Source organism: Clarias gariepinus, chromosome 5 (genome assembly GCF_024256425.1).
Source record: "Clarias gariepinus isolate MV-2021 ecotype Netherlands chromosome 5, CGAR_prim_01v2, whole genome shotgun sequence".
NCBI lineage: Eukaryota > Metazoa > Chordata > Actinopteri > Siluriformes > Clariidae > Clarias > Clarias gariepinus.
Window position 1 is genome coordinate 31535271 of NC_071104.1, and position 144179 is coordinate 31679449.

Sequence of the window (144179 nt, forward strand, 5' to 3'; positions counted from 1 at the left end):
GACTATAACTATGAGTTTGTCCCTGGTGAGCAAACTGAGTAGTGGATACTAACTGTTAAAATCATGTGCATTCTACGTTAATATAAATAATAACATGAGAGAGCAAAATTAAACACACGTTGGAGGCACACAGGGTTAAAAACATGTCCAAATTTGTTTAAAATAAAGATCAGACCCACACATCTGTTACAGCACAAGGTTTATTCACCAATATACAGATCCAGACTTTCCTGCATTGCAGACTGATATTAACATCTTCTCACTTTCACTCTTTTTGTACAGTTTTATTTACAAGGATTTAAAATAATCTTTCCATTTACATCAATGGTACAGTATTTCGCTTCGGAAATTGCTTTGTTACAGCTCTGCTTAACATCTTCCGGTTGTAATCCTTTTGAACAGCGTAACCACTCCATGGTCTTACCAACCTACTTAACACCACGACTCTGTTTCAGGGCTCCTGAAGACCGTGTGCATGCCTAATGTTAAAGAAACCTGCAAAAAGGTCCGACTGACTTTATAACTACTATTAATTAATTAACTTTTTTTCACACACGCACACACTCACACACACCATATCTCTTACCCTATACCTGATCTTAAACCAGGAGATCATTCTGTTAAAACAGCAGCAGCAACTCTGATGTGGTTCCTCGCTGAAGGACCTGAGGAGGAACTCGCAAATGTATTCCAGCTAAGACCTATCAGCTACCCAGAGATTTGACCCAGCATCCCCCAAGAAAAAAAAGAAGAAAAGGCGAAAGAAAACCTTCAAATTGCATAGAATCTGTTTGAAATAAAGACAGTGGAAACAACCAGCTGTTAGGTGTAGAGAAAAAGGAAGAACACCTGAAGAACACCAAATGGAGATCCGTTCCTGTACAGAGCATTTGGATCGTGAGGAACGTCCCCCTGTAATAGTAGCTGAGTAGTCTGCAGTAGGAGTTGGCATTAACTTCCTTTCTGTTCTCATGCACACACACATTCTCTCTCTCACACACACACACAGACAAACACACACAAATATACATCTATTGTCAGTCACCGACAACACCAAAGACTGGATAAAGTGCATTGTATGAAAAGAAGGCCTACACTCATCACATGCAATCCAATCACCAAGAGACAAAGAGGGAGGATAAAACACATCTCTCGGTTAGCGGGTTGGTCTGAGTGAGAACAGGAGAAGGGACACTGATTGTACACATCCACGATATAACCAACAAGATACTCCACCAAAAAAAAAAAAAGTACACATCCCAATTACCCCAGTTATAGTTACTGAGCCAAGGAGTCTGGTATCTGGAGATATAAACAAAAATTTATACATATGAATTATGAGATTGACTTAAAACAGGAAAATGGATGTTGAACTATTTAACAAAACAGAAAATGACCAAATTGAAGCATCAGCTAATTTTAACACGCCAAGCATCAGACTCAGGTAGCAGGTATGGCCTAATCTTTAAAGGCAATAGTTTCATTTTCATTTGACCAGTGTTTGATCTGCCAGATATTTCCTTGTGACCGAACGAGACTTGAGACTCGATCATCTATGGAGTTATAAAAATCTACGGAGAAAAGTCTTGCTCAGGCTGGGATTTGAATTCGCACCATCTTTTCAGTTGCCCAAAGCCATGAACATTGAGCCATGACTTCCCCAAAGTGTTTGAAGTTGAGCATGTTCAAATGTGCTCATTACTTGTTCTAACATCTGTGGATAAATGCAAAAAAAAAGTGGACAATTCATTTTTGGCCAAACTGTTCCTGTAAGGTTTGATATAAAATTCAGATATAAAAGCTTAAACCTGGTTCTAAACTGTACTAACGCTGGAACCATCAAGGGTACGCCCTCTGTATCTTTCAAATACAGCACATCTTTCAGCTGGAACTTCAGGAGTGAATACAGTGCACATTTCGAAAGGTGCAGCAGTGCTCCTTAAGGTCTACGTATACAGGCTTTAAAGGCATATTTAGAAACATCAGCTTTCAAGTAAAAGATAAAATAAAAGATACAAAGGACGTGCCCTTGAAGGCACCACTGCAGTGATGAGCATGAGCACAGGTTTAGTACCTTTTTTTCTGAAAGTGGTTTCGTATTGTGTTGTAGTGTTCTAGATGCAGATTTTACACATTTAAGCCAGTACGAAAGGCTTCATGGGGAAAAGTGAGTGGGAGCAGTAAAACACACCATGGTTTTAACAATCTGTACAGCCAATGCACAGACCAGAAGTCCTCCAGTTCACAGAGTGGAGGTTAAGACAGTTAAGAAAAAAACACTACAGCTCTAGCAGTCTTATACTAACTCACACTACTTTAAGAAAAGATGACTGCTCAATTAGAAAAGATGCAGTTGAGCAAATTAGGGCTGTAGGGTAAAATCTTAGCTGTGTGTCCAGCTCTGCCATCCACACACACGTGACACTACCTTAACAATCCATAAATCCGTCTGAGACCATGGGAGACTGATGGAACCGGCTGTGCTCTCCTCAGAGAGACTTAATAAAAACCAAACCTAGAAATATAATGTATATCTGTAGTACATCAACACCACATACACATCATTAGGTAGACACACTCCACAGGAAAGAGAATTCTCAACATGGATGACATTAAAGATGTAAAGGACACGGTTGAAAATTTATCCAAATACACCACACCGTCTCTAGCCTACATATTTAATCAAATAATTAAATGGTCAAAAGATCTCTAACATAAGACAAGAGCCGTGAAGGCAGTCGTTCTCAGGAGGCAGTTGGCACTTTAGAAAATATGCAAGATGAAGAGACAGTATGAGGACCCACTGGTAGAAGTGTGCAAAGGGGTCTGGTTTTTAAATCCCATTTAGAAAAAAAAGGCCCCCATCCACTTATTCAGAAAGCATGACTAATCCCACCTACTTGCACAACAAGTTTAAACAATCCTACCTGTACCATCAGAGACTTTGATTCAACCTGCCTGCTTCCCCTAAAGGTTTCAGCAATTCAACCAGTTCTGTGAATTCTGAGCAGCTCTTACGAGAAAATCTTACCTAATCCATGCTCCCGCATAGTTTGACCAATCCCACCTCCTCCTGCACCAAAGTTGATTCCCAAATGCTCAAAAACAAACAACTTTTTAAATAGATTTTGTGTGTGACTAGTCCTACCTGCTTCTACAGAAAGTCTGAAAAATCCCAGGTGCTCGCACGATTAATCGATTTCAATTTTAATCTCAATCAATTTCAAAAAGTTTAATCAATTACAATGGCTCTTGTAGAAAGTCTGTCTAATCCCACCTGCTCACAAAGAGAGTTTAACCAATCCTGGCTTCTCGTGCAGGAAATCTGACCAATCACACATGGTCACACAGAGTTTTAACCAATCCTGTCTGCTCCTGCAGAAAGCCAGACTAATCCAGTTTGCTCGTGTACAAGATCTGACTTATCCTACCTGCTCATGCAGAGAGTTTAAACAATCCCAGCTGCTCTTTAGCTGTAGAAATTTTGACCGATCCCATTAACTCCTGAGAAAAGTCTGATTCCTATCACCGCTGTAATTTTGACAAATCCCATTAATCTTGCAGAATGTTTGACCAACCCAGTCGGCTCCTCCAGAAAGTTTGACCAATCTCTTTAGGTCTTTTGCACTATAAGTGCCAGAAGTTATTTTCGCAAATTTCCAACCATTCAATGAGAAGACTGTGTGTAAAACTGTCTTGTCGGGATCTGTTGTGTTTGGTCCTGACGCACTCATCTACTAAATGGCTCAGCATACACCAAACAGCACGATGGATAAAAGCCAGCATTCACATTAAGCAAATGTGCAGTGATTGCTTTTACAGCACTGAAGTTGTGCACAGTGAAAGAAGGTTTAAAATGAAACAGTAAAAGCATGATGTGCATGCAGACAGGCTAACACACACACACACACACACACACACACACACACACACACACACACACAGAGGACTGACAAGTACACACTTAAAATTTATCCTGTAAGAACAAAATGCCACTAGATTCAGATTCAGCCACTAGATGGAGTTTCTGTTTATCAGAATATCACATGAGCATGAAAAAATTAAAACAGGCTTCGGATGAAGTGAGGTTGAAAAGGAGAATCGTGACTAAAGGCTCAGGGATGAATCTTTAGGGATTTTTCAGCACACAGCTAGACAGCGTGAGAGTCCAGTGTTTGGAACAGCTGATGGAAAGAAGACGAGGTAGAACTAATGAATCAAAGATCCCTGTTTGATTACCTGACACAAACACAAGACTAACAGTCATGCACTGCAAAAAAACACCATCTTAGCAAGTAAAATATTTAAAATCTATACAAAACATATCTATAACTTATTACAAAAAAATTACAACAAACCAAATACGATATTATTCAACATTTTTTTTAATCTTCAAACATTACTAAAATTGCAAGCAAAACATATTTTGTTCTATTTGTAGATAATTTTGCTAGGCTTTAGAAATAGATTTTCTTGCGATTTTAGTAACATTTGACTAGAAATAAGCGCAATCATCTTATATTTAGTTTGTTTTAATCTTATTTTGGGAAGTTATAAATATGTTTAGATTTTTTAAGATTCAAGAATATTTCACTTGCTAAGATGTCATTTTTTGCAGCGTGTGCAAACACACACACACACACACACACAAAGGATTTTGAGGGTAATACAGATTATTACAGCTTTAACATGTTTGACACCAGCACATCAGAATCACGCTTCTTAAGCTTATTCACAAATCGTTTGAGAAGAGGAAAGTCGTGAGAAATGTTCGCCCACTCAGCAGTAGTCCAGAATGTTCATGTCATAAAATATCGTTCAGCAGCGGTTCGTTTTTTCTCCGCACATTTGTACGATTCTCCTGCTCGGGTTTCAGCGGATAAACACCAACAACATTCTTCAACATCTTGGCCTCTGGTTTTTTAAAATAGACAAACTCTAAAATGACTAGGAGTCAACAGAATACACCGTTTGTAGATTAAACAGGTCGATTAAAAAATATCAAGAAATAAAACAAACAAATGAACAAACAAAAAACAATATTAAAATTATACAGATCAAACCAAGTTATACTAGATTGTGTTGAATTTCTAAAGCAAAATCAAGGTCACAGATAACGGTAAATATGACATTTGTTTTTGTTTAAAGATGCATCTAAAATTATAAACACAGCCGTCTTTGGGACGGAACGCAGAGATGAAAAGAGCAAAAATATTTTAGTTTTCATTTAACAAGAATAATAAAAATAATAATCATAAGACCTTGATAAAAATTGCACAGGACCCAGGAGTTCAGCAGGAATGCATATGATTGCTTTGTGTCAGATGAACAACCTAAGATTTATTGCTTACTTTTTTTTTAAATATATATAAATATAGACTAATCTCTGAAGTCCCACAACAATAAATAATATAATATGCCTGATCTCTACTGGCTAGAGCCGGATTACCTCATCGTCCATCTCCAATGCCTCAAAAGTGGTTAAAACACTTAATGCCTGAATCTCAATTCACACGTAATAGCTTTAATATTGGGGACTGGCCTGTGTTTACCCCTGAAGCATCGGGGTTTCAAGTTAACCGTCATGCCTTTTATTTATTTATTTTTTTTGTCAAAATGAGTTAGCTAGCCTGTGTTGTTTCCGTTAAGCGCTCATGAGGCAGTATGTTTGTCACAGCTCCACTGATCAGGCTTATTTTTAGCATCTGGCCAGGTGTGGATAAATTAGTGACACGGGGAAGATGCGTCTGAGACCTGATCAGTCTAGATCAGGCGGTACATCCGAATCCAAAACATCACGCTGTCTTGGTCTGTTAAAATTGGAATGCTTCATTTGGTCTGAGGAAAATACGCAGACTGAGAAGGAGAAACGTAAAGAGGAAAAAAGGTCATGTTTCTGTCCAAATATTTAACAAATTTCCATCAAACATTGTTAATTTTGTATGTTCTCGACAGTGTATAGTGTCACTGTATATTTAGCGTCCTCTTCAGCCAACGTTTCAACCTCAGCCCAAAATACCCATATTTATCTCCTGTTTCTTTTGTGCCAATTTAGATTTGCATAAAATGGGTGGAAACCCAAAGAGGAAAAATTAAAGCAAGAGATAAAGAGAAACAAACCCACCATATTGATCAGGGTTCTGTTAAAAAAATAAAATAAAATAAAATAGACGGAGAGAAACAGGAAGCAGACGAGAAGATGGTGATGCAGGTGTAAAGTGTGCTACACCTGCGATATGAGCTGCATGTTGAAACTGGGCGAGCGAGACTGCTTGGTAAGAGGAGCTCCAGGAGATAGCAGGTCTTTCCCACCATCAGGCCGCACCAGATGTTCCTCTTTCAGACTGAGGCTGGAAAGGCGATGCGCTCCTCCTGCTCCTCCCCCTGGGCCGAGCCTTGCGCCTGTTGCTCCTCCTTCCTGCTCTCCACTCACTCCCACGCTCATACTGCAGGTCCGACTTAGGCTCTGCGTCTTCTTTATGGGGGTGAGTTCGATAGTGTCCAGCGTGATGGCAGGTGGAGGAGACTGAGCTCTCTGTGGGGGCTGCGGCTCTTTATGTTTCTCGGCTGAACTATCCTTCTCTTTTTCCCGGTGTGTGCGACTTGAGCTGCTCTTCTTGGAGCTCTTTTGCGTGCTGGCCCGCCCTCCTCCACTCCCCGAGGGTCGGCCTGTGCTCGGCTGGCTGCTGTTGGACGCACCGGAGGAGAACCCCTCATCTGGGTCGTTCAGGTTGAAGGACTCTTCACCTCCGCTCATGCCATCAGCATCTGAGAGAGAGAATGAGAGGGAAAGAAAATAAAAAAAAATGTCAGTAGAGTTGTGAGGGAGAGAAAGACTGAGTCAGAAAGAGAGAAAAGAAGAGAGAAGAGGGAAAGAACATAAATGGAAAAAAAGGAAAGGGAGAAAAATAGTCTAGCAACGAAAAATAAAAGGAGCAAAGTGTACTAAGAGTAAGGGTAATGAAAAACAAAATGTTAAAAACAAAAAATAAATGAAAGAAGGAGAATGGAAGGAAGAAGGTTTTCAGGAAGAATTGAAGCAACGAAAGGATGGAAGAAAGCAATGAATGAACGAAAGAATTAATGAATAAATGGAGAAGGACGGAAGAAAGCAAGCAAAAAAGGTAAACAAAGAAGATGAAAAGAAAAGAAGCAAATAAGGTAGGAAGGAAAGAAAGAAGGGAAAAGCAAAGTATTCAAGAAAGAAGGCAATATAAGTATTCAGGAAGGAAGAAATGAAGGAATAAAGAAAATGGTTTGGATAGGCAAGAAGGAAGGAAAGAAGGAACGAACGAACAAACAAAGCAGAAGGTATTGAAAGAATTGAAGGACCAAAGGAAGGAATGAAGGAAGGTAGGAAGGAACGAACAAACGAAGCATAATGTGTTGGCAGTATTAAAGGAACAAAGGAAGGAGTGAATGAACAAAACAAGAAAAAAGGTAGGAGGAAGGAAACAAAGCAATGTTTTCAGGAATGAAAATAGGAAATACACAGCATTCACTGTGTATCTAGAAAGTAATAATGAGGAGCTGTAATACAGAGCTGTGCTCATGAATCCATCTGCAGTGAAACTGTTCCTGGGAAATGAGTAGAATTGCCAAAAAAATAATAATAGAAATAAATAATAATAATAATAAAAAAAAAATACAGATGACTTGCTCTCACTCTTGATTATTAGTCATGCTTTATGAGTCACTGCTCTTCAGTAAATCAGCCATGGAAACAGCTTACCTATAAAACTCTCAGTTTAATCCCTGGGTTTATAGGAGTGTGTGAGGAAAACTCTCGGCTTTCAGTAAATGAGGAGTGCTCTGATGCTTGAAGCTAAATGAGACTGAAGTGAAATAAAACACAGAGTTCTCCATCGGTGCAGCAGGAGTCCGTTCATGCTTTTCCAATAACCAGTCAGTCTAATGTCCTACTGCAATTACAGGCACTGCCCTGGGCTTAACCTCGGCATTTTAATCTTGCAAGATGCAAGGACACTAGTAGGGTGTACTCAAGAGGCAAATCAGTTTCTATACACATACACTGTTTTAATACCTATCTATTTAGACTGAAAAACTGACCTTAATATATGTTATGTGATGTAAGTGGATACAAATGAAGAAAAAAAAACTGACAAAAACCATGATGTTGAACCGTAACTGAAAGATGGACATCCACTCTGTGGTCCTCCAGAAAGTTAGGACAGGACAACAAGAAAACGAACGAACACAAGATACAGCAAGACATTTAAAATTCAAAAGACAATAACAAAAAGCATGCATGCAGGATTGGGCAGGCAGCATGTGGCTGTGTGTGATTCTGTTCATCACAGGACCGCAGCAAAAAGCGTCAGGAAAGAAAGAAGAGGAAGAATGACAGAAAACATGCAAGCCACTGGCGAGCGTGCTCTCCTGTCACTCTCAATGCGTGCAGAGAGACTTGTCACAGGTCTGAATGGTAACCCACTAACGTTCACAAAGTCAAAACACTACACAGTCTAACGGTACTGAACATTGGGAGGTCATGTGCACAGGAATAAAACCAATTCATGCCCCAGAACTATAGGATGCTTGATTCTGTTTGGTCAAAAGGTGTGTCAGAAGTCTACAGTTTCCAATAGTTTGATATTCGAGGTTTCATTTTGATTTAAAAGCTCTAAATGATACTGCACTAAGCTACATCTTCGCACTTCCTTGACTCCTGGTTACTGGCAGAACATTAAGATCCACTAATTAGCTGCTTTCGAACAATTCATGCTCACAGAGAGTTTAAAGGAGACTGGCAGCTTCGCTTGCTGCTCCAAGATGGAATATTTTTAACGTGGTGTATTAAAGTCACCATCTACAGCATTTTATTTTTTTTTATCCAATTTTATTAAAATAAAAAATAAAAATCAGCAGAAACAATTGTTGCAATTGCTACAAAATAAATAAAACACTTTGAGGTGCGCTATTCTATGAAAACCGTCCACTTTAGATTGATAAGGATGACTCCTCTTTGCCATACCACATCACCCAGTAAGTTAATAACTTTCCTATAACTGAATGCTTGCTTGTGTTTTCTTCCCTACGTATATCACAAGTAGGTGTGTATTTTTATATACCAACACAAAAGGTTAATGGAAATGCACCTGTTTTAATGTATAATTGTTTCTATAGTAACAGTAAATCCTAAACTTTAAAACATACGAATAGAAAAAAAATAGTTGTATTCCTAATGGAAAAAAAAAAGTTATAAATGTTGATGTCATAATGAATTTGACGCCTTATTTACTCTGTTACTCTGTAAAATCTCCAAAAACATTTTTTGGGGTCTGTGTTTCTGAATACGTGCCTCAATAGAAGGAATTTAATATGAGAAATACTGATTTTTACCATAAAGGTAGTTAACATCTTAAATATCGCTAAATTGCTTACATTTAAATCGGGACCAAAGAATTTTAGCAGAACCATGAATATTAAATAGTTACAATTTTTGAAAAAAACTCTTACTTTAGACCTTACTTTATGTACTCAACTACACACTCACACTGTATTATTCAGGTACCCTGATATGTATTTGGTTCACAGCTGATGGACAAGGAGGCTAAATGGTGCTGCAGCTGAGCGTGGACTAGCGTGCTAGCGTATACATTTCCCAGGTTCAATCCTCTGCAGGTTTAACAGGCCATCCGCTGTTTTCATCTGCCTTTGCATGCACATGCTCGGAGTTGAGGCAGGACAGCTGATTGTGCAAATCAAGACTCTTCTTCACTAACTGAGCTTGCTCTCAAAACCTCTCCTTCCAGCTTAAACCGAATTAAACTGCAACTTCAATCTCTACTGGTTACCAGCTAAGTTTTATAATAATAAACCAAAATCTCTTTAAGTATTCTGTTTAAAAAAATGTGTACATGTGAAAAGGCTACAGATACTGTTTGTCTATCAGAAGACACAAGGTCACGAATACCATAGGTAGAAATGAATGTATATGTTAAATAAGAGTTTAGATGGATCCAGATTGATGACTTCTATGAACAGAAGCAAAAGTTAATAACTGTTATTAGCTGCCGAAATCTACTGCATTGAGCATGCTCAGTCAGTGACCAACAGGTGGCACCTAAGGTCAAAGGTTCATTAGTAGAATGCCAGGGATGCATGCACATACTTTTGTCCCCATCTCACCCAAACCTGGCAGAACACTACAGGGACGAAATGGAAATATTTATTAATTCCAAGCAAAGCTGGTCGAGTCTGGGGAAGCTTTGGTATCCAAAAAGGCAAGAGTGTTATTTGGAGCAAATTCAAACAATTCCCCTGCTTCGATCGTTGCCCTGCCCCCCGACCCGCCTACCCTCAAGTGTGACTGTGAGTATGCCCCTCCCTCTTCGCATGGGATTGGCTGCTGGCTCCATGGAAGCGTGTAGACCGGAATGGATGGAGAACTTGTACTCGGCCTCGGTCGAGAAGTCAAAACAATCTGTGGTTCGACACAACAGGGTGGAAACATGCTCCTTAGTGCTGCTTGTGTTTACATCCACTGTAAAAGCATTAGACAGTGGAACGTCTCTCTGGTATTATAGCAGTTTGCAAAATCAGCAGCTCAAAAGACATACAACACCAAAAGCAACCATAAAAAAAGAGAGATGCTACAATAATACATTCAATCCACAACAAAAGCACAACATAAAAATGATGCCTTGGACAGACGAGAGATTAGAAACAAAAAAAGAAATGTCTTACCTTCTCTCTTCCAGCGAAGCCTGCGAATCGAGGCTGCAGTGACAGCAGAGCGAGAGATCCTCCTGACGGTAGGCGTCACCTCCACCTGCAGTACCTTCTTGCCTTGAGAACCATCCGGAGCGCTGTCTGGCAGGGAGTTCTTCATCGCGTTTGCCAACTAATGATGAGGAAAGGGGGAGGGTGATAAGGGTGGGAAATGTTTATATCGGATCATTACATATTACCCCTGGTAGCATCTGTAGGGAAGCCAATACTAATTTTACCAAGATCGTGATTTACCATGGTTTAACCAACAAGAAAAAAAAGGTGAGTATTTCAGGTTACCGAAGAGTAGAGAAGTGAATAATAATAATATTTATATTAATAATAATTATAGGTGAATGTAGGCCTGGTATGCTCCGGTACTGTGTACTGTTAAAAGATTCAGTCGTGCTTTGCAGTACCAGAAAGAGGGGAGAGGAGCTACCTGCCAAAAAAGCACCTTCAGCAAGTAAAAAAAATAAAAATAAATGTTATGTCATCTTAAGCAACACTTTGCCTCCGTAATAACTGCTTTTAAGTTATTAAAAATTGCCTCTAAACCATCTGTGCTGTGTTTCGATGTTTCATTACTGCTGGTTAACGTGAGCCTACGCCAATGTGCTGACAGAGTCATGGCCCACTTCATCGCTTTGCTCATGAATAATGCGAGCTACAAATCTGACGAACACAAGGCTGAATCCCAAATCCCTCCCTGATCATTACTTGATGTGCAGAACAAGGGATTCTATATCCTACAGTACATTGCACACTAGTTACAATTACAGGTGTAAAAAAAAAAAAAAGTGAAATCTTTTCCCAACATGTGTTATGCTAATGCTTTATCCTTACTCCTTTTAACTGAAAGCCTTATTTCCAGCTGCCATTGTATTAAGTTAACTTAACTTAATGAGTAGAAGCAAATGTAGGAGTAGGAGAGAATTGCAAAAATAGCCATTGCCATTCTCTCTCTCTCTTATTGTCTATACCGATTTATACGATATACAGAGTTGCAGGAGTCTGGAGCACGAGGAGAGGTACAGCCTGGACAGGGTGCCAATCCATCGCAGGGCACACACAAATACACGCTCATTCACAGACTACAGAACGCCAATAGGTACCCAGAGGAAACCCACCAAGCACAGGAGAACAGGGAGGTCGGGGTTCAATTGGACCCAGACCCTCAAGGTGAGAGGCAACAGTGCTAAACATTAAGCCACCATGCCACCCTATTTTCCTGGGAAAATTAGGTATAATTAACATTTTTTTAAATAGTTTTGATGTGTCTTTTCCTCTTAAAATTAACGTTAACAGATTTGTAGTAATAGTACAACCAAACATGTTCAATGGCCAGGTGTCCACATATTTACAGCCTTATAATGCATTTCAGACAATACTTTATATTTTAATTTAATTTAGGAATTGTGTGTAGTATTGAGAAATCTTACCAGTAGAGGCTCAGAATAGAGTTCCAGCTGGGCTCTGTATAAGACATCATCCAAAGCCTCTCTTCCCAGATCCCACTCTCCATTATAACTGCAAGAGATCACACACAAACACTTGAGTTGCTGGTCAGTTGCAACGAGGACTTACTGTTAAAACCGTAAAGTCGATTATTTTCCATTAAGCACAGGCTAACATTTTAAAGTTAGTAACAGTGTTTAAAATTAGATGAAACATTTTGATGATATACAATATGAATCACAACACACAGCTTTGCTAGAAAACCTTCAACAAAACACAAATTTAATAACTGTGCAATAGTGCTTAAATTTAACTAAGAACAAACTTTATTAACTTTGAAAAGTGGAAAAAAAAAAAAATATATATATATATATATATATATATATTAAAATAATCTGTGTAAATTATAAACTTTTGAGAATTTAGCACAGGATTTTAACATCAAATCAGTTTCAGATAATTTTCTGATGATAACTGTAAGTATCATCTTGTCCAGCCCTGATTTAGAGTTCAGTTTAATGCTGTGTAACATGGCGAGAAGCATTTTGTGTGTTGGATATTTTCAAGGGAAATAATCGTGCGCCTACACACTGACTTGGCAGTTAATAAAATGCTTGAGGTGTATGGATATTACATTTAGGCATTTGGCATATTAGGTGTAGCAATCCACAACGCCCACTCCCCGACCCCCCCACCCCCGTCAAAAAAAAAGGAAAAAGAAGTCCTTATGTTTGATTACAGTACAGCGCGGGGATATTTTTGGTTAAAACTCTATATTGATGGGAATATATGAGAGTCAAATCCTGATAGTTATGAACTAGCAGCATGAACTCAGAATGTCTCCTTTCTGTTTGGGTTCCTGATAAAGAACAATAGAAACTGAGCCTCTTGCCAGCTTCTGTAATCAGGTAGACATGTGTTTGTTCAGTGAAGCTCAGAGAAGCTTGTGCATGTTTCATCTATGGCCGACCAGCCGAGCAAACACAAAGGAGGGGACCTGGGTGGATCTGAAATCTCTCTCCAAAATCAATGTACATATGTACACAGGGGGCAGAACAGTACAAAGTGCTCGGGTCTTTTATATGTTAACAGTGTAGATATACATTTGGCTGCTCTTTGGTCTTTTCTCGCCATAGCTCTCCGCAGCAGAGCAATGGGACAAAACATGCAAGTCAATTATTCAGCATTATCCATGACTTTGCACTGAAATTGGAGCAGTAATGATCACTAGCCTTTGCTCTGGTTTTTAAGGTTTACTTGACTAACTTGCACTGACAACTTTACTTGGGTGGTACGAAAACTATAAAGATTTGTGCTGTGACAATATCTTCTCTCAAATCAGTGTCCAATCCGTTAGACTATTAAACTGTTTCCAATCCAAGCTAGTAATAGTAATTTACCTTACTACTCATACTACCCATACTACTTTTCGTATCTACCCTACCCAGCTCCTTATCTCTCATCTCTTCAGATATCCTAACGGCCAAAACAAGGGATTGGTGCTAAAAAGTCTCAGCTACAGTAGGTGAAAAAGTGAATTTTCAGATAGGATCATATAACACCATTTTTCATAATAAGTAATGTTTCTTATCTCTCCATTCCTGCTTCCTCTTATGTAAATATGTATACACATTTATATTTTTATCAGATAAAAAGAAACACATTTGCTAAAAACAATTACATGTCCTATATATAGCGTAGGTAACCTTTTTGAATTCGAATCTTTTAATGATCATCATTCAGATGAAACTTAGCCAATTTAGATTTCGCATAGAAAGACATAACTCTTTCATGGAGTTTCCAAAGTCAGGGGGTGACTAAAAAAGTAAAAAAATAAATTAATTTTAATCTTTCTCGTCCTCAAATCGGAAGAAATGTAACAGTTCTTTTTCTATTAAACAGCTGCTTGGATGTAACACTAGTATCATATTTTCATATCAGAAACAGTGTGCCAAGGAAGAAATAAAACATGCTTTTAGAGAAAACTAATCAACAGTCGGGTGTGATACAATACCACACCAAAAGTTGATCAATTCACAAAAGCAGCAAACCCCATCATGTTGTACTGTTCCTACTGCCTTCATTATTTAAATAATTAAACAATGGCATGTCATAGTTATTAGTATGCAAGCAGAAAATATTGCATCTTGTCACATTAATGAGAAATCATAATTAGAAACAAGGACTATGGGATAATTGCATCACTGCATCAAAACATGTTCGTGGAAATCACTTGTCCAATGAGTATATCCATCTGCTCGCTCGTTAAATCTCATGCTCTCTTTCCCTCCATGTCTCGGTCTTTCTTCCTTGCATAGCAATCTGAGCAGGGACTCCATTATCATCTCTAACTTGTTTAGCATTGGTCGCATGCAGATAAAATGAAATCGACTGCACCCTTAACTAATGGAAAAAAGCGGTGCTAATCGAGGCCTCTTGAAAAAAGGACTACCGTAGCCACATACATGATATCCTAATATTAATCAAACCGAGAGTCAGTGTGTCATCAGTGTTCAACATCTAAAAATACCTCTCACGGCTTCTATATCCGATTACATAGCATGTGATGTGAAACCAATTGCATCCAATAATTCAAAACTCCATAATTTTTATAGATGGTCACATGACACTCCATACCCATGCAATTTAGAGCAGTGATATCCATAATACCAGTCAGAAGTTTGGACACACATTTCAATGCAATGTCTTTTATTTGGTGATTGATTTTGTTACATTCTAGAGCAATAAGGGAGATTAATAAACTATTGGACAAAACATTTGTAAATGTTGGTAAGTAACAATAGCTGTTCAAATGTCAGCTGGAACAGTTCTTGCAAGAACATTATTTTTAGGTCCATTTGTAAAACCCATCAAGCACCATGATGAAACTGGCTCTGATGAAGACCATCCCAGGAAAGCAAGACCAAAACTTACCTCTACTGCAAAGGAGAAGCTCATTTAGGGTTACCAGCCTCAAAAATCTCAATTTTTGCATAATGTGAATGCCTTTAACATTGTTTTACAATTTACAAAGAAATAAAGATCAGGAATAACCATGGAATTAGAAGGTGTGTTCAAGCTTTTGACTGATAATGGATGGATGGACAGATGGATGTTTAGATGAATAGGTAGCTGTGAGTGCTACTATAGGTATCCATCACGTACCAAGTACATACTCTCATATCAAGTGCTTTCTCTCATTGCTGTCATTTTAATGTCTGTCCATGAACACAAGTTAAATATACTCCTACATCTATTCATGCATAATAAAAATCATCACTTATTTAGATTCATAATTTTTTTTTCTCACACATTTCCACATTTTTTTTTTTTTGATTCTGCAAAGCTGCTTTGCAAAAATGACCATCGATAAAAGCAGTGTATAAGTAAAAGTAAACAGAACTGAATGTAAATGTGGTCTTTTTTCAGCAGTTAAAAGCAATAAAAACGACATACACCAATTTGTGTGTATGTGTGTATGTAAGAATTCTGAAAAATTCAATTTTTTAAACACAAATACATTACATACTGTATTTTAAGAAAAAACAACATTTCTATAATTAAGTTAACTTTAAGAAAAAAGTATCCCCTTTGAGTCGTGGCTTCATCTGTGCAATGGTTGCTGCTTATCTTGGTCTCTAATATGCCAACTGTTGTAAGACACTTACATGGCATGATAGACGGCAGTGAGCATCTGCACCATGAACTCAGGGTCCAGCACCACGCGGTTGCAGGGTTCCCGCCAAGTCTTCTGTTGCTGCCGTGGAAACCCACAAACACACAACCTAAAACAAACACAGCACTGTTATTACACAGACCCACATTTTGAAAATCACATACTAAAAAACAAACGCACACTCAGACTGAGAGACATGGAATACACAGTCCTATCTGGTACAAGGACACAAAATCTATATGCACGGACACACATACAGTGGTGCCCTGGCATACGAATGGTCCACCACACAGTTTCACCTTAGGAACCAAAAATTGGTAAAATTGGTAGAATTTTTGGGTGTGCCGGCACAGTTAGCACCGTCGCCTTGCACTTCCAGGGTCGAGGATTCGATTCTCGCCTCTGTGTGTGCATGTTCTCTGCGTTCTCGGTGGGTTTCCTCCGGGTGCTCCAGTTTCCTCTCACAGTCCAAAGACATGACGATTAGACTAATTGGCATTCCCAAATATTTCCCCTGTGATGGATTGCCGCTCTGTCCAGGACAAACCCTGCCCCAAGTCTCCTGGGATCGGCTCCAGGTTCCCCGCAACCCTGTATACAGGATAAAGCTGTATGGATGATGACAATGATTTAATGATTTCCGGTTGGCTGGAAGGGATTATCTGCATTTACGTTATTTCCTATGGAAATAATGCATTTAGTAATCCAAAATTCCGCCTTAAGAACTCACCTCTGGAATGGATTAAAATCATATACCAGAGGTACTAGATCCATATAAGAAGGACAATTTGTTTATTATTTTAAAAGGAAAGTTTGTCAGAAACGTTCCCAAGTCTTCTTGTTGAGACTTAAGGTATGCATTGGGGTTGGGATCCTGTCAGACACGAGGCAAAAAAACAGCATGATGCATTTACAGTATCCATGGCAACTGGCTGATGAAGGTCATGAAGGCCTATTGTATTACAACTTGAGAAAAATAGAACTAAGTGTATTTGTAAAAAAGTTCAGCAAGTATATACTGACAAAAAAAAATCATCATAATAAAATTACTAAATACATTTGCAAGCAGAATTAAAACTATAAACAGTTCTGCGTATGTCTCTCAGGGACCAATTATGTCCTGGATTGATGGAGCTTCAGGAACTGCCCATGCTGTCATAGGACAGGAAAATACATTGCTTTTTTTCCCAAGAAAGGTACGTAGGCCGTGTATTTGCAAATAAGGCTTGTTGCTGTTTAATGATGTACTGTGTGGGGGTCAGTGTGTCAGACAGGACTGCTTAACACGCACATGAGCGATAGAATGTGCTGTCGGGTCAAGCGCAGGAAGTGAGAAGCTGACACAGAAAACATCTTCAGACTCCAACACCCTGCTGAGGGCTAATGAGGCACTCCGTCACAGCTGTCACAAAGTTTCCAGCTGTCACTGTATGTGTGTATGAGCACTGTAGGGCTTTCAGGAGACATTTCACAGTTGAATCGCTTCGAAGTTGTGGTAATGCGCTGTTACTTAAAAGCAAAGAAAGTTATTTGTGAATAATGGCTGCCATCAAATCTCCATAAAGTGATGGACTTTATGATAATATGATATCGTAAGTCATGTTAGTGATTTTATAGAAACGTTACTGCATGTACAGTGGTGAGCAAAAGTATTAAGACAGCATTTGCCATGTATTATGGTTCTCCCTGTGCACGAACCAGCAGGGTTTGAAGAATAAAAGACTTCATACTAAACATTCAATGTTGTATAGCAATTTCAGTGCTAAAAATGTATTATTTTTATTTATTTAAGACCGTCATTAAACACTAAATTTCACGTTTGTCTCTGTACTTTTGTCCAGCACTGTAAATAAGCAAATCCGTACATTCTTGGTCAAATTCGTGATTTTCCACTTAAAAAACATGTCACAATACTCCTACATATTTGATAAAATACAATGTAACATTAGTTCTGTTTTGCTCTGTACCTGTATAAAATGATAAAATATCTATTTTTAATGCACATAAATATTTTTAAAAACTACTATAAATCAAGCTAAAGAGTACACAACTGCTAAACAGCTGTTTGTAGCCCAGATGTGGACATCTACACTACCGTTCAAAAGTTTGGGGTCACTTGCAAATTTCTTTGTTTTTGTTTAGTGATTTATTTTCTACATTCTACAACTATACTATGTGTATAAAATAACACATATGGAATTAGGTAATTACATAACAAGAAAAAAAACAACAGCTAGTTTTTATTTTAAGACACAGAGGTCAGCCTTTCTGTAATAGTTCTTGCAAGAACAGTTTTGTCAAGTGCATTTGCAAAATCCGTCAAGCACCATAATGAAACTGGCTTGAATGAAGGCCATCCCCAGGTGGGCGAGACCAAAAACCTACCTCTGCCGCAGACGAGAAGTTAATTTAGAGTTTACAATGTAGAAAGAAATAAAAATCAGGAACCATCATGGAGTTAGAAAGTGACCCCAAACTTTTGAACGGTAGTGTATGTGTGTGTGTTTAACTGATTATCACTCAACCTTCCAGCTGTGTCCAAAACTTAATCTTTAAGTATATTAAACTTGGTGTATCTCTCTCCGTGAATGCGTCGTGTGATGATGGCACTACTTACCGCGAGCTCATGCGGCACACGGCCTGGTATGACGAGGAGGGCATGTACACCACGGCTGAGTTGTAGCACAGCATGAGGAAACACAGCACCTCGAACCTGAGAACGCACAGGAACAACGATCAGCTCATAACAGGGCTGGAGAATGAGAGTGTTTACACACGTCCTGTTGAAGCAAAGAGTTTGGCAGGGTGACCAGGTGATTCACACACACACAAATGCTCTGACAATAACTACTGTGATTAAACAGTGAGAATTAAGAGTAGTGTTTAATTTGCAATATGATTCAGGAAGAATGTGGGTGCAGTTTTTAGGGAGTTTTGGGTGTTAATACAGAGATATACAGTAAGATTTAAAAATAACTTTTACAGAAACTAAACACAAAGAAACTAAACTGCTAATGAGAAAGCACTGATTAGGTCTGGGTAATGAACTTCGATGCTTTTATTGCACCACCTGAACTGCTTAGATATTATTCAGTATGGAAAAATGGCTTGTTACTTGGTGCCAAATTTTGATACCCAAGGAGTGAATGTCATCGACATCAGTGCAGCAATAAGCATGCAGCTTGTGGACAGGGCTTGCGTGTGTGCTGTATTTTGAGGGATTTGACTACAGTATGTAGGTGTACAAATGTAGAGGCAATCAAAATTATGGCTGTTTTAGCAGCCTTAATGCCAATAAAGTGCAATATAGAGGACATTACAATAAATTACAACTGGCATGATGATGAAATAATTTAAACACTTGAATGTCCATCTTCCTCTCATCAATCAAGTTTGTCTAACGTTTTAACATTTTAACATTGTAATATAAAGGGGTTTCTTTTTTTTGTTGGAAAACAGCTTTGAATCAAGAAATGCTATTTACTGTGTGTTCTGATACCTTTCTATCATAGCCAGCATTGATTTTTTTCAGCAATTTGTGCTGCATCAGATGATCTTTATTCCACACAGGTATAGATGAGCCTTGGATGACTATGATGCTGTCACCGGTTTACTGGTATATAATTGATCAGTGTTATTCAATTCACCTGTTAGTGTTGCGGCTGATCGGTGTAATGAGGAACGTTTTTTTATTTTTTTTTATGGAACTTATCAAATTGGCATCAAAATTTATTGAAAAGCATTGCTCAGGAACCATTATGGAAGTCAAGGTATTGGTATTTTGAACAACATCGCAGTTCTACTGCTGAGGCTGGAGACTTCTCCTAAAAACACTTCAACTTCATCTTACAGAAAACATCACCATATCACCAATTACATGTTTTTTTAACTTTTCATGTTTTCAAACTGCTTGTATCATCCATGGTACACATATACACATTAGGTGTTACTATAGAAAATGTCACGTATCAGAATGCGCACACTAATATGAACAGCTGGAACCATCAATGCTACAAAATAAAATCTTCTAACCAATAAGAACGAAGAATGGCCTAAGAGAAAACAATGTTTAATGCACCCCAAGTTTATGCACCCAGCTGCTGTCTTGTTTTAGAAAACTGTATGTTTCTCATTTGCATCAATCGGACCGTTCGTTCAGAGCGGTTGCTATCGATTACAGCATTGTAGGCCAGAATCGATTCATGGCGAGCAATGCTGTATGTAAAGCAGAACTCCTCAATACAATATACACATGCAGGTGGGGTTATGTTTCGGCTAGTGAACTGGAACAATCAGAGAATGTCTGTGTAGATGTTTACATAAGAACTGTATACAATTCAATACAATTTTTAAAAGATATCTAAGAAAACCTGTAAGTTGCAGTAGAGCAGTGAGTATTCAAGGTTTCATTTCTTCTATTTCTAATTCAGTCAGACCCACCCTCCCATACTCTAAACTAAAACGCTGTAAAGTCATCACATCCTATCACCCTGTTAATTTTCTTGACCACCCAGGATCTATAAATAAGAATCCAATAAGTCTTCGTTACTGGTAGCAAGTTATAGCATGATGCTCTGCTCTGTAAAAACTATCAACCATCAACAATATGTAACAATTACTCTCACTGTAGCTATTGAATAATACACAGTATTCAGTAGTAAATAAATTAAATGTAGCTACCATAAACAAGCTAAACAAGCTACTCAGATAATTTTCAAAAAAAATATTGGTTAGAATTTGTTAGCAGTTAATCAAACTAGCCTTGTTCCTTGATAGTGCATAACACACAACTGGATAAACAGTCAGAATATTAGATCTGTGTGGTTTAATTGATTATGAAATTTAATCAAACATCTAAAAACAATAAAATTATTTCCGCTTTGGTTTAAAATATATAAATTCCTTATACCATACAGCACAGCATAGCTTTTGCAGAAAAAACAACAACAAAACAAATAAACAAAGAAAAAAAAAACACGCTTGCATCTTCTACAAATACTCGCATTTTGCGAAAGTATTGCTGCTTCATCTATTGATTTTCTGGGTGGTTGGTACAAAACCGCTACCTAGAGGACTAACTGTAGAGCAGAAGACTGGCAGAAAAAAGGATTCTTGCTTTGTGCGAGAACTTGCTTATTATGTACTACTTATGGTTTTTACTCTTACAAAACCTGTAGTAAAGATAACTGCACAAGACAAATCAGACTAAAATCATTAGTGCTGTTGAATTGAAGATAAAATGCCCAAATATCTAACTGATTAAATTGACAGTCTACCAACGATTCACAACACTAGATGACACGGCTCATTACACAGGCAATGTAAAGCCTGTGTATAAGACACTCTGTCTTCTTTAACTCCAGCAGGAATGAATCAATAGAAATGTCTGGTATGACTGGCACTATTTACGTGATCATAGTGCTCAACGAAAAACAAAACATAACAACAGGCATATACTATCTGGTGTGTTCGCTACTAAACATAACAGGTTGGATTTTAATGAGTAGTTTATCAGTAGGTATAATTACATGGACAGCTGCAATGTCCATCCTAATCAGCACCACACTCAAAACAAATGTATAATGCAGTGGACGTACAAGTACCAACCCTGGTTCCATGCAAAAATGCATTGCATCTTTTAAAGTCAGAGTGTATTTTGTACAAATTTTACTTATTACTTTCCCTTGCGCTAGCTATATGGGTAGCTGGAACTAGCCAAACTGGACAGTCACTGTGAAGAGCACAAACATTTTTATTGTAATGTACTAATATGTACATCAGTTTTGATTTTAGACAGACTTCAAATTAAAATTCCTTTGAAACTTAAGAAGTCAAGAATACAGTACAAATATCAGGATACTGCTGAATGCAAACTGCGTTCAAGAGAAAAATATGCAGAAAATATGTTGAAGTAAAAGAGGAATATGCGCACTTTTGAAAATGACAACCCCTCTTTTCTGCTGCATCATCAATAACTGTGTGGCATTTGGGTATAACCACAAAACTTGCAATAAAGATCAAGAATAAAGGATAAACCTGCAATTATGCTTTCGTTTGTGCTGACAGGAAAAGTGGGACCCTGGGAACTACTTCAAATCATGTGAGTGTAATTATATTTCTGCAAAGGTAAAAATAAAAATCCAAGAACACCAGATCCAGCTGAGCTCAATGTGTTTATGAAGGCATGATGCCATTTATTTGTGTATGTATGTATTTATGTATATATGTGTGTGTGTGTGTGTGTGTGTGTGTCTGTGCATTTGTGTGAGTCTGTCCCTAGGGAGGCAACTAAGCACTAGTCTAAAAATAGCACAGCGTGTTACCTGTTTTGCGCAGTGAAGGTCTCTCTTTGGGGATGCATGCCACTGTAAACCACTCGGATTAGATCGTGCTGACTTAGAGCTCCTTCTGTCAGAGCCATGGAGCCGAGACTGGAGGGCTGAGGAGGAGAAATGTATCAATAAATAAATAAATACACATAAATACATTAAAAAAATTTAATATCACAATGCTGAATATATGACTTAATGATCTATTAAAAATTGCTCAATACAATGTGCTATTCATGGCTAAAAAAACCGGTTATAATTATTTCTGGGTCATCTCTACATTTGTAAACGAAACAAAGGGACCCCAAATCCTCATTTAAGTATAGAACAAGTATCCGGGCCCGTGGGATTTCCGTCCCCAAGCCTCAACATGCATTATCATACAAGGGTTTCTTAATTATTGAAAAAAAAAAAAAAGATGATTATTTTGCTCAATATTGAGATCATGATTATTTAGTAATATTTAGAAACATCTTGCATCCATCGACTTTTGAAACATTATGCATTTATTGATTTTTAAATAAATGGCTTTAAATGGTAAACTTCAAAACACATGAAAATTAAAGCAAGATAAACGTCACAGCCTGGCTGAGAGCAAGCTTAGGCTTTAGTGAGAACTAAGAGAGCACTGCTGCAAAGCAAACAGAAATGCTGGATTTAAAACAGATAATTAATAATCGCACTGCTGCACAATAATCGTTTAACCTTGATTATCTTCTTGTCATAACTGTTGAAAACCAAAATTGCAACTGAAATTCAATTAATTGCAGACCTATTTTATATTAATAAACAAATTAATCAGTCCATTAACAAAAGAATATTGAACAAATCCTATAACCACAATATATTTTTTTATATTTCAGAGAAATGTAAATTTTTTTGGGATAGATCACCATTATAAATTCTCTCATTCTCACTCATTGTCTATGGAACTCTGCACAGGATCATAAGGGGTAGGGTGCCAATTCATCACAGGGCACACAAACACAAACTTCATTCACACACACACTATGAGTCCAGTGGCGGTGTACTTTACACTACAGCATCCGACGCTTTGCATTGCACTTGATGATATAAGGCTTGGATGCAGCTGCCCGGCCATGGAAACCCAATCCATGAAGCACTCTACGTTCTTGAGCTAATCTAAAGGCCACATGAAGTTTGGAGGGCTGTAGCTATGGAAATTGGCGACCTCTGCGCAGTATGTCCCAGCATCCCCTGTCCCCTCTCTGTGATCTCAATTACGTGGCTGAGTTGCTGACGTTCCAAATCGCTTCCACTCTGTTATAATTTCACTAACGGTTGATTGTGGAATATTTAGTAGCGAGGAAATTTCACAACTAGACATATCGCACAGGTGGCATCCTACCACGCTGGAATTCACTGAGCTCCTGGGAGTAACCCATTCTTTTACAGATGATTGTAGAAGCGGTCTGCATGACTTGATTTTTACACCCGTAACCATGGAAGTGAATCGGAACACCTGAATTCAATAATTTGGATGGGTGAGTGAATACTTTTGGCAATACAGTATATTAATAATAATACATAGACTTTTTGTGTGTGTGTGTGTGTGAGTCACATGTCACTTAGTTAGAACAGCAGCAGATTTTATGAGCCTAGTCATTTTTCTCAGGACTGTCGCGCTCCACGTTCTTCTGCACACCACATGAGCAGTACTGCAGAGACACACGCTGGGAACGTGACAGCAGAATCACGACTAACACCAGAGCCTCTGCGTGCATGTTAGATAAGGAGTGTGGTCCTAAAGTGGAAAGCCTGAATTTATGTAGATTAAAAAAAAAAAAAAAAAAAAAAAAAAAAACACACTTGTACACTCTCACACACACTCTTCCCTTGCAGTAACCTTGTGTAGCGGTGCTGAGACTGAGGGATCTCATGCTTGTAATTACTTGCAGTCATTTAGTCATACAGCGTGTCTGTAGAAGCTAAAACCAGCGCTGCATCAGCTACTGCTGCCTCACCGCAGGGCAAATTTAAAGCTGGGATGAGATGCTGAATGTGTTTGTTTACAAAACCGCATACGGGCATTGGGTTTTGCTTTTGTTTGCTTAATAAACCTTACGTTTGCTGCGACGTTACAAGCAGGAAGGCATTCCGACTTCTACATCTGAATGTTGAAATATTCAGGTATGCCGGCGTTTATGTTTAAGCTGTCGAACAGCATTTATAATGCACAGTGTGAAAACGGCTGACCTAAGCATACAGAGCAGGATCAGTAAGTGTGGTAATTAAAAATGTGCTGAGGTGTACTGAGAAAAAAAAGTAAGCTTGGTGCCTCTTCCATGTGACACTTTCTCTACATGCTCACCTCACTGTTCACTGCCTTCCTGCTCTAGTAGTATTAGTAGCTCCTCATTAGATTTTTGCAGCGCTCAGTTGGTTTAGATTTGATCATTTACACATTATGTATCTTAGTTTGTCTTTCCTGTTCATTAGAATATATATACAAACCTCGCAGCAGACAGTATCACGTGGTGTTATATGTACATGTGAGGGCATCAAGGCATGTTTTTGGCTTGCTCACCTCTCTCTCATGTACTGTGTGTGTATATATATACACACAAAGTACATATATAATGTACATATATATAAAGTGCTAACTGGGTATAGGATAAGGTGGCACATTGTCTTAGTGTTTAGCCCTGTTGCCTTGCACCTTCAGAGTCCGGGTTCGAATCCTGAATCCTGCATCAGGACTGTACAGCTTGTATGTTCTCCCTGTGCTTGGTGGATTTCCTTTGGGTTCATGCAGATTAGGCTAACTGGCGTTCCCAAGTTGACCATGATGTAAAAAATGTGTGTGTGCGAATTTGTGCATGTGAATGCGTGTGAATGTTGACCGAAGGTCTTTCCATGGCTGTACAAAATGGGAATGAATACAATGGTCACCACTGGCCTCCATGGTCCCTAGTTGGACTTCAGAGGTTGCTGGATGCATAGACAGTATATTTGGTATAGGATAAATAGAATTTCCTAACTACCCTGCCCAGATTGTATGAAAAACAACAAACATCTATACAATCTGACAATTGTCAGTAGCCAGCATGGGTGAAAGTCGGTCGTTATGGCATGCAGTACTAGAAAGAGGGGAGGAGCTGCTGCCTGTTAAAACCTATACTCAAAACTTGGCACAGAAGCATGTTCATACAAACCAGCATGGAGGTTTGTTTAGAATTGTTCATGCTGTTCTGTTCAAGACCAACACCAGCTACAAAGCTAACTACAGTAGCTTCTAACATGAGGCTGAATCCCAAATCCCTCTCCAACACCTGATCAAGGGATTATAGACCCTGCATATCGCATTAGATTTCCATTTAACACTATTTGGTACTCAACCAAAAAGTTATCTGATATTCTAAAGTGAGGGAGTGGAAACAAAGTAACTCTCAAAGGTTTTCCGGGATGGACCATCAACTCCATGGTTTATTCTCCTCACATTTTGTCTACAAGAATTAAAAACTACTGATGGTCGCCAACTCAAAACAAGGTTCGGCAGGTGTGGAAGAATGTGTGTTGACGAAGCAAAAAAATCTTGTTAAAAAAGCAATCAATCATAATCTGTTAATAATATATGGTGTTTGTGGAATTGGTGTATAAAAGCATTATTACACCGAATATCAGCACAGATGTGATATCTTTGGTTATTAGGCTGTGCTTGTGTGCATCACTGCTGTTTATTAGATAGCATAGCTTATATTTTAAGAAATATATACCTGTAAGAAATATTGATGCCTTAGATGTTCTGGTGGCATAAAAGTACATATTAATCAGTACATATTAAAATAAAGTAAATCAATAGATGTTAGTGCTTCAAATCAAATTAAACAGAAAACTGCAATACCCCTAAAATGAATCGAATCGAGAGTCTACCTCTGATTCACAGATCTAGTCAAAACAATAAAAAATAACCAACAAAACTGTAAGATGTGTGGAAATCATGATATGATTGCTCATCACTGTGCAGCATTTATGTGATTGATGCCCCATTTTTATCACTTTTGAAAAGTACACGCACTTCTCCAGAACAGCATGAGCTCAGCTCAGCTGTTGCTGAACGCCCACATGCTCGCTGAACGTGACCGAGTCCTGTGGAGTGCTCAGCCTGCTGTTATGAAAACTGATAGAGCGAAGGCAGGAGTGAAGTCACGCACCAGTCTGCACTCAAAATCTGCCATGTTTGTGCATATAAAGTGTGCAAATGTGTTTCAATCCACGTTGCTCCTTTCTCACATGAGAATGTATAAATGAAATCAAGAGCTGGTAAACAAGTATAATACCAGTTTTGCATACACACTAAAACATGCACACGTGCACAAAGAGAGACACATGTCCTTACCTCATGGTATATAGATGGTTTAGACAGTGAAGGAATGGTGAAAGATAACAGCTTGCTGTTTCCTTCTTTGTCTACAATTTCCTGCAACATAAGAAGAAATGCATGTCATTAGAGATGAATGTAACTGACCATCCACTTTACCATGTATGCCACGTCAAGGTTCGACATATCAAGGCAGGTTGATTGCCTCCAGATTTTTTCCCTGTTCAGGCCAATAACAGTGTTTCTGCCACCTGTGTGGCCACGCCCATGTAAATGCCATACTATTAGTAAACACAATTATTTAGTCTACCAAATTATTTTTACATGCTTATTTCTGTTTAATATTGAACAAGTTTGTTAGCTAATCAGTTAGCTAGCCTGCCAAATACACCGACACAAAAACGCTACCTCTTCTATCGTTTTATGTCAAACACATGTACGTTTTAACCTCAGAAGTCACACGAGCCATTCCAAAACTTCAATATCTTCCGAATTTACAATAACAGTACATCACTATGACGTTAATCTCCATATGCACAAGTTTCTTTAGAGATTCAAGCTCACGGGAAATCATGCCTTTTATGCCACCAGAACTGTAAAGCAAACGTAGCCTTGGGTAAAAGTGTATTAGGTATTTTGTGATTGCATACATATTATACATCAGCGCATGGGTTTTCGTTCATTGGCCTCATTCTGAAAGTATTTATCACTCATTCAGTCATCGTCTATACTGCTTAATCCTGTATTCAGGGACGTGTGCGTCCTGGAGCCTATCCTAGTTAGACTTAGAGCATGAGGGGAGGTACATCCTGGACAGGGTGCCAATCAGTTGCAGATCATACACATACAGTCATGTGAAAAAATTAGGACACCCTTTGAAAGCATGTGGTTTTTTGTAACATTTTTAATAAATGGTTATTTCATCTCCGTTTCAACAATACAGATAGATTAAAGTAATCCAACTAAACAAAGAAAACTGAAGAAAAGTCTTTTCAAGATCTTCTGTAAATGTCATTCTACAAAAATGCCTATTCTAACTGAGGAAAAAGATAGGACACCCTTGCCCCTAATAGCGAGTGTTACCTCCTTTGGCTGAAATAACTGCAGTGAGACGGTTCTTGTAGCCATCTACCAGTCTTCGACATCGGTCTGAGGAAATTTTACCCCACTCCTCAATGCAGAACTTTTTCAGCTGTGAGATGTTTGAGGGGTTTCTTGCGCGTACAGCCCTTTTCAAGTCACCCCACAGCATCTCAATGGGATTCAAATCTGGACTTTGACTTGGCCATTCCAGGACTCTCCATTTCTTCTTTTTCAGCCAATCTTTGGTTGATTTACTAGTATGTTTTGGGTCATTGTCATGTTGCATGGTCCAGTTCCGCTTCAGCTTTAATTTTCTAACTGATGGTCTCACATGTTCTTCAAGCACCTTCTGATACACAGTAGAATTCATCGTGGATTCTATGATGGTGAGCTGACCAGGTCCTGCTGCAGCAAAGCAGCCCCAAACCATGACACTTCCACCTCCATGCTTCACAGTTGGTATGAGGTTCTTTTCTTGGAATGCTGTGTTTGGTTTACGCCAAACATGTCCTCTGCTGTTGTGTCCAAATAATTCAATTTTGGACTCATCTGTCCAAAGAACATTATTCCAGAAGTCCTGGTCTTTGTCAACTTTATCTCTGGCAAATGTCAGTCTGGCCTCGATGTTTCTCTTGGAAAGCAAAGGTTTTCTCCTTGCACACCTCCCATGCAAGTTAAACTTGTACAGTCTCTTTCTGATTGTAGAGGCATGTACTTCTACATCAACAGTAGTCAGAGCCTGCTGTAGTTCTCGAGATGACACTTTAGGGTTTTTGGAGACCTCTTTTAGCATCTTGCGGTCTGCTCTTGGGGTGAACTTGCTGGGGCGACCAGTCCTGGGCATGTTGGCAGTTGTTTTGAAAGCCCTCCACTTGTAGACTATCTTCCGGACAGTGGAATGGCTGATTTCAAAATCTTTTGAGATCTTTTTAAATCCCTTCCCAGACTCATAGGCTGCTACAATCTTTTTTCTGAAGTCCTCTGACAGCTCTTTTGTTCTCACCATGGTGCTCACTCTCACTTCAACAGTCAGGAGCACACCAAACTAAATGTCTGAGGTTTAAATAGGGCAAGCCTCATTCAACATGCAGAGTAACGATCTACTAATTATGTGCACCTGGTGTGATATACCTGTGTGAGATCTGAGCCAATTTAAGAGGGAATACATGTGAGGGTGTCCTATCTTTTTCCTCAGTTAGAATAGGCATTTTTGTAGAATGACATTTACAGAAGATCTTGAAAAGACTTTTCTTCAGTTTTCTTTGTTTAGTTGGATTACTTTAATCTCTCTGTATTGTTGAAACGGAGATGAAATAACCATTTATTAAAAATGTTACAAAAAACCACATGCTTTCAAAGGGTGTCCTAATTTTTTCACATGACTGTATACACACACTACTGGCAATTTGGAAAATGCCAATTAGCTTAACCTGCATGTCTTTGGACTGTGAGAGGAAACTGGAGTACCTGGAGGAAACCCACCAAGCATGGGAAAAACCTGCAAACTTCATGCACACAAAAACCGGAATTGAACCCCAAAGGTGCAAGGCCTTCTGCATTTCAGAACAGTCAAATTATTGGCCTGCAATTAAGGAGATTGCTGAAATGACTGCAATTGCATTAAGAAATGTCCAACACATTATTAAAACCTGGAAGGATAAGTTTGGTAGAAGTTATGAAAGACCATGATCAGATTGACCCTACTGAGGAGCGATGGCTACATGAGGATAAGAAGTGAAATGGATAAAGAGATGCACCCATCATGCATAGTGCCCACTGTACAAGCCTCTGGAGTGTTATGATCTGGTGGGCCAGGGGTAGCTCAGTGGTTAAGGCACTGGACTACGGTTCGGAAGGTCCCAGGTTCAAACCCCACAACCACCAAGTTGCCACTGTTGGGCCCTTGAGCAAGGCCCTTAACCCTCAACTGCTCAGATGTGTAATGAGATAAAAATGTAAGTCGCTCTGGATAAGAGCGTCTGCTAAATGTAAATGTAAATGGTGTCGCTTCAGTTGGTCAGGTTTAGTTATGTGGCAATAAAATGTGTGAATATTTATTTCAGATCAATCAACATAAAGGCGTATTTGCTTGTTAAATCGATACCATTAACTATACAGTTTGATGTAAATACACATCATTTATCACACAGCTATCTCATATTCCCCCATCATGACTCGAGTGTCCTTGAACCCTGCCTCATTCTGTTAGCATGCTGACGATAATGAGACCAGTCGGCTCCTACAGCGATATCAAGCTGCTCTGAAATCTCCTGCACCCCTTCCACAACACACAAACACACACGAACATAATAGGAACCGTGGCACAGCTGTGGCATGTTCCAGTAATCAAAATGAGTTACGATTACACTGAGATAGATATTGATCGCCTGCAACTGATCTAGTGTAACCGTCTGCAACTCTGCAGGAGAGGTTACACCCCTGCAGTGTTAAGTTAGGAGTTAACACACCTGATTTACACGTAAACACACAAACAGCAAGATGTTTTTTTTGTGGAAAATTTCAGAAGATAACCATTTGCAAAATTCTGTAAATGCTAAAGATCTTCCTCTAATCTTAAATCTCTGAAGTGGCTAAATGAATCTCCTCGCTCGCAAACCACATTCATTAAATGGGTGACAGAAATCAAGCACACTTATTCACACGCCCATCAATATACTCACCCATTACTGATTGCAGTTTAAATCACGATCGCAATATGCATCAAAATAATCTCAATGCCATTTTTTATTAAATCATGCTGCCTTACTCTCCATCCAACAATCCATTAAACCTTCTTTAACATTTATTCCTTTATACATAGATTTAACAGAGACAAGGCGGAAAATACCCCAAATTCCGTATCCCGATTCTTTTATTTAACAGTTATGTATCTCCTAAAAGATTTTTTAAAGAAATTTTTTATTTATTTATGTTTGCATTTAAGATGTCCCAGTTCCTCTACAATCTTACAGGTGGTGCACCCTAAACTATTCACACATTGGCAGGCAGCCCAGCATCCTGTGTGGTCAAAGCAAATTGTTTCCCAAGGCTGCGTTTTGTTTCATAGTGCACTTTAAAGGATGCTCCTTGCTCCCTGTGCAGGGAAATGTCAGTTAAGGTACCTTCCCTTCATAATTCCACTATTCAGAACACCCCGAGACATCACCAGCACAGACGTCACTTACTCCATACTGTACGTTACTCTGGTAACACAAGCACCTGATACTTGCAGCAGGCAGAGTGAAAATCTTAAACTCTACAAAGTTCAAATATTGAAATAAAAAACTGAATTATTGAAATGCGTATAACTCAGACTTATAACTTATAAATTATTTGATTAATTTTTAAGATGTACAGAGAAATTATTATTGAGCACTTGTTTTTTTTTTTTTTACATATTACTAGTCTATATAAAAGTAAGGATTTATTAATTAATTAAATTTAAAATTATTGTGTCATAGTAATATTAAATAGCCTTCAATAAAAATGATAATATGTACATGTAGTCCTCTACTTACAAAAGAGTTCCTTTCCAGGAGCATGTTTGTAAGTCAAATTTGTTCTTAAGTCCAAAAAGTGTGTCTTAGATGCCTTTGATACAAATATTCAATGTAAAGCATACCAATCCATTTGACTTAATCTCTCTGCCCTTTCCCTACACTGTCATCATGTGACCAAAACATTTTAGACATTTTATATACAGTAAAAACTTGGATTACGAGCAAAATTCGTTCTGGAAGCGAGCTTGTATTTCAAAACACTTTAAAATCTAATTTTCCTATAAGAAATAATGGAAACTCAAATTATTCGTTCCACAGCCCCAAAAAATAAATACATAAAAATAATTAACACAAAATATATATAAAAAAAAAAGGAAAAAATAAAACAAATTAACCTGTACAAAAATAAACCCCGATAGATAAGTGTTTCCGTTTGTGCATGTAGGCGCTTGTGTATGTGTGTGTTTGTCTGTGTGTGAAGCTAAAGTAAGGAGCTCGTCTCCTTCTCCCCCTTCTCGTCTTACACAGTTACCCTTCCTCCATTCTTTTCACACACACGTGCGCACACAACGGAAATATCAGAAAAATGAACAAGAAATAACAATCAACTGAACGACACACTAACGAAATCACTGCTGTAAAGTAAAAGTAAAACAAATTAACCTGCACTTTACCTTTGAAAAGAATCGGAACAAAGCAGTGTTTCTGTGTAGAGCAGAAAGAAAGAATGTGTGTGTGTGTGTTTGTGTGTGTCTGTGAAAGCGAAAGTAAGAGGGTTGTGTGTGTGTGTGTGTGTGTGTGTGTGTGTGTGTGTGTGTGTGTGTGCAAGAGTAGGTTGATACAAAGAAAAAAAATGGATTGTTAACATCTCTAATGCGACTTGCTTTTGCTTTACACGGATGCTGTACACACACAGTGACAGTGTTATAGTAAACAGTACACGCGTGCACGAATGTTGATTATACCAGTGAAAGATGCGTACTCAAACATTTAGGCATTTGGCAGACACTCTTATCCAGAGCGACTTACATTTTTATCTCATTATACATCTGAACAGTTGAGGGTTAATAATAATAATAATTAATAATACATTTTATTTAATGGCACCTTTCATGGCACTTAAGGACACCTTACAGTCAAAGTATAAGAACAATGGTTTAGAAACAAAACAGACAGAAAACTACATTACATAAAAGCTGGCCTAAACAAACAGGTTTTTAGACGAGATTTAAAAAGGGCCTTGCTCAAGGGCCCAACAGTGGCAACTTGGTGGTTGTGGGGTTTGAACCTCGGATCTTCTGAACCATAGTCCAATGCCTTAACCACTGAGCTACCCCTGGCCCCCAGCAGGGGAGACAATTACCCACAATTCGGCGTCAAAACAAAAAGCGCATGTGTGATACCCGGTACTTGTAAACCAAGATTTGTTCGTTTTCCAAGTCCAAAATTTATTAAAAATCAAGGCTCGTCTTTTAGAACACTCGCAAACCGCATTACTTGCAATCCCAGGTTTTACTGTATTCACTTACACACTGAAAATATTGTATATAACTGTAAATATTGGTATCTGGTGCACAGCAGTGTCTACTTTTGTACACTTCCGTGATTTGTTTGCATCACAATGTTTGTAGAACTGCCGGGGACTACCAGTGGAATCTTTTTGAGCTGGAATTTTTTTTCTGGCCTACAGCGAGGTGCAATGATTGAGACATTTTTCAAGTCCACTTTCAGGCGAAGTAAAGACCCATAATTCACAGTTCTCTTCTAAACAATTTCGCTTCACCGAAAGCAGGACCACACTTAACATGACTGAATACCCTGTGCGGTATACTTCGCAGGGAACTTCAAGCCAATCAGAACTTTGCACATGTACGTTGTACGTAGATTTAAAAAAACAAAAAAGACATTTAAAAAAAATACATAAATTGGGATACGTACAAAATCGCAATACAAATAGAATTGGCACATAAATATAAGTGATAATATCGTATCAGGTAATCCCCATCTCTATTCTCATCTCATTCTCCATTCCAACCATCCATCCATTTCTACATCCATTCGTACCCACCAGGTTGTAGATGCCAAGCAGGAGAGCCTCGATGCAGCCGTTGATCTGGCGCTCCCTGCTGGCTGTGAATCGGAGGTAAACCCACACCAACTCGGGCAGGAACTGCAAAGTGAAGCGCCGCAGGCGTTCATCTGTGTTCCGGTAGAGTTCAAACAGCTGATTGCACACAGGTTCCAAAAGCTACATAAAAAATATATATAATTAAAACACACATACACACAGGTTAACCTACTTGAACTCAGGTTGGAATTAACCAGAATCTTGAGTAGTCAAAAACGTTTTCACTGACCGAAACCGAAGCAAACCGAAATCTTATCTAAAGCTCCAGGTTACCAGACCTGTGCCTAACCATAACCACCAATACCAAATTTGCATCAGCAAATTTTCACTCCATGCAGAGAGAACAGTCTTGCTGGGGCAGTGGCTCTCTGCAGGGTTTAAACTCAACTTTCCAACATGATTGGGATCCTAGAAATCCTAACAGCCTAGAAAATGAAGCTGTTGATACCCTGACACACTAAGAACTAAGAGTCATGGTTAAGCATTCCAACATCTTATCTCACCTCACTGTTGGGGTCCTGGATGATTCTGTAGAGAGCTGGAACCAGATTCTTCTTCCTATAGAGAGAGCTCGCATAGCTGGAGAACTGAGACTCGGGTAATGTCTGATGGAGAGGGAAAAGGAAAATAGGTAAATTATAACCTAAGCTGGGAAATACAATTACAGTTGTACTATGATTTAAACAAAGGACCCTAAAATATATAGTGAGAGAGAGAGTGTAAGAGAACAAATGAGTAGGTAATATTAGCTCTGACAGCATCTTTCTCTTGTAACTGCCATGGTTTCATTGTTTTCTAGTGTAGTTAAAAGCAGAAAGCGCAGTCATATAGAAAGCGCAGTGAGACAGTTGAGAACCGTTTAGGCTTCTCGAGGCGATGGCTGTTCCATCCTGTCTTTACCACATGACCGCGGCACACACTCCTTCATTTACCACCTGCTCTTTTGCTGAACCATTCAGTTTTGTTCTTTCTCACTGTGTGGGCTTCAACAGTCTAGCACTTAGTGCTTCATTCATTTCACAAATCATTATGACACATGCACACACAGACACACACACACAGCCCTGAGATCGTGAATAGGACTGCTTCTGTACGAAATGTACGGATTACCGATCCTAATTCAAAGTTTACACAATCGCACTAATGCACTGCACTTTCATTATGCAGCTCTAAAGAAAGAAGGTACATATGTCTTATAATAGGTCACTTATTATACAAAGTTCACTTTGTGATCAATTGTGGACATTCAGGTTGGGTCTCCAAAGTAAGTGTGATTTTTCTTTTGAAAAACAGAAACAAATCTGTTTAGAAACGTGTGCTTTAACATGGCATTTAGATTTCCTTCATTTATGATGTCATATCCAAAAATAATAAAGAAGGCGGGTTAAATATTTTATTCTACCACCTTTAGCTTTGATTTCGGCACACACTGTGCTCCCAGAACTACTTGTTTACAATTTCAACTCCATAGATGTGATAACCTGGTCATCCAGTAGATTCAGGTCATCAGACTTCATTTTATTGACATGTAACTTTGCTGGGTCCAAACCTGAGCAACTGAAGCAACCCTACTGCATCCAGTGGCTTGTACAGTGAGCACTATGCACCCATCGATCTGGAATAGGGTCACTCTAGATTCATCAGACCACATGACGTTGTTTTAAAGTCCAATCCGTGTGCTCCTTAGCAAATTAAAGCATTTCTTTTAAGGAGTCTCACTAACAAGTAGGGCCACACATCTGTTTAGTCCCAATCCTGTCAGTGTTTGTCTCATTGTGTGTGTGTTCACTATTAAACATAGCTGTAATTTCTACTGTTAATTTTTTCATTTATTTATTTATTTTTTTTACAATGCAACTTCATCAAGCATTTAAGTAATCTCTAATTTCTTTTACCCAACCTAAGGCACCGTCTTTTTATGTTCATGTGATTATTATTAGGTTTTTTGGCCACGCAGTGTATGTTTTCTCACCCAGCACTAGAGTGAAAAGAAATAAAGTGGAGGATTAAACCGAAAGCTGAAGAAGAGTGACTCACCTTGAATTCTGAAAGCCATTCCTCCACTACTTTCCCCTCCGCCAGCATCCTAAAGAGAGAGAGAGAGAGAGAAAGAGAGAGAGAGAGAGAATATTAATGAGATGGATGATTTTGTTTTTCTCAAAGTTTCTGCTTTGACCTTTTCCTCTTTCAGCCTGTCCACGTTAACTGATATCAATCCATGCAGTATGGCTGTAGCTTAACTTACATTACTTTTAACCTGGTTTTATCCACAATTTGCTCTTTTTTGAAGTTGCGTCACTGTGGAACACACCCAGATGTCTAATTATATAGACGGATTCCCTCGGATTGAAGGCAGATGATGTTTCTGTGCACATAAAAGTACAAACTAATCCATAACCTATCCAACCATGCTTTATTAAAATTACAAGCAACATACATTTGTGTTTAAAGCAGCCTAAGAAACAACAGATTCAAGCTTAGTGGAAAAAATGTGACTGATTGGAATCAGATGCTTATTATCAAAGCAACTCTAATTTAAAAAGCAACTTCCATCTAGGGGTCAGAAAGTTTCAAAATACATCAAATGAAGTGGCACTGTTTACAGCAGCTCAAACTTGCAATATTAAAAATTTTCCAGGTGGTTTCAAAAGAAAAAAAGGATTGATTTTCATTCCTAAACGAACCAAATATACAAATTGTTTTGATGCCTGAAAAATTAAAAAAAACTCCATCAGTGTCACAAATGAAATGAAATGGCTGCGTCAAAAAAACAGCTGCTTTTAGTAGATTTGTATGACGAGCCTTTTTCTCGAAACAAAATTCTTACCTCCATTTTGTTTCTTCATTTACGCCCTTTTTACTCTGTAGGACAAGGGCATGCTTAAGCACGTCACTCTCCTCAAACAATGCAGCAATTAGCATTTATTTCCATTTGAATTGAATCAAATAAAATGTGACTGTGAATGGAGCTCTGCGCACATGGAGCGGACTTCGGAGCGTGTCTAGATGAGAATCTCACATATGTTGTTTTTTATTTTCAATTTTAACCTTACTTAAAAAAAAACTGATCTTAGCTCATTTGGAAAAAGGACTGTCTCTGTACGCAACTGTTAGTGTCTTTATATGATGAACAAAATGTCGAGGCGTTCTCAATATCATCGACCCCAAAGGGTTAAACAATCTGACCTTACGATCTTGAAGTAATATCCATTGCAGTAGGTTTAAACTGTGGACAAGACGGGAAACGCCTGTTCATGTGAACCGCATCTTTCAAGTATGAAGAAAAAACTACGAATTTCACCAGCTGATCCATGAGGACCAAAAGAGTGAAGCCGACTGGTTGTGGCATTCGGAAAAGTTAAAATCTAAATTTACCTAATAAATGATGTGACACGAGAACAACCCTAGGACAGTCGAGCAACACACACACACACACACACAAACACAAACAAACACACACAAACACACCAAGCAGCCTAGTCTGTAAAATGGCGCAGGCTGCCGTGAATTAACTGCCTAAACCTTGGTACAAAAATGATGTGGTCTCTTGACGAACACTGACCTCCTCTTTGCACATTTGGATCGGGACATCCTCAACGCACAGAGAACGTGACGTACACTGACATGAGACGCTGATAAGTCTTGCTTTTCTGTAGCCACAGGACAGAACATGAATGCCTGTTAGCAGATAGATAACTCTCTAATTTTGACTGGGCGTCATGACAACAAAGTCAAACAGGAAAACTATTACGTTTAGCCTTAATCTTGTGATGGCCCCCTGCACTTGCTACGGATCCCCTACCACCCCAAACATGATCGCTATAAAAAATAAAGATTAAGTAATTGTTTGGTGTGTCACAGACATTCCTTAACACATGTAGGCGGAGTCATCACCGACTTTTACACCTTACCATGAGGTAATAATATAGTGTCATTTGATTACCAGGTTAGGAGGCGGATATAAACAGGCAGAGCCACAGGGAACCTCTACTTAAAACATAATTTTATATCTTTATTATGATCAAATATTACATAACTATTATAATGACCCCTAGTCATATTATCATCTGCTAATGCAATTATTTTCATGTATATCATGTATATTTTAACCTGTTTCATTTATAATAAAATTATTTTTATGTAATTTTTTAAAATTGTTATATATAAAGATACGAATAGATAAACATATTCATTTATAATCCTTGTTTTAGTTGAAAAAAAAATGGCATTACATATCAAACTCCTGCAAAAAAAATATGCACAAAAAAAGGCTGTTATAAAGTAAATAGCGATATTATGTACTGTAGGGGGACAATCCATGGCGAGGCACATTTTAGCGCTGTAACAATCTCCAAATAGACTAACAAATTACACTTTATTGATGAGTCATACACATTTTAATTTAAAGTAAGTAGGAAGCACACTTTATTACACTGTATCATTGCATTCCTAATACAGGGTGTGGGCGGACTTGCTGTCCTTGAGTCTGGACTTTGAGAAACCCTGTTGTACTCCAAGCTCTTGTGTTAAAGGAGAAAACGCTGCATGCTTTGTATCATACATGTTGATCAGGATACCATGATAACCGCCTTATCCTTATTAATAAAAAATATATATATCTTCAAATTTTCCTTTTATTTACACATAATCAGGCCTTTTAACCACCTCTTTAGTGTGGATGGGAAATCAGATACTATGTAAAAGCCCGTCCCCTGATTGTCACATGATCAGTCCCCTGAGTGTCACATGACTCCGGTTGAACACCACTAAGGGGTCAATTTCACTTTTGCTGTCAATGCTGTTTCAGTAACACTTCTAAAAATATCAACAAATGGTGATGCACTGATGACCTTGGCAAAGCATGAAGGACATTCTTAAGGACATGTCTTCGGGTCAATATAAGACCGCAACCTCATCATCACAATATTGGAATGTGACAAGTTGTTGTGTTGTCACTCTGACCCAGACTGCTGAGCCTATTATAACCAACATTGTCCTGGTCATGTACACGTCTCTTACCCACATTATACATTTTTACATGTTCCCTAATATTCGACTAATAATCTAAATAAGGATTTCAATCAGATTCAAGAAATATTATCCATTTAAATGTAGCCACTGATTTCTTTATCCATGCCTAACAACCTGACAAAAGTTGTAGAAGGTTAGAAGAAACTGGTCCTAATGTTCCACGCATATAGTTTATGTCTGTGAAGATTCTCAGTCATCCAGGTGAGATTATCTGGAAGTTGAGTCATGTCAACTAGATTTCTTAGTTTAGAAGTAAGAGAGCCAAACACAACGTAAAAAGAAAAACTTTATCATCCCGTATGTGGCTGGAGTGTCAGAAAAGCTAAAAAGGATTTTTGGAAACCAACACACTAAGACAGAGACTCGTCCACCCCAAAGACCGCACACCAGAACATAGGAAAAGCAATATAATATATGCTGTTTGATGCAATTAAGAGACAAATAGGGAGACAAAACAACTTTTACATCATAAAAGGATGTTTCAACACAAAAAGAGCAACACCTCAGGGCCGGAATCAGCAGTATACCTTCACCTGAAGGTATGATGAATTTTGGGCAGAGAGGATAAATGGAGTTAGCAGCCAGGTTGTCATGACAACGAAGTCAAACACAAAAAAGAAGCATCTATGTGCAGGTGGAAAGTCCTTCTCTTAACAGAGGTAGAGGTCTTCGACACAAACCGTCTCCTATTTTTCACGGTGCCCTTTCATCTATCCCAAGAAAGATCAAGACCTCTTCACCCGTCCACCAAGAAAGCCACACTTAAGGACTCCCCTTACACTTTCTAGTCGTTACACCTTAACGGCTCTCTAATCTATTGTTTTCCTAACAGCTCTCTCCCCACTACTCACTAATGACCTTCCCTCCTATTCTCACCTTCTCCATTGTTCATGTACCAAGCTGTTTCAGATAGAGGAGGACCTTTTGACCTTGGAGGACTTAAATACGAGCAACACCTTACCTTAGACTGAAGAAGCTAATTGAATGCAACTTGGATGAGTAGTGAAACGTTTCTTCTAAAATAAGAAGTCGTCCAGTTGACTTAACTTCTAGACAAATATAGTCAGTCAATCTAATTCCGCTAAACAAGTAGACTTTGGTCTGGGTATATATGCTTATAGACAAGTATAGACTGATTGAATACATTAAACGGTTATCTTTATATGGGGCTTTTATTTTTTTCAGAAATAGTAAATTGAGTACATGTCACAATGATGACAGTAAGCTTAAAAAAACCAGAGCTTGTGGGTAAAATCACATGCTCATAAAATGAATAATAGTTGGACTCAGAAATGCTCATGAGATCTGGCCTTTCAAATATACCTCTTTGATATTTTTAAACCTGTTTCAAGAAATGCAAGTTTTCTTTGCCAGAAGACTGAAAAGTAAGACAGTGCAAGGACTATTTCTTTGGTTTTTAAAACTCTAAGATACACTCACATATACAGGGTGATGTAATAACGCTTGCTATGATGGAAGCTAAAAATATGTTACATATATTGACGTATTTGTAATCGACTGCATTACATATTATGCTGGAAGTGAGCTTAACTCTTTTTTTCCATATCACTTGCTTTGAGGTCCCGAATGACGGTGACATGATACACATGCAATTTCGCGCTCTCATTTTTCTGACACCTCCCAATCTCCTGTGTGAAACGTCTCAGATTTTGTAGGCGACTGCTCACACAAAGTTGCACGTCATCGATTGTGTCCTGCTACGTTTTAAGAAGTGATCGATAATCCCGTCATTTCCAGTTTCGATACCATCTTCTGAATAACAGCCTTTAAGGAAATGTCAGGAACACCATATTTCTTCCTAAATTCAATTAAACTCTAATATTACTATTTATACTTAATAATATTACTGTACACCACCATACTCAAGAGAAGTTGATTGACTGAGTGGAGGGGGTAAGACCTGCCTACCTATTGGTCTAGCTCAGGGTCATTCTAGTGTGTGCGAAGCTCCATATATTAAGGAGCACATTGTATGTTGTTTCATTCAGACTTCGTCCTAGCGAGAGTTATTACAGAATATTCGGGGCCTCTTTCAAGTGAATCACCCTGTTTAGGAAAGGTGTTTAAATCAAACCAGGACTTCTGATTGTGCAGAATAACAGAACACATTTATGAGTGTAAAAACTTTATAACCTCCTGCTACAGTATAATGCACTTATTTCTGCGTTTTACTAGTGCTTGGATACCATCAAGGTAGAAAGTTCTCAGTTCTCACTGCCTGCTTTATGTCTGAAACGCTGGCCTCCCAAGAACACCTTTAATGGCCCAAACAAAAGAAAATTGCTTGGAGCGCCAGAACTGTGGCAAAAACTTCCTGCTGATTTCCTGTAATGTGTAAATGGTGTTCATGAACGATTGTGTGTACAGTTCCTACAAACAGATGCATCTCTTGCGTAAATTGGTGACAAGTTATCTTTCAATTTTCAAGGATCAGGCCTTCCATTCGCTGAATGTTCAGGGGAAACACTAAAGTGGCCTCCGACTCATCAGCCAAGATCATCATACATAGATGCTCGGCCTTCTTTAAAAGAATTGCACCATTTAAAACCACCATTCATCAATGTACTGTGCTTAAAGTCTTCTGTAAACATAAACCAGTTTTCATTCACAAACAATTTCATCACAAATCCTGGTTTGACTGGGACACCACTCATATATTAAACTATTATGTAGGGTGTCCAAGGCTTGGGCTCATAGAAAACGTATGATGTTCATTTGTGGTTGTTTAAGAAGCCTTGGTATGGGCTGATTAAAAACCCGTGACCTTCTGAACAAATTATATTGCACGTGCGCATGCATGACAGGTTTATTAATAGGCTGTCTCAAAAGGTGCTATTTTTTTCTTGCGGTTTGTGGATGGTGTGTCAGCATGACTGAATATACCAAGGTCAGATGTGATAGCACTCCTAGACACAAGCGTCAATAGGCCTCCTTTTCTTTTCATATCCACCGTAACCCTTTCCTCCTTCTTCTTCATCTTCTTTTTCCTCTACGTACTGCATATTAGGGATGGGATTTTTACTGAGCAGCATGTATCCGTGTCATCCTCCATAATTATTATATCTAAATAAACTTAGCAAATAATTCACTCCTTCCACATGGGATTAAAATGTGTAAATAGTTGAGAGTGCGCTCCCTGTAGGATCATAAAGAAATGGTGGTGTCTGAGACTGATCGACCAATTACCTGTCGATACAAGAATCGCCATACAAAAGAATCACGATTTAGTAATGATTCTTTTGTCTGGTGACTCTCATATTTTCTCGTATCTCTACTGCAAACACAAGACCTGCTGAGGTTGGTAAACCCTTTCTATAGTTCTGTAATGTACCATAAAAAGAGGACCTCTTTACAGTGTACTGTATGTACGGGGGTTGGACAATGAAACTGAAACGCTGGCCAATTTAGTGTTGGAGGTTTCATGGCTAAATTTGACCAGTCTGGTGGCCAATCTTTATTGATTGCTCTTACTGGTGAAATGTCCAAAGTGTGAAGGTTTAAGTAGTAGAGTAATAGCACAGTTGGTCGGATCTGTGACCAAGACAGCAAGTCTTTGTGATGTGTCAAGAGCTACGGTATCCAGGCTAAGGTCAGCACACCACCAAGAAAGACGAACCACATCCAACAGGAGTAACTGTGGATGCAAGTAGGAGCTGTCTAAAAGGGATGTCCGGGTTCTAACCCGGATTGTATCCAAAAAACATAAAACCACAGCTGCAAAAAAAAAAGTCACTGCAGAATTAAATGTGCACCTGAACTCTTCTGTTCGTTGGGAGCTCCACAGGGTCAATGTACAATACATGGCCGAGCTGCTATACTCAAACCTTTGGTCACTCGTGCCAATGCCAAACAACGGTTTCAATGGTGCCAGCAGTGAAAATCTTGGGCTGTGCACAATGTGAAACATTACTTGTGCTAGATGGGTCACTGTGTGACAAGGACTACCGACCCACTCTGGAGGACCACGTGCACCCAATGGTTCAAACATGGTTTTAAACCGATAACACTGAGTTTTCAGCCTCTTGTCAAGACGCCACGAATCCTAGGAAGTACACTCGACAGCTTTCTAGAAGTGGGAAATATGCATTTGACCATATTTGCATTGTCCTTAAACTAATTTATGCAGAAGAGGGTGGACAGCCTGTTCCCCAGAGTGTGTTTTGCCCTTTGGTGATCTAGCGTGAGGAGCACCTATGAACAGAAGTGAAAGTTGTTTCACGTGCCTCAGAGAAAACGTGTTAATGGTAACTTTGACAGTTGGCAAGATATAGGAAAAATGACCAAATTAGGTTTGGAGAAAATTGTGGGAAAAAGATAGCAGATATCATAATGATAGAGTAAATCTTTTTTTAATAAAAATACAATTTTAGATGCATCTACAACACATTATTGTGAACAAAACCACCCCTACCTGACAACAAATATATTTATAATATATTTTAAATAAATAAATAAATAAAATTATCAAAAATATGTTCAAAAATGATTTAAATATTGATTTCTTAGATTTTAAACTCACCTTAAAGTCATCATTCACAATAGAGGAAAAAAACGAAGAAAAAAAAGACCACCAAAAACTTAAATTACATATTGCGATTCTTTTGTGTGGCATTTGATGTATCGCCACATTGTCGGCAAAATAGATTTATATATATATTTAAACAAGGTGGTAAAATGTTGCTGTTTCTCTGTAATTCCTGTAAAATTCTTTCCCAAGTTTATAAGAATTGAGAAGTCTGAAAAAAAAATTAAAATCAGGATATTTATAAAATCATGATGCTTACAGAATCGCAATACAAATCAAATCGGCACTTAGGTATCATGATCATATTGTATTGGGTAATCCCTGATAAATCACTCCCCTACCGAATAGTACCACTATAACTAAACCTGAAAAAAAAAAAAAAAAAACTCACAAATAACACACTTCACTTAATTACTATTCTGCACCAAAGTGAAACAGTTCACATGCTGGGAAAAAACACTCTCTAAAACCTGGTATTTACTCTCTTTACACTGTAACTTCTTATTGAATCAGAAAGGATCGACACAAACACTCTAAACAACAGCAGCAGCCTTTTTTGCACTAAGTAACATTTTCCTGCTTTTTAACAATCGGAAAATGGATTGAATGGAAATCAATCAGACCTCATGCTCTGACAAAAGCAGGGTAGGGCATGGAAAGAGCTAGCTGATTTGAATATCTGGAAATATACGCGACTGCAGTGGGTAGTGGTGCAGGGATCAGACTGGAAGTTGTGTATGATACCAGTATATATCTTGGATGTGCGCTGTGCATTTCCAATAATATCAGTTCATATGCATTTAAACTAAACTAATCTTAGGCTGGTCTGTTATTAGCATTTTCCCTCCTCATGTCTTATACGATGCATCAAGTGATGATTTGAATGGAGAGATCTATTAGCTCAAGTTGACAGATGATGGCACAGCTGTGATGCTCCACCCTAATGCAAATGCGGGCTTCTCTTTCAAACGCAATCCTGCACTGACAATCCAAGCCTGTACTGTTTTGCTTTGATTACAATCTGTTTTATTTCACTCTTCCAAATCCCTGCTGTCAGTTTTACTTGTCTGATCTCTTCATTAGTTACTCAAGGGACGTCAAAGCACGATGCATAAATGACATTCAAAGCAACCATCTTATGGTGTTTTTGCTTTTTATCATATATAAGCTGGATTTTAAGAAAGTTAAACTAATCAACCTGATTTTAACCCAGTGTGTTATTTTGATTTGAAAGGTAATATAATTACCTGAGGTCCTGAGAATACACAGTTTTGCTTAAAAAATTGGTTTTAGCTTATAAACTCCCTTCTCGTAAAGTAATACAGAAATTAAAGTTCAAGTACTCCAATTTTATAATTTTGATATCTACACATTTGCAATTTATACAAACTTTCATAATTCTTTTGATTGTGTAAAGTTGCTTTACGACAATGACAATTGTTAAAAGCGCTATAGAAAAAAAAATTATTTAATTGAATTACGCTTATTTTAACATAACGACCCGAGGTATTTATTCCTCTAATTTTACTTTTCAATTATTTTCCCCGATCTCTAGTGTTAACGTGTATCATCATCAGTTCTGTTGCAAAAACAAACTACCACCACTGGGCCACTAGCATTCACCCTTTCAGGATGTAAAAAAACGGAAGTTCTGTGGTCCTAGCCTACGACTGATTTCTGTTTATCCGCACATAAATTATCTTATATGATCTTAACTAAATTATTTATAATCATTTACATACATGTCCAGTTTTGAGGCAGATGTGTAGGTATCAGATCTCAATATGGAAGCCCTAAGCCTCAAGTCCATATAAAGTGATAAAGTGCCTAAATGCAAGTTCATTTTAAAATATAAGTGAGTTGTTAACCATTTCCTGGCTTACTGTGAAACAGCATAAGCAATAAAACTTATATGTTAATACTCAACAATTTAGTTCAACTGATAGATTACTGATAGATTTTATTAATGTTTGCTGGCTAGCACGTTGCTCACACAATCTTTTGGGACTTTCATTTTTTTTCTACTCTAGCTTGAAGGCAATAACTGTCTGTCATTCTGTCCGTCCGCCCGCGTCTCCGTCTCGGCGTCCGTCCGTCCGCCCGCGTCTCCGTCTCGGCGTCCGTCCGTCCGCCCGCCCGCGTCTCCGTCTCGGCGTCCGTCCGCCCGTGTCTCCGTCTCGCCGTCCGTCCGCCCGTGTCTCCGTCTCGCCGTCCGTCCGCCCGTGTCTCCGTCTCGCCGTCCGTCCGCCCCTTGTCTCCGTCTCGCCGTCCGTCCGCCCGTGTCTCCGTCACGCCGTCCGTCCGCCCGTGTCTCCGTCACGCCGTCCGTCCGCCCGTGTCTCCGTCTCGCCGTCCGTCCGCCCGTGTCTCCGTCTCGCCGTCCGTCCGCCCGTGTCTCCGTCTCGCCGTCCGTCCGCCCGTGTCTCCGTCTCGCCGTCCGTCCGCCCGCGTCTCCGTCTCGGCGTCCGTCCGTCCGTCCGTGTCTCCGTCTCGGCGTCCGTCCGTGTCTCCGTCTCGGCGTCTGTCCGTCCGTCCGTGTCTCCGTCTCGGCATCTGTCCGTCTGTCCGTGTCTCAGTCTCGGCATCTGTCCGTCCGTGTCTGAGTCTCGGCATCTGTCCGTCCGTCCGTCCGTGTCTCAGTCTCGGCGTCCGTCCGTCCGTGTCTCCGTCTCGGCGTCCGTCCGTCCGCGTCTCCGTCTCGGCGTCTGTCCGTCCGTCCGTCCGTGTCTCAGTCTCGGCGTCCGTCCGTGTCTCAGTCTCGGCGTCCGTCCGTGTCTCAGTCTCGGCGTCCGTCCGTGTCTCAGTCTCGGCGTCCGTCCGTGTCTCAGTCTCGGCGTCCGTCCGTATGCCCGTGTCTCCGTCCATCTGCCTGTGTCTCCGTCTCGGCGTCCGTGCATCTGCCCGTGTCTCCGTCTCGTTGTCCATCTGCCTGTGTCTCCGTCTCGGCGTCCGTCTGGGTCTGTCAGTCTGCCCATGTCTCTGGGTCTGTCAGTCTGCCCATGTTTCTGTCTCTGCGTCTGTTTGTCTGCCCATGTCTCTGTCTGTCTGCATATCTGCCTGTGTCTATTGTCTAATTGTGTCCGTCCATCCATGTATTTTTATTTTGTAAAAGTGCTCTGTAATAAATAACCAGATCTGAAAGCTGTTAATTATCTTCTCCCATGTGTGGGATCGAAACCAAATCTAACTCTCCTTTATTACCTCACTCTCTCCCAATACTCAGATCGTCACTGCGTGAGGAGCTTGAACTTCCATGTAGCCGGACATCTGCTGCTCGCTCGCTGCTTACCTGTAGTGATGAAGACAAAAAAGACTGATCAGGTCAGGTGAAGGACAGAGCGCTGTTCAGTCACAACTCTGTAAATAATTTAAGTCCTAAGTCAGGGTGTGTGTTTGATTTTACACTAAATGGTGTGAGAAAGATTAACTGCTTGTTTTATTCCTAACAGTCAGACCAGAGTAAAGCAGATTTATCATTAGTTCTGTTATACAACACACAACACCTGTCAAAAAAGGGGAAGTGTGTGCACACAGTGGGATTTAGTCAGGACACTGTTCACTTCTCCTAATCTAAACTTCCAGTATAAATGGAAAAGTTGGCTTCTGGACAGATTATATTAGTATCTTTTAAAATTCCTCTCCAATGTGAGTGTAAAAATGTTGAACATTGACAAAACAAAACAAACAAACGAGAGGTAGACTGATAGACAGATACATAGCACTTAAAAAATAATAATATGTAAAGCATTATGATTACGCACAAATTTTCATCATCAAATTTAAAACTGAATCAACTGTTTCTAGTTTGGTAATCATAAAATACTGATGATATCACAATATCTTTATCATTTATGATTATATTGGCAGATACTCAAAATGTCCTGCTCTGTTTAGCACCAGTCCAATAAATATTACAGCAGACATGATCTGCATTATAAACACATTTGATATTTAAAAAATGTATCGATATACACTGCCAGTCCATGTGTTTAATCTAATCATGTCAGATGATGTATCCTAAAATCATTAAAAAAAACGTCACGCTGTTTCAGAAGAGTCAAATTATTGATGTACATCAAGCAATGAAAACATTGCTTTGTTTATTAGTGAAAGTAAGAACATTTAAACACGCATGATGTCACAAATACTCACAAGATTGAGACTAAACAGCTGTGTGGTCTTAAAAAAAGAAACCACCAAGATTTTTTATTCCACTTCCCTTATGTCATGGGTAGATTCCAGGCTACAATGCAGAGACTATCCAGGCTCAAACTGTAAAAGAGTGGTTCTAACCAACATAGAATCCTAACCTTAACTCCGCTGAAAGTCTCTGGGATGTTCTGGCAAGGACTTTACATAGTAGTTTCAGTCTCTCGGCATCAAAACAAGATCTCACCCAAAAATGAATGCAGTGCTGGCCAGAAATAATTCCATAGTGAATAAGCGCTGCAGTCAAAGCTAAATCTGATCAAATCAACTACATTTTTTTTTTGGCTGCGCAGTGCATATATTTAAATCTTTATTTACATTTATTCACTTAGCTGCCACCTTATAACTGATAGAGAAAGCAAATTTTAGTAAATTGGGGAGCAGATGGCAAACTGCCACTGTCCCAGTGTAAATCTTTGTAAGGTACATACCAGCATTGCACCACGGGAAAATTGTGCCAATTGCCGTTTTTTTTTTTTTCCCCCACAATGAAGTAAGCACGCTGACGGGTATGGTGTACGATGATCCCAAACACAATTCTACTAGCTTCACAGCTCTAGATTTTGGCTTGCGTTACGTTTAGACCACCCACAAAATCAAAACCAAAATAAACAAGGGAGACACAAGAGCTGGCACTAGGAGGCTGAATGTACAGGATAACCTTACATGTAGGTATATTTGTGTCTCACACACATACACCAAGAGAAAAATTCCACATATGATATGCAACCTGTGTAGAACCTCATGTACCAGGAATATGCCTGTGTGCGTGTCTATTTCCGGTGCTCTATGAACAAATTTCCAATGTTAACGTCTAGGTGTATGGTGAACACTCATTCCCTATTAATACATGCCTGATCTTTTCACATGTACATGTCAATTATCAACTAAAAGGTTGTAACTATTATGTTGTTAACCTCTACACTGCATTTGTATTCAATTACTTGGCTCACAAACACAGCACAAGGTTGCCATTTATTGTAAATTTTAGAAAATGTCACGCTAAAAAGCAAGTCGACTATGAAGGAGTCGTAACGTGACGAACTCTAGAGGACTGCCAAGAAAAAGCATGTGGATAATATAACTCTCAATGAGAATAGTGTGGCGTAATGATCTGGATATATTGCGTCCTGTTATGTTACCATGTATCATAATATTCTATGCATGGTTTGAGTACCTACAGTATTTTTAGCAATATACTGTAGCATGTAAGCACAGGCTCACTATATACTTCATTAACACAACTTCCACACCTGCTCTTTCATGCTATAAACCACTATAATCAGGTAGCAGGAGTACACTGCATAAAATCTTCCAGATCATGGTCAAGTTTCACACATCAAACATCCGCATGATTATCCTGTGACTCGGAATGTGGGGTGGTTGCTGGTGCCAGACAAGTTTCAGAAAGTGCTGATCTAGGATTTTCACACCACCAAAACAGTCTCTAGAGTTTATACACAATGGTGTGAAAAACAACAAGAAGAAAGAACATCCAGTGAGAGACAACCCTGCGGGTGAAGAATGTCTTTTTTTTTTTTTTGAAGATGCGGGTCAGAAGAAAATGGCCAGACTGGTGTTTGAACTGCAGTACTAATGTACTAACCACTCCTTACAACCATGGTGAGCTGAAAAGTATTTTAGAAAGCCCAACAGGTTGGTGGGCTACAACAAGAGAAGAACACTGTAGTTTCTCTCTTGGCGACAGATCGAACCATTTAAAACTGTTTGTGCAAATTATATTATTTAAAGTACAGGTGCAATGAAAAAGTATTTGTTCCCTTTTTTATTTTTTTTATTTTGCATATTTGTCACACTTGATTTAATGATTGCATGATTCAAACATGATTGCGATCATAAGGCAAATTTTAATATTACACAAAGATAACCTGAGTACATACAAAATGCAGTTTTTAAATGATGATTTCATTTACTAAGGGAAAAAAAAAGGTATCCAAACCTACCTGGCCCTACGTGAACAATTGATTGCTCTCACATTGTCCAAAAACATCTTGACTATCCACAAGCCTTTTCAGAAAATGTCCTGTAGACTGATTTCGTGACCTCATGCTCAAGCGCACTTGGGTTATGCAGCATGACAATGATACGAAATGCACCAACAAGTCCACTTCTGAATGGCTCAAAATAAATGAATAAATTAACAAAATCAAGGTTATGGAGTGGCTTAATCCAAGTCTGGACCTAAATCTTGCGGCATGACCCTAAACAGGCCATTCATGTTCGAAAACCCTGCTACGTGGCTAAAAGCAATTCTGCATAGAAAAGTGGGCCAAAATTCCTCTCCAGTGAAATGAAAAACTCAAAAACGCTTGATTGCAGTTATTGCTGCCAAGGTTTAGGGTTTAGACTACCTTGTCACAAATAAATAAATAAATAAATAGATCATTGTTCTCTTAATATCCACTGAACTGTGGAAAGTGGCAGTATATTATATTTTAAAAAAACAATGCTTCACCAGATTTTATAGCCATTGTTGATTTTTTTTTATCACCCATCATGATGACTTGCCCAGTCAGTTTGAATAAAAAATTAAACTAAGCTGGCTTAGAAATGGCATCTCTCCATAAACCACTGTATCTGCCTCCTATTCTCAGTGAGATCTGCAACATACAGTACAATAAGTAACAGCCACTTTTCCAGCCTGATTGTTCTTAAAAATAACACAGATGAATCCAGTCAACCGTATCGGAATAAAAACAAACAAGTAAAAGACATTTCTATTACCATATTAGCAGTAAAAGTGATTGTTATACCCTCCTAAGCACTCTTTCTTGCTTTTGAGGTCGTACTTTTCATTTCTTAAAAACAGCGAAGTCATCTGAAATGAGTCATGCACTGTTGAAAAGCTTTGCCTTTTTTTTCTCATAACAAGGAGACAAGAGCTTGCATTGAACACACTGCAATTAAAAACCCAAGTAAGGGAAAAGTGAACATCTGGCACCGATGTCTAATAAAGTGGGGAAAAAAAATTATTTGAGAAGTTTGCCTAATGGATTCTTGGCAGATGTTTCCGAAGCACTCCGGGTGCATTAATCTGGAGTCTGCAGTCATGTGGTCGAGCCATAATACAAGTATATTTCAAACAAGTTGTTGTTTTGGCTGGAAAAATGGCTTAGCTTTGTATTATGGTACAGTGCAAAATTTAATTAAATAACAGGAATTCAATTACAGTAGCTGGTCCTGGGTGTGAGCAGGCTAAAGGAAAGGGAATTAACTCGCGGTATCATCGCGAGGCCAATGTTGACCTGGTCCTGGTCTTGGATTGAATTAGATTTCCTGACAAGATTTTAATTTTACAATCATTTATACTCAAGTCTACAATTATCTGTGACACAGATTCTACAGTTAAACACAGGACACAACTTGTATTTTCCGAAAAGTTGCTAAATTAATGTAATATAAAATTAATTTATACTGAATGGCTTATTTCATGAGGTGGAATTTCTTGGTAGTGGTAGCTAAAACAGCTGTGGTTCTGATGTAATTAAAGGGAGACAATTATTCCACCTTCAGTTTCGGATCATTTATGGGCATTGGTGGCTCAGTGGTAGGTCTTTCGCTTGTCATGCGGTTTGTTTCCCACTCAGTGTCCAAACCCCAGCCACTGGATGCAGTGCCGTTCCCAAGTCCGAATAAAATGGGAAGGTTGCATCAAGAAGGTTATCTGGCGTAAAACCTGTGCCAAGTTGTTGTGCGGATCGGATGATTCTCTGTGGCAACCCCTCGATGAGGGAGCAGCCAAAAGTCCAACAACAACAAGTTTTTGATCTTTTGGACAGACATTTTGGTCACATGGGTCTCTACGGAGTGTGTTCTTGCAGAAACAGAGATGAAAGGGTGGTAATTTGTTAAAGACCCTTTTTAAGCTCAGTTCCACCCAAGAGTCGCCGGTTTATTTTATCATAGAAAACTTGTGTTGCAAGCTGTTAAAAGCATTTTAATACCAAGTGAAGCAAAGAGTCAATTAACATCAATACAACTATTTCTGAAGAAAGAAAAGAGACAAAATGGTATAAAAATGCTGTAACTTTCAAAGATGCCAACTTAATTTAGCTCAATGGGACTGCAGAAGCTTCATTAACTTTGCAATGCATTATTTACACAACAGAGAGTTGTGGAATTTGGAGATGATTAACATTAAACATTACTTACATTGTACTCCTGTTCCAGGCATCAACATTCAATTTTGATTTATAACAGACTCAAAAAAATCTGAACTGTCCCTTTAAGATTAGTACCCGGTCAGGATATAACCACAGATTTTGTGTTTGTTCATGATAATTTATTGCTATTAATAATAGGAAGTAATATCATCTGGTTAGACAAATAAGCAAGGAAACATTTTTAATAAAGCAAACAAGAACTTCCACACATTGTTACAGACTTTGTTACGTAAAACTGTTTAAAGTATTAAAATAAAGAGGACCACCAATGACAATATGGAACTCTGTCGGCAGGGTGGTTAAAGAGCAAGCAGATTCGCTAGTCTGCTAACAGCTGCTTGATAAAGGCTGTGACAGGACGTGGTCTGGGAGTAGCTCATTTACATAGCTCCTGAATCGGCACTTTTATGACCAAGCAGTGAAACAGAGGAAATTTTGGATAAAAAAAATAAGAAAACATTATGTGAGGTGTTAATAGACACACTTTGGGGCACCTCTGTGACATAAACCATGTTAAATTGTTTAAAAATATACATAAAATATGGGAGCTTTAATGATCTGTTCCTAATCCAGTATTTATTTTTAAATAAAAAAAAAAATAATAGGACAAAAAATAAATCACTACATTTTCCCCAGACAGTTATGGTTCTGTCTATCTTGGTTGCTATGAATGATTCCAGCTATTATCACCCACATCTGACTAATATCTTTATTCTCTTTTTTTTTCCAGAAGTTTCAGCAAGTATAACAAAATAAACCTGTGGGCCAAACAGAGGATCTCTGCCTCCCAAGTGAGGTGATCTCTGACATGAATGAATGCAGATCATTTGGAAAATCCTATTAACCATCCACCGCTAATCTGATCCACTTAACACATGCTCATCCCTCAAGCCAAACAAGGATATTTATAAAACTGCTGTTTCAAAAATTGTTTAACAGATTAATCTTCTGAGAACATTCCACAAAAAATGGTTTAAATGAAAACTTGCATGGGCAAAACAGATCCATGTCACAGTGTTATTGTTCATCAGAGCCATTAAACTGTTCTATGACAAAGCCACAACATTAACTCACTCAAGATAACACTGACACGGACACAGACCAAATGAAACATCTCTTTTTCCATTGTGAGGTCATTCACAAGTCTGAAGGCACATGCTGTTTATGCTTTCTTTCTAAAACTTAAAAAATTAAAGGCTTAAGCACAAACAAGCAGAGATGCTGGAAAGGAAAAACTCTCAGGAGATAACAAGTTAGAAGAAACCTGAAAAAGAACCAGACTTATCAGAGAACCCATCCTCATTTGGGTGATAACGGATAGCAGGAACTGTTTTGCACTCATACTGTGTGTTAGGTGGCTGAAAGTTCAATACGACACATGATGTCTTCAAGTTAATATGGAATCCAGTTCGCTATTAGAGGCTCAAGTGGACTATAGGAAATTCCAGCCCTGACTATGATGCGACTGCAAATATCAGATATTGTTGCTTCCACACAGACACAGATATTATACAGATACAGATATATAGACAGGTCAGATGTTCTGGAATAGTTCTTTCAAGAACAGTATTGTCAAGTGCATCTACAAAACCATGATGAAACTGGATCTCATGAAGACCTTCCCAGGAAAGCAAGACCAAAACTTACCTCTGCTGCAGAGGAGAACTTTATTTAGAGTCACCAGCTTCAAAAATCACCAACTAGCAAACAGCACCACAGATTAGAGCCGTTATGAAGACTTTACAAAAGATAAGTAGCAGATACATTTCAATATCAACTCTTCAAATGAGATCGTGTATTTTGAGATTGTGTATTTTGGATGCCTTCAGTGTTGTTTCACAATGTACAATACTATAATTGTCACATTTTTACAGTTTTCCCATCCACTGACTGTTTAAATATCAATATTACATCACTTCACAATATTGCCATATTTTAGAAGTTTGCGTAATACGACCGTTACATCAGTTAACTTATTTCAAATACAAAAAAAGACAAAATTTTCTCATTTCTTTTGTTCTAGCCATCAAACACCATGCATGACGTCAATCGTGTCTCCTTCTTTAATCACTGGCGAGGGACTTTCCTGTGCATTTTATTCCATCGTTATCTTTTTACAAAAAGATCTCGGCTTAGAAGAATGAAAACATCACTTTGAAAACCTGAATCAATAAATAAGCTATTGTGCTCACTATGTGGCAGCCCACCCAGGTTCATGCTTTCCATACTTTCCAATATGACACCGGTCTCGCTGTTGGTTACTTGTGGCGAAATCGAGTGATGCAGAGAACAAAGACATAGTTTTTTTGAGAGGCATTTTCCTCTGGAAATCAACTCGTCGTAGCACTGGGACGCATGCCATAGCTTCCTGTTTATTGCACTTCACTCATCAGGACATAATGTGACCCTACAATCACTGGCTAAACACAGGTGAACAAAAGTTATGACGTGGCAGGCGCGCATATCTGACTCATGACAAATTCCTGTTGATAACCATCTGCGTGTTCACATGCTGACAACATAATGATGAGCTAGTGGCTGTGAATGATACGTGCGCCATTTAAAGGCAAATTTCAAAGGACGTTAGCTTGCGTAAAGGAAAATTCTATTTTATAATTTGACATTCCGCTATTTGATCCTGAACCGGTATGGTCAAAAGGAGGCAGGAAATTCTTGGGGATTTTCAGAATGTTTGTCAAAGTTTGTTACAGCTTCCACTAAAAAAGATGAAAATATTCAAATTTAATTAGGATAAAAAAAAAAAAAACATTGGAGCAGTGTGCAAATTATTTATAGGTGGTTCATAATAAAATGCCAAGTGTCATAAAAATACAGCAAATTCCTAAAATAGTTGTTCACTGTCTATTATAGTCAAGAATTGTTAAAGTCACTATGATTCGGCTAAGAACTGCTACAAACATCATGTGCGGCCTTTCAATGACATGCTAGCAGGAGTTATTCCTAATCAATGCAGAGCTAGGTAACGAGTCTGGATGGCTTCATTACAAAATGACATTTAGTGCACTATATACAGTGCAAGAACACTTTATTTCCACCACCAATGTAGTGCACTCAAATATGGAAAATGCAATGATTTGATGCCCTAGACAGTTTATATGTGCTTATTTTAACACTACATGAAAAACTGAAAATGTCTTTTATATGGTCCATGACCATAACACTTAGCCTTGATAAACTGACCAATCTTTCCAAGCAAATGCTAATCTTTCCAAGCAGCGCAAAAGAAAAGCATTCACTGTTGTCGAGAGATTGAGAATTTGAATTAGGCTTAAGCCATTTGTACAAAGAAAGGAACTTGGCTATGCCTTAAGGGGTGAAGGGCACCCCCTTACATCAATCATAAGGGCACTGGCCAATCATGAGTGCTTTCGTCCCGCCCACTAACAGTGCATATGCAGCAGTTCAGAGATTTTCAGACTCAGAGAAAGCATGTGATGGCACTTGTTTAATTGTATTTGTACAAAAAAAAAAACTCTGACCAGTGGGGCTGTGTGATTTAATAGAGTACGCAACTCAATCAATGAATCAGTTTTTGACTCTCAGTTTTTTTATACTGCATATACACACATACACTGCATGGTGGCTTAGTGGTTAGGACTGTTGCCTTGCATCTCCAGGGTCTGGGTTCGATTTCTGGCTTGGGTCTGTATGCATGGAGTTTGCATATTCTCCCTGTGCTTGGTGGGTTTTCTCAGTGTACTCCGGTTTCCTCTCAAAGTCCAAATACATGCTAATTGGGGTGTGAGTGTATGTGCCCTAGGATAGGCTCCAGGCCCCTTAAGACCCTGTATACAGGATAAAGCCGTACAGACAAGATGAGACGAGATTATAAACCTTCACATGTTAAATTCTCTAAAATTGACAAATTCTATAAAAATGAGTCATAGTATCAGCAGAAAATGCAAACTATGAGTATTGTGCCTACTTCTAATTTGGAGTTTTTAATTTTGAGAAAAACTGTAAGAAATATAGCTGCTGTGGTGCAGTGGTAAAGTGCTCGCCCTATCATTCGGAGATCGCGAGTTTGATTCCCAAGCGATGCTGTAATCTCTCGCAGCCGAAGGTCTAGAGAAAGCTGATTGGCCGAGCTTTGGGAAGGGATAAGAGGTACTTCGTGCTCCCACATTAATCACGGCTCTACTGCCACTCAGGGGCATCTGTGAGTTACACCACCCTCAACGATGCATGAGCGAGCAGTTCGAAAAGATGCGGTTGGCTGCCGTCACGTGGTTCGGATGAAACACGTGATGGTTTTTGGCCCTCCCGACTGAGTGGTAGTAGTAGCCTTAATGTAGGAGCCGATGTGACGAAGGGGTGGAATTAGACATGACTAAAATTAGGGAGAAAATCGGGGGGACAAACATTAGCACTGTTGAGGGAATCTGAATTGAATATTCGCAATACACAAATTTGAATCTAATAAAAAGTCCGTCTGTGATTAATAGCTGAGACAATATGCATGCTATTTTAAATCATAATTATTAACTCAGAGCTCTACTGAGTATTCGGAAATTTGTGTTTTAGTTAGGTTTGGCTTATGTAATTTTTACTAGTAGATTGTTAAATGATGCGAAAAAACAATCAAACAATAAAATTATTTTTAGAATGTGAATATCACTTGCACCATATAGTGGTATAGGTGTGTGTGTGTGTGTGTGTGTGTGTGTGTCATGTCAGTGCAAAAAGTGGCACACAGAGCATTCAGGTACTAGTTGACACTCATGATCTCATTATGACAGAACATTAATATTCAAGCTAGAAATAAGGAACAGATTAATGTTTCCTGTCAGACTAGGTTTAATTAATCCATATACACGCTGCTGAGAAGACAAGAGACATAACATAGCGTTAAGCCTAGACACATAAGTAATCCGACTGCATTCTGTCTCGGTAGGATTTCATATCCGTATACAATTAAGATAGAAAGAGCGAGAAAGTTTGCCTAATTATAAATGTTTCCTAGTCAGTGCAGAAGCCAATTCCAAGTCTACAAAAAAGTGCTTGTAAAGAGCAACACTGAGCCAGACAGGCATTAACAAGGCTATTTAAAGCACGGAACGGATGTATAAAGCAGATCTATAAGCCACATGTGGTGACATTTCCACCATTGTTTTGCTGGATGTCTATTCAACCCATCGACAATGCCTGAACTAAATAGTAGACGGACAGGATTTTTAAAAGCTTTAAACATTTTAAAATGCAGGGATAATTATTGCGACCACCAGTCTACCTTAGCATGACCTGTAGTCACGCCACACACTCATTAATACTCATTTAGTAAGAAATGAGAGGGGTCAGTGGATCTACCAGAGTGCTTCAGGGAGTTGGGAGGAAACGGACGTTCCTGCAGGAAACCCTGAGATCATGTGAAAACCGAGTATGTGATCAAACCTTAATTCCTGGAGATGTAACGCACAAGCTAGCCTCGCTGCACCAACGACATGACAACATGAGATGATAGAAATAAATGGAATAAATACAGTATGTGTTATTATGACCACTCTGGATAGTGAGATAATATTAAGCAATAATGTTCACTGCCCGGCCACAAAGAGGCACGCTTTCTAATATTTCATTCGACTCCTTCAGCGTTGACTATGGTGCGCAACATGGTGGTCAACCTGGTCGTTTAGTACATTCAGGTCGTCAGCTGACTTAATTTTATTGCCATAGAACATTGTTGAGCCTAGACTTGACCAACTTGAGCAACCCCAGATCACAACACTGCCTCCAGAAACTTGTACAGTGGTCATTACGCATTATGGGTGCATCGCTTCTTGACTAATCAGACCACATGAGCTTTTTACATTGCTTCCAAATTAATCTTCATGCTACCTAGCAAACGTAAGCCTACCAAGTGATTTTCTTATAGCCATTGAGGTGTATGATCCTAATCCTGTGGGTCATGTTCAACGTAAAAAAAAAAATATCAGTCTGGATCTTTTTATGATCATTATTTTCCTGAGAATTTGGAAGTTCAGCACTATCCTATTCCAGGGTTTAGGCTACATTCACTTAAACATGTCATGAGTTTATTCGACCACAAATTCATTTCATTCAATGGATGCAATTTTGGCAAAAACGTGCTTGGGATTTTGCATGAATAATGTCGCATGAATTCCGATCAGCCCGTTCTCATTAAATTCCCATGAAGGCGAATCGATACGTTTCTGATCTAGAACCATATACAAAGGTGACTCATATCAGATTAGAAAAATTACGCTGGTAATGTGAACATTAACATAATAATGAATTGGGCAGTTCTTAACCCAATTCCAGTTATTTCAGCAATCACCTTAGTTGTTTTTTTTTGTTGCTTGATGCAGGACTAAAAACAGCCGAATTATTTTTTTGGCCACGCAGCGTGCTGCAGGCTGTTTTATTTTGTTCATGGCCAAGCCACATGTGCCAATACACTTCCTCTTAATTAGCTTAACTCTCTGGATTATTAAGTAATTGTGCTCTATGGTAATTAGGCTTCCCCTTGCAAACTTCCTGCTCTTTGTGATCTAGTACTTCTGCTGCTGCTTAGTAAATCAGACGAGACAGCATGCTTGTTAGTTTTTAAATAAAAATATCATGATACTCCAAAAAAAAAGCTAAATTTTTCTCCCTTGTTTTTTGAGTAATGATATTCAAGACAATGAAATTCTGTCCTGTGCCTATAAAATGCTTTAAAAACTCCCGAAAACAGTAAATGAACCCGAAACAACAGCACATTGCTTTCCTCAGGTTTTTACATCACACTGTGTGAAGAAAATCCTTTCGCCCAATCCCAAACCCAGATATCTCAAAATAGAAACGCACACAGGAAGTCCCCACCCACAAACTCCAACCCCAACACAGAGAAAACTGGAGCTGCTGTATTTATGGCTCGAGGCTGAGAACGTCAAATTGCTGACATCGACCAATAAGTCAGAATAATTGAAAGTGCTGAACAGATCTCGTTTTGAGAGTAAGTGCTTTTTTTTCAATTAGCACAAAGCAATCAGACATCAGTAAAGGCCCATTGAACCCACACCAAATATTCCCCACAGGACCGGCCTCATGGAAAAGCACAATCCATAACAGTTCACCAGAAATTTCATTCCAGCTCATTATGAGGACTGGTGTGTCTGGACCAGAATCGAGTCTGTGGTTTGAATCATGTGTGTGGAGACAATAATGAACAAGTCTTGCTGGTAGTCCAGTAATACTATATAAATTACCTGATTAAAATCTACTTTGCTTGGTAATAATAAGTTAAATAATAATAATGAGAAGAAGTAAAAAGACGAAGAAAAACACACAACCATAGGTACGTCCACGTTACACGTCACATTGCTCAATTATGATTATTTAATTTGTTCGGATGGGATTTGTACTGTATGTCACGACAGGTCACATTCATAAAATAAGTGACTCTTATCTGACTCTATTGTGGACGCGTCTGTCCTCTGAAACAGCATGTAAGTGAACATCAATACATCTTTGCTCGCACCATCTGGGTTAAAACGCATCATGAGTTTGTGTGACTGCTCATTTATTTCCAACAATGCATGTGATTTTAGCAAAAACATCATGCTTGGGATTTTGCTCTGAAGGACAGCGAGCGGTTAGTCGGCTGTATTTGTTGAGGAGGAAGAAAGCCAGATGCCCCACTTTAGCTGTTTTAGCACCTATTGCTAGCACTGCTATGAAATCCCTGTGCTGTTGGTGCTGACTGACATCGACATCAACACATGTGCAAAGGCAAAAAAAGTCAAAGAATTTCACTGTCATTTAAGTCACATGTTAGGATATTAATCTGATCTAGGACCGCATATGAAAGTAATTCGGATCAAATCTAAAAAATATCAGTTGTGTGTGTACAGGCTGCCCTAAAAAAATAGATATGCATAACATTAGGGTTAAAAAACACAAAAACAACTTCAGGCTGGTAATGTGATAGTCATAAAGAACTTTTTATATATAAAAAACAACATATTTTTTTTATGATTTTAATGGAAATAAATCACAAAATATTACAAGCAATCAAACAATTTAAAAAAGTATTTAAGGAACAAAAAAAATTAAATATGTAAATGAACAAAAACAAATTTAATTAACTAAAACTATCAATCAATCAATTAATCAATCAATAAACAAATGAATGAATGAAATACAAAAAAAAAATCCCTATCAAAGGTTTGAGTAGATCTTGATCTTATTTATTTCGTAAAGCATTCCAGTTTTAAAGAGATGTACTGACTTGATAATGAAACGTTTTTTTTCACATAACTGCAACAATGTGTGGAAGTCACTGCTACAGATTTATTCTGCGTCTCCTTTCTGTGAGCAACCGAATGCAGATCTCCTTTAAGAAATGGGAAAGTCAGAAATCGGGTCCAGCTGGGCAGCAACGCGCTGCCACAGCTCGGCCTGGACGCATTTCAAGGTCAGCCTCTGTGTCTACCATCCGCCAAGCCATCAATTATTGAGCTTGGGGCAGGTCACAGCCACTAGTGAAAATCTCTCCCTCTCCCTCTCTCTCTCACTCCCATTCTCACTCTCTCCATCAGTGTCGATTCCATTTCTCTTCTCTCGGCTGATTTCGGTGTGCTTGTCACGGCAAAAATAGCTCTGCTAAATGACTCTGATGAGGCAGAGCTCAGATGTGACTAAAAGACAAGTGGAAAAAGGACAGCATGGTGTGGATTGGGAGCAGAAGGTTGCATGTTGTGGTATTAAATGAGATACTGTACACCTCCTTATTGAGGGTAGGCTTGTAAACTCTACGCAGTGTCCCACACGGAGTGCATAGGAATTGAGGGTATCAGCCACATGTTACAATTATAAAGTTATTTTAACAGCAATTGTCTCTAAAAGTTTTACAAATAATAGCAACAATTTTCTAGTTTAAAAACTAAAGTTCTAAACTACATATTGATGCCCAAAGAATGCTTTTAAAGTAAAAAAAAAAAGAAATAATTAAATCAAGTCTCTTAATTAGGTATAAAAACTCAGCGTTGTGAGAAACCACAAAGCCGTCTATCCTAATGACTTTCTGATGCTGTTAAAACTTTTGTTTTATCTGACTGTTACAATGCTCCGCCACTGGAGACCAAAATGTTCAACGAAAAAAAAAATATCTCCTTACAGACATTCCTAACATCATTATATCCGCAATCAGATCAGATAGAAGTGTTTAAATGTTTGTTTAAAGTGTCTGCTACACAACTCCCCATGCACACTGTTACTACGGTAGTGATATAAAATTACAGTGCATTAATATAAACCCTGAGATTTACCTCTCAGAGCTACAGGGAATAAAGATTAGAATTAATCTCCTGGGTTTAAAAACAAACAAAGGATCAGAGAAAAATTCAGAGAATCATTTGTCAAGGAAAACGTTTTGGAATTGTTGGAATAAATTAGTGAGGATACACTGGAGTTACAGTAAGGATGCGACATGTTGGAATCGGGAACTTTACAAACCAACTTTACATAAAACTATGTGGGAGTGATGAATTTTAATATAAACTAATAAAAAAAAACTATGAAATTTAAGATTGCAAATTTCATAATTGAAAGTCGAACACGTTAACGCACATTAATGCATGTTAAACATTAATGTGCATTTCCAGATGTGCATTTCCCTCAGTTTAAGTTTCATTTTACTGACCACCACATATTAATTCAACATTTTTTCATTATTTTAAATGTGTAAAACATCTCTAATTAAATTATTAAAAACAGTAATAATTGCTGAGATTTTTTTTTTTACTGCTTTATTCCTCTCTCTATTTCTTGTGCACTGAAATTTGCTGTTTAATTTGCAAGTAAAAGTTTAATCAATATGAACAGATGTAGTTGCCTAGTATTTTTAGTCTAGCAGCCTGATCTGGGAAAACCCTATGAACAATTATACGTCTTCAGTTTTCCCCATGGTAAGGTTGACCTTTGGGTGGAATTGCCCTCCTACAACCTTCATACTCTGTAAAAAGACACACATTTGGATTTGGATAACTAATGTATTATAGCAAAAAAAATGGTTCTGTATAAGAAAAAAATTAATTAATGAAACCCTGCACGAGCGCTCTCTGAGTCACACGCAGGCGATGATGGATCACTGATCCGATCTGAGAAATCAGCCGAGACGGACATGCTCTTCTTCCTGTGTTCCCTCTGCTGCAACTTCATACCACGGCTCCATTTATACTCACAAGGACACTATGAGGAACAGGATCCGTACATAACCATAGTGTGTAAAGCAATATAACGGCACCCCTTACCACACCGCACACACATACACAAACACACAACGTCAGGATTATTCCGTTACACTCCCCAGTGACGGAGCTGTTATCATCTCCAGGCCTGGAGTAATGAAGTACTGGAAGATCACGGCTAAATTTGGCTTCCTCTCTCTCTCTCTCTTTCTCTCTCTTTCTTGAGCCACCTTCTCCAGCAGATAACACAGCACCTGTGAACATTACTGCTTGAAATGAATCGCAGCATCATCAGGAACACTGCAGCTGACAGAACGCTGTGTACAATATGAAAAAAATATCAATGATCTTTTATTGCCTTTAAATCTGACTGCGTCTGAAAGCCATGTTAAGACTCCTGAGCTGAATTTATGTTCACGTTTAAGCACATAATGCAATATTACACTGCCTGGACACATAAATATGTTGCCGTTTCAGAAGGATCTTATTATTCGGCTGCATCAAGCAAAGAAAACAACTAAGGAAATTTGAAGTTACTGAGGCAGGGTTAAAAACCCTTTAATACATTATCAAAACCTGGAAAAATCCAACCACCAACTCAAATGAATGGAGATCATTTAAACATATAGTGTAATTGCATAGTTTTAAAAAAATGAAACAGTAAAAACTATTACTAAGTTTAATAATGAAAATGAGAGCATTTTCATTTTCACAATGTGACAAGAACCCACAGGATTGAGACTAAACAGCTGTGTGGGTATAGGAAAACCACTTGTTACTGAGACTCATCAGAAAATAAAGGCTTCAATTGGTCAGAGAATTTGAGAGATAGACATAAAGACTAAACTTTGGAACAATGGAAAAGGGTCATGTGGTTGGATAAGGTCGGATTCACTCTATTCCAGAGTCAGGGTAAGAAGCACATGAAGTGATGCACCCATCATGCATTGCACCCACTGTACAAGCCTCTGAAGGCGGGGTTATGATCTGGGGTTGCTTCAGTTGATTAGGTCTAGACTCATCAACATTATTCGGTAAAAAAACATTTAATCAGCTGACGACCCGAATGTACTGAGTGGGCAGGTTATCACATCTGTGGAGTTTTTCTTCCCTGATGGCACGGTGTGAAAGAGCGATTCTGGGAGCATGAGGAATCATTTTGTGTGCTGAATGATGCTAAACGTGCCTGAATTAAATCTTAGTGTGAAATGAAAAAATAAAAAAGTTTTATATCAACCTGCTCCAAAAGAGTAAGAGAAAAATAGATGAGCTATGGAATGTGGGCACAATACCATACATAAGACTTAAAACATGCCACATCTCAGCGTTTTCATTTTCAATTGTTTTACAAGAGAGAGCGAGAGTGTAAACTGCTGACTCTCTGTGTCTTTCTCCTTCCTCTATAAAAAATTAGAACAGGAAGTGCTGAACCTCACAGACTCCCAACACTCCTCTAACAATGGAGCACCTTGAACTGTAGAAGCATCACGAGACAGGCAGCTCGTGATCTGAGTGAACACAGTTTAGCTCTATCTAGTTCTGCACGGTTACCTTCATTAATTCAGTTGAGTAACAAAAGGTTTCAATATCACTTCAGGTTGTCAAATTGTACAGATTTGAAAAGACAGATGAACAACTGTATTTAAGATATAATTCGTAATTCCATTCTAAATGATAATGCGACTCTCAGATTTGTGTCATTCATTTATGACTTGGGTGTGGTCAGTATACGAAGGGCGAAACTGGACGCCCAGTTTAATAGGGATGGGGATCACCAGAAACCAGCTTATATACCTAGACATAGATATGTTTTGTTCTTTTGTTTTGTTTTTAAGAAAAAAGGGTATTTTCAATTCTTAAGTGTTCAGAAAATTCTCTACGGTTTGCGTCCGTTTACAAACTTATACAAGTCCAATTCACATGAAATGAAAAGAAATGTAATTCCTTGTCATAACATACGTTAACAAATAAACAAAAATATAAAATCCATAGTCTTAACGAAGGTGCTCATTGATCAAGGCAAGCTTTTGCACAAAGAACACTCCTCAGTAATTAGCATTAGCATTAGCCTTAGCATGAGTGAAGGTCGATACAATCAGGATATTGTTTTGAAGCTGCACTGTCTTACTGTAGCAACATCTCTAGCTAATCAAACTGCAATCAGACTGTATGATGACCTTGCCAAATATATTCATCTCTCTCTCTCTCTCTCTCTCTCTCTCTCACACTTTCTCAAAAAAGACAAAAATGTAGTAAAAAACATTATAAAAATAATTGAATAGAAACCAAATTAAATATCTAATTTTTTATTAATTCAAAATGAGTATGGCAGTGGTGGCTCAATCGGTGAGGACTGTGGGTTACCGAGTTACTGATAGGAAGGTCAGGGGTTCGAGGCCCAGTACTGGCAAGTTGCCCCTGTTGAGCCGTTGAGCAAGGCCCTTAATCTGCTTCAGGGGCACTGTACCCCAGCATTCTACCTGGGATATATGAAAAATGATGACGAATAATAATCATTTTGAACATGTTTTTATTTTCTGTGAAGGATTGGCACCTCGTCCAGAGTGTTTCCCACCTTGTTCCTAAAGTCTCCTGGGACAGGCTCCAGGCGCTGTGCGACCCTGTATACAGGATAAGCAGTACGGGAAATGAATGGATGAATGTTTTTATTACTATTATTATTATTATTATTACAACTAAAATCCAAGATACAGGCATGAAACATGACAATAAAGCCATGTTTATAGAAATAACATGGGCCGACGCGTATGATATGCTAAAATAAATCTTCCTACACGATTTTCAGTTCCTCTGCGCACAGCACTAACACGAGTACACAGCTCGTAGAAATAGACTTTGTCACCTAAAAAAAGAAACGGTGCCAGTGCGGTGCCTGCATGCAGCTGCTGTAATCAATGTAATCGAACAGATGCCCAGGGCAGGGTTTAAGCACTCATCTGAACTGCTGTAATAAACCTCTGGATTCAATAAAGGCCTGTGATTGACAATTAGTCAGCACAGATTTCCCTTCAGTCTCTATAAATCAGGTGCAAACAACCACACGCAAAACGAACTGAAAGTCATCAGCTGGCGTGAATCAGTTTGCTGAGTCATGTCATGCTTCCTTCTGCATGAGAAATGAGCTCCCGTGTCTTGGGAAATGTGTTGAGACTCTTCTTATACCAGATAAGAGTTTGGCTTATGAGTGAACCATTTTGGACCGTACTGTCGACCGCTGGGTTAACGTTTAACGCAGAAAACTTCCGGCACAGTGGAGCTTTGCTACAGTCTAACAAGAGAGCAAAGTCTATGCAAAAAATTTATTTAAAAAAAGTACAAAATGACTCAGAAAACAGTCCAACTCAAACATCAGGATACCCTGGTGAGGGTAAACACCATGACATGATGTACTGGAATGCAACAAAAAAAAAAAAAGGGAATGTGCATCATTGGAATTGTTTTAATTATGCATGTAATGTAACTACATTATTCAAACACCAAAGCTCTAAACCTGCACAACAAAGAGTTTAAAGGCGCTTTCACACTGGGGTCCGGGAACCGTTTACGAGAACACTTGTTTTTTTTCACGATTGTCCACCATCTTCATGGTTTATTCTCCTGATGTTTTTATAATGTCATGGCTACATAATACTGGTAAGAATAAATTAAGATAAAATTCTTTCATGTTAATTACACTGTTGGTCGTTAACCATCAGTCACCAGTTCCACCTGTTGTGGTTTTGCTCTGCCAGGTATGTAAAAATAAATAAATAAAAATGACAACACACAACACATAATCTGTTCATAATAATTGTTGTTTGTATGAGTGGTTAGCACTGTGGCCTTGCACCTCCAGGGTCTGGGTTCAATTCCCGGCCAGTCTCAATTCCTGCCTCTGTGTGCATGGAGTTTGCATGTTCTCCCCGTGCTTGGTGGGTTTCCTCCGAGTACTCCGGTTTCTTCCAACAGTCCAAAGACATCCAGATTAGGGTCAGATTAGCATAACCGGTATAGACGATGAGTGAGTGAGTGAGTGTATGATAGTGTGTAAATCACACTCAAGGCTGTGCTGTTTGTACTCTAGCTACAACCTCGAGTACCAAAGATATTGTAGCTGTGCTGATATTCAGCACAACAGCACGTACCTGAGTGTGATATTGCACATGATCATACAAATCATAACCTGCTTCATAATAAATGGTGTTTGCATGATAGTGTGCAAGATCATAGACAGATGCTCTATCACAGAACACAGCTAAAACCTTTCTCCATACAAAGAACCTCCATGAAACCTTTTTCTCCTTGAAAAAAGGCACGATGCAGGACGAGCCGCTATACATACGAATGCAGTTTCTCTACCTTAGAGGAGTTTCCTTCCTTTTAAAACATCCTCTTCGTGTTAAAAACTAAACACATGACCTTTTTCCCCCTCAAAGAGCCAGTGTTTAATCTCACTTGATGAGACTTCAGAATAGTTTCACCACAAAGCAAGTACTGTTTCAGCAATTACTATACGGGTTTACCTTAAAATTGCCTTCAAGTGAGACCTCGGATCAGTGCTGTGTCATTTTATTTGGCATCTCATACCAACAGGAAAACATTTCCTGGAAGGATTACAGCACCGCTTAACTTCATGTGTATTTTCACATACGAGGAATTAAACCATGATGCAGTTTACCCGGTTCAATTATGCAGGAGAAAGAGGAAAAAAGAAGAAGAAAAAACCCTGCAAGACGGGAAACAAAATAAACAAAGCAAACAAAAAAACAGATGTAATGGCCTATATATTGGATGCTTTTATTTATTAATTACATACATGTAGTTTTGTGACCTCTTAGGCAGCACGGTAGCTTTGCGGTTAGCACCGTCACCTTGCACCTCCAGTGTCCGGGTTCTATTCCTGGCCTGATTCGATTCCCACTTTTGCGTGCTTGGAGTTTGCATGTTCCCCCCATGCTTGGTGGGTTTCATCCGGGTTCTCCGGTTTCCTCCCACGGTCCAAAGACATACAGATTAGGCTAATTGGTGTTTCCAAATTGCCCATAGGGTATGAAAGAGTTTGTATATGTGTCCTACGATGGATTGGTACTCTGTAGTCTCCGCAAACCCTGAATACAGGATAAAGCGGTATAGACTTGTTGCACAGGTCTTTTGCTCTCTGGAGGGGTGTGGCTTAGCAGTAGCTTATTTCCATAAAAACTGACTAAACAATAAACATATAAACAATCTGAGAGGTTTTTCACACGGGGGGTATTTAACACACACTCTGGAGGCAATGTTAAAAAAAATCAGTAAAATATGGGACCTTTACAGCAGTTTCTACAAATAGATCATTTGTCATTTATTTGCTTCTAGATTCATGTTCAGGAGATATGTTTTTGTGCGATTTCTACATGCACTTGGCTTCTTTAGACGAATGAATGAAAGTATGTATTAGGTACAGCTACAGTCTCAAACAGCCCTTAGGCACTTTTTTTCCTCCATTGGGCTGACTTAAGTTATGTGCGGTGTGAAACCAAGCCAAATCAAACATCAAACTAAAAACAAAGCAATACTGTACGCTTCACTCTGATTCAGAATCAGCAAAGAGACTCACAGAATACATGGAAACGCAATCAGAATAAAAGATAGCTGTGCAGATGTAGTGTACTGACCCAATCAGAACACACTTTGAACCATTAAAGCTAAATGATTAGACGCTTTAAAGCGATACAGAAAGGATGGGGCACAAAATGGAGGAATAAACATGCACACTCTGGTCTGCTATGTCTTTTTGATCTTTTTTCGTTTGTTAGATGACGTGTCCGTGAAAGCGCAAGAGAAGACAGACGTCTCTATAGCAATGGACATTGTCATTAAATCTGTTTCCCCTTTTCTCCGTCACTGCTGTCGTTCCTTGTTTGTTCATTCTCATCGCTTAGACTCTCTGGGTGCCCTCGATCAACTTGCGGTCGATGACATGAAGTGCACTGTGTATATATGTGTGTGTGTGCGCGCGTGTGAGCTTGTAGAAACAGAAACAGTGAGCAGGTTTCCGTGAATGCTGCTGAGCTCAGTCTTAAAAGGGGAAGGCAGCAGGAAGAACACAAGCACATGACTGTGTGTGTGTGTGTGTGTGTGTGTGTGTGCGTGTGCGTGTGCGTGTGTTCACAGGGCTATTATCCCATGTTCCTGATCAGTGCCGCGTCTACTTTTCCCGCTCATCAGGTGATATTTACTCTTGAAAGCCGGAAAGTCATACGGCAAACGTACTGTATGCTCGCGCTCACACCTGTATTGGTTAAAGTGCAACCAGTTCAAAGGGGCTATAAATCAGTAAACCACAGTTTGGTATTTACCTGTGTCACTATAACAAGGTTCATTAATCAGGCCATTTGAAAAAACAAGTTTCTATACACGTTTTTTTCCCCCCAGCATTTGGATTACACTAAATACATAAACTCCTTGTAAAGCTTTTGATTTTATCAATGATGTTCTGTGTAGTTATGAAAACTGGATTAACACACGACAGCTATCGGGAACAGGCTAGACTGATCTAAAGCTGAAAAATGGGCAGAAATTTCCTGACAGTTTGGAATTCAGAATAGTATTAATTAATCAAACCCATTACTGGTGTGAGAATTAACATACAATGTGTCATGCCGTTTAAAGTAGTGCGATTAAATTGTCGATTTAGTTTAATCGATCTTTTGTTGGTTGATTTGATTCGTTTAACTGATAGGTCAAAAAAGTTTAAAATGATTTGGGTCAATTTATAAATGTTATACCACCAAATATTGATAAATTCCTTAAAGATAAACCACAACTTTTGCAGAAAATGAGATTTTATGAGATTATCATTTCTTCTACTTTTGAGTTTATGCAGGACTGGTGTAATACTGCAACTGTACCGGAGTGTGAAGGAGATGATTGGCAAGAAATTCGGTTTATAAATACTTTTAGTAGTTTTTAATACTTCACTATTTAATCTGTTAGAAACATAACTGCTTGAAACTAAATCAGAGAACTCGGGCTTTAGACTAAACAGCTGTGTGGCTTATTACAGGAAAACAAAAAGTAATTAAAAAATGTTTTAGTTTGTGGAGAATAAAGATTAGACTCTGGAGCAGGGTAGAAAGGGAAGCACATGATGTTCCTTAAGTTGGTCATGTCTAGTTTCAGCATTATTATGCGGCAATAAAATGTCAGACGACGACCTAAGCGTACGACCAGGTTATTCTGGTTCGGGGAGCACGAGGAATCAATTTTATATATACGAAATGGCCACCACACTGTGCTGTGTAATCAAAACTAAACAAAATATTGGAGATTGCGTCTTTATTTTTGGTCAGGAGGTGTAATAATAATAATAATAATAATAACAATAATATAAACATTAATTATAATAATTATATATTAATAATATTACAAGGTGTCTGAATGCAAATATTCAATGTATTTTATTTAAACAACTAAACAATAAAAACACATATCGAAATAAATAATAAAAACAATTTAGTGTTCGAAGTGTTTAGCTTTGCTGTTATTCTTTAACTCTTTTTTTTTTTTTAACTCGAAAAGTTTTATGAATTCATCTGGAACATAAATTCAACATCCAGAATTATTAAGGTACTCCACTTGCAAGAGCTGGTGATATTGATTAGCAGTTATGTAGCCTAAAAGTAGCTTAGTCATGCTTATCATCAAGGCTCCTTAAATGCTTCATAGTAACTTATTAGAAAAGCTGGGTACCTGGGACTGACAACATTGACCAATGTATTAGAGTTTAGTTAAATACGTTGGTTATGGACAAATCTGTACACAGAACTAACCATTTATGAACTGTAGGCTGATTCGACATGATCAGGGTTACATTCACTAACGAGAGCAGTTTTGATCTGCGAGTATGTATGGAGAGAAGAGGCTATTTAGGAATGGGTTTATGAGAAAGAGCGAGGCAAGGAGAGCCTGAGAGAATCGATGTGCTGTGCCCGAGTGTTACAATGAAATAAGATTTTGCCCCCACCATTTTGAATAGTAAAAAAAAATACAGAAAATCAATATTTGGCGGTCAGTGCTAATATTCTGGTGAGCTTCCAAAAATAAATCGATGCATGGGAAACACTGCTGCAGAGAGCATGGCTAGGTACCTCTGACAAAAACTCAAATGTAGTCATGTTTACATTTAACTCTGAACCTCAAGCCACTTGCTTCTTCATATACTACACAAATGAAATGTTAACAATTTTTTCAATAAATTTTCATATTCAGAAAATGGAAAGCCACAAATACACCCTAGATAGGACATCATTGTCTCGCAGTACACCATTCACACACCTCTTCCCATCTGGGTGCAAATCCAAGTCTTCGCAATACTACTGATTCCATTACTGATTGATATTTTTTTATTTACCAAGCCTCCATATAATCCCTAATTTGAATGTTTTTTTTTTTATAAACCTTGCCGGAAAGGCTCACAACATCTGGTTGAGACTGCAGGCATCCATTGGGACTCGAATGCTTGTGATCCTAAAAAGAAGGTTTCATTCATGCAGAGCATGTAAACGGTCACATATGAAACTTGGGCAAACAAACAAAAACCATATCGATTAACAGGAACATACAACATTCATTCATTCATCCATAGAAACTGCAAGGGTGGTTAAAATTACACAACTAGCTTGTTTACATTTTGGGAAGCAGAACCAACTCAACTCATAGTTGAGTTGTGCAATGCTGTACATGATTAATCATTATGTAACTTATTTATGGTGCAATATATTCTAAATAGTTCTGCAATATACTTATCAATCATTCTGAAATATATTACTGTACAACGTATGTCGTCCTATATGTTGTTTTTTAATCTGTGTCAATACTAGGTCTAAACAGTGAGTCAACAATGTAATTTCGTTCTGACTGTGCAATACCACTGCATGTTTTTGATTTATAATGAAGTATTTATTAATACATTCATAATTATTCATGAACTGGAGTGATGTAGGTAAGAGGAAGGAACGATCAGAGCTTCTAGAAATGGGAATCTCCAGCCACCAAATGATACGATGCCTAGGGGCCAATTTGATAGTATTAGAGGTCTGTAAGTATCATATCCCAATTTATATAATCATATTTATAAATATCCAAAATGAAAGCTTTTTCTGATTCTGTTACAATTTTAGGACCTTGAACCTTCGTCAAAACTTGAGACTTGAAGTTTTACACCTTAATTTTATTCAACATCTTGACTACTAAATTGAACATGAGTAACTGAATGCCGTTCCTTATAGCATTAGTTTTATCCCTTCAAAACCAAATGCAGCATTTAATCAATACAAACTAACTTTAAAGGGTTTAACATTTAACTTCAAATGTATTTAAACAGAAAGCTAGATTTTTAGCAAGCAGTGCATATTACTTTTAATCAAACTTAAATAAGGCACTCCTACCACACATGATAGTTCAGAGTGTACCACCTGTAGGATTATAATAAAACCGTAACGATTTACCACCTCAAATACCCCTGACATCTTTAGTGCGTGCTGAGCGATCTTAACTCCGGCATGCGCGGGTTCCAACGCACGTGTTTTGAGACTGATTAGCACCCATGTGTGATGATACATAAATAGGCACACAAAAGAAAACATATTTCTCCCCCATGTCTACAGAGTCCACGCATTTATTTATCCTACTCAATATTTCAGTGCTTATAAAAAATAATAAGAAGAATAATTAGAAAAAACCTAAATGGAAATGTCTGGGGTCACTGCAGCACTATTGCTTATTGAGAGGCCAGAGGAACAGTGAGACCAGTCAGCCTAGATAATCCATCAAGAGGCTAATTACAGCTCAAACTAGCGGCAAACGTACTGTATGCTCGCGCTCACACCTGTATTGGTTAAAGTGCAACCAGTTCAAAGGGGCTATAAATCAGTAAACCACAGTTTGGTATTTACCTGTGTCACTATAACAAGGTTCATTAATCAGGCCATTTGAAAAAACAAGTTTCTATACACGTTTTTTTCCCCCCAGCATTTGGATTACACTAAATACATAAACTCCTTGTAAAGCTTTTGATTTTATCAATGATGTTCTGTGTAGTTATGAAAACTGGATTAACACACGACAGCTATCGGGAACAGGCTAGACTGATCTAAAGCTGAAAAATGGGCAGAAATTTCCTGACAGTTTGGAATTCAGAATAGTATTAATTAATCAAACCCATTACTGGTGTGAGAATTAACATACAATGTGTCATGCCGTTTAAAGTAGTGCGATTAAATTGTCGATTTAGTTTAATCGATCTTTTGTTGGTTGATTTGATTCGTTTAACTGATGGGTCAAAAAGGTTTAAAATGATTTAGGCCAATTTATAAATGTTATTCCATCAAATATTGATAAATTCCTTAAAGATAAACCACAACTTTTGCAGAAAATGAGATTTTATGAGATTATCATTTCTTCTACTTTTGAGTTTATGCAGGACTGGTGTAATACTGCAACTGTACCGGAGTGTGAAGGAGATGATTGGCAAGAAATTCGGTTTATAAATACTTTTAGTAGTTTTTAATACTTCACTATTTAATCTGTAAGAAACATAACTGCTTGAAACAAAATCAGCTTTTTTCGAGCTTTAGACTAAACAGCTGTGCGGCTTATTACAGGAAAACAAAAAGTAATTAAAAAAATGTTTTAGTTTGTGGAGAATAAAGATTAGACTCTGGAGCAGGGTAGAAAGGGAAGCACATGATGTTCCTTAAGTTGGTCATGTCTAGTTTCAGCATTATTATGCGGCAATAAAATGTCAGACGACGACCTAAGCGTACGACCAGGTTATTCTGGTTCGGGGAGCACGAGGAATCAATTTTATATATACGAAATGGCCACCACACTGTGCTGTGTAATCAAAACTAAACAAAATATTGGAGATTGCGTCTTTATTTTTGGTCAGGAGGTGTAATAATAATAATGATAATAATAATAATATTACAAGGTGTCTGAATGCAAATATTCAATGTATTTTATTTAAACAACTAAACAATAAAAACACATATCGAAATAAATAATAAAAACAATTTAGTGTTCGAAGTGTTTAGCTTTGCTGTTATTCTTTAACTCTTTTTTTTTAACTCGAAAAGTTTTATCTATTTATCCCAAACATAAATTCAACATCCAGAATTATTAAGGTACTCCACTTGCAAGAGCTGGTGATATTGATTAGCAGTTATGTAGCCTAAAAGTAGCTTAGTCATGCTTATCATCAAGGCTCCTTAAATGCTTCATAGTAACTTATTAGAAAAGCTGGGCACCTGAGACTGACAACATTGACCAATGTATTAGAGTTTAGTTAAATACGTTGGTTATGGACAAATCTGTACACAGAACTAACCATTTATGAACTGTAGGCTGATTCGACATGATCAGGGTTACATTCACTAACGAGAGCAGTTTTGATCTGCGAGTATGTATGGAGAGAAGAGGCTATTTAGGAATGGGTTTATGAGAAAGAGCGAGGCAAGGAGAGCCTGAGAGAATCGATGTGCTGTGCCCGAGTGTTACAATGAAATAAGATTTTGCCCCCACCATTTTGAATAGTAAAAAAAAATACAGAAAATCAATATTTGGCGGTCAGTGCTAATATTCTGGTGAGCTTCCAAAAATAAATCGATGCATGGGAAACACTGCTGCAGAGAGCATGGCTAGGTACCTCTGACAAAATCTCAAATGTAGTCATTTTTACATTTAACTCAGAACCTCAAGCCACTTGCTTATTCATATACTACACAAATGAAATGTTAACAATTTTTTTCAATAATTTTCATATTCAGAAAATGGAAAGCCAAAAAAACACCCTAGATAGGACATCATTGTCTCGCAGTACACCATTCACACACCTCTTCCCATCTGGGTGCAAATCCAAGTCTTCGCAATACTACTGATTCCATTACTGATTGATATTTTTTTATTTACCAAGCCTCCATATAATCCCTAATTTGAATGTTTTTTTTTTTATAAACCTTGCCGGAAAGGCTCACAACATCTGGTTGAGACTGCAGGCATCCATTGGGACTCGAATGCTTGTGATCCTAAAAAGAAGGTTTCATTCATGCAGAGCATGTAAACGGTCACATATGAAACTTGGGCAAACAAACAAAAACCATATCGATTAACAGGAACATACAACATTCATTCATTCATCCATAGAAACTGCAAGGGTGGTTAAAATTACACAACTAGCTTGTTTACATTTTGGGAAGCAGAACCAACTCAACTCATAGTTGAGTTGTGCAATGCTGTACATGATTAATCATTATGTAACTTATTTATGGTGCAATATATTCTAAATAGTTCTGCAATATACTTATCAATCATTCTGAAATATATTACTGTACAACGTATGTCGTCCTATATGTTGTTTTTTAATCTGTGTCAATACTAGGTCTAAACAGTGAGTCAACAATGTAATTTCGTTCTGACTGTGCAATACCACTGCATGTTTTTGATTTATAATGAAGTATTTATTAATACATTCATAATTATTCATGAACTGGAGTGATGTAGGTAAGAGGAAGGAACGATCAGAGCTTCTAGAAATGGGAATCTCCAGCCACCAAATGATACGATGCCTAGGGGCCAATTTGATAGTATTAGAGGTCTGTAAGTATCATATCCCAATTTATATAATCATATTTATAAATATCCAAAATGAAAGCTTTTTCTGATTCTGTTACAATTTTAGGACCTTGAACCTTCGTCAAAACTTGAGACTTGAAGTTTTACACCTTAATTTTATTCAACATCTTGACTACTAAATTGAACATGAGTAACTGAATGCCGTTCCTTATAGCATTAGTTTTATCCCTTCAAAACCAAATGCAGCATTTAATCAATACAAACTAACTTTAAAGGGTTTAACATTTAACTTCAAATGTATTTAAACAGAAAGCTAGATTTTTAGCAAGCAGTGCATATTACTTTTAATCAAACTTAAATAAGGCACTCCTACCACACATGATAGTTCAGAGTGTACCACCTGTAGGATTATAATAAAACCGTAACGATTTACCACCTCAAATACCCCTGACATCTTTAGTGCGTGCTGAGCGATCTTAACTCCGGCATGCGCGGGTTCCAACGCACGTGTTTTGAGACTGATTAGCACCCATGTGTGATGATACATAAATAGGCACACAAAAGAAAACATATTTCTCCCCCATGTCTACAGAGTCCACGCATTTATTTATCCTACTCAATATTTCAGTGCTTATAAAAAATAATAAGAAGAATAATTAGAAAAAACCTAAATGGAAATGTCTGGGGTCACTGCAGCACTATTGCTTATTGAGAGGCCAGAGGAACAGTGAGACCAGTCAGCCTAGATAATCCATCAAGAGGCTAATTACAGCTCAAACTAGCTGCCATAAAAGTCCCAGTGGGCACAGGAAAGATGGTGCAGAGGAGGGAGGGGAATGAGGATGAAAATGTTGAGTAATTTCATGATGGCTGCCATTCCATTACATTCCATTCCCTAATTTTAAAACAACAAACTACAATCCAGGAGAAGAACTACGAAGCTTAGGAGGTGTTGCTCGTAAAGCCGGCACTGCCTCTCTGGCAGGATATTTGAGCTTGGAACCTTTTGGGTCACTTGTACAGAAAACTTGAGCCACGGAGCTATCGCTGACCCAAAGCCGCTGAACTGACAAGCCTGGCGTGCGCTAACTATCTGAGCTGACCAGTCATCGTTTACGAAACGCAGTAAGGTTAAACCCCTTCCCAACATCACAGGGTTCATATCAGTGACAAACATCAGAAATACATCTGTGCCGAGACAAATATTTGGGGTATAAAACTAATTATGGTGCACACAATCAGAACTGATCAAAAGCATGGGTCTGATCTTAGTGAGGGTGGTGTTTGCTACACCAGAGCTACAGATGGTGGGGAGATTTCCCGCAGCCAAGGTTCAGGAGCCATAAATATGAATGTTTCTAAGAATAACCATGATCTCGGTAGGTGACCACGAGAAGATGAAAGCGCTGTCGAGTCGAGCAGGACCACCTCAGATGCAGCATGACTTTCTCTGGGATGCCGCCTGCATACAAATGGCTTGCATTTCCTTAACTACACATGAAATAACACCTTGTGGGATTAAGGAGGGAAGCATGAGGTTATGCTACAATGAGACAGAGTGTGTGTGTGTGCGTGTTTGTGTGTTGATGGGTATATCTGACTCCCTGAACTTCTTACCTAAAATGTTCAGCATTGAGCAAATCAATTCGATGTTTAACAGGAAAAAATAAATGAATAAATTTGGTGAACTGCTACAAGAAAAGAAACCGAAAAATAGGAAATCCTCAACTGCACTCGAATCAGGAATCAACTGGGATTTTTAACTTCCTACTCATTTATGCGTTTCTTCCTAAAAAGTCAGGTCCACGAGACAGGTCAGTATTTAGCCAACTCATTTGGGGAACGCATTTCAAAAGATTTAACAGATAACAGCACAAATGTTTCAGCGCAAATCCATGACGGATTAAAGTGTAATCTGGGCAAGTATTTAAAAAAATAAAAATAAAAATAAAATAATGTAGTGTATACCTAAGTAGAAACATGCACGCAGAGAGAGAAAAAGAGAGAGAGAGATAAATTACTACCTACAAAAGAATAACATATGTTGTAAGAGTTACTTTATCAACAAATTACAAAATGACAGGGATCAGAATTACATTACATTAGATAGTGCACAACATGAATAAATGCTTCAACGTGCACACGTGCAGCACAGATTACTCCATTACTCCAATCTCAAAGTAATTAGACTAAAATAGCCGAGCTGCTCACAAAACAAACACGCTACACTGAACCGTAAATGAAATAAGAGTTTAGTCTCAGAGAGAAAACAACTTTCTGTTTGTTTGTTTTGTCATTTCTACCTTATTTAAATTTCTTATTATTGCATTTTTTATTTGAATCAATACATGCTTCTATTTAATATTTTATTCATGTTTATAATTTTTTCAGCTTTTATTTTCGACTTTTACTGGTTATCAACTCTTAGTTATGTTTACTCCTATGTTATGCTTCTTATCCTAATTTGTTTTATCCTATGCTTGTTGCACACGTGTGATATGGACCTGTACAATCATCTAATCACAAAGGGTAGAAGGTTATTTTAGGTCATGTACGCATACATGTGAGTTTTAGAATTTTTAGAAGTACAGTATATGTTTTTTTTTTATGACTTTTAAGGTGCTAAAAATCAATCATTTTTTAAAAAGAAAACCAGATTGCTTGCATGCACAGGAAATCAGCCGATCATAAACCTTAACCGATGACCATCTCATCAGTATGTGGTTCTTCCCCAAACTGTTGGAAACACACAACCGTCTACATTGTCTCTGTGTGCTGTAGCATATCAAGTTCCCTTCACTGGAAAAAAACGTGTTTCGGCATGAAAAAAATGCTTCTGAGCACAAATCCAGCTGCATGAAGATATGGCTTGTCAAGGCTAAAATGTCTTGACCTTCACCTCACTGAACACCTTGGAGATGAACTTGAACGCCGGCTGCACTTCAGTGCCTAACCTTACAAATGCTTTTGTGGCCGAATAGACAAACCGCACAGCCACGCCTTCAAAGTCAAGTGGAAAGCCTTTCCAAAAAGAATGGTGGCTATCACAAAGCTAAAGGGGGAGTGGATCTGAAACAGGCTCTACAAACTTTCGATCATATAGTGTATAATTACATTATATTAAACTTTTTACAATGTTAAATATAACTGTATATGTTTAAAACAAGTACAAAATGTAATGTATAAATCAACATCAAATAATACATTGCCAACTGTGGCGGTGTAAGTGGAATAAAACACTTTGGGAAACTTTTAGGTGGGAACAGGATCTTTCTGTCCCCCAGGGTTTTTCAATGACAGGAAATTTTTGTAGTGTGTATGCATACATTTTTGTAGTGCTACTTACAAGTTTCCTCACCATTCATTTAGTTAAAGTTAACAGTAAAAAACTGACAAGCTTAAACTTCAGCCTCTGACGAAATCCAAAACTCTCTCTCGACATTTGAAAGTATTTACTCATCTAAGGGGAAAAAAAAACAAGAACTTAAAATAGACCTTTCTGTAGGTTTTAGGGGTGTTTAATATTCTCGCTCTAAACTGTAACAGGACAACCGTACTGTAAGTACTCAGTTACAGTCTAAAATAGTATAGTGCATACGTGTGCGAGTGGAGACACGACATATGTGCTATACTAACTCCACTATTTACGTTGGTGTTGCACCATACGGATGCTACGTGTTCACTTCTGAATGTGCACAAGTGACATTCCAGCTGACCCCAGGATCTGTGTGGTGGCCAGCTTGTGTATGCAAAGTAAACATCAAGTACACACCTAATTTTAAAACAACAGGAGGTGCGTGGCTAATCAAAAGCAACACCGAGAACCAATGAGAGAAATTATTCCAGCATATGAAAGCCATACATGATGCACATATATTTTGAAACTTCATACAACTTTGTTTCAAGTTATAATAAATAACATAAAAATAAGGTTCACATCCAATTGAGTCTGTAAAGGACACAATTCTCAGAACCTTGCCTCTGTACACCACCACAAAGGATTTAAAATAAAGCAATTAAGATATGATTGAGGTGTAGTCTTTCAGCTTTAATTAATTCCTTACACCGCTCATCCTATACAAAGCCTAGAGCCTTTCTCCGAGAATTAAGCAGGGTATACCGTATGGGGCGCTAGTCCATCACGCGACAATTAGACAACGTCATTGGATTGTGTGAGAAAACTGGAGTACCACCAAGCACACAGACCCGAGGCAAGAATCAAAACCTTGACCCTGACCACTACCCCACCATGCCAGCTTTAATTCAAACGGTTTTAAAAACATTGTATTAAATGCTTAAAAACTAAAACTATTTTTACCCAGGCTGCCTATTTTTTACAGGCTCAAAAGCAATTGGTCACACTAATTAAGGATTTGCCTTAAAGTACTTACAATAATACTTATATAGGATATATTATTGGTCTCAATAACCACCAGAAATCTGGAGACCATGGATGCCATCAAAGCAAAGTTCAAGGTCAAGCGACAAGGTCACAAGGTCAGGCAACTTTGCCTTTGGTTGCTTTTACTGTCCGTTTGTTCATTATCCAGCTGTACCTTAAAATGCTGTCCTATCGGTTCTGTAGAATTTGACTGAGTCCGAGGAGAACATATACAGTAGCTCTAAACACTTTAGAATCCATCCTCCTACGTCATGAATAAACACCAATAACCCAGTTCCACTGGCAGCAATACATGCCCATGGCATATCGCTCAGTACGGTAACATGCACAGTTAAGTTGAGATATTGTCCATTACACAAGCACGAGATGGAAATCGATTCATTGGCCGAAGTATTTCCCACTCTGCTAAAATATGTGGCGATATGCACTCTGTAAGCTTGTTAGTGTTGAACATTTTACTTTTTATTTGATGACCATACACACTTGACAAACGAGATAACGGCAAGTAGCATGTTGAGTGTGAAAACGGGAAACTTTACAGCTCTGTACATCACTTTTTTTTTTATTACAAATGAGATTCACCTCATCCCTTGTGGTTATGATGCTATAGGGAGGCAGACAACACCGTATTGTTCGCAGCTTCTTTTCTCTGTTCCGCATTCTGTTTGAGTTTTACTGTACATGTCCGAGTAGCTCGACTACCAACCACGTTATCTGGATGTTCTAGTCTGACTTCAAGCAGAACGATTTAGTATAATTTCATCCACAATAACACCTGCTTTTTAAAGGTCTAGTTTTCACACAACGTCATGTAATGTCATGCCACGGACTGTCTCCGCCATCTTTAATATGCTTTCGAACATAAGCCCTTTCTTTCCTTCATCATATTCTTCCCTTCCAAACATTCTGGTGAGGGTCAGACTTGGTTTCATCTATCTAAAGCATCATGCTGTTGCATGTCTGAAAAGCAAATTCAGCACACTGAATCAATGCCAGATCTTTAATCAGCTTCATTTGTCCAAGAAGTAAAGAAACATCCCACAACTGTCGTCACACAGTTTATCGGGCAGTCGTCCAAATACTCTACTTTTCAGTCTGTTGAAATGGGGGGTGTAACCCCTTAAATTCAGCATTTCACTAACATCTTGATCGCTTCATTTCCAATCCCCAGGGGTGTAAGGAGGCAAAATGATAAGAAATTATGGAGCTGTTCAAATACTTATGGACCTGATAAACAGAATTTCTGTAGCTGTGATAGATGCTTTGGAACTTCATTTCAATTACATACTAAAATAAATTAAGTATACCCTGACATGAGGAATATCCGACCCTTATGTTTACAAACAGCCCAGTGTAGCGTCTACACCTGACTCACTGCATTAATGAGTAACGAACACGCTGCCTCGAGAAGCGTATCACGTGTGTAATAAGTTCTGTGGGATGTGCCCGTGTAGGTCTGAAGTCATTTATGACTTTCATGACTCGTACGACTGGGTGTGTCGAGTCGGTGTGTGTGTGTCTTTGCCCTGCGACGGCGGTGCACCCGCTCCAGATGTCCCCTGTCTTGTTACCCTGAGCTCCCTGGGACAAGCTTCAGACTCTCAACAGAATAAGTGTCATGACAAATAAATAAATTAATAAACGAATGAATTAAAAGTCCAGAAGATCGTTTGGTTACTGTTTGTCAAATGAACCAACTAATATTGGATCTTTTATTATATGATAAGTTAGAAATAAAAAATAAACAGACAGAAAAATTAACTGACACAGAAATATAAAGCAATCAGCCTGAGGCATACAAAGTGCTGTCCAGAAATATTGGCACCCTGCATAAAAACCAATCAAAATTTATATTTAAGGGAATTCGTAGACACCGAGACATCATATGGTTGATTTAAAAATGTTTACAGTATTTCTTTTTTCCTTACAAAACATAGCTTCAAAATTATTGGCACCCCAAAAAGTTACAATTCGGCAAACACCTGTAAAGTAAGTTTTAAAAAGAAAGTTCTCAGTCGTGTTAATAACTATATAATCGCACACTAATAAACATATACTATATTAATGTATAAAAAAATAGCATGTTACTTACTCCTTACTGACATAGAAGATGTATAGAAATAACATGTATAAAGTAAAATATTAACTATACAGTGCATAGCAATACTTACTGATATTACTTCTTATAAACCAACATAAAATAAGTGTCTAAAATGTGTGAATAAAGAATGTATTCAAATGTATGAATAGAATCACTATAGAAACTAAGAGGCAGGTATGTATACACACACACGTGTACATATACACATGAGAGAGAATGTGAGTGTAAAGGTGTGTGTGTGTGTGTGTGTGTGTGTATTGTATGTATACACACAGAATCAGCCAAACAAAAAACATATACACACTTCAGAAAAAGAAAAATATTTTGATGTATATTATATTAATATCATATTAATAATACTATCATATTATTATTATTATTATTATTATTATTATATATTAAAATATTTTTACATTGAATGTATACTTTTTGCCTGACTTTGTGTATACAGTGTGTATAAATAATATACAGACTGTAGCCTATGTGTATATTTATGCACACACACACACACAGATGAACATTGTATTTACGAACTAGTGTATTGTGAGCCCGCGCAACAGTAACCATGGAGAACTAATAAAGTGTTTCTATGGCCACATCATCAACATCACAGTGTGTGTGTGTGTGTGTGTGTGTGTATATGAATTGACATTCAGGGTTTGTAGAGGTTCAGTAAGAGGAAAGCTGAACCCGGTAGTGCGGTGTGTGTGTGTGTGTGTGTGAGCCCTACCCGGTACAGTATGAGCCCCAGTCCGGACCTCTCCTCGGGACTCTCAGCGCTTTGGCTATGCAAATCCCCGCAGCTCGCGCTCCGCTCTCGGGCTCTCCGTCATTCCGCTCCGCGCTCCTGTGTCCCCGCTTCTCCCCCCAGTCGCTCACACCAGGTCCCCGCGCGCTCCCGCACTCCCCAAAGCGCGCTCCCAGCTCTCAGGAACACGTACACGGACACGCAGCGCTACCTGAAGCTCCTTCACTCACCGACATTACCCTACGCTCAGCCGCAGCACAATCATTTTATCTCTCCGACCCGCATACCGTCAAATCCCGCCTACCGCGCTGCGATTGGCCCACTCGATTCCGATTCCTCGCATCGGATTGGCCGGTCACAAGCAGCACACTGTATGAGGTTCTGACGAAGAAGGCGTGATCGCGCTATCCAATCGGAGGGCAGGAGGCGGGACCGAGCGCAATGCGGGTGCAAAATACGAACGCGTCATCAGGTAGCCTTGCACTTGCACCTGCGAAATCAGAAACGACACCAAACTATGGCTAAATACCTAGGTGTTTTCAAAATAAAAGCTTGGCAGCGTTCTTTGATTATGACATACTGTCGCCACCTGCTGGTTAAACAACGAATTGATAAAAAAAGTCAGATATTAAGTAAAAAAAAAAATATATATATATATATATATATATATATAATTTCTTTAAGTTAAGTTAAGGTAAATTAAGTCAGAATTATTAGTTAGGAAGTCATGACGTTATATTTAGTCATAATTATTAGTTAGGAAGTCATAATAATGTGATATTAAGTCGAATTATAAACTAGTAAGTCATAATTATGAGTTAGTAAGTGATAATGATGTATATGACACTTACATGTACATTTAGGCATTTGGCAGACACTCTTATCCAGAGCGACTTGCAAAAAGGATCTGGATAGATACTTACACTGGGTTACTAGGTTACTAACTAAGTGCCATCAGTCAAAAACAGTTGGGGCAATTATGTTTTATTATTTTTTATTTATTTTATATTAAGTCATAATTATGAATAATGAATCCTTACAACAGCAAACAGCAATACAGAATAGCAAAGTGAATTATTTTCACCCCAAAAAAAATCCTGATGTGTTGTATTCCTGTTACTAACCTAAACAGAAGTTTATATTCAACTATCATGTATTTAATAGTAAATATACAACAGTTAGTTCCAACTAAGCAATCTAAGATACAGAAGTGGTGATAACAGACTGTATCGGCACTGTGTCTTTTAAATATTATGTAATCACTCCATGTCACAGGTGTTCTAACAATCATTAATTAACACTAACTGTCATTCACGGCATGGGTAAAGATACATAATCCTCTTTTCACAATAATAATTCATTCTAAGTCATTCTGAATTGCCTATGAGCTTCTTGTGCTGTTTTATTTACACCTAAATTAAGCTACAGAGTTAACTGTCATCCCTCTCCAACCTCTGATCAAGGGCCCTACTTAATGTGTACATAGGGCACTAGCTTTCCAATTTACTCTACTGTATTTGGGATTTAAGCAGAATAATTGGAAATATAGAGAGAAACATACCAGAGTTACAGGACTGTCCTCCTCCTCCATGTGGTTTATTCTCCTCATCCACACGAGGGAATGCTGTTGTGCTGAATATCAGAACGCCATTATCAGAAGATGGGTTGTGCCTTCGTGCCTACAAATGCATAACAGCGGCACTGATATCCAGCACAACAGCACACCCTCTCTGGTGATATTACTTAAATATCAAAACATAACCCTGAAGCATGTATAATGCTATTCAATGTTGTGTAACATTCATGAGGTGATCTAGTTTCTGTAATGTAACACTTACATCAAAGCAACAGTGGATCTCTCACCAGACTCTAAGTCTGTCATGTAAAGAAAGAACAAAAGAAAGAACAAAAGAAAGAAAAGGAAAGGAAAGGAAAGGAAAGGAAAGGAAAGGAGCAGAAGGGAAAATGAACAATAAATGTTACTGAGACTGAAAACCGCAAGGTGAAATGTCCTCTGTTGCGAATATTTTAATGACACTGGAGACTCCTTGCATAAACGACAAATGAAATGTAGATGCTGATTTTAGATCAGTTTTAATAGTTCTAAAAACTATAAAAAATGATTCTGGCAACTATATATTGTGTTAGTTTTGGTTAATACATGGTCAGTCAGTATTCAGTCAGTTTTATATTTATAAATACCATAAATAAGCCATTAATCCAAATGTATTTAATTTAATTAGAATATGTAGGTATTTCATGGAAAACAGGGTTAATGTGCAACGTGCCGTAGTGGTGCAAATAATTATAGCAAAATGTTAAATAAATGTATAATAATTATTGCTATTTTAAGTATACTGTACACACTAATAAGCTGTGCATTGTCTCCATCTACTGGAGATGTTATGAACTGCATAAATGAAAAGTATCCTAGTACTGTAATAGGACATTCCTCTGCATCATCAAAAGAAAGAAAAAAAAAAACAAGGAAAAAAAAAACGTGTCAGCTGTGCTGTTCTAGGGATATTATATGATAAGGGGAAACAAGGTTGATAGTTTTACTATAAAATCACATCCTAAAGTGTTTTATTACTCATACCTCAATAATTTAAGCATATTTGCACTTTAAGCATATTTGCACTGCATAAGTCACTTTTAATATGTGGATTGCTCAACCATAGGCATTACCATTTTTTTATTACCATTTATTCCGCTGATCTTATTGTTTTACATTTCTTCATATATTCTCCATATATTTTCTATATTGTGTATTTTTGTGTACAGTTATTTTATTTTTTTATTTTATTTGTATATTTTTATTTTATTCTTCCCCAGTTAAATTGACCCTTTATTTAAATTTTCATATTTATTTTCTATTCATATTCATATTCTTTCATTCTTAGGTCACGAGCAGTTGTCTAAGCATTTCACTGCATATCGTACTGTGTATGACTGTGTATGTGACAATTAAATTTGAATTTGAATTTGAATTTAAATTTGCAATTTATTAAATATGAACTTACTTTATATTTAAAGCCACTTTGTGACTTATACTAACATTTAATTAAACTTGGTAAATTAATTAGTTTCTGTTCACTTTGGCTATAACAGCTTTAAACAGATATAAACATATTATTATTATTATTATTGTTGTTGTTGTTGTTATTATTATTATTATTATTATTATTATTATTATTATAAATGCCTAATAGTATAAACCTGTAAATAATAAAGCAGGATTTTTCTATAAATGCAAATTCAATCAGAGAACCATTGAAATTTTGACTCTGGAAAGAACAAGTAGTATCCAATCGGAGTATTCAATTTAATAATTTAGGCTTTTTTTTAAATAAAGATTGAAACAAATGTTGTAGGTATAAAGTATTTACACTTATATTTCTTACTTTTCATCATATTCTGTGTGGAGTTTGATGTTGTCCAACCTGTCAGTGAAATATTAGTAAATATAAAAAAGGTTTTGGAAATGTAAAATGTATGTGAAAAACAGTACATCTTCATCAGTGAATCACTTTGCTAACTTAAGGTCCACTGTGAGCTCATAAAATGCTGACTTTAGCAAAAAATGTCCCCCCTTAATCCTTACATGACAGCGTGGACATGGGCGTAGTTTTTGACACAATTTGGATTGCTTTTATTATTACCAATAGACTTTTCTCATTAACTAAACTATAATGTTGAGAAAGGGACAATATATCTCTGAAACAACACATTTTATAATCTCTATGCAACTAAAATGTATTTACTCCTCTTCTAATTTGTCCATGACAGGGTGCGCATATTTTGTAATTTGCTTGTATTATTTTTTTTTTAATAAAACAAACAAAAAATGCTTGGACAAAAACAAGTTAACTTTAAATCTAAATGAGACAAAAAATTATGGCATTTGGTAACTGCAGAACTCACAGTAAAGTACAGGTCAATATAGAAAGAGTCTATGAAATTAAGTTCTTGGGTGTGATAATAGATGAAAAAATCTACTGGAAATCACACATCAATCATGTCCAGAATAAACTGTCTAAAAGTATTACTCTTCTGGCCAAAATAAAGCACTTTTTGAATAAGAAGTCACTTCACATACTGTATTGATTTTGCCATACTTAAACATACAAAAAGCTCTGTTTATACTCCAAAAAAAAGAGCCATGAGATTTGTTTACAATATAGGATTCGTGACCACACCAACTCACTATTTGTAAAATCTAAAATGTTAAAATTCTTTGACCTTGTGGAATTCAGAACTGCATTATCTACACTCTTGAAATAAAGGTACAGTTTTGTACTAATGAAGGTACAAACCATTGTCACTGGAGCAGTACCTTTCAAGGGCACACAACTGCAGTTCTGAATTCCACAAGGTAGAGAAAGTAATTTGTAGCTATTCTATTTGTCATCAAGGACATTATTTGTAAACCTGTACCTTTTGTTTTATAAACATGCTGGTACATTATTGTACCTTAATCAAAGGCACAAATCTTGTCCTTGAAGGTAGCACCCCAGTGACAAGCCCTTCTGTACCTTATTGGTGTCTAATATGTTTTTTTGGAAAGTATAAAAAAGTAATTTTCCTATTAAATGAAACAATCAGTCAATTTATTATGAACATATACTGTATGAAAAATGTTTGAACACTGCCTTAGATTAGGGTAAAATATTCTGTAAAAATATATATTTTTTGGTTTATAATAAACAAATATTTAAACTAATAAAACACTTCTATTAGCTGGAAAACCTTTCTCAAAATACAATTACACTACAGTATATACAGTAAAATACAATTTTCCATCTACAATATAACTTTTCACAAACTGTTCACAATACAATTTAAACTTTTAAATAACTTTTTACCCACTTTTTACTAAATACCATTGTATTTACTCAACATTCTTTCAGTGCAGAAATAAAATACAATAAAAAGCATAAAAAACACAGTATAGCGAGTTGTGCACAAACCTGGTGATTATACTGTAAATATCTGGCAAACTCTTAAAACAACTGCAGCAACTTCGTTAATCACAGCTGATGCTATCCCGGATTAAAAGTTATTGTAGGCAGTGGATAGTAAACGCTAGATGCACAATATACTTAGTATTATGGCTATTAGATGTTCAAAATCAATTAAAATGTGTGCAAATTTCTTACCTAATTGGATGCAAAGCTAAAAAAGATAATTTAATAAATCCCTTTGGGGTCTGCAGGTGTTTTGAGGCCCTGAAAGTAGGTGTTATGTTATGTCCTGACATTTGTGTATTTTATAGTTACTTAATAAACATACAGTGGTGTGAAAAACTATTTGCCCCCTTCCTGATTTCTTATTCTTTTGCATGTTTGTCACACTTAAATGTTTCTGCTCATCAAAAACCATTAACTATTAGTCAAAGATAACATAATTGAACACAAAATGCATTTTTTAAATAAAGGTTTACGTTATTAAGGGAGAAAAAAAACTCCAAATCTACATGGCCCTGTGTGAAAAAGTGATTGCCCCCCTTGTTAAAAAATAACTTAACTGTGGTTTATCACACCTGAGTTCAATTTCTGTAGTCACCCCCAGGCCTGATTACTGCCACACCTGTTTCAATCAAGAAATCACTTAAATAGGAGCTACCTGACACAGAGAAGTAGACCAAAAGCACCTCAAAAGCTAGACATCATGCCAAGATCCAAAGAAATTCAGGAACAAATGAGAACAAAAGTAATTAAGATCTATCAGTCTGGTAAAGGTTATAAAGCCATTTCTAAAGCTTTGGGACTCCAGCGAACCACAGTGAGAGCCATTATCCACAAATGGCAAAAACATGGAACAGTGGTGAACCTTCCCAGGAGTGGCCAGCCGTCCAAAATTACCCCAAGAGCACAGAGACAACTCATCCGAGAGGCCACAAAAGACCCCAGGACAACATCTAAAGAACTGCAGGCCTCACTTGCCTCAATTAAGGTCAGTGTTCACGACTCCACCATAAGAAAGAGACTGGGCAAAAACGGCCTGCATGGCAGATTTCCAAGGCGCAAACCACTTTTGAGCAAAAAGAACATTACCTTGTGGACCGACAAGACAAAAGTTGAACTTTTTGGAAGGTGCGTGTCCCGTTACATCTGGCGTAAAAGTAACACAGCATTTTAGAAAAAGAACATCATACCAACAGTAAAATATGGTGGTGGTAGTGTGGTGGTCTGGGGTTGCTGCTTCAGGACCTGGAAGGCTTGCTGTGATAGATGGAACCATGAATTCTACTGTCTACCAAAAAATCCTGATGGAGAATGTCCGGCCATCTGTTCGTCAACTCAAGCTGAAGTGATCTTGGGTGCTGCAGCAGGACAATGACCCAAAACACACCAGCAAATCCACCTCTGAATGGCTGAAGAAAAACAAAATGAAGACTTTGGAGTGGCCTAGTCAAAGTCCTGACCTGAATCCTATTGAGATGTTGTGGCATGACCTTAAAAAGGCGGTTCATGCTAGAAAACCCTCAAATAAAGCTGAATTACAACAATTCTGCAAAGATGAGTGGGACAAAATTCCTCCAGAGCGCTGTAAAAGACTCGTTGCAAGTTATCGCAAACGCTTGATTGCAGTTATTGCTGCTAAGGGTGGCCCAACCAGTTATTAGGGTTCAGGGGGCAATTACTTTTTCACACAGGGCCATGTAGGTTTGGATTTTTTTCTCCCTAAATAAAAAAAACCATCATTTAAAAACTGCATTTTGTGTTTACTTGTGTTATCTTTGACTAATAGTTAAATGTGTTTGATGATCAGAAACATTTTGTGTGACAAACATGCAAAAGAATAAGAAATCAGGAAGGGGGCAAATAGTTTTTTACACCACTGTATGCATATGTACAGTATTGTATGTATAAGTGTACAGTACATATGTTTGTATGTGTATGGATATGTGTGTGTGTAGAATATGGGTATATGTATATGTATGCATATTTGTGTGTATATAAGTATATACAGTATATAATATGTGTATTATGTGTGGTATAAATTGACTGAAATTGTCAAAAAACGTAGGATTAAATAAGTTTATACTAGTTTTATTCTTCATACTCCTTTTTAAACATATTTGTTTTGCTCGTTTATTTTATTGTTTTAGGTTCGAAATAAAATATTCGAATCAATACATTATCACAGACGACTAATCTCTCACCATGGGATGGAAAAATGCAGCAAACTAAATTGCTATTATTTTCACTTCTATTATAGGCAAAACAGTATGTCGTATATTATATTAACATAATAATCACATTATCATATTATCCTATATATCAAAATGTAACATATAGCAATAAATCTTGTATTTATATATTGATACCATTTTTTTATTTTGTCTTCCTGTAAAACTAGGGATTTTTATGTGCAAATTAAAGCGAATCATTTGTAATTTATTGTTTATTTCATAAGTTCATTGTGTGTTTTAGTATTAATTTAATTAAAGATGGTCAAAGGCCCCCTTTTTTAAAATTAGGTTTATAATCACTTTAGAAACATTACAGACTGCCCCTTTAACATGGATAAGTATGAAGAATTACGTTCATTCCACCGAGTTAAGAGTGAGATGACTTTAAAATGGCACAAATGCAATTTCTTCTACATCGTCTAGGTGACAGAATAAGCTCACTAAACTAAAGCAGAGCGAATCGGAGTGTTTATGTCTCTACAACTCTCGTCCTCACACTCAGCAGGCCTACTGAGGAGCAACAGCCACTTAGATGAGTTACGGCTCATTTTTATTTGTTCACATCTACACACCGTTTACATTTACATTTAGGCATTTGGCAGACACTTTTATCCAGATTTTTTATAGTAGAAAATTGAAACAGAATTAAAACAGATTGGGATAGGTTAGATCATAAAATAGGTGGCACGATGGCCTACATGTAAACACACACCACTTAGTGGTTAGCACTGTCACCTTACACCTCCAGGGTCCGGGTTTAAATCCTGCCCCGGGTCTGTGTGCATAGAGTTTGCATGTTCTCCCTGTACTTGGTGGGTTTCCTTCAACATTCCAAAAACATGCAGATTAGGCTAATTGGCATTCCCTAATGCCGTGTGTGTACAGTATGTGTGTGCCCTGTGATGGATTGGCACCCCATCCAGGGTGTACCCAGCTCCATGCCCTAAGTCTCCTGGGACAGACTCCAGGCCTCTTGCGACCCTGTAAACAGAATAAAGCAGAATAGACGATGATTTGTCCTACACTGTCTTACATTGTTGGTGTGTCGGCATGAGTCGTGTGTGTTTACATGTTGGCGTTATCTGAGAGAAAGAAAGTCAATTAATGTTGCTTTTGTGTATGTGTATGCTTTGTGTCTATTTAGTGTGTGTGTTTCTTTGTGAGAGAGAGAGAGAGAGAGAGAGAGAGAGAGAGAGAGAGTGTGTGTGTGTGTGTGTGCGACTGTACCTAAAACACCAGAAATCATCTACCTCTCTTTAAATAATTTACAATAAAAGGAAGTGAAGTGAAACAGTAGGAATTGAAACAAATACATTTCCTTAAATAGTTTTTTTCCTGAATGACTGCAAGACAAGGACGGAAATCTCTTCTTCTGTTTTGGCACTAACCAAAAGTGTGAAAGGAAAAATCCTCTCCGGCTGCACCTTTCCCCCGTGGGGTTCTTATCAAGGGCATGTTGAAAACTGTATTAATTTTTATTTAGGCTGGGGAGCAAATACCCATAATGCACTATGAGCAAATTGAAGACTTAATATTAAGAATGGAGTGAAACAGGTTTACAAATACAATGTGTAATAAAATACGTTGTTCAATCAGCGGTTAAAGCATAGCTTTTCAGGTACCTGACTGTACCCTTAACATGGCATAAAAACTAATCACTCTATGGTTCCTAAGGAGAATGGCGATGTAGTTTTGTTTTCTTTTAACTGAAGTGTATTATTAGTAATTTTGTCTTTAAAACCCTTAAAACCCAAGCGGCACAGATCCGTGCCAGCAACACAGCATACAGTACTGTAGGTCAATGACAATAAAAAACATGTACAAAATATATATGTGCTTATATGGAAGCCTTGTCGGTGTGTGTTAATGAGGAGGCTCTAAAAAATAAACTGTGCATTTGATTTTTCAGATATGTCAGGTAGAACAAAAGTAATCATTACTTTTATGACATGTAGGTTTGACCGCTACCAGAAGATGGGATTGACATCGCAAAAATATAGAACTCTCAAAATGAGCATATCGTTATTATTATTTGGTCACAGAAACACTCAAAAACAACCGGAAAAACACAAGACCATGTGTATCTGTGCTGTTTCTTTGTTTCTTTGTCATGTTTGCCTCGTACCTCCAGGGTCCCGGGTTTGATTCTCGGCTTGGTTCGATTCCCACCTGCGTGGAGTTTGCACGTTCTCCCTGTGTTTGGTTTGTTTCCTCCGGGTACTCCGGTTTCCTCCCAGAGTCTAAAGAAATGCAGATTAGCCTAATTGACGTTCCCAAATTGCCTGTAATGTGTGAATGAGTGTGTGTGTGAGTGTGTGTATGTGTGTGTGCCCTGCGATGGATTGGCTGCCTATTCAGGGTGTACCCCACCTCATGCCCTAAGTCTCCTGGGATGGGATCCAGACCCCCCGTGACCCTGACTACAGGGTAAAGCGGTATAGATGATGAGTGAGTGAGTGAGTGAGTGAGATATTGCCTGGGTTGTCCTGGAAAAAGAATATGTCACTCTATACTGCACAATCCTAAGCCCTATATATGTTTATCAAAAAAAAAAAAAAAACAGCAAAACAAAAAAATTTACATACACTTAAACACATTCCCATTCATACACATTAAGCACTTTATTAGGAATGCTAAAGGGTGGGGTGTCTCTTAGCTCTCAAAACAACATTTCTTCATGACACGCCCCAAAGGCATTTTACTGGATTCAAATCTGGTGACTGGGAATTCCACTGAAGAACATCAAGCTCATTTTGCTTTGTTATAAGGAATATATATAATTGTGGAATTGGTCATTAGATGGTGGGAAAATTGTAGCCATAAAGGGATGCACGCGGTCTGCAACAACACTGAAAAAGCCTGTGGCATTCGAGCAAAGATTGGAAAAACATTCCCCACACCATCACACCACCTCCACCAACCTGGACTGTTTACACATGGCAGGTTCAGTCTATGGATTAATGCAGGATTTAATTCATTGCAATGCTGCCGCACAACTGGCTGATTAGATGAGTACGTTCGTGTGTTGATGTAAAGATGTCACTAATAAAGCACTTAGTGAGTGTAGATGTAGTTTAGTGTAGCGCGCACACCTACAGTGACCAGAGCAATGCTTCTTTAAAACAATATTGTTAAAATGCAGTTATGCAAATTGTTATGCATTCGCACTAGTAATTTTAAAGAAACAACTTGATTGTGAATGATGTTTATTTTCAGGCCAGAGAAACTGATGCCTAAAACAACAAGGATGACAACGATGTATACTTTATTCTTCTCCTAACAAGGTCTCGTTAAAATTATTATTATTTTATCCCTTTGGAAACATTCCAGACTGCACCTTTACAATGGAGGAGTATAAAGATTAAGGTTAATTCAATAGATTTAAAACCAAACTGATTTTCTGATACCACAAATGCAATTTCTTGTACATCCTCTAGATGTCAAAATAAGCTCACTAAACTGAAGCAGAGCGAATCGGAGCGTTTATGTCTCCACAGCTCCCGTCCTCACACTCAGCAGGCCTACTGAGGAGCAACAGCCGCTCAGGTGAGCTATGGCTCATTTTTATTTGTTCACATCTACACACTATTTAGGTCTTTTATCGTAGAAAACTGGAATCTATTTCAATATAACTTGGATTAGATTACATAATGAAACAGTGTGGTTTTTTTGGTTTTGTTTAATGCATTAGAAATGTATTTGAAAACAGATTTTAATGTAAAAGTTGGATTTACAGTCATCATTAACGAGTAATGTGTTGATTTAATTAAAAGAAAAAAGAAAGATCTTAATTACAGATGTGATATAGTATAATGAATTATAATGGCTTAGTATACAGGTTATCATATTCTTTTACCAATACTTCACAATCCATATTTAGACCTGCATTCATTTATTTAAATAAATAATACATACATACATAATAACACAAGTTTATAGGTTAACATCTTCCATAATCGGATTTGCTTCTTACATCTTTGTTTGTGTGTGAGTTTACATGTTTTTACGTTATTTGAGAGAAAAGAAAGAAAATGAATGTGTGTTTGCACGTGTGCATGTGTACGTGTATGTCTTGTGCATATTCAGATTTACAGTGAAGTGTGCATCAACATAAGTGTGTGTGTGTGTGTGTGTGTGTGTGCGTGTGTGTGTGTGTGTGTGTTTGACTCAGCCTTAAGCATCTCTCTCCCCACTTCGGTCCCTTCACCTAATTCTGTCACACAGATTTGACACCGTGTCAGTCTCCCTCTGCTCTTAACTGACATGTATATAATGTGTGACATGGTGTGCTTTTACAGTCGTGCTCGCTGTATCGCTCTGTTCATCCCTTCTTCCTTTCTGTATCCCTCTGTACATTCTGTTCCTTCTATTTGTCCCAGGAATCTATCTGTATTACTCTTTCAATTTTTCCTTTCCTATACAATAAAAGCATTATGATTTATAGTAACACCTCCAATTTACCAATGTGAAAAAAAATAATAAACATTTGAAGGTGTGAACCGTACAAGTATGAATAAATTTAATTATAAGTTTTTTTAATAAAAGCAAGGGGAGACAGACAGACAGACAGACAGATAGATAAATAGATAGATAAAAGTAAAGACAGACATACAGAAGAATGAACAGAAAGACAGACAGATAGATAGACAGACAGAAAAACAGACAGACAGACAGACAGACAGAAAGACAGACAGAAAAACAGACAGACAGACAGACAGACAGAAAAACAGACAGATAGATAGATAGATAGATAGATAGATAGATAGATAGATAGATAGACATACAGAAGAATACAGACAGACAGACAGACAGAGACAGAGAGAGAGATAGATAGATAGATAGATAGATAGATAGATAGATAGATAGATAGATAGATAGATAGATAGATAGATAGACATACAGAAGAATACAGACAGAAAGAAAGACAGACAGAAAGAAAGACAGACAGAAAGACAGACAGACAGATAGACAGATAGATAGATAGATAGATAGATAGATAGATAGATAGATAGATAGATAGAAAGACATACAGAAAAATACAGACAGACAAAGTTCCAAATAAAAACCTTATAAAAGAAAAAAAAAAAAGATTCTTGTTGAATTCTTGTCAAGCTTTTTCTTTGATCTAATTGAGCTCTTAGAAAGCCCTTCTTTTTAGAACGATTTAAGGATTTAATTCTATTTCTCACTCATATCTCACTCACTCATTCTCTATACCGCTTATCCTGTACAGGTCATGCCAGGCCTGCAGCCTATACCAGGGGACCCGGGGCACTAGGTGTGCCAGTCCATCACAGGGCACAAGCATGCACACACTCACACTCACTCACACACAATTAGCCTACTCTGTGTACCTTTGGATTGTGTAAGGGAAGCAGGGCACCTGGAGGAAACCCATTAAACACAGGGAGAATATGCAAACACCAGCACACTGACCCATCACACCCTTCAACCCTGGAGGTGGAGGCCACAGTGCAAACCATTACATCACCGATCGGAAACTTTGCAACTTTAAAGTATCTCTGATTGGTGTTAAGTTGAAGGGTTTTAATCAGAACTCAAACTGTTCCTCTTTCTGAGTGGAACCATCAGCTGAACACTTGGAAGAGTTCTTCTTTCTAAATGTACATAGTCTAATTTATATGATTCACTGGTTCTTTGGGTTCTTTATAAAGTTTATGGTTCTATCATTATGAGTTCTATACTGAACCCTGTGATAAGAACCCTTAAAACTGGAACACTAACACTAACCTTTGTGAGCATTTAACCTCATGTACACTTCAGCAGAGGAGAGGTTCTACTCTAAACCTTTATTTTGTTGCTCTTTAGAGATTTATTAATAAAATAATCAGTCGATTGATTTATTGATTGATTGGTTTGTTTGTTGGTTTTTCAAACATAAGAATACAAAGCACATACACATTATACCCAGTGCAGATGGATATTAAAGCATCTCAAATTTCTGGTCTTCTCTCTCTCTCTCTCTCTCTCTCTCCTTTTTACCCAGTCTTTCCACCTGTCCCTTTCCCACTCCATTTCCTTCTGCCTGTCTCTCTCTCTCTTCCTTTCTTTCCCTATTCGTCCCTCTCACTATCTCTTGTCCCTCTGTCCATCTGCCTCACCTCTCCTCCTATCTATTTATCACTCTTATTTATCCCTCTATCCTTCACTTCCTTGTATGCACACTTTTTTTTTTGTTCAGAATGGTTTTTCTTCACTACACACACGCACACACACTTCACTGTTCAAACTGGATGTTTTTTGCTGAGCCACCCACACACACACACACACACACACACACACACACACACTACACTTTCGGAGAAGAGCCAAAGCAGTTTGCAACGCCTATAAGGAAGCTCCCTCTCAGTAACGAGTTTGATTAATACTTGACCTTTTGAAACTTTTCACTCCTTAAGTAGTCCACACCTCTGTGTGTGTGTGTGTGTTTTGTTCTACTCTACAGCTTACCTTATAATAAGAATAAAATGATCGCATTAAAGATAATAGGCTGAGGCTGATTCTCCTAAGTATTGTGTAGACTGTAGACTATGTGGAACTGTGTGTGTGTGTGTGTGTGTGTGTGTGTGTGTGTAATTGAGCTCTGACTCTGTAACATGCAGGGCTTGTTCTCATGTATTCTGCTTGACTAAGTTGTCTCCCGGGTGCTAGGATTGTCTCGTGTGGCTCACACAGCGGCCTGCGTCTCCTCCTTACAGGCTTCACCTGGCTGTCAGAAGTGGCACAAAATCATTTAGCAGTGCTTCAGCGTCTCTCTCTCTCTCTCTCTCTCTCTCTCTCACACACACACACACACACACACACACACACACACACACACACTGAACCCTATATTGATCTTGCATAGAGCGACTCCCTAAAGGAAATCAGGGCCGTATCAGCTCTCTCTCTCTCTCCCCTCTCTCTCTCTCTCTCTCCCCTCTCTCTCTCTCTCTCTCTCTCTCTCCCCTCTCTCTCTCTCTCTCTCTCTCTTTCACTCTCTCTCTTTCTCTCTCTTTCTCTCCCCTCTCTCTCTGTCTCTCTCTCTTTCTCTCTCTCTCCTCTCTCTCTCTCTCTCTCTCTCTCTCTCTCTCTCTCTCTCTCTTTCACTCTCTCTCTCTCTCTTTCTCTCTCTCTCTTTCTCCACTAAACCCCCCCCCCTTTATTTTGATGTATTGCTTTACAGGATGTTTATGTGAATTCAATGACAATGTTATTGGTCTATAATTGTAGTCCATTATTCCTTTCTTAATAAAGCATAAACCTGTGGCGTTTTAAGAGACCTTTACTGTGTGTCTGAGTTTCCACATTACAAACAGCCTGCGTGTTTTTTAAATTTTAAAGTTAAAGGCAAGTTACTTCCCGCCGACATTCGCTTTCCTTTTTTTTCCTTTTCACTCTCTTTCCCTTTCATAAAACACAGCTTGTCTTTTTGATAAGAAACCAGAAAGGGCAAAATTGTGTGTCCTGTAAAAAAAAAAAAAAAAGCGGGAAAACTTTACAAAGCTTGTGTGTGTGTTACAAAGCACTGACACCTGAGACTCATTCCATAAATGTTACATAAACATCTCATCACCAAAAGCCTCAAAACATTAATGATTCTATTTTTGACTTTGGTAAACAATATATATTTTCTTTAAATATTAGTTAGTTAGTGACCTAATCCCAGAATCCCAGGTTCGATTTGATACCAAGTTTATTACTCTATCGTGTCCGGGTGATGAGAGATGGCCAGTGTGAGTTTTTTTATCTCATGAGAAGCGACTCGGAAAACCCCATCAAAATCCCATCTGTGGAATATTTAAAGAAGGAAACAGTGATATAATAATAAGGTGCCTCAGCATCATTTTGACCCCAGGATCTGCATGCTAACCCTAATAATAACTTCACCAGCTTTGTGGACTTATTGAAACAAACCAAAAAAAAAAAAAAAACAAAGCATGCATTTCTATCCTAATAGAAATAACCAGCTGGGATAGTGTTTATTAAAGTGCTTTAAATCAATGTTCAGGATTAAAACTTACTTAATTCTGTTGAAGGATCAGGAAGATAACGTATTCATCAACCAAATTTGGCTAAAATACAATAGACATGATACTATTGCACCCTAATGTCCATGCTTTTTATAAGTGTGAATATTACTCCACTTTTAATCCTTTGCTCAAGTTGTTTTTACAATATAGAATGGACATGCGTGTAGAAACAAATCGCAAACTGATTGCGAAAAATAATCAGATTACAGCACTGTGAGGACTCCTTTAAAGAAAGAAAACACAATTAAAGGATAAATCTATCTCTGTGCAGCATGATCACAGATACAGGACCTTGTTAATCTCGTTGATCTTTCTGCTGCATGGGAATAAAAGGTAAAAATAAAATAATTCCAATTTTTGTAAAAAATATGTAAAATATATATTTTTTAAAGTTATTTTGTTGTTTAAAAAAAATCTTCAGATTTTTGTTCCTGTTTCTGAAGGCATAGTGAGACCAGCATATATTTATGCACATTTATTTGTGTGTGTGTGTGTGTGTGTGTGTGTGTGTGTGTGTGTGTGTGTGTGTGTGTGTGTGTGTGCGTGCACTTATATGTGTGTGCATGATCAAATCCTGTGTAATTTTTTTTGTACATAAACATAATCTAAAGAAATGTTTTCTATAATAAAATATAACACACACACACACACACACGCAGGGTGTGTACATAGTGTATCTGCAACATAACAGGAAGTTCCTTTTTTTAGAGATTGAGAAAGAGAGAGAGAGAGTCAAAGTGTGTGTATATGTGTATATGTGTGTGTGTGTGTGTGTGTGTGTGTGTGTGTGTGTGTGTGTGTGTGTGCGGTATGGTCCTGCAAACAGACTCTGTCGGCGTGTGAATTGTGAATGTCAGTCTGCTCTTTGTTGTTTAATTTATTTCCTGTTCAAAAGCAGAAGAGGCGGCCCGGCTCAGGGTGCCAATCATTAATGTGGTATAGTTAGTCTGTCCCCTACTGAGCACAGTCTGAAGAGGAGACCTCACCTCTCTCTCTCTCTCTCTGTGCTGTGCTTTAGCAGTGTGTTTGGGTTGGATGTCAGCATTCACTTACTGTAGTACTGTATTGGAGCACACTCCTACCTCAGAACTGTAAATGTCTCATAGACGCACATGTCCACAAATAAATATAAAAAAAACAGATTAAAGATTCACAAACCTTTCTGTGATTTACATTTAAGTTGCTTTTTAATCCTTGAGGAGAGATCAATGCCCCTAATCACAACACTCCTCTAGTGTTCCTCATACACATTGGATGATTGGTTGCAATAAATCGCTGTGTCTCTGTGTGTGTGTGTGTGTGTGTATGTGCACCATTCTGACTGAAATCGTATTTATGATTATATGTTAATCTTTCTTTTTTATATCACGGATATAATTGGGGTGGCGCTGTGGCCTTGTGCCTCCATGGTAGAGGGTTCGATCTGGGGTCTCTGTGTGTGTGTGGAGTCTCTATGTTCTCCCAGTGCTAGGTGGGTTTTCTCCTGGTCGCCGGTTTTCTCTTACAATCCAAAAACCTGCAGATTAACCAACTGTTAATTGGTGTTTCTAAATTGCCTGTAGTGTGTGAATGTGTGAGGGTGTGTGCTTGTGGGCCCTTTGATGGATTGGCACCCTGTCTTAAAGTGCCTAGTGCCCTGGAATAGGCGTCAGGCCTCCTGCGACCCTGTACAGGATAAAATGAGAATATATATATATATAGAGAGAGAGAATGTAGAATGAGTGTGTGATGTAATTGGTCACATGATTAAAGCAACTTACATCTTGAGAAACTATATTAAATAAGTACTGTAATACATCCTGTAATAACGATACAGCTATTATACACGATCAGCCTCAACACTACCATCACCGCCAGGTGAATTGACATTAACATAACATTGATTATCAATTATATATATAATAGTAAATTATTTATTTATAAATAAAGTTATGCCTGTAGCCTTTATTCAATCCCACATAAAAGCCAATGCAGCACAAAACATTGTGAAATGAGAAAGGTATCAGAACACTCAGTGCATCGCAGCCTGCTGCGCATAGGGTTTAGCAGGTAAGGGGTTCATCATTGTTGATTGGGCCTCCAACCTCGCAAGATCTCAATCTGATCGAGCATCCATTGGATCCACCGGATAAAACTAGTCCAATCCATGGAGGCTCGACCCCACAACGCACAACAACGCACAACCCCACAACGCACAACACCCAAAGGATTTGCCTCTAAGAGCCTGTCCACACGGACAGTTTCGCTGTATACGTATACATTTTTTATCGTATTGGCGTTTCGTCCACACTGATCCGACATTTTAGGAGACTGACTATTTTTTTAAACCGGGTCCCAAAGTGGATAAATCTGAAAACGACCCACTTACGTCTTTGTGTGTATGGCCAATCTGTATATTTTGTGAAACGATGATGTCATCACATCACGTGTCGGCTGCGTCACACGTAACAGCAACAACAATAATGGCGGACTACATGATTGTGTTCGTGTTGCTACAAAGCCTACTAGCTTTATTACAGCAAAATCCATTGCTTCTATGCAACTGTTAAAAGCAACAAGCGATAATGGACAACACCATCTTGGTTCGTATACAGCGCACAAGGTTATGCACATGCTCAAAGTCTTCTTCACCGTGTATAGTGTATCTCTGACAGAATGACAGAATTACAGCGCCCCATACTGGTCTGGCATATATACTACACCGTTTTCAGTGGTTTCGTGTGTACGCAGATATTTCTTGAGACGACGTCATGTTTACGCAAAAAAAATTATCGGATAAGGAACGCACCGGCTTCGTGTGGACGGAGTCTAAGACACCACAGTACACCCACACCCCATGGGGTCAGAGCGGCCCTGGAGGCACAAGGGGAATTTAATGGTTTTAAATTTGTGGCTGATAGATAGATGTGGTGCAATTATTATTATTATTATTATTATTATTATTATTATTATTATTGTTATTATTATTGATATTTACTTTGATACTGATATTGTAAAATGTATAAACTCCTATATGTGTGTGTGTGTGTGAGAGAGAGAGAGAGAGAGAGAGAGAGAGAGAGGGAGAGAGAGAGGCGCTAACATTTTAACAGCCCCAGATCCCTAGAGAGTTTATTAGAAGCCTGAAAATGCTTCATCTCAGAAACAAAGCTCAGAGACACACAGCCAGTAAAGTTTTTTCTTAACTGCTACTGATTATATATAACTATCTGTATTTTGGCAGTGCAGGATGTCACTGACGTATTTCTCTGAAATCCACACTCGCACAGTTCCGCATTTAGTGCGTAGGTCTCCAGTGCAAACAAGCCCAGTGTGTTCCTTTATTAATGAATTTATTCATTCAGAAAAAAGAAGGTTAAAAGGAAAGCTAAATTACAGCTAGCAGAGGATGTGCTTTTAAAACTAGAAATGCAATAAATAATCAAGGCAATAATCACAGTTAAACCTTAACATAAGTCCTCTAGGTAGCACTCTGGATTAAGGTTTTTACTTCTAATAAAACTTCTTTGAGTGATAGTTGAGAAAGTTGACGCGTTGCCTGCTGAAAAACTCATATCGTCATCTTATCTCTCTGTCACTTTCTCTCGCTCTGTCTGTCTGTCTGTCTGTCTGTGTCTGTCTGTCTGCCTGTCTCTCCATCTTCCCGCTGGCTTTGTAGCGCGGATGCAGACGTAATCCTCAAACACACTCAAATTCCTCCAGAAAGACTCTTGATCCTGAATCCACTCGCTTTCCCTTTAAACAGCTCGGCTCTGAAGCCCCGCCATATTTCCGGAGCGTTTATGATCGAAAGCTTCTACAAGCGGGTCGTCCACCCCTCCTGTCTCCCAAAGCCGGGCCGGATCTGCGGAAAAGGTGGGAGCTCTCATTAAAAGGTAAACCAGACAGGGGCCAGATGTCAATCATGGACTGGGGTGATGTCTCTCTCTCTCTCTCTCTCTCACTCACTTGCTCTCTCTCTAGTGCTTGCTCACTCGTTCTCGCTCACCGTCTGGGCCTGCCCGTTACTTTCTCTTTCTCCGTCTTTGTCTCTGTTGGGGGCTGTTATCATTTTCAAAGCCATAGCAGGGTCCCTGTTTGTTCTGAGCTTTGGTCTCACCCACGCACTGTGAGCCTCACTCCTACAGCTTAATCTGACAGAGAGAGAGAGAGAGAGAGAGAGAGAGAGAGAGGCTGTTTGTCTTTGGTTTGTTTGTCAGCCTCTATTTGAGCGGAGGGTTGACTATTAACACTAAACACCCAGAGCACGAGTGGATATTGCCATCCGGCTCTCCAGATCTCTCTGATATTGAGAGAGCTCTATATTAAGAATATTATTTGACTCTAACAGACTTTATTAACGTGATAGTTGTGCGTGTGTGTGTGTGTGTGTGTGTGGATTCATTTTTTCTCTCTCTGTCTCTCAGTATTTCTCATTACCTTCCTAGATTTAACCTAATTTATAATATCATATTAAGAAATAAGTGCAGGCCTTATGTGGAGGAAGGAAAGGAATCTTAGGATGTTCTTTCACATCTAATTGGCAGAGATTCATTTATCATTTAAACCTGAAATACATATTGTATATACACCTTAATCGACGATGCTAAATCGAATACTCTAATAACTTAGTGTATTTTTGGACCTCACCTGTTGTCTCCACATGCTGCAGATGAGTCCAAGGTTGAGTCATGTGAGTAGGAGGGTGGTTTAGGATTACATGTTTGACTATTGTGTATCAGTGAGATCTGGTCTCCATTACTGGAAGTGACAGCACTCCTTGTCATTTTCTCCTGCTCTCAGTGGGGGACCAGACCCACTCGGATGTAAGGTAGATGTGCGAGGAGACAGTTTTGGTGCAGTTCTGTTGTTGGCCCCATACATCATCTTCACTTACTTTTTCACTCATATAAATATAGGCAGTCAACCGTTTTTTGCTCAGTTAAAAAATATGCACTGAATGCGGAAATATCCAGTAGTAAATATCATGAGAAAACATCTGATTAATTCTATATTGAATGTATACTGTATATTAAGAAACCAAAGGAAAGCTCATTTAAATTTCTAGATGTAGTGTATAACGTCCACATTTTACATGAGTCTTTTTGTTCATGTGACAGTGGATACCACATGCCCGAGCATCACACACACATTTTGTACATCCATCCACCTTAGAGGAAATTGTTACTGAAAATCAACACAAAATCTTTCCAATTGATCACCTTTATCATACAATGGAACCTTCCGATCCTGATGGATGTGGTCACTCCCTTAATGATCCTCCACCATCCACATTGCCACGGCACTCACTTAACTATTTAATAAGTGTGTGGATGATGCTACAGATCTTACGCTTTGGAGTAATGTGTTAGATACCAACACAATAGAGGCTCCTGAGTGATGCAGCGATTAAGTTCTCACCACTACAAATTATAAAGCTATTGATTAACATTTTTTTATTCATTATATCTTAGGCAGCTTTCGTCAATTCAAACCCAGCAGCTTCTGCCACGTTTGTCTCTACTGTACATTAGCTCATGACATCTGAGAGACACAAAGACACCAAAGGCTGTCAGTAAAATAAATGATCTCACAATGCACCATTTCACAAAAATGTGAAAAAAAAGAGAGCAAGTTCTTACAAATCAGGGCTGTAAACACAGTGTTCAGTGAGTGTCCTAGTTGAAGTGACCTACCCAGAAAACATGCTTGAATAGGATGCAAAGAAAACCCACTGGAGACTGCAGGCCTAGTTTGCTGCACGGGTGAGTTTCTAATGGCACGATGGCCCCTGAGACAGCGTGCTGACACGGGTGAAACACAGAAAATAAGGCGAGGAAACAAGCAAGAAGAGAGACTAAAGAGCAAAGCAAGGAGGAAATAAAGTGAGTCTTGTCTAAGATTTCCAGGAACAGGCCCACAGCTCTCAAACCCATGTTTCTTCACGCTGGAGCGCAGGAGTCCCTCAGCATCACCAGTTCATGTCCCAGATTAGATTGAACCGAGGGCCACGGTGGAGGATGGGAAGTGTCACCAGGGTGATCAGAGCTCCTGGAGGACTTTCTGGAATTTCCTCAGATTCTGGCACGAGAGAAGAAGCTGGAAAAAAAGAGTCCTGACTGTGTGTTGTAGGATGCACTGTTTGTTTGTAGGTTGAAGCAATGGAACGGGTGTTTAAATGTAATTACTCTATTCATCTATATTAGCCGAAATAATAAAGCTGTTAATTAATTTAATTAATTAACATTGCATGCTAGCTAAAATAAAAAGCCTTGCTGAAGAAGAAGCATAATCTCTTCCTTATAATCCATCAACAGCCAATTTTAGCCAATAGTTATTTTTCTTATAAATTTATCTCAATAATAAAAAAACCCTCTTCCTTGTGATGCTTGAGGATCTGTGTTTAATCATACCATATATTTGAGGTTAACACCAATTTTTCTAAAATTAACTGGAATTACTTTATTTCTCATTCAAAATACTGTGTCTTTGTGTAAACCTGTCAATTAATATTAAACAAATTTAACATCTGACTTAAAATTTTTGAACTTCTTTTCTTAGTACAACTTTTACTAAGTACGACTTTTAGTACAACTTAGAACTTTTACAACCTACAGATGCAGTAGATAGATTATGCTAAAAAATGATGGCAAATCCTTGTACGAAGTAGACAGACTAATTTCCCCCGTAAACAATACTTATATGGCTTGAGAGATTTTCGTCCTGCCTGTGAACACTGATTGGTGCAAAATGAGCTGCTTTATTTATACCGCATTTATTTAAAGACAGAGGGGGGGAAAATCTGTTCTCTTGTATTTCTCATGACTTTGTTCTACCTCAGTAGTTTAATTGTTGAATTGCACAGATTTCTGCATACTTGGCATGTGTACTTATCTGCCCTGGGCAGCAGGCACTAAAGACACTCCATATATTACACCGGCTATTCAGTGAGCCCGGTACAGAACACGACCTGTCACACAGTTTTTGTTTGAGTCCTGGGAACATTCTGCACCCTTCAGGAGTCTGCAATATTTCCTTTCTTTTCATTAACAGGATGGAGTAGGGACATAAATAAACACACACTGTAAATTAGTTTAGGTAGCTGATTTACCTTTTAAGTGACGTCTAAAAAGTTTTGATTAACACCTTAAATTATTTAGTTTAAAAATATATTTTTCAGGAAATACAGTAAACATTAAAGAATGAAAACCAGGCCTAGCAGCTGATCACCATTTCATTTTCATTAACCGAGAAAAAAAAAAATTACAAGTAAACACATTTTGGATTATAAAAAAAAAAAAAAAGGTCTACGAATAGTAAATACTACAGTACATAAAGAATACAACCTGCTAAGGCTATAGTCTTACCTTATGCACCTTACCAGAGGGTATGGAATGTTATATAGTTCTCCATGCTTCCTGAAGAGTGTTTTTGGCTCTCATTTTTGGCATTTTTGTTCAGTCCAGTCCCTGTACCCAAGCAGTTTTAGTGGAATGTTTTTATTTCTTAAGCCACATGGTGACCTATGAGCAATTTGAGAAAAAAATTAAATAAATCCAACTTATGTAATGAACCAGTGAGAAACAGTATACTTGTGATTAGTATACTGGTGATGTTGGATGCTAATTGCAGCCTATTCCCATTTCTTTAATTCAATCTAAATTAGTGGTTCTCAACTCCAAACCTGCAGGACAACTGCCCTGCACATTTTAATGCTTTTTCAGCTCCCAGCACACCTGATTTAACTAATCAACTAATTAACAGCCTTTTCATAATTGGAGTGGGTGTGGAAGTGCAGGGAAAACACAAAATATAGCCTATGCAGGGCAATGGTCCTCCAGGAACAGGGTTGAGAACCAGTGATCTATATCATTTAATTTAATTGAATTTAATATGAAGCATCTTGAGGGAGGAAACTCATTTGGTCATGTGCATGGGTTCCAGGTTTCAGGCAGACTGTATGAAAATGGCTGTAAATCCTGAATGGTTAATACCACACTTTTTTAAACCTGCTTGAATGTAAGCTAAAAGTCATGATAGATATATAATCATAAAAATGTAAATAAATACTTCTCTTTGGTAGAGCTGAAACTGTTGAAGCATGCACAGTCTTTTCACAATTCAGTTTAAAATAAACATACTGTAAGAAGTACATTACTAGGCTGTTTGTGAAACATTCAAGCTTCTGTTGGGTCAAGTCCTTGATGTAAATCAAAATAGCACAACGTATTGTATATGACATGTTTATTGAAAGACATTCAAGTAAAACATTTTTATTTTACGGCAAATACAATTTGAACATAGAGACACCTATTGTATAGTGTCACAAAAGGGCTTTCTGTCTAGCCTGGTAAAGGGAAAACCACTTCTTCCTTTTGGTGTGAGCAGAATTTAATGTTACTTATGTTATGTTGCTCATTATAGATGCAAGCAGATATGGAGCAGACATATTTCAGTTTAGAAAAGCTGGCCGATTTCAGATCTGTTATAAATTGATAATGTGTGACTATGTAAAGCTCCTGAGTATCATTATATCGTCAGGGCTCACAATATCACCTGGAAAAAAAGAGAGCAAAATTTTCTGTGTTGGGTAGTTGAAGGGTTGGTAACCCCAGCTTTCTCTGTCTCTCTCTCTCTGTGTCTCACTATTCGTCTCTGTCTCCTATCAATCACAGTGATTCAAGCCAATCATGGGCTTCTGTGAACTCATGTATGTGTAAGTAAGAGTGTTGATAGTGCTACCTCCGAGAAGCACTTGGCTGGCTTCACCCTCCCTGGGTGGTCATAGATGTCATATGATTGTGGAGAAGGATTTTGGGTGACAATTTTCATTTTTCATTCATACATATATATAATTTAAACCATGTTAAGTTTTTTACATGCTGACACAAATACGTCCAAACCCCTTATATTTATTTGAAAGTTTATTTTGTATTTTTTACATATAATTTTCAAATGCATTCATGTTGGACAGACTGCCTTCCTCGCTCTGACTCTACACATGAAGTGTTGTCACACTACTGCTATTATAATGTCCTATAAAAGCACTTCAGCTGATCTGTGACTCTCTAAAGAGCTCTCTTCTGTCAAGCACTCCCACTCAGCTGTGAGATTTCATCCCGTCTCTCTTCCTCTCTCTCTTCCTCTCTCTCTCTCTCTCTCTCTCTCTCTTTCTTGCTTTCTGATAGACAGGTGTTTATTAAGAGGTGCTGACAGCGCTATAGTGCTAGGAGACTGTCAATTTGATCTCTTCTTCACCCTTTTGATTAGACAGGGGGCCAAAGTGTGAAAACGTCCATTTCAGTTTCCCCTCTCTCAGTGTAACGTGCTATGATCTGACATCAGGCCGTTTTTTTTTTTTTTGTCAGCTTCCCCTAACAGTTAAAAGGTGAATTATAGAGGAGTGGAACTGGTTCTAGATCAGGCTAATAGTAGAATTGCTAGGCTAACCCACGCCCCCTCCTTCTTTCCCCAAATCCACAGCTGCGATCCTGCATCTGTGTCAACTGTCAGATTCAATAGAGTACCATGCTGCGGAGGGGAAACACTTATTCATTAACGGTGTCAATTCCAGCTACTATAATGTGACACCATGGCACTGATAGGGGATATGCATTGATTTCCCTTCAGTGGGAGCCCAGAGTGTGTTTTAATGGCCATTATTCAGAGGCCTGGCTTCGATGTACTAAAATGCCTGTCCGGTTAATCTCACAGGCTTCACGAGCTCACAGAGACTCTTTAGAGTAGATTAGGAGTAACTTTGTTTTATGGGAGTAAAATAGAATTTTGCTGAGGCATTTAAAGAAAAAGAAAAAAAAAAGATCTGCCAAATTGCCACATTACTTACATATTTTGCCCCTGTGTGAAACATTTAGCCAACATTTTGGCTATTTTGCTTTGAATAGACAGACACTTTCACCAGATTTATTAACCATTATGGATTAAGATTTATTAACAATAATAATATAATATAATATAATATAATATAATATAATATAATATAATATAATATAATATAATATAATAATAATTTTTAAAGCATTATGATTTTGTCCTGGACCAGGAAACAAGAACTTAAAAGAGCCATGTTCTAATTCAATACAAATGCATATATACAATGTAGGTGCACTATCCACAATTATTATTATTATTATTATTATTATTATTATTGCTGTTGTTGTTATTAATATAATATAATATAATATAATATAATATAATATAATATAATATAATATAATATAATATAATATAATAATACTTTTTTATGCATTATGTTTTTGTCCAACACTAGAGAAGAAGAACTAAAAAGAGCTGCACCAGATATGATTAGTTTTTTTTTTGTTTTTTGTTTTTTTCAGATTGAGCAGATAATATGTTCTAAATCAATACAATTGCAAATATAAAAAGTAGGTGCACTATCCACAATTATTATTATTATTATTATTATTATTATTATTATTATTATTATTATTATCTTAATTAAAAATGTTTATGTTATGACAAGGTGGGTATCTCAGGACTGGGATTTTACAAGATGAAAGGATTGCAAGCAAAAGTCTTTTTTTCCCCCTTCAGGTGTAGCCGGTAAGGTGTAAGTATAAAGCTTACTGGTTGGGTTGTCAGTTGGTGAGCCAATTTCATTCTCCATTTAGCTCAAAAACAGCATAAAAAGCATTTATACTATCCCAAACCAATTTGAGCAGTGTACAAGAGTGACTCTTTCTTTTTTCCTTGACATTTCTCAGTCCTAATAATAAACATGTTAACCGCAATGCACATGCATTTAAAGTTTATTTTTAGAGTTACTCTTTCATACACCCCAACAAGTTCAGAATTCAAATGAAGATGTGTTCTGCAAATTGCTTTTTGCTATTAAAGTGCTTTCTATTGTTTATGAAGCATAGTGTTAGGACAGGTGGGTCTAAGTCTGAATATAATTACAGACATAAATATTTGCATAACTAAATGAATATGGATATATGGATAATGACTTTTAAATAAGGTGAAGGAAAATGTGTCTTGTTTGTGGATAATATACAGTATATATTGATAAGAGATACAAAATAAAATAAAATAGAAGAGGTTTGCACCTTTGTTTAATTTAATAGAAATAGTTAATTAGTGTGTGAGTTTTTACCTCCATGGGGTCAATCCATTGTAGATGCATGCTTTCTTGGATATGTCTCTTTATCAACTTTGCATGTCTGTATCCTGGTATTAAGGGCAAAAATCCTTAAGATCTTTTAGTTATACTGATGCTTATTATATAAAAGCAGTTTTCAAGTGTAGCCACAGATTCAAAGTTAAATTGTAGAGCTGGGATGCCCTTAACTTGGCCTTCTAACACATCCCAGAGTGGTTTAAAAATTTACATAGGGTTTTTTGCCCTCATGTGCCATCCATATTGCCCTCAACCTTGCCCACAACATGATGCTACCACCATCATTCTTCACTCTGGAGAGTGATGATTGGGTTTCCCTCTGAACCTAACATTTATCAAGGCCAAACTGATCAGTTTTTCAATTATTTGCAAAGTCTCTACCATGTCTAGTAGCTTTTTTCTCACAGCTCTTCTGGACAAAGTGTCCAGGTTTGTGAAGTGTCTGTTGTGTGGACAATATAATCTCTCTCCACTGCTTCCACACTGCCTCTGGATTGTATTTTAAAATAAATAAGATTTTATGTCTGCAGGTGTGTCTAAACTATTGACTGGTGCTACCCAGATCTTGGCATTACGCACATCGTGACATTGATTTGTAAATCACATAATTGCTGAGACAGCACTTAGAAATCTTCCCCCAGACAAATGATAAACTGTAGATTTGTTTCTTATTGTTTCTAATTACTACATTGAGTCATCATGTCTGTTCAGAGAAAAAAAACAACAACAACACCTGTCTATGGGCAAATTAAGGTTTTTGCAACAGCCGTCATTTTTCCAGCGAAGTAGATTTCCCCATATGTATGCCAATGAAAGTGAGTGACTTAGGAGGAGCGCCTGCCATAGAAAAACGGCAAATCCTAGACAGATAGAGAGATAGTGAGGGTGTGAGGGCTCACTAATAGGCCCTCGACAAGATGCCAGTTCGTTTTTCACATCATGTCATCTGTAAGGGTTGAAATAAAAGTAAATGGCCAAATCCCTCTCTGCCATTACAGCTCCGGCAGTTCAGCATTTATTTGTGTTGACTGGTGCGGGCTTGGCGGCGTGACAGAATCATAGACCCCAGATCAGACATTGCTATGATGTTCAGCGCTGTTCAGGCACTGACAGGTCCCCTGCTCGTCTCCTCGTCTCGTAGCGGCTAACGCCGCATCATATCAAATGCAGCCATCTGACACGATAAGGGATCTGGCATGCCGCAGACGTGACCCAGTCTGTCTTTTGTAATCGGCTGACAGATAGAAGCTCAGAAATAAGAGGGTTTCTTCAGTTTCATGTAGTAAAAATTAGTGTCAATCAAAGTTAAGTGCCTGTTTTTGACCAGAGAAAGGAAGGACGAGGGAGATTACATTCAGTGTTACTTAAAAACCAGGCTAGTAAACTAAGTGGAAATGATCTATTAAAAAAAAGGTCTGATTTTTTTTTATATTAATAATTGCCCAATCAGAATAAAAGCATCATATAATCATCTCAATAGCAACATTCTGACCTGAACTGGATTGATCGGTGTGGTGTAATCCTTGGATAATCTGTTCATTAGATAAATATTAATCATGTAAATGCATGAAAAAAATTTCTCTTGTTGGAATATATTCTGTCTACACTGTAAAATGTAATAAGTTGACTTTACTTAGAAAAAGTGAGGAAACCGATTGCCTTAAAATTTCCAAGTAAAGTAGAGTATTAATGTTTAGTTGGCATAACTTAACACAATTTGTAGGGACAACTTGTTAATCAAGTATACTTAAGTACTGTTGACTTAAAATCATTATTTGAGTTAACTTTCTATTAGTGTTCACATTACTTGGAAAATATTAGGAAACCGATTGCCTTAAAAATCTCAAGTAAGCTAAACTAAAAACAATAAGTTAAGACAAAAAGCAACAACTGAACTTGAGTTTAACAGTTTATTATATATTGAATCTCTTCAGGTACTACAGCGTACCAAACAAAGTCAGATGACCCAACTCTGTAAACAGTTTTTTGAATGTAGCATTAACAATTTTTGATAAACAAAAAATACATTGTTACTCATGTTAATCTCCAAAAGCAACAAAAAAAAAAGTGCAGTTTAAGTGCAGCTGGATGATGCAACAAAGTTTGACAGGTAACAGTTGGAAAGTTTAATTAAACTTCTGTGCAACCAAAAGATTAAAGGAATTCAACTATCCTTTTAAATAATCTCAAACAGCCTCAACTTACATCAGCAGCAGGTTGTAGTTGACTGTAGTTTTAGTTTCAGAGATTTGTGTCCAAGAGAGAGAAAAACACTGAATAAAATCAAAGGTGTTCTTGAGCTGTGGAGGGTACTCCAACTTCAGTGCATATATCAGCCCAAAAAGTAGACATATGGCATCTGAAAGATTTTCAAGATCATCCATCATGATGATTCCTTCCAAGATGATTGTGGTGTTTGAAGCCTCCAAATGCAGTGCTTGTGGGGAATCCTGGCTTGTGGGGAATCTTCTGGTATCACGGTCAGTATCCCAATGGAAATCTGGGGTGTGTCACATTCACAGTCCTAATTAAAAAAAAAAGAGGAACAGCAATATTACAATTCTTGTTACATTATAAATGGGAAATCTCACAAAAGTATATGTCACTCAAAGAATCAGGACCATCTCTTGGGCCATGTCCTACGTACAACTAATAAAAACTGTTGTTAAAGTACATTGTAGAAATTTGACAAAATTAACAGTACAAGGGCTTGATTAAGAAATGTAAAACAAAAGCAGAATTTACTTATCTGGTCCAAATTAAGGAGTTGCCTTAATCATAATCGAATGCCTATATGAGATGTTTGTGTGGGGGTTATAGTAAAGGTACTTACCAGTGCTGTTGAAAAAAAAGTTAGAGGCTTCTTCTCCAGGAATGAGTGGCAGGCCACGAAGAACTGCTGTGCGCTTTGCAGTGATGTCAGTGCTCTGGAAAAAAAAAGATACAATTGAATGATTTCGTGTCAAATGTACCTTCAATGCATTTAAAGATTTGAATGAACACAAACAGTCTGTGTGAAGGCATGGAACTGGACAAGTTAGAGAGTAGCTTCCATGATATATGCGATAATGCTTCAATAGAAGAAATCTCTTTTCACAGGAAAAAAAACAATACTTACACTTCCATTGCATGCCCCATCATCTAGTAAGATCTGCAAGTAAAAGAATATGTGTTATTATCATCATACATCTAAAATAGCATTGAAATATAAATCAGTAAATCAAAATAATCTCTAATGTTTTCGTCAGGCACTGCACACATTTGCCCTCATTCTTGAAAGTTTCATGAAAATATACAAATAAATTTACGGAAAACTGTGCGTAAACCAGACATTCACGAAAACACTAGTCTGGATTTCACAAATGATTTATAAACCACAGATTTGACCATTGAACGTGTCTGTTATTAAATCACAATCATTAAATAGCATATGTGTGCCATTCACTCAGCATTATCTCCCTTTCAATAAATTGTCTATATGCAAACTGTGACAGCACTTTGGTGGTACAGCGTTTTTCAGCTGAGATGCTGAGATTGATTATCCACAGTTTAATATATTACACCAGCATCTGGTTTTGCATATAGTTTGTTCTATCAACAATTACTGCATATACAAATGCAGTCACACAGGCAATATTAACCTCTCCTTTTTTGTTCAGTAGTTGTGAATGTAGAATGTGAGAGTCAAAACATTTTTGCATGCAATTTTAATTAAATGCAGTTTGCTTAAAAGAATAGAACATTGTATGTTTCAAGCACAATTAACATGCGCTTGGAAGCAGGTGTAAAACCTACTAACATTTAGAAAACACTTTCATGAACCAAAAAACTTACATCAGAACGGAATGAACAACTTGCATATTAACTGAATTTTCAAGAATGAGGCCATTCAAAACAAAAACTTGATTAAAACAATGCAGCCACAGATGCCGTGATTACAAATGTTAGACTGCTCATTCCGATAAACACAATCCAGCCCAATCCAACAATTTGATAAAAAAAATATAACATCCAAGCTTGCTATGTATCTCTACTTTACTTACTCTGATTATTACATGGTCGATTACTGTAAAATAAGCAACTGAAAAAGATGACAAACACGAGATGACTCACCTCTCCAGGCTCACCATTCCATCCCATCGTCAGATGCACAAATCGACACCACCTATTGGTGGTACTGTGCATAACCACTTATTTCAAAATACTCATTATTGTAAGTTAAGTTTAATTATACCCATTTAGTTTAATCACTTTCAGTGCACAAAAGTTGTCATTACTTTGTTAAACTTAGTAAAGTCAACAAACTTATTCAAAATAAGTTATAATTACTTACTTTTACTAGTAAGATCATCAGTTACATTTTGTCTGTTTGCCTAATGTAAGATAACATTAGGTAACATGACAAGCTTCAGGGTGGAAAATCTAGATTTCATTTTTGATATGTAAACTTTTAGTGGGGAGCCAGCCTCAGCCCGAGAGCCTGGACAACCGACTGCAACCAGCAGACCAACTCTCATGATGGCTAATATGTATGACTAAAAATACAACTGTACTGAATATTGATGGTGATGGTGTAACACTTCCCCATCAGTCCTAACTTCAGACTATTATCCACTGACTCCTGGCAGGATCTGTGCTCATTGTTTTTGATTGAAGAAGTAGTGCTGAAATGGTCAAACTTTGCACATAAATATCCAACAAATCATAAATGAAACAGAAATCATAATGGAGTAAGTGGCATTTGTCAGAAAATCATAACCTGATAACCATGGTCATGGTTTCTGATAACCATAGACATCAATATGAGTCTAACTAATCTCAAGCTCAAAGGTCTAATTCATAGCAGGTTTAAAAAAATATATATATATTCAGATTAAACCATATAAATCTTTGACCATATAAATGCACATCTTATACAGTAGGATAAGCATCCATGTAAACAGTTAAGTTGGAATCTCATATGGTTTTAAACAGATTGAAGAAGTATTGTCCATGTAAATGCAGTTGGAGCTATAGCTACAGGATGTTTTTATAAATTACATCTGCCGTAATTACCGACCACACCCTGCCCTTAATTAGGTTAACGAGTTAATTACGTTAAGGGGAGGGTTCCAGGTTAGAGCCTTAGCATTTTTGGGCTGCCACTGTTGGGTCCTTGAGCACTGTCTCTCACCATCAGCTGGTCATATATAGTACAATTACGCGTCAAGATAAAACCCGGCCTCAAAATAAACTGACAGAGAAATGATGGATATCTTTCCAGGATTTGCCTAATGTACGTAAGTAGGATAATATACAGTATATATAATAATAAAAAATCCATGAAGCAGTAGATTAGTTACATGTGAGAATTTCCAGTAGAATTTCAAAGCAAAAAAAGAAAATTGCGAAGTCATCTACTCTGTAAGTCATGCATTTTTATTATTATTTTTTTTTACGGGAGATTATTATTTTAAGCAACTGTTTGTGAGGAAACGTTTCACTTTGGAACAATGCAACCGCACTGTAAGGTTTCCCAAGGGCTCTTTTAATGCTCTTTAGTTTTCTACTCTCTTTTAAGTTATAAGTCTGAAAGGGAAAGCCTCCAGGGTTTTCCAGTACGTACTGTAGATCTCCCTTTTTTCTTTCTTTTTTTTGGTGAATAGTGTACTTTTGCTACACTGGTGTTGTTTTTAATATATATGCAGTAAATATGGAGCCTACAGTGTGAAAGCGCTTTCTGCTCTGCAGTAGCCATACTGTCAGAATAAGCTGATCTGTCTTTTCTGTTGCATTTTCCATTTCAGATTCCGAGAAAGGCCGTCTATTTCAATAAGAACTCCGGCCCCAAATATGACTATGTATTGCATCATGCAGCGAGGTACAATATGTTCTTAATGTCACACGGCATCATTCTAAGCTGGAGTGGAAGAAGTACTGTAATGTACTGCCTGGGGCGACATGCAGGGGAGGGGGCGGTTCAGAGAGAGAGAGAGCGAGAGAGAGAGAGAGAGAGAGAGGGATGCATTCCACTGGAGAAAAAAAAATGATTTTATGTTTATGTTCAGTCTCACATACAGTACCTTTAAATCCATGCATTTCCACCATGATTCATTCAAAAAGACTTCACTTTATTCAAGTGGCAAAAATGCAAGCATATACAGTATTTTATTTGAATAAACACGTTGGAGCACATAAGCTCTCTTCAGTTTCAGTAGGTTTTTCATTTAACCTGCTGTTTCAAGGTCAGCTAAACAGATTGCTTTTATTTCGGCTGAGAAGAACATTTTAATCGCATGAATAAGGTAGAGGATTGACTACTGAAAAGCTCAAATGTTTTCATGCTTTACCCCTTACATTAGGATGCAGGCTGACTGTGTGTGTGTGTGTGTGTGTGTGTGTGTGTGTGTGCATGTGTGTGTGTGTAAATATGCTAATTAAAGTGTGGCTTTTGCTGGTGACAGTGTATTTGTGTGTGTGAGCATATATATCCATGTGCATGTGTGTATGTGTGAGCCCATGTGTTTGCAGCACCGTATAACAACATATGACGAAATGAGAAAGCACACATTTCCTTATTAGGACCCGGAGTCAAAGGGCCTGTGCAGGACCCCCCTGGCATGCAGCGCCCCCAAGATTAAGACATATATTGGATCCATGATAGAGGGCAGAAAGTTCATTTTCAAAATAAAACAGAATATTATTCATATTCCTTTTAAAATTCAGATTGCCAGCTGACCTGTGACTCGAGAGCAGTGTATTACATTCACAATGAGCTGCACAGGTTCTCTGGGAGAGACGACACATCTCTCTATCTATCTCAGCAAAAATGCATTCTCTCGCTCTCTCTCTCTCTCTCTCACACTCACTCTCTCTCCTTCTCTTTCTCAGTTTCTCTCACATCCATTATTCTTTACTGCTGTAATAGAATCATATTAGATGGTAAAAGTATAAAATAAAATGCCACTCAAAGATATAAATGTAGTCAATTTTATAGCGTAAGTTGTTGTAAAGAAAAGCAACATTAAGAAACAAACAATTTTCCAATTCAGATCTTGTTTTATTTTTTATAAACCATCTCAGTGGTTCATCATGTCAGATTTATTTGTATACAATATAAACTCATATATGAAGTATGCTCTGTTGTGCCTCTCACAAACAATGGATGATTTTCATATATATTGAAAATGAACACGCAGTAATGTAAACTCCTCAAGCCATGAGCATACTATCTATCCTAGGTTCTGTTACTTTACAGTTCTTCTACAGCTCTCCTGCAATCACTTACAATAAACCCAGAAGATATACAGTATCAATCCACCCCTCCGCTCATCCTGCCATTCAGTACAAGAACGAAAGGACTTGCGGTTTTAACTCTGGCTCATATAGAGATCATTAAGAGATAACTGTAATAATGTCACTCTTATTGTAACATATTCTTGACTCCGCCTCCTGCCTCATCATTGGTTTCCAAATCTCCCTATTTCTGTTATAATTGTTCACATCCATTCATTATTTGGTTCTCGATTAGCTTGTCTATTTTTTTACCTTTTATTGTTCTTTTAATCCATAAATTCTCATTCAGTCTACATTAACCAGGGGCGTTCAAGTCAAACTGGGACTTGTGATAAAATTTCTTCTGAATGATAAAACCAATTGACATTTACTGAAGACTTCAAACACAGTACGGTTATGTGATGGTCAGCTGCAGTAAAACCTCTGAATAGTGCAAAGATTATAAAGAAGGCCGTACATCCGTAAATGACAATCCTGCCTGAGGTGGCTCAGAGCCCACTGCAGTCGTTCTCATGAGCATTCAGTGAGTGGAATGCCTGATCCTTGTTTCCAACTTGTAATAGAGATGCATCTGTCTGTAGGAACTGTGCAAAAAATCATTCACTGGCACCACTTGCAAATTACAGGAACTTGGATAGACATACACATCTCCCGTACAGTCCTGATCTCGCTCCAAGCCAATTCCGCATATTTGGGTTATTAAAGGTGTTCCTGGGGGGCCAGCATTTCAGACATGGAGTTCAATCATGGCTTGGGTATAGTGAGAAATCTTTCTACTTGATGGTATCCAAGCGCTTGTGAAACGCTGGGATACTGTAAGTGCATTGGTATGGCAGGGGACTACATGAAGAAATAAAGTAAGTTTTTAACTATCATAACTCTTTTCTGGTAGTATGCATAATCAAAAACCCCTCTAACTTTATGTGCATAGCTAAGTCTAATTTCCCATAGCTTGTGTTCTGTGTTTTTGATTCTGGCATTTTTTTTTTTAGAAAGCCCATAATAAAAACAGATATGTGGCAAACAAAAGCACCAGTACTGCCTTCTTGTTCATCAATTTGCTCATGGGACATGAGTCTTGTGTATACACAGGTCAAAGTTTGCCTTGATAAAATTCATGAAAAGAGTAAGTTTAATTTGAGTAAGAATAATGTGTGCCCTTTTTTCCATCAGGCAAATTTAACCATAGGTTTCAGCTGTCTCTTATACTGCTGTATTTTATTTATTTTTTTAAAAAGGTCAATTTCTCACATTGTGTAATATTTAAAAAAATTTGATTAGGGTTGCAGTGGATCTCGAGTCTATCGCAAGAAAACTGGACATGAGGCAGAATTATACTGTATATGCCAGATAGAACAGCAATCTATTTTAAGGCAAAAACTGTAGAAGTTTGGCTAAAGCACAGATGTTGGCGCTTTTGACATTTTCACATTCCACATAAAGAAAACAGGACAGTTTTCAGTTTCTTTTTCTTTTTTCGTCATATTTGTTGCAGAGTAAAAATATCCAATGGCTGCATGAATATGTATAACTATACACCTGCATTAATGGTGCTGTGAAAAAATAACCCAGCATACTGTATAACAAAGTTTAATCAGCACTCCTACCAATCTATCTCTCTTTCTCTCACACACGCATATACTCACCACACAAAACAGACGTGCCCAACTTCAGTGGGCTAATTCCCCTCTTCTCTCTCTGCTCTCATCATCATTTCCCTGTGAAACACCCCTGGCACTTAATTGCTCCTTGCCCCTCCAACATGTTTGTAACGGCAAAAAAGCAGCACATAATTCTTAGTTTGTTGGCTGGCAGTGCCCAATTTCCAAAAGTGGAGTGGTGTGATAAGCGTCAGGCGGGCGGCCGAGGCCATGAATCACGGCCTGCCAGGGCTGGGCTCGGGATAATTGAGTCCAACATCTCCAACACTTTCACCATAATTAATGATAATCTGTAGCAGTGGAATCTCAGATTCCAGTTCACAGAGCTGTTTAATTAGGCCCCCGTAATGAAGGCAGCACGGCTACGCAGAACAATATGGCCGCCGCGTGCAGTCATGATTAATGGCTTGTGCTACTGAACACACAAAAGTGCAGCATGGTTAACTCCACACGGTGCCTCTGCCTCGCTCTCTTTCTCTTTTTACTGTCATTTACCTAGTATATAGAAATACACACTGTTTTTGCTTCTATTCTCTGAAATAAATGTCCGGACATAGAAATTTCAGCCATATACCATTTTTTAGGCTACTAGTACTTTGTTATATTTTAAAAAATCTTTTTTTTTTTTTTTAAATAAATCTAATATTACCACGCAAAACTTTAATCATGAATTGCAGAACTTTGTCCTTTTTTTGCTTTCTGTTAAATATATCCCATATTAATGTGTTCCACTGCTACACATATTCCTAGTATTATAAAAGTGGGATGCCCAAGGCTTGGGCATAGATGGTGAGAATCACTTTATTCAGTCCCTCTGTGCTGGCACACTTGATGATATCATTATTTATACAATTACAGGGCTGAGATTATTATCAGCTTTGCTCACCATTCCAATATATTTGATACAAGTATTGTTGAAAAAGAACAATGTTAAAATAATCCAGTATAATGGTTACATATCTTTTTCATTTTCAATCCCAGGGTTCTCATTTTTAACCCTGAGCTCAGGGTATGGTCTGTGTGAAGTTTCTCGCTGTCTGTATGGAGTTCAGATCTGTGTTTTGTGGTTTACCTCCCACCTTCCAAAACATGCCAATACACAGTATGGCTTGGCTATTCTTATGTGAATATGTGTGAGAATAGTGCCCTGGGATGAACTGAAGTCCCATCCAGTGTGTCCCCATCTCACAGTCAATGTTCCTCATGGATGATGCACTTACTGTACGCAGATAAATGAACATAAATATAAATTCAGATGGAGTTTATGGGGTGTTTAAGCAGCTTAAGTTTTTATAAATTGCAAGGTGGGGCCTCCATGGATCTGACTCGTTGGTTCAGCACAAGAGTCAAAACCTTAAAACTCCTTGTGATGTTCTTCAAACCATTCTTAAACAAGTATTGCAGTACTAGATGCAGAGTGCAACAGACCCATACCATTAGTGAATACTGCTGCCATGAAGAGGTGTATTTGGTCAGCAACAATGTTTAGGTAGGTACATGCCAAAGTAACATCCACATGGATGGCAGGACCCAAGGTGTCCCAGCAGAACATTGCCCAGATAAAGTAAAAGAAAATGTGATTCCCCAGGCCTTTTCCTTCTTCCACTGCTTAATGGTCCAGGTCTGATGTTCATGTGTTTATGAGTTATGTAGCTCTATATACAGCAAGCTGCAATGCATTGTTTTCCGACACTTTTTGAGAAAGCATTACATTAGCTCTTCTGTGGGACTGGGCCAGATGGGCTGGCCTTTGCTTCCCAGACACAAATCAGTGAGCCAGGGACACTTATTACCCTGTTGCTGGTCTACAGGTGATTTTTTTTTTTTTGGACCACTTTAGGTATACTACAGTAACCACTGCATAAACGGAACACCCCCAAGACCTGCCATTTCGGAGATGCCTATTTTCATTGCCATAGAGGGTTCACCACTATCCTTCCAGGTTTAAGTTTTTTTTTTTTTCTACTATAACTTTCAGCAGACTATAAATGGATATACGACTTTAACTATGCATTACCTAATGGCTGCAGATAGTTGTTTGACCCAGGGGCTTGGTGTGAACGTAAAGGAAATGGATTGTAGGTGGTCCCATTTTTATAACCACTGATTCATGAAATCACAACTTATTCATATCTGAGTTTTTTATACAATAAACTATAAGTGACTTCCATGTCTTAAATAAAATCATATACCTGCCCTGATATTATTGACTTAAGTCATAAAAGTCTATAAAAAGTGAAAGAGGTGTGTTAGTTAAAGTGAGTGTAGCATTACTGAAGGTAACGCTCGGGCTGCTGTTGCTGCCTCGCAGGCATGTGTACGCTGTTTGTAGCGGCTTTTCGGTTTCAAAAGGGGATGTCTATTTCCCAGCTCCAGTGACTGCCTTTGACTGCTCCTGGGCCGCAGAGCCAGCGCCTCTAACTTTCCAGCAGTCACCCGAAATGCAAGAATGATGGATTTGCGGCTGCATTAAAAGCAAATAAGCTGTTGTGTCGTAGTAAATGGGTTTCTGTTTTCAGCAAAGTAGATGACGCATTGCACAGTATGGAAGGCGAGACTACATTAAAGGTTTGTCATGCTTATGTTCAGGCCCTGTTTGGAGTCAGCATGTGATTATGGAGAATGGGGAACCACGGCCCCTGAACTCACTGTTAGGGGAACGGATGACAAATGTACCCACATCAGGAACAAAACTTGCATGTTATCAGATTTTTTTTATCCCCAGACATACATTACAAAAGTCGATCGCTCATCGTGTTGTAGAATTTGTAAGTTAAGAAATGGTGTGACTTTCGTTGCTTTGACAGGATGAAATTTCCCCTCTGATGTGAGGCGAAAATGGGAAGTACAGTGGAGCAGAGCGAGGTCTATGCAAACATGCTGGTGTCGCTGCAAACCCCCATAAATCTATGACAAAACTCCCGCCAAACGAGGGCAAATGAAGAGAGAGTATTCATGTGAAAGAAAAGCCCGTCACAGGGCCCACAGCAGCCGAAATCTTGTTTAGTTCTTTAATTCTTTTCTTTCTGACCTGAATCTGGCTCTCGCTACACATGAAAGAAATTACAGCCGCCCCTCCGTCAGCCCGGCCGCCATCCTCCCGCTCCGCAGCATTTGTCATTGCCAAAACAGAAGAGTTTAATTAAGTGTTGTGAGCAGCCTAGTGAGAAACACACTTTAAATTAAACCTCTGATGCCGTCATTGGTTCTGTACCTTCTCAGCAATCAGCCCGGTCTTTTCCAAAGCATAAATTCCTCTATTACGCATCTTTCTTTCTTTTTTTCCTTCTTTTTTTCTTTCTTTCTTTCTTTCTTTCTTTTTCTTTTCCCCCAGTGATTCATAAACCCCTTTAACACCCTCCACCCTTTATTATAGTCTAGCTTTGAAAAGACACATGCACACACACACACACACACACACACATGCACACACACACACACACATGATTGTGATAATTAATAATCCTCCCTCAGCTAAACATTGTATTTACTGCTCCTCAGCTGGATGGTGTTAAATCAGGGTTAAGTCAAAAAAGCACTGCGGTGCTGCGGTGCACTGAAGCTGGAAAAGAATTACAAGTGCCGCATAATTGTTGGTGCAAGAGAATGAATTAATTTAATACCTCAATAATTATGGAATGTTCCAAGTTGGTAAGCAGTTCGATTCCAGTAATGTTATTTCTATGTGCTTTCTATTTGAGAGGGCAATAAAAACAGTGCACACAGGAGGAATGGCATCCAGTGGTGCTATCCAGTGGGGCAATCAACAATACAGACATACTGGGATAAATGAGGACTACAGACAGCTGATATTAAACCTTCAGCTGGATTCATAATTAAAATTTTACATGCACATAATAATCTGATATCTAAGAAATAACCAGATTTTAGAAGTGATTTCACAATTTTTTATATGTGAAAACACTGGGTGTGTATGTTTTAATAAATATGCGGGTGTATTTTTTAAGTGTTTTTTTTTTTTTATCAGGTAGTAGCTTTACTACCTTTTAAACCAAACAAATTTAATTTTTGACTGTAATTCTGGTGCAAGACAAATCACAAGTTTATATTAATACTTATTTACTAATAAACTGCCTAGGCAAAAATAAATAAATAAATAAATAAATAAATAAATAAATAAATAAATATTTCTTATGCTCCCAGTACCATTCTTTCATAGTTTGAGTTGTGAAACATACTGTAGCTATGCCATCAGGAAAGAGAGAAAAAACATTGATAGGTTATGCTGATCATTCAGTACATTCAGGTTTTTTCCCTGATTTTCCTTTGCTTCATTGATGATCCTATACCTGACCAACAAAAAAAAAAACAGATCATATCACTGACTCCAGAGGTTTGTACAATGAGCACTATGCTTGACGGGTGTTACTTGTGTCGCTCTGATTTAGCATTGATCAGGATATGGGTTAAGGCTCTGGGTTCCTGGTCAGAAGGTCATGGGTTCAAACCCCAGCTTCACCAAACTGCCACTATTGGGCCCTTGAGCAAGGACCGTGGCCATCTCTTAGCCAGAGCTGTATTATGGCTAACTCTGTGCTCTGACACTAGCATTTAAACAGGGGTAGCTCAGTGATTAAGGCATTGGATGAAAGTTTGGAAGGTCCCAGGTACAAATCCCACAACCACCCAGTTGCCCCTGTTGGGTCCTTGAGCAAGCCCTTAGCCCTCAACTGCTCAGATGTATAATGAGATTAAAAAAAATTTAAGTACCTCTGCCAAATGCATAAATAATTGTTTGTTGTTGCTCCAAAACCCAATCTTTCTCCTCCCTATCAAACTGAAACATTTTTATTCTAATTAGTTTTAATAACAAGCAGTTTTCTTATGACCACACAGCTGTTTAGTCTCAGCCCTGTTGAGTTATCATCATGCTGTACATGTGGAAATGCTCCTACGTTTACTTTTAAATATAGCTATGATTTCTACTAACTAATGTTCTATGGATGTTCCACAACATGCAATAACTAAACCTATTAAAAACTAGGATGTTCTCTGTTTTTTGGTTGTCAAAATGTTGTAAAAATGTTAATTTGTAAATGTTATGGACATTGAAAAACTTTTAATATTAGGTTGTTTATAAAAGTAAAGCTTGAGCGTCGTATTATAACACAGTACTACAGAAACTTATCAAAGCTACAGTATATGGAATACTACAGTGATACTACAGTGTATGGGTGTGACATGCTTAAATCCTGAGCAATATAATTCATAATTCATCTTTCAAATTGTGGACGGATTTTTATATATTCATTTACATATATATTATATTCATTTCATATATATTGATATTTATTCATATATATATTCAGTTTTTACTAACGTTTGTTTTTCCTACCAAATCAATACTCCTCATATGCCTCTTGCTGCTGGTATAACTGGCATCACTGCATCTGGCTGCCATGATGCCCTTTATTGTAAGGTTTTATAAAGAAAAAATAAACAGAAAGATAATGATAAAACAGTCAGGAGATGTTGGATTACTTTGTCTACAAGAGACATAAGATACTCTGGCTGTGTGTGGGAAGCTGTTGGGTTCATTCTGTACTCTGATGATGATTTTTGTACTTGTTAAAAAAATAAGAAACCATGGATGTGTGGTTGGACATCAAGTGTAAGCAGACATTAAATATTATAAATAAAAGTTTATATTCATTCATCATTGTGTTAGGGTCATTTACTCAATGCTATCCCAACAACACTTTATTTTTTACAATGAAAGACTTCAGACTGGGTTGCATTTTAATTAATTAAAATTGCAATCAGCGGTAAAGTACGGAAGTGTGCATGTTGTCAAAAATAATCAACTTTATGGGGTGATAACAGTATAATAGCAGTTTTTGCAATACCATGATACCCCATCATCATTTAATCCGTATACTGTATATGTGGATGAATCATATATGATATAAACCCATATATTGTAACCCACAAAGTGTCATGGAATTTAAACCACAACTAGCTCAAGGTTACTGGTTGCTAACAAATCACTTGAGTTACTGTAAATGGTAAATGTAAATAGACTACATGTATTTCTGTTTTTTTTAAACCATCCTCATTTTTATCCTCCAATCTGACAATCAAAATAATGCTGTTTACATCATCAATTAAATAAACTGACAACTGCCTAATCTGTATAATGATTAGATTTTAATGCCTTTGTAAACTTTATTTAAACTTGAGTTACAACTCCAACTTAACGCCCACATAATCCTTCAACAGTGTTTTTTTTTTCAGCATGAACAAAGCTTCTACTAAAATAAAGATGATGCACTTTTGCAATGTGTGGTTAATGTTTCCTAAAATGGAATTCTTGTGAACATTGTGTTTTTTTTTTTTTTTTTTATCTGGCAGTTGTAGCACCAGGTGCTGTCAGGGCTCCGTGATGGTGCTGAGCTCCGGCTTCCTTTCTACTCTAATAACTGATCGCTTTTGTGTTTTGATCTGTTCGTAACAGCCTATGGGGAACCTGCGTGTCACCTCGCACCGGCAGCTAGCAGAGCCGCAGTAATTAGAGGACGACGGTCCTCGCTGCTTGTATGGCGAGAACAAGTCTCTAACCTTTTCTCCTTCACCTGCGAGAAAAAGAAAAAAACATCTTGCCGTATACATAGGCAGCATAGGAACGGGGGAGCTGTCAAAGCCAGAACGGCACTTTCGTATAAGGACTGGTGGCATAAACACCAAGTCCAATCAAGCTCAACTCGCTCGAACCTTAAACAAAGTTGGAGGAACATTTTCCTTCCTCACCAGGTGACATTTTGCTGCCTGTTCTTGCTCTCACTGGCGGCCCGTGTGGCAAGAGCTGAGGAAGAAGACAGCTGTTACATGCGCTAGGACTATTAACGAGAGCGCAAGCCCAAAGCGCCACGTGTAGATGCTCTGTACCTCAGTAGACATGCTTCTACGTTTAACAGAGCCAAGCATGCTGGATTACCAGTAGAGGATCCCTCTCACATCATCACATACTCTCTCTCCTTCTCTTCTTGCATCTTATCCTTTATACTAGGTACGGTAAATCACAGGTTTATATTCACGTGTTTTGTTGATAAGGTTAAGTTTTTTCTCTATTTTTATTTTCGGAAGGATTCTCTTGCTGTGTATCATTCTTAAGGCTAGAGATCTGTTTATAGCTCTTTATAACTGCTACAGCATCTATATGTATCGTCATTACTGTAAGTGATAATAACTAACCTTTTTATTTAACATTCCTCAATGTTAAAAGTTTTAATAAATACACATTATAATGTGATGTTCTTTACAGTGTAGTTAAAAACACTTTTGAAATACGCTGTTATTATAAAATAATGAACTTCAGGGTAGTAACAGTAGCTCCAACTTTAATCCTTACCTAACTCACTATAGGATTTCTTTGTTGGTTATAGACCAGCTATATTTTAAACGTTTGTTAAAATGAAATATAATTAATCATATTTTTGTTTGTATAGCATTTTCAACAATATACTGATTTAGGAATACAATCAGGATCATATTAATCAGATTTTGTCCTTTACATACATACACATATACAGCATATACATACTGTACTGTACATACATACATTTAAATATACTCCATTTTCTTAATGTGTAGGATGTCACATAAAATTGATTGAGGTTTGACTTTGAAAGATTTGATTGTATTTTATTTCAATTATTATCTTTACTTAAACCTTACAGTGCATATTGATCATAATCTTTGCATTTTTTATAAAACCACAACAAAGCTTGTTACACTGTTATAATTTTCCATTTAAATATGCTGTTAATAGGAGCCGTCTTTTTGCAAACACACCCAGCTGAACCAACAAGAGAAACAAGAGGCAGGCCTCTTGATCATTGATCATTTAAGCTTGGGCTTTTGGCCCTCTGCGTTTTAAGCCCCCGATGATAGATGATCTCTTTTTAGCCACCAGTTAACATACACTATTATCTCCGCATTTAAACCTGATGATATAATTGATTCGCAAATTGATTTATCGATGTTAATTCAAGTGTTTCACAAATTAATCACATTACAGAAATTAATTCACAATATTTTATGAGCTGCTGTGTGATTAACTAATGGTATGAATTAATCAAGTTTAATAAGAATTCAAACAGTGTGGTTCGGCCAATTTGTCACTTGGTTAAAAGCAGGGTGACCGGGGAGGGTTGATTTATGACGCACCTCACTTACTGTACTGCAGGGGTAGAAAAATGCCCACTCTTGCCTGGGACTTCTGTATCACTTTATTATACCAGAAAGACTGTGCATTACCAATAAGCAAGATGCAATATTAGCGAGGGCAAGAAATAAGCAGTTTTATGATACAGCATATGCACCAAAATTTGCCATTATCATGACTATTATTTGGTTTTATCTTTGCGGTTTGAAATATGACCCATCATATCAAGTCACACTGTTTTCCTTTTCCTCTGTGGCCAACTGACTGCAGTAAGTGAAATGTGTCAACTTATAAATTTTGGCAAATATCGGTTGATAAATACTTTATAAGATACTTTCCTGATACGTCAACAGAATTGAGAATGTTTTAATCCTAAATATCGCTTTAAGCACTTTAAGGAACAATATTCAGAATGGTTATAACAATCGCAATTGAAAACCATGCATTTTTTATTTTTTGCTATAAAGCCAAGCTGCTGATAAAGTTATTTTTAGGGGTAGCAGGGAAACCTGGTGTTAAAATGTCTTATGTCTTATTACGAAATCCTCAGTTAAATATTCTAAAAACAGGATTTTGCCATTTTTATCCAGGGCCATCCTCAATTTGCATTGGCCATATCTCAGAAACCAGACATACAGAAACAAACTTTTAAACAAGAAATCTAATTCTAAAAATCTACATAATAAATCTGCATATTAAGTCCAAAAAGTGACTTAACCCTTAAAGCTCTGAGAGTTTTAGTTTTTTTTGGGGGGGGATCACTACGTTGACTATATTCATACCTGATTTCATGTGATGGGTCACAAATATTTTAATCTTTAAGCATGGTTAGGAATAAAGAATTCCAAAGAATATTTACAGAAATGCATCTTTACAGAAATTTCTACAGAAGGTAAATAAATTACCCCTTTTTACTGCTTCACAGTACTTTTCCATGGTTTACAGAATAATACTTGGACTTTTGAAAGATTTCTTAATACTGTTCAAAGATCTGTTGAGAACAACTCTCTTATTTTTTCCCTAGATGAGTTGTTGCTCTTAAAGCTGCTAAAGTCAACAAAGACAAATATAGAAAACAGATATTTCAAAATTCAGACAGTAAACTCTCAGATTGACCAACAATCTGGCCTCTTGTTTAAAACAAAAAATCAGGACTCAATTGGAACGTTCATGTCTAGACATGCTTAAGGATGACTTTATCTCAATCTGAAAAGGAAGAAAAAAAAATAGACATAGTGATTGCAACAACAAAAATTGGTGTATACAGAATTTTATAATAAAACTTTGGATGTCTATTTATTATTCCATTTCTGTAAGAATTTTATGCTTGGCAGATAAGGGATCAATTCTCCTTTTATTATTATTATTTTTTGTTAAATCAGTAAGTTCGAGTCCAGTTCAACAGTAATACACTTCTAATGAATACCGTGTCCAAAAATGAACATCCAGCTGATATTGGTTTGTGGTACACCCCCTAAATATGTATGCAAATTTTACCTCAAAGCACTGGATGTGAGTGAAATGTGCTTTCGTGTCCAAAGCTGATGTAAGTATCTGTATTTTTTATTTCTCTGTTTCTCTCTGTGGTCAGTACTGAGGCTATAATTGTTTCAAACCCCCGTGAGACCTTGTTAGGAAGTTCATTAGCACTGGCCCTGAGTCTTTTAAAGTATTGATCGTGCGAGAGATTGTAAAAATAACTCCCGTTATAAGGCACTCGTCCATGGCGATAGCGACATAAATTATTTAAAAAGGGCACATTGGCTGTGGCCATGAAGCCATCAATCATGAGATATGGTCATGACAAAAAGGCTGAAGCTTCATAGAGCATCCTCTCTGGCCCTGCTGCAGTCCTATCAGGCAGGTGAGAGAGAGAGAGAGAGAGAGAGAGAGAGAGATGCAGAGGAAGAGAGGATGACCCAATGTCACTCACATTGTGGCTGATGCCTTTGAACGCCCAGTTTCCCCTCTTCGGCTCAGGATGGAATGGCCAAATGGATTCTGTGCTTAGCGCTGCCCCCCTCTGAGCTCTCAGTTCAATTTGTCTAACAATGAAAGTGGCAGGAGAATTTTACCCAAAAGAAGAAATAACAATAACGCCAGGGATGAATTTTTTATGAAATGCTTGAATTGAGTTGCAAGAGGTGCTATTTTTATTCATAAACGGACTTGAGAAATTCCTGCTCAATAAAAAGTGACCCCAGGAATCAATTCACCCATATGAACTGGATGGAATAGTGTTCCAGTAGGGGCTAGGCACTAATCCAAATGCATTGATATATGGATTTGTAGTGCAGTGTAGGTGATTCATTGCTTTACATCCACACAAATTGACAATAATCATTCCAAAGCAAAAAAAATAATAATAATAATTACGCATTGATGTGATACACCTACTTTCCCTAAGGCTTTGTAGTTCCAGCACTGCACCGACTACACCTTATAAATCCACATAAACCAGGCGTGTCTTGTTTCCACCTTAAATTTCAACCACAAAAAGCACCCTTTCTGTGAGAGCACATGTATCAAAAAACAGTTTATTAAAACACTCGTGAGAGGTTGTGCCATAAACGATGACCGTATTGAAATCTCCTCCAGTGGGGAAAAAAAGCCTTTCTGTTATGAGTGGATCCAAGAGTGGTGGAAGCATCTTTGAGTTTGACACACAAACTTTGATTAATAATTGATTAAACGATTCCTTGGAGCATCAAAGGACGGAAGAGGAGCTTCTCTCTCCAATGGACGAGAGCACAGTCAAACGGCACTTTGTTGTTTGAAAACGCTCTCTGAGGTCTGTGGACACAGCCTGCTTTTTGAAGGAGGGAAATGGAGAGACCTGGGAAGAAAGCGAGCTAACAAAGTGGCTTTAAGACTTGACTGGGTCACAAATACACACGGAGATGAGCAGGACCTCCTCGGGATACTGCTTCCTGTAGTACAATGGCCTCCTGCTTAGCTTTTAAAAGATTCTGGTTTAAGAACAGATCCACTGTTTTAACCTCTTAAAGGTCCGCACTCTTTGGGTGTTCATCTTTTCCAGGTTAGTTAAAGATTGCATAGTTAATGCCACTAAAAGTAATTTAAACCATCACAACCATCACCATATATAGTATTGACCTGACTCTGATCTCTGACTGGTTTTGACATCATGATCATATGACACTGATTAATTATTTCCAGTACATAAGTCTGTATGAATAAAAGTAACCGTGAAAATGTATGCTATCTGTGCCCTTAAAAAAATTGGTTGATTAAACTGCTTATGCACATAGTAATGTAACATCACATGTGATTGTCTTTATCAAGTCCCTCATAATTTAAATGAAATAAATCATAGATCAGAATCTATTTTCTACTAATCTATTTTTTACTTACTATATAAAAAAAAAATCCATAGCAGGAAAAAAAAATACAGAAAAGGTTATATATGGTATGTACTGTACATGGAAATGTTAGTATGAATATAGTGTCCTGGACATGGTCTTTATGATTACGGCAGTCTACAATATCCAGGCAATATTGTCTATAGCAACAGGACGTGACTTATAAAAAACTCTGTGTGTGTGTCTATGCTCATAGATACCTTCATAAAAACCAATATACTATTGTTTCAAATATGTTTACCCTGACGCCCCTAAAACCAAAGTGGTATAGTTGAAACATATGAATAGAATGAATATAACATATCACTTGAATTAAGTGAATTTTCCCTTGTAGGAGTCAATCAATTACCAGATAAACATATAAACAAAGCCATGGTTATAACGGCACTGAATACACACCCCTTAAAGTATCAGTGTTCAATTAAGGGACATGTTGTACTTCATCAAGATTTAAAATGATCATCGATGTCTATAGCCAGTAATGGATGCAACTCTAAAATCAATAAGACATTATAAAATGTATTTCTAATTTATACAAAATGTATTAAGACAGATGAAGCAGTGTATGTTATCAGAATGTGTGCAGTGGAGGCTGCGTCTCTTTTCTAATATCTCTTGTCAGAGCCTGCCGTGCGGACCTGCAGATCTCACTCTGTGCTGGTGGTGGTGGTGGCTGCTCCAAACTGGGGTCAGTGAGGTGGCTGGGGATGGCTAACACACTCTGATGGCACCCTGTTGGTCCATCTAGGCGTTTCCATCTCTCGGGCATCAGCCCGGTCCATGCTGTGGACATGTTAGAGGAGCAGAGTTTGACGGAGGAGACTCCAGTGTAGACATTGAGGACTGCAAGTAATAAGCCAGAATTGTATGGTGTTTCAAAAAAAAAAAAACATTGAATCATATACTGTAGATATGAATGAACTGGTGATTGGAAATTTTAAGAATTTTCCAGTGGGCTGCTCCATGTTGGTACTCCACTTGTAATTAGAACATGGACATTTATATAACCAGACTAATATCCTAAAACATAATGCTCTAAAAGTATAATGTGATCAAAACAAGCTTGCTTTCATTTATCCACATATATAAACAATATTAATATGAATATATGAATATTCATAATATCCAAAGATATGCAGGTTGGGCTGACTGCCGTTCCCAAATTGCTCGTAGTGTATGAATGGGTGTGTGAGTATGTGTGTGTGTGCCCTGCGATGGATGGTCATAAGAATAAAAACTACTTGTTTTGCATTTCTCTTTATAATCCCCTGCTACACTAATGCACTTTTCCTAGTATTTCACTAGTGCTTGGATACCATCAAGATAAAATATGGCCTCCCAGGAACTCCTTTAATTGCCAAACCATGTGGAAAGGCTTGGATCATGGTCAGGACTGTATGGCAAATCTGGCAATAACTCCTAGCCAAGGTCCATGTGGTACAATTGGTGTTTATTAATGATGTACACTTCAGAGAGATGTGTCTCTTCCTCAAGTTGATAACACGTTATCTATTAATTTCCAATGATCAGGTGTTTCACTCTCTGAATGTTAAAGGGAACTTGGCGAGCATCATCATTTACGGAAGTACTGTTGTTGGTCTTTCAGCTGCTCCTGGCAAGGGGTCACCACAGCGGACTATCCGCTCCACACATATAAGCTTGGCACAGGCCCTTCCCGATGCAACCCTCCCATTTTATCTGGGCTTGAGACCGGCACTGCATGCAGTGGCTGGGGTTTGGCCACTGGCTGGGACTCGGACCCGGATTTTTATCGCAAGTCCTGGTTTGACTTGAACAACCCTCTGGAAACCATATTCTTTCAAAATCATGTTGCCACAAGGAACTCCAAACTAGGCCACTGTTAAAATGCAAGCATTTTAACTATAGTTCTGCATTTAGTTGAGCTCACCGACTGTGTCTAGCCACACTGTAGTGTGAGTGACAGCTCTAGGATGTGGAGTAGACCTCCCTTGGGCTGCTCTCCATATGAGATCTCCATAAGCACAGGATTTCAGCCCGGACCCCCGCTAGGACGAGCCAGACTCCTCTATTTCCTACTGCTTTGACCCCTGACACTGCCAGTTTGTGCTGTGCCGAGCTGTGAGATAATAGTCAAGATTCCTTCCCCAAATAAAGCAGAGGGGGTAGAATTGAAGTGGCAGAGACTTCAGCATCGATCTCCAGGACTCCATCCATGAGGACGTAATCCATGAGGACGTAATCCCAGCCAAGATTACCCGAGAAGCCAAGCATGGACTGTTTACTAGTCAATTACATCTCTCCTATCTGCCTCCTGTTTAGCCTAAGCTATTTCCTCCATGGTGTGTGAAGTTATCTTGCAGCTCATATTCACACTGGACACTCGCTTGAAATTTGTAAATGAAGACATCTGCTTTCTCCCAGATTCTCTCTCGGTCTCTTTCTCTACAGGGCGATTATGCATTGAATATGGAAAGCGCAGTCATTTTCCCCGATTGTGTGTGAAGAACTCGATCGGTCCACTACATATCTCTGTGCACATGCTGCATATGTGATATTGAATAACCTTCCTAGTGAATATTGTCAGGCTCATCTCGAGACACCATTACAAATAGGTATAAAATATGTGTGAACAAGGGAAAACAGAAAAGCAGGTGCTGCTGTCGGGAGGCTTAGAAGGTCATATACAGTCATAGAGGACATCGTAAATACATAAAGTCCACACACTTTGTGGCACAACACAGTTTTTAGAAATATTGTCAAAATTTTTACTTTATCTTAGTAACATACAAATGTATTCATGTGTGTCTCTGCGTGTATGCTTTATCAAGAATAATACTCATTCACGCACAGTGACACACATAAATACACTAGTTTAAGTTTAGTAATAATAATAATAATAATAATAATAATTATTATTATTATTATTAATTATATTATTATTATTATTATTATTATTATTATTATTATTATTATTATTATAATGACCGCACGGTGGCTTAATGATTAGCACTGTCACCTTTCACCCTGTCCTGATTCCCATGTCGGGTCTGTGTGCATGGAGTTTTATGTTCGTATTTGCTTGGTGGGTTTCCTCCGGGTTCTCCGGTTTCCTCCCATAGTTCAAAAACATGCAGATTAGGTTAATTGCCGTTCTCAAATAACTAATTGTGTGTAAATGAGTGTGTGAACTTTGACCAGATGTCCTACCATGGTCGTGCAAAATAGGAAAAAATACAATGGTCACCATTGGCCTCCACTGTCCCTGGTTGGACTACAGGGGTTCCTAGATGGATGGATGTAATAATAATAATAATAATAATAATAATAATAATAATAATAATAATATGTTTGTTTTTCAAAAATTATAAACCCATTTTTATTATTAGATCAACAATTATTCTGAAAAAAAAGGACTATTATTTGCTCCATACTATTAATATGCTATAGTATAGATCTTTAGTTTAGAAACTGTCAAATTAGCTGCCACACCAATTATATGTATATGCTAGGGTTATTTATTTGCTGAATGAAAGTTAGTAGAAAATACAGGCCCACTAACTGCTCTCTCCATGCTTTACTTCATTCATTTCTCTCCACATTAGCAAATTTTGAGTGAAGTATTCCTTTAAGCTGTAATTTATTAAAACCGCTGTTTAATTCTCTCTTTTTTTTTTTAATGGAGATTTGACGCGCAAAGTCCGTTGAGCAGAGGAGCAGAGCAATTAAACTGAGACTACAGAGACTATGGGATTTTTAATTTAGCACGGGAGTTGATAAATATTCAAAGTCCCATTTTAGCATGATGGCAGAATAGGAGCAGATGTTCTTTCTGAAAGCAAACCTAATAACATTTGTTCCTTTTGTCCACACACAACCTACATGGCACTTTGGTCAAACAGACTGCTAAATAGTGCTGCGATAGCAATAAAAAAAGTTCATTATTGCAAAGAGTTTGGAATAGCCTATATCATATAAGTGAATGCTTAGAACTGAAATGGTCACCATGGTGGTGGTATGTGCAAATGCATATAGTATAAATTTTCAGAAAAAAATAGAAGGATAAGACATAAGGAATCTATATATCATACGGTAATATATATATATATATATATATATATATATATATATATATATATATATATATATAACAGACTCTAAGAGGTTGTAGTGATTTATGTGGCTTACATGAGTAACAACAAGCGTGCCTCTGGTGAAAGCGACTGTGGACATTCATCTGTCCCTCTGCTGTCTTGACATAAAACGTTGTCCCCACGGGATATTATCATGAACGGCACTCTAGACATCTCACCAAAGGGAGTGATGGGAGATAAACAGTGCTCTGGTGTTGCTCTGGTGGGAAGGCCCTAGGCTTCTTAATGCACATGGTTTCATTCAGTGTGTTGAGACTCATATTAACGGCTGCAATTTTTTATGAAGCTGTACTGTTTTATGAAGCTGACTCTGCATCATGGGGTTTTAGAGGATAAAAACAAAGAAAAGTGGACCAATAGGGTTATTGTTGGGTCATGATGTCTTGAACATTACAGATTTCCCAGGTTCTCTCAATTCAGACTTTAAGATGCTGCCAGTCTTCTAGAGCTAATTATAAAGTTTAAATATTTGTTGGAATAACAAAGAATAAACTGTACAATGGATTTAAAGCATTTCTTTATTCATCTTCAATCACTACATGGACGTAGTAGTGGTGGTTTAAACAAAACTGGACAGGGTGCTAATACATCACAGGGGTTTGTTTATACTTAAAAAAAAAGACCCCATTAAATTTGTTAGAAAACAAAAATGTTTCAGACAAGTACAGGTAAGTGATACATGTAGTGAATAAAAAGTACTTTACGGAATTAATATATTTAAAGCGACATGGTGGCTTAGTGGTTAGCACTGTCGCCTAGTACCTCCAGGGTCCAGGTTTCGACTCTCATCCAGGTCTGTGTGCATGGAGTTTGCATGTTCTCAATGTGCTTGGTGGGTTTCCTCTCGGTGCTCCAGTTTCCTCCCACAGTCCAAAGACATGAAGATTAGGGAAATTGGCTTTTCTAAAGTGGCCGAAATAGGTGTATGAACGTGTGAAGGCGTGTGCCCTGCAATGGATTGGCACCCCGTCCAGGGTGAACTCCACCTCATGCCCTAAGACTCCTGGCATAGACTCCAGGCCCCCCACCCTGTATAAAGGATAAAGATAGATGATGAGTGAGTGAGTGAGTGAATGAATTAAATTGAATTGAAAAAGTATGCACAGTAGGGAAAATTTGGAGCTGCATGTGCACATGCTGTGAGATATTACCTAGAAGGCAACTTAAGACGGCGCATTAAATGATAGCTTAAAGTGTACTGCATTATTAAATAATATGTAACATGCTACACTACAGTCTTTATCATTGTCAGAAAAAAAGATTTTGGAGCTTTGAGCATGGAATGACTGAACTACCACTGGCTAAGCCATAATGTAAATCAAAGTAAAGAAACTAGAGAATTTAACAAACTAGTATACTGGTCAAGTGTTTCATTCAGTTGTTTAGTCGTTTAGTCGAGTCCAACTCCTCATGATCTCATGGACCATAGCATGCCAGGCCTTCCTAAATGCAGTCCATGGGTATTCTTGGCAAGGGTACTGGAGCAGGTTGCCACTTTCTTCTCCGGAGGACCTTCTATGGGGCAATTTGGAAACAACAATTAGCCTAATCTGCATGTCTTTGGACTGTGGGAGGAAACCGGAGAAGCTGGTAAAAACCCACCAAGCATGAGGAGAACATGCAAACTCCATGCTCACAGACCTGATGCGAGAATCGAACCCAGGACCTGGAGGTGCAAGGTTAACCATTAAGCCACTGTGACATCGAGTTAGCATTTACACAACTGAATGTAGGAATGCAAGTGTAAGCCTTGCTCCTATTATGTTTATTTAAAAGTGGCTAGCCTTACCAAGCTTCTTTGAGCTAAAATTCTACACTTAATAGTAAATTGTTATAGTAATAATAGTAATAGATACTTTGGTTTGGTTTCCCAGCTGATGGTCTGTTACTAGTGTATCACCGAACATGACATGGCTTTACTGTGAGAAACATTGCAAACTTCAGTTACCATCTTGAAAATTGCAGGCATGTACATGATGCTTGACTGTCATCTTTAAAGGTGTTAATCAAGCAATTAAACATATTTTAGACACTGTGTTAATTAAACTTGTACAAATTACCCTGTTCCCAAAATACTTTCTGGAGCTGTGACTTTAAATGAAAACCTGTCTCATTTTTCATTTACGTCATTATATGGGAAGAAGCAGGGTTAAAACATACTGCATCGAGCCACTAGAGGGCTTTAGAGATAATTTGGCTTTCCATTTTCACCCATGTACGATGTCCACATATACACAGTCGTTGATTGGGAATGGTGTCTCAAGAGGTGCAACAAAAATATGTGAGTGAGCATTAAATATAGAAGCTTGTGGGACAACCAAAGGCCATATTGTGCAATGGATTTAAAGAATTTCTTTCTTCATCCCTAGTAACTGCCTGGTCAGGGTAGAGGTAGTTTACAGTAAAAAAAAAAAAACCTGCTAGATTGTTTCTATTTTACAAAATAAATATAAAACCAAGTAAATTTGTTAGAGAATGTGAGCTTATAAGTATAGGCAAAGGATACATGTATAAATTAAAAATGTATTTCAACACATTGCACTTTGTGACAATGCCCACTGTGAAAAGTGCTTTATTGAGTTGAAGTGGCATGGTGGGTTACGATTAGCATTGTGGCTCGCACCTCTCACCTGGGTCCGACTCCAGCCTCCAGGTCGGGGTGCATGTTCTTCCCATGCTTGGTGGGTTTCCTCTGTGCACCAGAGCATGTGAGCAGAGTGGAGAGCAAACAAGTGGGGAGTGTGAGCGGGTGGATTTTAGACACAGAGAACAATGGCTTTTTTGAAAAGGAGGGAGGCGTTGTCCATCTTCAGTTTTACTCCGGTATTGCTCACACCACGTGCCTGGAGCATAGCTGAGCCTGACCCAGAATACACCTGAGTTTGGTATAGTCATCCAACACTTTTCAGTCAAAATGCCAGAATGGTAATTTTTAGTGAAGTGGAATGCAATCTAAGTTGAGCACTAAGCGATGATGAGTGGAGTGGCCTGGTGAAGTTTTAAGCGAGAGATCTGTGAGCAGTTTCCTCACTCAGTCCAAAGACATGCAGATAAGGCTTATTGGCACTTCCAAATAGCTCATAGTGTGGTTGTGAGTAAGTGTGCGTGTGCTTGTGCCCTGTGTTGGATTGGCACCTCAACCAGTGAGACAGGTCCTCTGGGTAAATGGATCCAAGTTCAAACAAAAATAACATGGTTACACTTCTACACAAAACAATCTCTTGTGTCTCTGTGTGGATGGAGTCTGCATGTTCTTCCCAGTGCTTGGTGGGTTTCCTCCAGGTACCCCGGTTTCCTCCCAAAGACCTGCACATTAAGCTAATTGGCATTCCCAAATTGCCCATAGTGTGTGTTTGTGTGTGTGTGTCTGTGTGTGTGTGTGTGTGTTGGTGTGTGTCCTGCGATGGATTGGCATCCTGTCCAGGGTGTACCCGCCTTGTGCCCTAAGTCTCCTGGGATAGTGAGAGTGATAATACGCATATTGTACCATTATTTTATATTTTAACATACCCCTGCTATGATAATGTATAATTAAGTAGATACCAATCAATATGTGATCAAGTTTGTTTAGACTCTGGGGTGGGCCCACAGTTCACAGCTCTTTAAGTCTTCATTAATTTCAGTTGCTGCTATTGAAACTTACGTATCAAACCAAATCTTCCGATTGTGGTACTGCCTAAAATTTTTGATTGATTTGAGACCAGTTATGAACCGGAGTGATATAGCTCAGGTTGGGTAAGTGTTAGAGCCAGAATTCCAACTTCAGGTGCATTAACAGATCCAGAGATACAGTGGCACTGCATTACATTCCCAATGTAGACATTATAAACTAAGTTAAAGTTTAAATGGGATGTTGTAATTGACCGAGACAGGCATGGCAAGCTGAGAGATGGCTGCTAGTTTAGTGTGACCGCTTTAGGAGTCAGTCTGCTCACTTCCACAAAGGTGAAGGTCACAAGTGTGTGTTTCTGAAAAGAGGGAAGCCTGAACCCACACAATTCATTATTAATGCTTGAATATTTCCGCATAACTGTTGTGATTATACCGGGAGGGAGGAGGTCAGCGTGCTGGAAAAGAGGGAAGAAATTAAATGGAGCACTTCTCTCTCTCTCTCTCTCTCTCTCTCTCTCTCTCTCTCTGTCTCTCTGTGTTTTGCTCTATCTCTCTTTTTTCTTTTTCCCTGGTAAGATTGATAAATGTAAATCTATCAGAGAGAGGGACACCCTACCACGCAGAAAGCTAATCTGTTATGACGGTTCAAATTTCCATTATATGCTGCTTGAATCTGGAATTAAGTGGAAATTAACCATGCACTTTACCCAAATTATTGTTTTTTCCCCTTCTTTTTGCAAAATTCCACGGGCCTTATGTCAGCATGCAAAATATGCATAAATAAAAGTGGATGCCATTTTTCACGGGTCTCATCCTGAAATGAGAAAAGGGCATGACGGCAACTTAGTATTTGACTTTTTTTTTTTTCTTTCAAGAAAAGATTGTAGAAAAAGTAATCATGCTTAATAAAGATCTAGAGTAGCTATTTTTTTTTTAAATCTGATACTTCTCTCAGGGTTTCAATTCATCTTTCTATGAAAAATGTTTAAGCACTTCCCGAACCTCAAGAGATGCTTTTGTGTTGAAGTCTGGACTTTTTCCCCCTCTATTTTACAGAGAGTCATAATCAAGTCTGGTGCATACACACCGAAGTGGTAGACTCTTTCTAGTGCTCATCCTTGAGTAAACCGACTGGCAAACATTGACAAGCCTTTTCCCTCATGGCACTGCTTCATATTAGACAAATCTAACTGACACCAACGTTTTCTGCACAGGGAGAGAGAGAGAGAGCGACTGGAGGAAATAGAGAAGCCTGGATACCCCTGCTCATTAAATTGAATTGCATATTGTGCAATGTGGTTATGTATACACACAGATATGAATGATAAACAGAAGATATGAACTTGCAGGGGAAACAGAAAGAGAAAGAGCGGTGTGATTGTCTCCTAACTTATAGAAATTCCTTGAATCTGTTACCTGTATTTACTCTATCTGCCAATAACATGTCTCTGGGTAAAACTTGCTTTTTTTTTTATACTGTCCAAGAGCCAAAGTGTCAGTCAATACAGACATGGTGAGTAAGCTTCCTTAGATTGCATATGATTCATTTTTCACAAGGCAGAAACTTCTATATATCTTTTAGATGATTCCACAAATGCCATTTGTGTCCTACTGACATTATTACAATAACAAATAGACTGTATGGTCATAAGTATGTGGACACCATGCTTTCACACCCACATGAACTAGGACATCACACTCCAGAGGTAGTCTCCCTTTCCACTAAATTGTGCTCATTCAGTCACAATTTGTGGGCCTTTAATTTTCAAACCGAAATATTCCACAGGTTGCCAAAGAATATGAAAACATGATGCAGTGCCGGACCCAAGCCAGAATAAATTGGGAATGAAAAAACAAGGATAAAATTTTGTCAGGTAGTGCATCCGGCATAAAAAACTGCGCCAAGTTTTAGTGCGGATCAGATGGTCCGCTTTTGCGACCCCTTGACGGGGACAGCCGAAGATCCATAGAAGACACCCCATCTTCCTCACACCATTTTGTGTTTTTTTTTTTTATGATGGGAAAATTAAACCACTGTAAAACATGAATTAACTTTAATCTGTAAAAACTAACTAACTAACTAACTAACTGTTGTTCTTTTTATCTTTTCAGTTGGGCTTAGTCGTCTTAGGCTACGTTTACACTGCAGGTCTCGATGCCCAATTCTGATTTGTTTCCTATATCTGATTTTTTTTACCGTCTGTTTACACGTTCCTTCAATTATGACTCATATCAGATACACGTGTTTACATTCACCATGCCATCTGAAAGTTAAAGGGAGGTTCTTGCGCTACACACTAGCCAGACGGAGGTGAAGTATGCTTGATGCTCTGCAATATATATGATTACGAAACGTCACCATGGTTTTAAAACAGAGGAGGAGAAAAAAACGGCATAATTGCAGCCCGTGCATATGCTTCATTTACCAAATACTGATTTCTTAATGTTATTTAGCCCAAATAACCTTTATTGGCTGCAAATTGGGCTGGGTGCTTTTCCTTTTCCTTTTCACCTGTGATGTTATAATTCCACATGCGCTTCCACCAGAGAATAACATTATGTCATTAAACCGTGAAGAAGTGGCAGTTTTAATGACGTACAGAACACAATGACTCAGAAAATCCGATTTGTCTGTTTACACGACAATCACTTTAGCACATATCTGATTTATATCTGATTTATTTCCACATATATAAGGGAGGCCTGAAACCGATCTCGAAATACCGGAATACATGCGTTTTTTACCTGTTTACACGGACATACAGTAGAACATATCTAAAATGTGTCACATATGAGCAAAAAATCGGAATTGGGTCACATTTACCTGACAGTGTAAACGTAGCCTTGGTCACTGTACACCAGCCAGTGATGCATTAAAGTTATCCTTTAAGATTATTAAATATGGCCTAAAATATAAACTGTAAAAGATTTGAAATATTCCTAAAGTAAGCTATCCAAAAGTGTCATTCAAGTTCAATTAAATCATGAGAACAACAATGGAAGCTTTCTCATTCATTTTTCTTTATTTTTTATTAATGTTGTACTACTGACTAACAAGGTCATTTTTTTAATAGAAAAAGTGTGGTACTAAAATTTAAGATAAAGAAAAAAAAATTAAATTTTTGTTACATAAAAATATCTTAAATGTATTTATCATTGCTAATTTTATGATTAAAGACTCAGAAGGTATCCCTTAATACCTTTGAGACAGAGAGAGAGAGAGAGAGAGAGAGAGAGAGAGAGAAAACCATTGGGAATAATCTTCTCACTCACTCACTCACTCACTCACTCACTCACCTATACCACTTTACATCCATTACGGTCTACAAAAAATTCCTAAAATGTAAAGGTTGCGGGGGGCCTGGAGCTTATCCCGGGAGACCTTGGAGACATGGCAAGGTACACTCTTTGATGGGGTGCCAATCCATTGCAGGGCAAACACACACACACACACACACACACACACTCATTCACACTACCAACAATTTGGTATGGCTATTTACTCTAATTTGCATTGTCTTTGGACTGTGGGAGGAAACTGGAGTACCCAGAGGAAACCTACCAAGCATGTAGAGAACATACACACTCCACCCACTCTGAGCTATAAAGATTCATAAAGAACAAATGTACTTGGCATAGAAATAGTCCCAAAATAGACAAATATGGCTGACCTCTCACTTTTCCTGTCCAGTGTAAGAAGCACCACTGGCTTTTCTCTAGGTCTATCTCTCCATTTCTCTCTTTTTCTCTTGAAATAGCTCCAAATTGTCTCACTTACGATCAACTATAATGTGCATGACATCAGGAATGTGTAAAATGTGTGTAAATTAACTGCAAGCCCTTAATACAATTAACTTCAGATCTATTTCCATAGCTAAAACCCAAATGATCAGAACTACACATGTTAGTATCCATAACTGCTAACATAAGACTGTTTATTACTAGCTAAGTGTCATTCCCAAGTTTTACTCTTTGCAACCAGCATGGCAATGGTAGCATTCGGCACCCGTCTCGTCTCTCTCTCTCTCTCTCTCTCTCTCTTTGTCTCTAGGTTTATTTCCAGACCATCGCCCCTGCTCCCCGTCACAGCAATGCGACCACGGCCACACTAACCCCGGGCTAGCGGCTGTCTCCGCTGATCCAAGCATTCCCCTAGTGGGGAACCAGAGGCCTGGGCATGCATCATACACACATGCACACACAAAAACACATACACACATACATACATGCCACTTTATGCCACTAACACAAGAAACATTCTTTTTTATTGTGTGTGTGTTTTAAATGAAATTCGGTTATTTTATGAGTAAAATAATAGAAATATCCAAAGTGTCCAGGGTTTCAGTTTGCTCTGCCTACCCAGCTTCTCCTTCTTGCCACAAAAGAAATTCTTTAAATCCACCATTTGACACATTACCAAACGTGAAAAGCCCCTCTGAAAGCATCATTTTAAATACCAAACCCTAGTTTAAGTAATCGCCTGCAACTGGAGATGTAAGTGCTGTTTTTAAGTAGCTCTCTAATGGCTGCGTCTGCCTTTTAGTCGGCTGCGTTCTATCTCCCAGACCTGTGATTATGAGTGTGAGGTGAGGAGGTGAGGTGCAGGGGTCAGTGCGTTAGACCCCCCTCCTCGGGAATTCAACGTTACTCGCGCCACACACTTCCGACTTCTTGCGTGCTTCTTACGTTGTCGTTCACCAGGTGGCCTGTGGGAAATTACAGTATTTGGAGGGGGAATTTTTTTTTTTCATTTTTTTTTTTTTCATGAAACTGGGTATAATATAGCAAGGATTCATAGTGGATAGGAAAATGCAAAATGGACAAATATATATGGGTTTCTATTGATATTATCCTCTAGAAGCGCAGCAAGGAAAAGGGATGATGATGGCCCTGTGGCTGAGCTTGAGCCCTGCTGCCACTCCAGGCTGTATTTAATGAAAACATTGACTTGGACATTTTGGGGCTTTTTACATTAGCCAGACACGCTCATGCATGGTGCTTGGTGGATGTGGTATTATGTGAGGGGTTGAAGGTCACTGAGGAGGGAAGTGTTGTTAATTTCACAGGGTTAGGGAACTGAGGACTCAGGGAGAATACAGATCACTTAGCACAGCCCTGCGGCCACCTTGCGTCTCCCTGTCCCTTGTCCCTCTCGCTTTCTCTCTATCTCCCTCTTTTGTTTGCTGTCTCTCGCTCTGTCAGTTGTCTCACACTGCTTTTTTTTTTTTAAGTCAGTCTCTATTTGTTAAGCACACGCTTTAGGCCAGTGAAGCATGCAGAGGTGAACGTGAGAGGTGTTTGACATGGTGCCAAGAGATGCTGATGCATACTCATGCGCCTGTGTCTGCTTACCAATCCTGCACATGCTTGACTTGTTTTCGTCCTCTAATGATCCATTCTCTTTTAGTCCCAATGTGCGTCTTTATGTTAACTTTATCTTCCGAGTGTTCTCTCATTATTCTATGTCACATTCATTGTATCCACACAGTTAAAGCTAAAATCCTTAATCGTTTCACCCATGTTTGATCGTAGGCCCACAATCTACACCATCTTATTAGATTTATTTCGACAAAAGGCCTTATTATTTGCCTAAACTCAAAAGAAATGAAATGAGTGTCGTTTACAATTGAATAATGGAGTGTCTCTAAGCCCCTAATTTGATTAAGGATGTGGAAATAGAGGGCAGAGACTCTCGTGTAGGATTACATCACAAACATGCCTCCTCTAATTGGTGCATATTGCCGGTAAATTTGCATACGGATTCTCCTTTAATGTCGAACCGTCCTTTAATCCGATCCGCCCCGGTGTCTGGTGTTCCAGGCTTTCTTGCGCAGTCGCTCCACACGCGATAATTCTACAAGCTTTTCAACTCCGCAGATAAAGGAAATGACAATTTTTGAGGCCCCTGACTGTTAGCAGAGGAAAGCTTTTTAGTCATGGTGGACCAAGTATCGTCCTTTTTTATCTGCTAAAGCGGGGTGTGAATCCTTCCTTTAAGGGATTCTGCTTAAGCCCCTTCACTTTTTGGTTAATCTAAACAGGGAATAAGCTTTACAACTTATTTGTACCCTATGAGATGGTTATCTATTCAAATCTGTCTGTTTCTTTTTTTTTTTTTTTATGATGAAAATCTCTAACTGTGGTGTGGTTAAAAAGAAACAGTTCTGTGTTGTCCATGCTGCAGAAAAGCTATTACTTATGCCGTGCACAAATATTTCCCTTGCAGCTTTGAGTGAAATCTCCATGTTATTCATTTCAAATGCAACTGAAGGATTTGGTCAATATTTGCTTTAGGAACATGCAAGTCCCCGCACAAGGCCACAACACAAAAAACCTGCAAGATGGAGAATAAATAATAGGGGACTAAGCAGCGGCTGTGTTCTTAGTGGAGGTGGTTTTCATTACTTTTGGCTTTACACAGAGCCACTTTCTCCCTATCCTGAACATGTCCTTGTTTTTTTTTTTTTTCTTCCTTCTCGGAAAAGGTTATTGTTATTTATTCCTCTTTTCCTTTTTTAATAAGCTTAACGTCACCTCGTTTCTTTTTACAGCCTGTTTCATTCTCTGAAGCGCAAATAAACGCTGACTTTATTTCCATGAAATTCTGCATTGACACAGATCTATCTTTTGCATAAAAGCATGAAGAATGGGTCTAATATCAGTGCCATTAATCCATCTGCTGGAGAGTGACAAAGAGAAGTGGGCAAAAATATATATATTGAAGGAGGACGAAGGACAAAACTGAGGAATACAGAACCAAACAGGAGTGAGATGGGATGACATGTGACAGCTGTGACAGTACCAAACAGTGTGTGTGTGTGTGCTCATGTGTGTGTGTGTGGGATCTCTGAGCAGGGGTTGGGGTGAGTCTTGGCGACTGCCTGCATCTTTGATCCAATTACAGTGTGCGAACCCCTGTCAGCCTCGGCAGCCTGGCTGCTGCCACTGAATGGCCGTTATTGATCTCCCGTCAGGAGGAGCAGTTGTCTCCGGGCCCTCCACTAGCCCTGCTCCCTTGTGCCCTCCCCCCCTCACCCACTGCCCATGCCCCCGTGCCCCCTTGCCCCTTGTGTGCTTTACTGGCCTGCCTAAACGCTGCACAAATCAGGTTCCAGCTTACAGGTACGACTGGGGCTTTCCATTTAACCCTTCAGTTATTTTTTGGGGTCAAAAAGGCACATTTTCAGTAACAGTGTAAGAATACAATATCTATGTTTTGCTTTCCAAAATTTGAAAAAAAAATTTTTTTATGTTTATAATTTATCAAATAACCAAATGTGTATTTCCTGATAAAACAGACTGCAAAAAAACAAAACATACAAATAAATACATTAATTAATAAATAAGTAAATAAATAAATAAATAAATAAATGTTTGTATTTAACATCCAATTTATATACAGTATAGAACATCATGCATTTTGTATTTGATAAATATTATAGATAATAAAATCTAAGATTAAATTGCTATGCATATAATAATAGTTAGCAATGTAAAATTACATAAATATAATATTTCAAACATTATTATTCTTATTATTATTCTATAGTTTATAAGAATTGGGAATTGTTATTACAATAAGTGAAAACTACTAGTAGAATGAAGTAGCATGGCAATTTTAATTTATTTTTTGGTGCAATATTGCAGGTTGTTTGTTTAGTGTTGCTTGAAAACATAATCATTGATATTACAAAATTTGTAATAACAGACACAAAATCAGCTCCATAACTAATAATAATAAATTTTAAAACCTAAAGCGATAATAATAAAACAGCTTAGTAAAATCTAATTTAATACGAATAATCATGTTGCATTCACCCCAAAAAGAAATAAACTAAATAAAACAGTAAAACCTTTTAAATAACAGAAAATAATATGTTATGAATTTATTTGAAAAAAAAATAAAATAAAATATATGATGCAGATATTCATCATAACTAACATTCAAGGTTCATTTCTGACTGAATCCCTGCCATCATTGTGTGTATGTATGTGTGTGTGTGTGTGTGTGTGTGTGTGTGTGTGTGTGTGTGTGTGTGTGTGTGTGTGTGTGTGTGTGTGTGTGTGTGTGTGTGTGTGTGTGTGTGTGTGTGTGTGTGTGTAGGTGTGTGTGTGTGTGTGTGTGTGTGTGTGTGTGTGTGTGTGTGTGTCTCGCTTCCCCAGAGCAGCAGTGAGACTGGTTGATTTTAGAGATGATGAAAAGGCCATTGCAATTAGTGTGATCTGGTTGGCTGTGTAGAGCCTCAGCCTCTGATACACTGGCAG

The 144179-nt window shown here is 38.1% G+C and overlaps 1 protein-coding gene across 2 annotated transcripts; it reads right to left on the reverse strand.

The window, feature by feature from the left end:
- Positions 1-421: 421 nt before the first annotated feature.
- Positions 422-81557, reverse strand: LOC128524159 (hyccin 2-like). 2 transcript variants are annotated; one of them, XM_053496554.1, is made up of 13 exons: positions 81277-81557; positions 46029-46116; positions 35288-35336; positions 33754-33855; positions 33191-33370; positions 26558-26638; positions 22192-22307; positions 18486-18581; positions 15861-15977; positions 12177-12264; positions 10711-10867; positions 10322-10447; positions 422-6768 (listed from the first exon to the last, which is right to left on the reverse strand). In XM_053496554.1, the coding sequence occupies exons 3-13, from the start codon at positions 35333-35335 to the stop codon at positions 6224-6226; spliced, it is 1656 nt and encodes a 551-aa protein (XP_053352529.1). In that variant the 5' UTR covers position 35336; positions 46029-46116; positions 81277-81557; the 3' UTR covers positions 422-6223. The 2 variants fall into 2 exon arrangements, with proteins under 2 accessions (XP_053352529.1, XP_053352530.1); XM_053496555.1 differs by lacking the exon at positions 10322-10447.
- Between the last annotated feature and the right edge of the window lie 62622 nt (positions 81558-144179).

Excerpts from the sequence above, each read along its gene's own strand:
- LOC128524159 (XM_053496554.1), bottom strand. The coding sequence starts at position 35,335 with ATGCTGGCGGAGGGGAAAGTAGTGGAGGAATGGCTTTCAGAATTCAAG. Across the intron at positions 12,265-15,860 it reads ACTGCCGTCTATCATGCCAT|TTATAATGGAGAGTGGGATC; the intron begins GTAAGTGTCTTA and ends GATCTCTTGCAG. Across the intron at positions 10,448-10,710 it reads GCTTCGCTGGAAGAGAGAAG|ATTGTTTTGACTTCTCGACC; the intron begins GTAAGACATTTC and ends GTCGAACCACAG.